The sequence below is a fragment of the Homo sapiens genome, chromosome 9, assembly GCF_000001405.40.
Source record: "Homo sapiens chromosome 9, GRCh38.p14 Primary Assembly".
NCBI lineage: Eukaryota > Metazoa > Chordata > Mammalia > Primates > Hominidae > Homo > Homo sapiens.
This window is the reverse complement of record NC_000009.12, coordinates 103,899,397-104,033,041: the sequence shown is the minus strand read 5'-3', so window position 1 is coordinate 104,033,041 and position 133,645 is coordinate 103,899,397. Positions and strand designations below refer to the sequence as shown.

Here is a 133,645-nt window from a genome sequence, read left to right as displayed (position 1 = left end):
AAATTTCTATTTTGCTCTTAATCCTCATCCAAATGAGCTTATGATGTGTTTCTCCTTAGAATTGCTGAGGGCAGACATTGTTTTAATCCTCCATTTATTCCTACCTTTTGGGTTCAGGTTCTAGCACAGAGTTAGAGCTCAAAAATGCCTGTTTATCTGAACTAAAGATTGCACATGATACCCTGTGTGGTTTCTCAGAAGACACTGCCAGAGGAGTTTGACCAGCTTTGGCTCTAGGCTTAGATCATGATGCTCTCTGGAAGTGCTGACCAAACGCCTCAGCAATGCCCGGTGATTTGTGAACAGCATTGCCTCCAGGATGTTTGAAAGACCATGTATGTGAGATAAATAGTGATCTCGGTGAGTATGGGGTTTTCTTTGACTAATATTCAAGGTCAGGTCTTTCTGAGTGGCAGAGACCAAGAAAAGTGAGGCAGTGACTCTTTCATGCTTTTATAGCATGGTTGTCCGGCAACTGCTAACTATATAGCTCTCATCCCATGGTAGTGAAAGAAAGGTAAGGAGTAGGAGTGAGGGGCAGGGGTTGGTGGGCGGGCTGGGAGGGTAGGGGGTGGGAGGAGGAGAGAGAGACAGAGAAACAGGTTCAATTCCTCAATCTACTACTTAGTAGCTCTATAACCTTTAGTAAGTAACTTCTATGAATTTCACTTTTCTTACTATGCATTTTTCTTCCAAAGTTGATAGGATTTATATTTCTTGTGATAAAAAGCTGGAAGTCTGCATAATGCAGAAAATGTTGAAAAAGTGGTAGCTGTTGATAGTGAGACATTTTTAGATTATGACTTCTTTGAAGCCAGGAATTATATCTTGTCAACCTTTATATTCTTGATGACAAGTCTAGCCCAACTTAGAGTAGTGAGTTAAGAAAGAATTAATAATAGTGATAGCATTGTTCTATTTTTTTGTCTTTTGTCTCCCAAAGACCAGTGACCTTTAGGAATCTGAGGTTATGCATCAGCAGACTTTTCTAATCACTTATTAAAATCATAGAGAAAACTCCACAAGAAGTCTGGTTAAACAATTACGAGGTACACATTTATATTTTTAGTTATTAATCACAAACATTAAGTTAAATTGATTCTTTTTTCACTCAACCACTTGTCTAAGTGACAATAAACATAATCATTCTCATTATAAACTAATTTGAAAAGGTAATTTTCCAATTAATAAATATACACCAATGTAAAATGTGTCCTTATGATAAAATAATTAAAATAGCTCTTGACAACTTTGGAAAGAAAACAAAGAATTTTGTTAATGGCTAGACCTAATAAAAAATCTGATGTGCTAAACTAGAGAAACTGACAAGCACAATTCCCCCCACAAGAATAATTTGTTACCAATGATGAAACTGAGAAATTAACCAGAATGAAAGTTGTGAGATTTATAGTGAAAGCCCTCCGGGTAAAATTAATTTCTTTATAACACCGTTTAAAGGCAAACAAAAGGAAATTGCTTGTGCCAGATGGGGTACGGAAGGCATTGTGAATGAAAATGAGCATCTCTTTTCTGCTTACAAATATTTGAATTAAGATGATACCAGCGTGTCTAGTTAATGGAAAACAGTATTGATGGTTGTACAACTTTTAAAGATTTCCTCATTCCTTTTAAATGGACTTTGTCAACACAACAAAGTACTTTAAGCAATATATTAAGCCTGCCACTTACTATCACAGCACATGTATTCTCCTTGAATTATTGTTTCAGGCAAAACAGGAAGAATACAATGGCTAGAATGCTGGGCTTAGAGTCAGAGAACCACTATGTAGCTTTTCTTCAGGTCCTATTGCTGAGCAGAAGGAGTCTAAGAAAGTCAACCAGTCTCTAAAGGACAATTTCTTCATTAGTAAAATTACAACAGAAACACCTGCCCTTCTATCAGCTGAGTCTCATGAAAATTAAATTATATAATGAAGGTGAACATTTCTTGTAAACCATAAAGTATATGCATACAACCTTTCATTTTGTGGTTTATCTTTCTGGAATTAGTCTAGAAATTGTCTCCAATTTTGCCTCGTATTTTATCTGAACTGTTGGTTCACAGCTGCTGGCTTTCTTTTTCTTGTAACCTCACGTATTTTCATGAATAACATTTCAAATCTAATCATTGATGTTGCAGCTGATGGTGATCTCTCTCTGCTCTAAGCACCTATAATAGTTATTTAGCACTTATGCTATGCCACCATTTATCTTCGTTGCCTATATCCTCTCTACTTGGCTGTAACATCAACTCTTGAATATTAACACTTGTACTAAAAAGACTACTACTAATAGCTAACATTTATGGTTTACTGTATGCCAGGCACTGTACTAAGCATTTTAAATGGACTATTAAATTTAATAAGAAGCAGGAAACACATTGTGTTTTACAGTGGGATCACATAATACATTTATTATATAATATGTATTAACATTTCACACTCGGCCAGGCATGGTGGCTCACGCCTGTAATCCCAGCACTTTGGGAGGCTGAGGTGGGTGGATCACCTGAGGTCAGGAGTTTGAGACCAGCATGGCCAACATGGTAAAACCCTGTCACTACTAAAAATACAAAAATTAGCTGGGCATGTGGCACACACCTGTAGTCCCAGCTACTCAGGAGACTGAGGCAGGAAAATCACTTGAACCCGGGAGGCAGAGGTTGCAGTGAGCCGGTGAGCTGAGATCACACCACTGCACTCCAGCCTGGGCGATAGAGTGAGACTCTGTTGCAAAAAATAAATTAATTAATTAATTAAAAAATAAAAAATAATAATTTCACACTCAGTAGCTCAGACTGTCCACATATCAAAAAACCAAGATACTAAAAAGATATAGAAATATAGATTTATGTAGGGTAAACATTTATCCTACCATTTTATTTAATGAATTTATGCCCTAGAGTAAGAGTGAGATGGGAGAGGTAAATCTACTCTTTCTCCAGGTGAAGTCACTTCCCATATACCACTTGTTGTGTGTGCATCTTGCTATGGAATGTATAATGTTTAAAGACAGACATTTTTGGTACAACATGGACTGTGAATGCAGGCTATATCTGTTACTAAACTAAAGAAACAGTTTCAATGCTAGAAGAAAGCCTAGTTGTATTAAATGCAAGAGATGGTATGTCAGTCTCCAATGTGTTAACTTTCAAGAAATTTTCAAGACTAATTTGACTCTGTAGTTTGCTCTATATATGTTGAGTTGCCAATGAAGGAAAAAGTAATGACATAAACTTAAATTGAGAAGGGCAAGGAGGCTTTAAATGTTTGAGTAGAGAGGGGAATGTGTGAAATGGTTAGTAGTATGGTAGAGTTGGGGGTAAATGAATTAGGGAAGTGTAGATTTATCTGGCAATTGTAAAAATATGCTATGAATTTGCTACTTTGAATTTAAAGTGAAAATGAAACAAAAATGAAAGGTTATATGCATACACTTTATGGTTTACAAGAAATGTTCACCTTCATTATATAATTTAATTTTCATGAGACTCAGCTGATAAAATTAGCAAGATTGTTTTTTTTTCCTCCCAGTAGGTTTAGCTGCTTAAGTGAAAGATGAAGTAGGGAGAGGCTTGTGATTAATAGGTTTTACCATATAAGTTCTTTCAGAGTGGAGGAGTGTAAAAAGAAATGAGCATATTTGCATAGGAGTTATTTTAATGCTGGGCCATAGAATGAAATTTAAGCTGAGTAAAAAGAAAGGGAGACATGGATTGAGGGAGTAGACACTGAAGAAATGGTAGGGTCAGTGTGTTGAATATAATCTGTGAGTGGGAGTATAAGAAGGAAATTGCTAAAAAGTCAAGAAGTATTTTTCCTAGAATGGGATGCTAGACATAAAAAATATTGGAGCTGATGCTGTAATTGGTAATGACAAGCTTTAAGGTGTGACTATGGGAATGGGTTGTTGAGGACGGGCAGATAAGCAATGTTTATTTCTCATGACTATGAAGACCCTTATTAGTCATAGTTACTATTATGACTATGACTTTATTGTCCTAGCCCTTTGATATGGTTTGGATCTGTGTCCCTGCCTGAATGACATGTTGAGTTGTAATCCTCAGTGTTAGAGGTGGGGCCTGGTGGGAGGTAACGAGATCACGGGGGTGGATTCCCCTCTGGTGCTGTTCTTGGGATAGTGAGTGAATTCTCTTGAGATCTGGTCATTTAAAAGTGTGTGGCACCTTCCCCGCTTCCTCCTGCCCCAGCCATGTGAAGCTCCTCATTCACCTTTTGCTTTCTGCCATGGTTGGAAGTTTCCTGATGCACCCCCCACCACAAGCAGAAACTGCAATGCTTCCCATACATCCTGCAGAACTATGAACCAATTAAAAGTCTTTTCTTTATAAATTATCCAGTCTCAGACATTTCTTTATAGCAGTGCGAGAATGGACTAATACATCCTTCCATCCAGAGAAAAACTTTGATGAGTCATAAAACAACTTTTTCACTGTCTATTGGGAATCTGGATAAAAGATTTCAAATTAATCACTGGACTGCAAACTAACATTTATTTTCTAGGCCTACCCTGTCCACCACTGTGTCCAGTATCTCTTTGCTCAGTGGCATAGAAAACAAATTATAACCAAAATCTGCAGGCCTGATTTTCTTTACTATCCTTGGCCAACACTAACAGCTGATATTCTGTCAGTATGTACAGGTATGACCATATCAACTATTAAAGTAATGAAGGAATTCCATGCAATTTGACAAATTGTCATTTGCTATCTTAAGGCTTCCTCGTTCCCATGGCACAGATAACCAAGCCCTTCTCTTGGGGCTACTCTGGTTCTCCCCAAGCTATAAGCAAAGGTTGAAATCTAGCCCAGAGAGAGCTTCCAAGATTTAATACTTGTGTGTCATCCATTCTGATTGACAGGATCAACTCTACCAACATCAAAAATAGAAGATTCTCGTTCTATCTACCCTCTCACTGCTCATACCTCCCCTCCCCACCACTGTGCTGTGCTTCTTTTCTACAGACCCATTTCTCCTATTCTTGCTTAACTTACTGACAAATCCTTTCTGTTGTGCCTTCAGTTTAACTGATGACATTGAGAGCATCAGGCAGGTATTTCCTCTGTTATCACCTACAAATTTATGATATTTATTATATTAGGAGTCATATTTAACAACTTTGCTTCAATTTTATAGTCTTTTATTTGAAATACGTATCTCTACCTGAAATTTGGATCCCATCTCTTCCAAATTCTTTAGGAATCTTGTGAAATCAATAATTTTCTGTCTACCAGTTTGTATCACCCCAAAAAATACATTCTATGTTCTTCCACATTAAAATAAAAGACCCTTCCTTTGCCACACAGTCCTCACTAGCCTAGATCTCACTGTGTCTCTATAGCCAAGCTTTTTGAAAAGGAATCTCTTCTCACTGAAGAACTGGTTTCCTCACCTGCCAGTTCCACTTCAACTTATTGAAATCTGCCTTCTGCCTCTGGCACCAAACTGAAACTGCCCTCACGATGGTTACCAGTAATATCCTAGCTGCCAAAATCAACATTTTTCTTTCAGTCCTTACATTATTTGAACGTTCAGCAGCAGCACCCGATGCTGTTGATTACTTCCTCTTTCACACGACTCTGTTCTCCCTTGGTTTTGGGGTCATTACCCTCACCAGCTTATTGTCATGTATCTGGGCCAATTCTTCGCAGTCTCCTCTAGTTCTGTTCAAGCCCTGTTAGTTTTCTCCATGATTCCCTCCTCATCTTTCTATTCTCATACTATGTATTGATCCTATGTGACTTAATCTAAATTTTTGTCACAAAATACCTCTGATGTGCTGTTGACTTTCAGTGATGTAGCTTTTCTCTTTTTGTCCCATTTGATATCAATCCTTTTTTTGTGTCTTCTATTTATATGTTCTCTATTTTATTTTTAAATTTCAACTGTCTCATGAATATCTACGATTGCATCTTTCACTAACACCTTAATTTATATGTACTTGAGCTGAATGATTTATTCTCTCCCCCAAATTTGTATAATCTACAGTTCTTTTTCTCTTCCTTAGTAAATGGCACCATCTTCTTCCTAACCTCTGAAATAAGAATTCTAGGACTTACATTATATTTCTGTGTCTTATTCATTTTTCTTCACCTCACAGTATTCACTAAATCAACAAGAACTGTAGCTTCTATGTTCTGATATCTTGTATCTGTATTGTTTACAACACTCATAGCTCATCTCCTTGCCTTCTGTAAGCCATTTGCACCCTGCCCTATCCCATTCTAGGGTATTATTTCATCAAATGAAGAGTATGACTTAATTAACTCATTCATAAAATATTACTTCATACAATAAACTAGACATCTACAGATGTCTACTAGACAATCTGCATTATTTCCATATGACTTGCCAACAGGAAAATTATGCCATAGTTTCCAATAGATTTCAGGATGAAGAGGACACAAGGGCCTTTGCGATCTTGCTTTTGCTTGCTTATTCATTATTGTCATCACATTCCCCCTCCTAACTGCATTACCACACACTAATTAGTTGCCCCAATCATGCCTGCGGTTTCCACAGTAAGTGTGTGACTTATCCTGCTTTTGCATATCTTTTTCCATGAAACTATATCTAACCACTTCGGTTTTCAATGAATGCCTAATAGATGAATTCCCTGCACAATGCTTTTGGAACTTAATCATCTGTTGTCATCTTTCATTTCAAAAAATGACATAGAATTCTATGGCCACTTAAAATTGATTATAAAGATCCTGAGTACATGAATTTCATTTTATTCTCTATACCACCTAATGTCATTTTAGGAGGTACTGAAATGTATTTGTTAGAAATGCATAAATAATTGAGTAAATGAATAAATGAAAACACTGTCTTTGAAACACACCACGTTTATGATTTGTTAGTGATTATCTTGCCCCATCTGGTGACTGAATTTAAAAATCTGAATTCTAGTTCAGTAGGAAGGCATTTTAAAAGTCTTGTGAGATTCCGTGACTTTTTGCCACAAACAGCCCTGAAATAAGGTCCTTTCAAACCTTTTGAAGAGCTAGAGATTTGGAGGTTCAGACTCACATCAATGGTTTGGTACTTTTAGGGTATTATTTTATCAATTGGAGAACATGACTTAATTAATAAAATATTACTTAATACCTACATAAACTAGACGTACAAGAGTGAGCAAAAGAAGACTCAGTCCCTGCTCCAATGAAGTGTACAATCTTGTGGAAAAGACAAGTTTAATATTTAAGTCATATAAATAATGTAAATTATAAATATTTTAAGCACTGCAATGGAAAGACATATGGTGTTATAAATACTCATGAAAGAGACATTTAACCTAGTCATGATGGTCTTAAAGGAAATGGTATTTGACCAGGGACCCACTTAGCCTTTTTGAATCTCTGGTTTTTCATCTCTGGAGTGTAAAGAAAACCTTCTTTTAATCCTTAGAGACTGCTGTGGAGTTTGGATAAAATAATACAGTCATGTGCTGCATAAGAATGTTTTGGTCAATGACAGACTACCTATAGGATGGTGGTTCCATACGATTATAATACTATATTTTTATTGTAACTTTTCTATGTTTAGATACACAAATACCATTGTGGCAAAGTTGCCTACAGTATTCAATACAGTAACATGCTGTATAAATTAAAAGCCTGGGAGCAATAGGCTACGCCTTATAGCATAGGTTGGTATTAGGCTGTAGCATTCAGGTTTGCATGAGTACACTCTATGATGTTCATACAATGACAAAGTTGCCTAATGACTCATTTCCCAGAATGTATCCCCATTATTAAGTAACATATGACTGTATACATGAAAGGGTTTTGAAACTATATTATTTCCACTGGATTTCTGCCTCCTCTATATGTCATATTTCCTTCTCTTTCAAATGAGAGTAGGGCTTTGTTGTAAGTACAAGTCACAAAGCGACAAAGTTTTGATCATTGAATGAAATACTTTTCTTTTTTTATTTTTAATGTCTTTTAAATACAGATGGAGTCTCACTCTGTTGACCAGGCTGGTGTCAAACTCCTAGCCTTAAACCATCCTCCCTGAGATCTCAGCCTCCCAAAGTGCTGGGATTACAGGTGTGAGCCACCGCACCCAGCCCATTGAATGAAATACTTTTATTTTTAAAGAAAAATAATTATACTGCCTGTGCCCTTCAGGTCTTTAGTTTTTCACCTCACATTTCAAATTTCCCAGGGATGGATTACACATCATTATTGAACAGATGTTAATCAAGTGAATTAGCAGAAATAGGTAGCGAATCAACGGATTCAATAAACTTTCGCACACACTATCTTACCTTAGACAATGTGGGTTTCTGGAAAAGTAGATGGTTATGTCAAGCCTCCATAGCACTGCTGTATTCCACAACTAGGGCTTCTTGAGTGTCTCACTCTGTTTGTGTCTGTATGTAGTTTTCCCTCATCATCTCTCCAGCATGGTGGCATTGCTAGCTAGACTTCTTACAAGGCAGCTCAGGGCTCTGAAGGTTCATGCCTGGGAAAGAGGGAAAGCCTACTAGACAATATTCCCTGTTATGACCTAGCCTTGGAAGTCATACAACATTCTATTCATTAGAATCTGAAAATGCATTTCAATATTGGTAAACACTACATAAGTTTAATTCTAAGTTACACTATTTTTTTCACTGATACAATTTTTAGAAGTTATTCCCAACATGGAGAAATAGCCTTATTTTCTCAATTCCACATAGGGGCATATAGAATAAAAATGAGGCTTTTCTTTTTTTTTTTAATATGCAGTGTCCTACAAAGGAATAACAACTGAATTACATTAAACAATTTGTCTTTACTGAAAGAATACATGAAATCTGGATGCTTTAGCTATTCACACCAATAAATCACAGCTGTAAATTTGAATTGTGGAAGGAAGACAATACTAAGGATATGAGCAGACATAGTTAATTGGCTGAAATCCTTTTGTAATCTCAAAGTAAATTTTAAAATCTCCAGAAATTATTTTCTGTATCTAAGGAAAACTTCAAACTTCCATGGGAAAATTAAAATTGACTACTAAAATGTTATCTAATGATTAAACATACAAACAGAAAAATTCTGACTGTTTAGAGGAATTGGGAAATATTACTTTGTTATAACTATAACAAATAACTAATTTTTATGTTTCCAGGAAAAAGGAATAAATGATGGGTTTCGGTGACAAGGAGTACAAATTATATATAGAAATGTCCATGTTTCACTTTTTACTTAGCAACAGAAACTCCAAATTTTAACTTGAGATAATGTTAACATTTATTGGCATCCTTTACATCTAGGTTTGGACATGTGATTAAGTGTGCAACTTCAGGGAAATTTGACTATTGGAACAAGGCATGCTTTTCTTTATGCTTTACTCCCTAAGATTGGTTAGAATATGGACTTGATTGATGAGCAAATGTGCAGCCATCTTCGAGAATTCAGCATCATATTACTTTGGGCTGGGCAACATGACAGAATGAGCCAGCTTTGCCAATTGTTGTGGGGCCGTCATGCTGGCAGTGTCCTTGTGGCTTGAAATTTTATATGGAGGATAAATAAAGATTTATTTCGTTTAAGCTACTGTTATTTTGGCTTTTTCTGTTATCTTCAGAAAAACCTACTCCTAACTGATAATGTTTTGTGTGGTTTTTTTTGAGACAGAGTCTCGCACTGTCTCCCAGGCTGGTGTGCAGTGGTGCAATCTCGCTCACTGCAATCTCTGCCTCCTAGGTTCAAGTGATTTTCCTGCCTCAGCCTCCTGAGTAGCTAGGATTACAGGTGCCTGCCACCATGCCCTGCTAATTTTTTTTTTCTGTATTTTTAGTAGAGATAGGGTTTCATTATGTTGGCTAGGCTGGTCTTGAACTCCTGACCTCGTGATCCTCCTGCCTCGGCCTCCCAAAGAGCTGGGATTACAGGCATGAGCCACCACGCCCGACCGTGTTTTGTGTTTTTAAGCACATGGTTCCTTCTTTCTCTCTTCCCTGCTTCCTGGTTGGTCCTCTCCTCTGTATTTACCTTCACCCTCTTATTTTATTTATCTTTCTTTTACTACCACTGTTTCTTTCTCTTTCTTCCCATAAATATCCATAACAGTAATAAAGCATTATTTTGGTTGAATCATCCAATAGCAATGAGAGCTAATAGATTTTATTTTTCTTGTTCTTACTTTATAAAGCCAGAAAATACAATATTTTAGATTTATATTTTTAAAAAACAAATGTAAAATCACCTCATCCTATGAATTTTTTTTTTTTTTTGACTGGTACTCCACTGAAGGATTTTACCCTCCAGTCAGTCAGAATTTCATGATTGACCAAGGTTTCCTCATCCTGGTTAAGGTCATATGAAGACTATATTTATGCCTTCAAAAATGTCAACAAATCAATGTTTTTTTAGGTTTATGATTAAAATTTTCTGCCCTGAGGGTCTGCTCTACAGTAGGGAACTCTTTCATGGGAGTAATGGCTTAGAAGTAGAAAGTCTGTTAAAAACAAACATAAAACTCTCCACAGCTGGGAGTTGCCCTTTCATTTTTAGAAATTCATTCTTATTTCCATAAATGTAATAAAGGCTTAGCCTCTGATCTCTAGTCATATCTCACAGGTTTTCACTAAAAAATAGCTGGCAGAAAATACATTTCTTATAATTTCAGCTACATTAAATTGTCATTTTAAGGTATTCAAAATGCAATAAACAGAATGCAATAAACCAGAGTACTTAACATCCATCCCCACTGAACACTTAGCCATTATCCTAGAACTAGCCTGGATTCCTGTTTTGCATCTTTATTAAAAGACCACTTTAACCACATGGTCAGGTGATGTACTAAACATAATTGTACAGGGACCTCTTTATAGATCAGCATTTTATGATCTCTCTCAATTTTCTAAAAATGGTTCTATTTTTTCCTGAATAATTAATTTCATGTAAATTATTTTTTGAAGATGTGAATGAAACTCTTGATCTCTTGGGAAAAGATTAAAAGCACTTTGTGCTCTATCCTTCTAAGGTTGCTGTAAAATGGTTATGGATTTTAGTTTGTAATGACTCTGGCTATAATTGAGAAATCTGTTTAATTGTATAAAATATTTTATTTTATAAAAAGTCTACAGATTATGCCTCTAATATATATATAAATACACAAAATGTATTGCTAAAACAGATGTAAGTATACACACACATATATGAAAAACCACAACATATGCTGTTCTAAAAGTTAAAGCACAATATACTACACAATACAGAGTACAATACAATTACACTTACAATACAGAGTACACTTACAGTACACTACAAAATACAGAGTACACTTACAATACAGATTACACTACACAATACAGAGTACACTTACAATACAGAGTACACTTACAATACAGAGTACACTTACAACACAGAGTATGCTTATAATACAGAGTACACTACACAATACAGAGTACACTTACAATACAGAGTACACTTACAATACAGAGTACACTACACAATACAGAGAACACTTACAATACAGAGTACACTACACAATACAGAGTACACTACACAATACAGAGTACACTTATAATACCGAGTACACTACACAGAGTACACTTACAATACAGAGTACATTGCACAATAAAGAGTACACCTATAATACAGAGTACACTTACAATACAGATACACTACACAATACAGAGTACACCTACAATACAGAGTACACTTACAATAGAGTACACTACACAATACAGAGTACACTTACAATACAGAGTACACTTACAATACAGAGTACACTACACAATACAGAGTACACTTACAATACAGAGGACACTACACAATACAGAGTACACTTACAATACAGAGGACACTACACAATACAGAGTACACTTATAATACAGAGGACACTACACAATACAGAGTACACTTACAATACAGAGGACACTACACAATACAGAGTACACTTACAACACAGCGGACACTACACAATACAGAGTACACTTACAATACAGAGGACACTACACAATATAGACTACACTACACAGTACAGAGTACACTTACAATACAGAGGACACTATACAATACAGAGTACACTTACAATACAGAGTACACTTACAATACAGACTACACTACACAATACAGAGTACACTTACAATACCAAGTACACTACATGATACAAATTACACTTACGATACAGAGTACAGTGCACAATAAAGAGTACACTTATAATACAGGGTACACTACACAATACAGAGTACACTTTCAATAGAGTACACTTACAATACAGAGTACACTACACTATACAAAGTATGCTACACAATAGAGTACACCTACAATATCAAGTATACTTATAATAACGAGCACACTACACAATAGAGTACACTACACAATACAGAGTACACTACATAACACAAAGTACACTACACAATACAGAGTACACTACACAACACAGAGTACACTACACAATACCGAGTACACTTACAATACAGAGTACACTTACAATACAGAGTTCACTACACAATACAGAGTACACTTACAATACAGAGTATACTACACAATACAGAGTACACTACACAATACAGAGTACACTTACAATACAGAGTACACCTACAATACAGAGTACACTACACAATACAGAGTACACTTACAATACAGAGTACACCTACAATATCAAGTATACTTACAATACCGAGTACACTACACAATACAGGGTATACTACACAATACAGAATACACTACACAATACAGAGTACACTTACAATACAGAGTACACTACACAATACAGAGTACACTACACAACACAGAGTACACTACACAATACAAAGTACACAATACAGAGTACATTACACAATACACTTACAATACAGAGTATATTACACAATACAGAGTACACTTACAATACAGAGTAAGCTCTTTAAAGACTTAACCCTCTTTCCAGGCTATATGATGCCTGGGAGATTGAGGCATGTTAGCTACCTCTGCCCCAATATTTGCTGGAGGAAAAGCTTAGGTGAACACACATAGTAAATATTAAAAATTGTATATACATCTATTTTCTATGGATTTCCATTATATTATTTTGACTACTTTCCCCGACTCCTGACACATGGATTTTGGTGGCCCAAAGACAATGGTGGCAATGATGGGAAAATTTGAATTATGGGTTCTTGGTATTTTCCCTGCTTAAATGAATACAAAATGAAATGCAAAAAAATGTAATATAACAAAAAATAATAACCCCTCCATGATATAAATTTGTTATAAGGTAACAACCTAGGTATCAAACAAATCTTCCATTGAATCAACAAAATTAGTATAACTGATAGCTGAGTGATATGGAATTATCATCCACTCAATCACAGCCCCAGGAACTGATAGAGCACAAATTTCTGTATTTTTTTTTCTTTGGCTTGCTCCTGGGAATGAAGGGATAGAAAGAGAAGACACAGAGAAGTAAGGAAGTCTGTCCTGAATTTTCTTCTTCCTATGACTTAAAAATTATATATATGCCATGACTCTAGACTACATACCTTTCTTTCAGATCCAAGTCTCTGGCTTATTTATTCTACTACTTGACATCTGTTAGATGTCTTACAGGATTGTCAAAATTAATATGCAACAAATAAAACCTATCACCTTTTCTATCCTATTCCCACAGTTGTCTCAATCTATCTATCAAATTAACCCAATCCACCCCTATATTCATACTAAAAATCTAAGAATCATTTTTAGACCTTTTACTTTAACTGATATAAATTCTGTCCTATTGACATGTCAATTCTACCTTCAGAATGCATCCAGAATCTGCTCCACATCATCACCTTTTCAAATGCCACCTTAGACTAAGGCATCATCCTCTCTTTCTTGGACTTACTGTACCAGCCTCCTGTCTCTGCCTTCTCTTGCCCACCTTCACCTTATCAACACACACACTTTATACATGGAAGCCAAAGTATTATTTTAAATATGCAAACTAGATTATACCACTGCCCTATTTAAACCTTCCCTGTGTCCAGGTTTTCAACTTAATATACTTCTTGTAGTCTTGCTCATTATACTTCTACCACCCTCAACTTTTCTGTTATTCAAATACATCAAATTATTCTCTACCTTGAGACCTCTGTTATTATGGTTTTCTCCGTAATGTTCTCCTCATCCCACCTCTTCATCTTACTGGCTTTTTTTATCCTTTGAATCTCAGTTAACATATTGTTTCTACAGAAATTCTTTGGCTAACTATCCTCTTACTTTCTTTCACGGAACACATTACTTTCCTTGAAAGATATATAAAGTTTCAGAGCCAAGATCATGAGAACTAAGTGCATTGATTAGCTAGTTCACTTCTAAGCTTGCTAATTCCAGGATACCATTATATCTTTACCTCTCCTTTTCCTTGCTTGGATACAGATAGGCTGCACCCTCAACTGGCTCATCTTATAATTCCTTTTCCGGAGACAACATAAATGCTAAGATATCTTTGTTAACTTATTATAATTTTATTCTAGAATGTTCTTTCATCGGATATAAAAATCTCTCCTTTTACTTAATATTTCTTCCCTAGTTATCTTTTAAAAACACTTCTAGCAAAGACTGTCAGGTGTTTGCTCTAAGAACACATCTGTTTCTCAGGTTCAAGGAAACTCAAACGCTTAAAAGGGAAACTAAAGTGTCACATATTTGAGATCAAATTGGTTGGATGTGGGCGAAACATGATACAATTTATTCAAATCTATTTGTTTATGCTTCACATCATTCAATGAAGGGTTTGAGGTAGTTTACACAAATAATTAATTTGATAAAATTATAATAAAATAAACAATGGCCCAGATATTTTCTATAGTTGTATTCCAAACTGGGCTCTGAGTTTTCTGGCAGAAAAGATGAAAGCAGAGATTACATATGTTACACACTTCTTGTGATCAGAGAGAAAAAACAAAATTCTGTGATTCCTTAAAATAATTAAAGGCTTTCCTGCACTAATTTCATACTGCTCTTTCTTATAATGACCTTATTGCTGAGAGCAACATAAAACAACAACCAAAAAAAAACTATAACCATAAAACAATAACAACAGCAATAACAGCGATGAAATCAATGTAGTGGCATTGATTCTGTGAAAGGCTAAGGTAATGAATTTAAAATATATGTATTGCTAAAAATTATTCATTTTTTTCAGGTCACATACATTCAATTAATGTGTCTTGTGGTAGTAAACTTTTGACCAACTCTCAGCAATATACAATGTGTGCAATTGAAGTGCTTAATAAATTCTGAGCCAAGTTTTCAAAGTACCCATGCTCCACCTGCATTGTAAGTATTGCACTTTTGAAGGCTGCTATCTAATAATCTGCTACTTCATTGTGCTTAGTCTGATTCAGTACTGATTAAGTTCTCAGCTTTTCTGAGCTCACCACTCTTTTCTGTCAGTGGAAGATGATTGCCTCCAATTCTGTGCCATTTCCCGGGAAATGTATCCCTTTCAAAATGCTGCCTGAACCAATTTCTTAGCATTTGAAGGCAGAGCAAAGGTATGCTATAATGAAAAAGGCATCATCTACAGCACAATTTTTTTTGCTCAAACAAGAACCTGTGGATTTATAGATTTTAGATGGAGAAAACCAATAAATGAAATTTTCTATATAAAATTATATGTGAAGTCCTGAAAAAATTCACTTGATTTTATAATTCATGATCAGAAATTACCTAAATCTCTCTACTTGACTTCTTGCCTTCTATGCTGAAATAAGGAAAGGACAAAAAGAACTACATACATAATTTTTTTTTTTCTAGTTGTAGGATCATTGGGTTTGAAATTGGCAAACTCAGATTTTAGAAGTCAATTTCTCTAAATAGCTATGTGTTCTCAGGCAAATAACTTTTTCACTCTAAGCCTCCATTTCTACAAGAAAATAGCTGAGGAATTGGACTAGATCAGTAGCTCTCAGTTTTATCAAGGACAATATCCCCTTTTATAACAAATATTTCTAGTGCCCAAGAAAGTAAAATACCATATATGTGCATATTTCAATAGGCAAGTATTCAGTGTTGTTTCCACAGAAGAACATATTGAAGTGGTCAGATAATTGTACTTTCTTAAAATGGATGTTTTGATTTATTAGACATGAAGTGATCAGAAATCGTTTTGTAGGAGTACAGGAAAATAGAAGAGAGATAAAAGTATACATTAACATAAGAAAAATAGTGATGAGTCCATTAAGCACAGGTCAGAATTACTTGTATACGGTAGGGAAAAGAGAAATAACCTTAATGGAATTACGTTAATATGCCAAGAAATGGGGAAGTGGATACAACAAGGGACTGCAAAATAATTGGAAATAAAGTGAGCCCTATTTTTAGTTGTAGCATCAAATAATTCTTTTTTATTACATGAGAAACGGTAGTGATAGAAACAATATGCCCTTCTATGGGTCTCTAATACTTATAAGGGTCTTAAAAACCATATTTTCTGACATGCCATGGGGAATAGAGGGTGGATTAAAAGAGTAAACAGTAATAAAGAGAATACAAAGAAGTTGTGTGATCAATCTCTGAAAACACCAGGAAAAGATTGAAAACACACTGGTACACACAAAATAAATAGTTTTTACACCTGTGCTGTAGCAGGATAATAATAGAATATTATGAAATAACTAACGTTAGTAAAATACAGAGAGATCTCTGATTTTCACATCTCTACTAAATAATATTTGGTTCTAAGTTTCTTTTTTTATTGTACTTTAAGTTTTAGGGTACATGTGCACAATGTGCAGGTTTGTTACATATGTATACATGTGCCATGTTGGTGTGCTGCACCCATTAACTTGTCATTTAACATTAGGCATATCTCCTAATGCTATCCCTCCCCTCTCCACCCACCCCACAACAGGCCCCGGTGTGTGATGTTCCCCTTCCTGTGTCCATGTGTTCTCACTGTTCAATTCCCACCTATGAGTGAGAACATGCGGTGTGTGCTTTTTGTCCTTGTGATAGTTTGCTGAGAATGGTGGTTTCCAGTTTCATCCATGTCCCTACAAAGGACATGAACTCATCCCTTTTTATGGCTGCATAGTATTCCATTTTCTTAATCCAGTCTTTCACTGACGGACATTTGGGTTGGTTCCAAGTCTTTGCTATTGTGAATAGTGCTGCAATAAACATACGTGTTCATGTGTCTTTATAGCAGCATGATTTATAATCCTTTGGGTATATACCCAGTAATGGGATGGCTGGGTCAAATGGTATTTCTAGTTCTAGATCACTGAGGAATCGCCACACTGACTTCCACAATGGTTGAACTAGTTTACAGTCCCACCAACAGTGTAAAAGTGTTCCTGTTTCTCCACATCCTCTCCAGCACCTGTTGTTCCCTGACTTTTTAATGATCGCCATTCTAACAGGTGTGAGAGAAGAATCAAATAGATGCAATAAAAAATGATAAAGGGGATATCACCACTGATCCCACAGAAATAAAAACTACCATCAGAGAATACTATAAACACCTCTATGCAAACTAGAAAATCTAGAAGAAATGGATAAATTCCTCAACACATACACCCTCCCAAGACTAAACCAGGAACAAGCTGAATCTCTGAATAGACCAATAACAGGATCTGAAATTGAGGCAATAATTAATAGCTTACCAACCAAAAAAAGTCCAGGACCAGACAGATTTACAGCAAAATTCTACCAGAGGTACGAGGAGGAGCTGGTACCATTCCTTCTGAAACTATTCCAATCAACAGAAAAAGAGGGAATCCTCCCTAACTCATTTTATGAGGCCAGCATCATCCTGATACCAAAGCCTGGCAGAGACACAACAAAAAAAGAGAATTTTAGACCAATATCCCTGATGAACATCGATGCAAAAATCCTCAATAAAATACTGGCAAACCGAATCCAGCAGCACATCAAAAAGCTTATCCACCATGATCAAGTAGGCTTCATCCCTGGGATGCAAGCCTGGTTCAACATATGCAAATCGATAAACGTAATCTAGCATATAAACAGAACCAACGACAAAAACCACATGATTATCTCAATAGATTCAGAAAAGGCCTTTGCAAAATATGTCTTTACACATAAAATGAAACTAGTTTATCAGGTTCAGATAACTATAAACAGATTTTCTACCTACGTAACTATCTATCTAGAGCTACAGTTTTCAAAGTATGGTCCCCTGGATCAGCAGCATCAGCATCATCTGGGAACTAGCTAGACATGCATATTATCTGGCTCTGTCCTGAGCCCACTGACTCTGAAACTGGGGTGAGGACCGGAAATTGGTGCTGAACAATACCTCCAGGTGATTCTGATATAGGTTAAAGTTTGAGAACCACTGATCTTCCAGGAATACTTTCAAGTCCCATAGGATGTGACAGATGTCTTCGTTTGGGGTAGCTGTCCTATACATTACAGGACATCTGGCATCTCTGATTCCCACTCTCTAAATACTAGTCACATTTTTAGTAACTGCAACAACCAAAAAAGAATGCACCCACAGATTCCTAAAGTGCTCTCTAGAAGGTGCTATTCCTCCTACTGAGAAACATTGGATTAGAAAATGGCCAGTCACGTTCATGTAGGCAGCAGGAACCTAAGAGTCAATGGAATTTAGACTTGATAAGTTGAAAACTTAAAACATTTAGTGAGATTCCAACAGGACATTTGTCCAGAGGCTAAACTTGTGTTCAAACACAGACGTTGCTGAGTCTCATTCTTCTGAGGTTATTTGAAAGTGTAACTTAGCAGGCAGAGCGGAAGGGTATAAAGTGAAGCTGAAATAAATTGTAGCTTTAAATGTCTCAGGTTATTGCTTCAGATTTCAAGATTCTTCCTGAAAGCCCTAGAAGATGGCTGCTTTGCACCATTGGTTAGTTAAAATGGAGCAGATCATTAATTTCCATGATAGATTTGTAGGGTGGAGGATGTCAACCCTTATTGCTTTGTCAATGTTCCTCAGTCTCACCTAATACATGAATTTCAGGGAGTTCTTTAGTCAGACCCATGACAGATACAGAAAGACCCAATAAAGATTTCACAAGCATAGTGGAGTTATATTATTAGCAGAAATTTAAACTAGCAACTACCATGAATAGAGTTTAAAACAGCTAAAATTTCTTCATATTGAAAATTAGAACTGACTCCCAGATTAGGTTTGACATATTAGTCAGGGTATAGCTTACAATTATATTTTTGAGGTAAAATATTAATGAAAGTTGGATTGATATTTGCATATTTGTATTCTTGGTCAGTAGCAGGATACACAACATTTTAAATTATAATGATTCATTGGTAATCTGTCTTCTCACATCATTTTTTCTTCCTTTTGGCTAATTTCCTCCCCTCTAGACAATTAACATAGAAAAAAATAATTCACATGAAATGTAGTCTTGTGACTTTTATGCTAATTGAACAACTTGCTGATAAGAACAATCTACTTTTAAGACAAATTGCTGGAGTGGCAGCTCTTTAATTGATCAATTGACCTCTTGACAGGATCCAGGAAGGAAAGATATTCTCCTTCAAATTTGTGTTCAGAGCTTGTGTCATTTTCTGAAGCTTTCATTATATGAATGTTCAGTAAATTTGTGTGTGATTTATGAAATCAATGTTGCTTTTCCTTTTCCTTAGTCTCTTCTTTTTTAGTGTTTATCAGTCTTGACAATTCCCAGTTAAGATGTAAGCTTTTCAGTTAACCAAGGAACTTGTTTTGAGTATGTCATCTAAAGTCAGGGCTCTGTCCCTTTTTTATGTATTCCACAAACATGGACTGAGTACTAATGTGTGATTATCATCTCAATGCTAGTGGTTAGTAACACAAAGATAAGTAAGACATGGCACAATTAGAAATAAGACAATGCCATATGTGCTAATGAAATTTAAGTGCAGAATATAGATGAAGCACGAAGGGGGATGGTTTGATTCATTCTGACTTATAATTTCAGGGAAGCCTGCAGAGAACAGCCAACTTATGTACAGATGAAAAACAAATGTGTTTTTGGCTGCATAAATGTCTTCTTTTGAGAAGTGTCTGTTCATATCCTTTGCCCACTTTTTGATGGGGTTGTTTGTTTTTTTCTTGTAAATTTGTTTGAGTTCATTATAGATTCTGGATATTAGCCCTTTGTCAGATGAGTAGGTTGCGAAAATTTTCTCCCATTTTGTAGGTTGCCTGTTCACTCTGATGGTAGTTTCTTTTGCTGTGCAGAAGCTCTTTAGTTTAATTAGATCCCATTTGTCAATTTTGGCTTTTGTTGCCATTGCTTTTGGTGTTTTAGACATGAAGTCCTTGCCCATGCCTATGTCCTGAATGGTAATGCCTAGGTTTTCTTCTAGGGTTTTTATGGTTTTAGGTCTAACGTTTAAGTCTTTATTCCATCTTGAATTGAGAAGACATTTATGCATCCAAAAAACACATGAAAAAATGCTCATCATCACTGGCCATCAGAGAAATGCAAATCAAAACTGCAGTGAGATACCATCTCACACCAGTTAGAATGGCAATCATTAAAAAGTCAGGAAACAACAGGTGCTGGAGAGGATGTGGTGAAATAGGAACACTTTTACACTGTTGGTGGGACTGTAAACTAGTTCAACCATTGTGGAAGTCAGTGTGGCGACTCCTCAGGGATCTAGAACTAGAAATACCATTTGACCCAGCCATCCCATTACTGGGTATATACCCAAAGGACTATAAATCATGCTGCTATAAAGACACATGCACATGTATGTTTATTGCAGCACTATTCACAATAGCAAAGACTTGGAACCAACCCAAATGTCCAACAATGACAGACTGGATTAAGAAAATGTGGCACATATACACCATGGAATACTATGCAGCCATAAAAATGATGAGTTTATGTCCTTTGTAGGGACATGGATGAAATTGGAAATCATCATTCTCAGTAAACTATCGCAAGAACAAAAAACCAAACACCGCATATTCTCACTCATAGGTGGGAACTGAACAATGAGATCACATGGACACAGGAAGGGGAACATCACACTCTGGGGACTGTTGTGGGGTGGGGGGAGGGGGGACGGATAGCATTGGGAGATATACCTAATGCTAGATGACGAGTTAGTGGGTGCAGCGCACCAGCATGGCACATGTGTATGTATGTAACTAACCTGCACAATGTGCACATGTACCCTAAAACTTAAAGTATAATTAAAAAACAAAAAAACAAAAAAACAAATATACTGGACCCAGATGATCAAGGTATAAATATCTTCAGACTGAACAGTATCTGTTCAGGAGCATATTATATCTTTCACATTCAGTCATATGAATCCTAAAGATTTTACTCACTTTGTAAAATGTTTTTTTAAAATTCTGACTTTGTTAAAATTAATTTTAAGTTCCGGGGTACATGTGGGGATGTGCAGGTTTGTTACATAGGTAAATGTGTGCCATGGTGGTTTGCTGCACCTATCAACCCATCACCTAGGTATTAAGTCCAACATGCATTAGTTATTTTTTCTAATGCTCTCCTTTCCCCTTCTGACTTTTGGTAACTGAAAATAATTCACAATATATTATAATTTAGTGGATTATTCCTCTATATTTAAATGTTTAGGGTATTTCCATTTTGTTTTTCAATTTAAGAAAACTACTGTGTACAGATTTCTTAAAGTTTTGTTTGTATCTCACCTTGGAAAGTGAGGAAAAGAGAACAGGTGTTATTCTGTGCAAGGGAAAGTGCTTATAGAACGTTATGTGTTACCATCACACATGGGAAAAGGGGTAAAATCATACGAATATGTGTTGTTAGAGAATATATAGTGACTCCGAGTTACTTTCTATATATCACACAATTTATAGCTGGGAAAGACTATAACATATACAAATATATGTGTTTTTGTCCAGCTAATTTATTTTTACTCTGTATAAATTTTGTTGTAATAAAATTAGGAAGTCCATAAATTTGTGCATTTTTTTGTTTTGTTTTGTTTTGTTAGGGAAGGGGTCTTGCTTTATTACCCAGGCCAGACTGCAGTGGCACGGTCAAAGCTCACTGCTCTTGCCTCAGTATCCCGATCTAGATGTGAGCCACCACCCTCAGCTAGGAAGCTCATAGACTTTAGATATCAAAAGAAGAGGATTAGGTGTCATGCCTAAAACTAAATTTAAATGTAGTCTGTATTTTAATCTAATATTTCACCTGATGGTAGATAAACTTAATTTGGACAATTCTAGGTAAAATTAGTAAATCTGGGTTTGTTTTTAGAGTCTTTGGTGTTATTTAAGCAAATTGATTTTTCTTCCTCTTTACTTCTTATAATTGCATCTTAATATTGAGGGACTATCAGAGGAAGGGAGAGGTGGATATACATGGCATCAGGATATCAAGAGAAGGTAATAATGAACATATGCTGGCATCCACTGAAAAGCGTCCTGACTGGCCTTTGGCCATTATCATCCCTTCATATAGCATTTGCTGGTGTCCATCTTTACATCTGCCTGCAGCTGGGTTGTCCACTCTGCATCTGGGAAACCACTTTAGAGCCTATGGCTCTCTATCCCCAGTTAACTTCTTCATCTCTCTTAGAGACCTAGGGAAGGTGTGGGCCTTCCCTGGGGTCATGGGAAATTAGTAGTGTTGCTTCAGGCACTTCAGGCATGTGAAGTCTCAGGCAATCATCTCTACTGTGCCTGCAATATGGTGGCATCTGAAACTCCTGTTACGGCTTCTGGGGGTCCCACATGTATTGTCCTTATTGCTATTTTGAAGAGGGATTTAATAGATCTCTTCTATTATTGGGTCTAGCATCTTGTGAGTCTCCTGCCACCTTCCTTCTTAATGCTAAGTTGGAGCAGGTTCAGGACTCTGTCTTAGAGAATTCCCACCCCACCACCGTATTAGTCTGTTTTCACACTGCTATAAAGATACTACTTGAGGCTGGGTAATTTATAAACAAAAGAAGTCTAATTGACTCACAATTCCACATGGCCAGAGAGGCCTCAGGAACCACAATTATGGCAGAAGGCCAAGGGGAAGCAAGGCATATCTTACATGGTGCCAGGAGAGAGAGAGAAACCAGGGGAAATTGCCACTTATAAAACCATCAGATCTCACGAGAACTCACTTGCTATCATGAGAAGAGCGAGGGGAAATCCCCTCATGATCAAATCACCTCCCACCAAGTTCCTCTCTTGACACATGGGGATTACAATTTGCAATGAGATTTGAGTGGGAACACAGCCAAATCCTATCAACCACCTTAAATGCTGACTTGCAGCAGGTTTAAGACTCCATCTTGGAGACTTCCAGCAGTGCCATCTCCTTGTCTTCCACTCACAACCCAGAAAGAATCTCATTGTTAAAAACTTCTTAGGTAAAAAAAAACCAGTAGCTCAACAACCATCCTCTCATATTTTTCTGTGTTTACAATTTGATCCTTAGTTTAGTTTAGTTGTTTTTTAAATTAAACTAGGAATGTCACTCCCTTTGTGGATCTTTTCTCTTGAGGGATCTGGAGGTATTGGTTTCAAAAGCCTAAATGGACAGAGAATTCCTTCCTGCTCTTTCCCTCCAAGTATAGCTACAAACCTGGAAATTATGCAAGGGGTGATTGAAATAGAACTCTGAAAGGCACAGAGAGGAAGGAGAACTTGTCAGGGAACCCAGGATTGGAGGGACAACATAGCCACAGGGCAACTCCCACCCAACAAAATAAGACAACTCAGGTCTGGTGTTTCCAACCCCCAACCTAGCAACAGAGGATGGTCTAGCTGGCTCATTCCTCACCCAGACTGACTGTATGCCGCAGACAACACCAGTAGAACAGGCAGTGCCTTCAAGGGTAAATCCATTGGAAGCTCTGCTGAAAATAATTGTCCAGGGAAAGTTCTCTCCTTCCCTGCTGGGACTAAGACCCTTCTGTCACCCAAAGACACCCAGCAGCCTAGTGGCACTGGCCAGGGGGTTTTTCCACAGTAAGCAGACAGGAAAGCAGACTTATCTTTTAGTTTCTTCATCCCAGGGCCAAGACTCCTTCCCCCACTGAGGGAGATGGGGGAAGCCATAGCGCACTGGCCATAGAGACTCTGCCACAATAGATCCTTACTCCTGTGGCCTTGAGATTCTCTTCCCCAAATCTGGGGCAACACGAGAATCTCCTCCTTACTGGACAGTACCAGAAAGGACCAGTGGAAGCCCCAGAGGTACCAAATTAACTGAGCCAACCACCATCGCACTGCAAAGACACTGAAAATTACATTGCCATTGAAGTCACAGCCCAAAAATGTAGGCCAAGACCTGTGTGCTCAATTTAAATAGGATGACTGCTGATAAAACAAAAGACCTAAAGAGGACCCAGAATCTCCTAACATAATAGAAAAAATATTCAGTGTACAATAGGAAGTCACCTGTTACACCAAAGGCCTAAATGTGGAGTCAGGGAAAGAGGAAGCATATGTGTGAATAAACATTGGTTCACAACTCATAGTATCATTTAACCAAATGAAATTTTTTTCTTGGTATATTTTAGTTAAATCTGGTATACTTAAGTAAGTTAAAAAGTTGAATCTGTCTTAATTAGGTCTACATTTTTCTGAATAAACCATAAGTGGAAAGAAGCCAATGACAGATAGATACCTCCTAAAATCTCACTTCTAATTTGTCCCATTTCCCATACTCCAACTTCTGATGTTACAACCTTGGAACAGAAGGGACGGGGAGAAGTAGGCCATGCTATAATTGATGAGAGTGACAGACCAGGGTGAGGGAATACCCTAAATGCTCTGAGGCCTGAACTCTGGTACATGGGTTTGTCCAGTGGCATCTTGTCTATTCTGATGCACAACACCAACCACATTCATTCCAAGGGAAGATGTCTGAAGGCAGAGGTAAAATTCTGCCCTAGCATCCAGGTTCTGAGTAATCAGACATTTGCTGCCTTCTCTCTTCCCACTTCTCTCCTCCCCACTCTTCTTCTCTCTCCTTTCTCCTCACTAGTGTCTCCTTTGGTTGAACACTATGGCTTATTAGAGACTGCAGAGGCACATGAATTGGAAGGCTCACTGATGATAATTTTCATTAAAGAAAATATTAACAATAACTTTGTTAGGTAAAAAATTAGAAAAATATTTAAGGGCTTTGATGTATATATATGTTTGTGGTTTTAGGTTGCTCTATTTTCTAAATTTAGGTATTTGTATTTTATACTGTTGTATTGCTGTTGTTGATTAGGCAAGCTAGAAGTTATCTTAATTTTTTTCCCAAATGAGGTCTTGATCTATGGTTTCATTTTTATTCAAACATTTTAATGACCACTGTTATCTTTTAAAGAACTATATTCTGCTTTTTTAAACAATTTGATTTGTTTTCCTTTTTTACATTTTTAGTTATATATGTTCATGCTTTCTTTTTTAACACTGAAAACATTTAGAGCTTCAGGAATACTGAATTTTTGCTTTGTACTATTCTAATTTTTATTATTCCTCTGATCCTAATTTTCTTTTTTCCATTAGTTCTCATTATTTATTTTTAAAAATTGGATTTAAAAAACTATTACTATTTTTATTTAATTATGATGACAAAGTGTGGTCTATTTAATTTACATTATTTATTAAAATTTTAGTAGAGACAATATATACCAATTATTCTAAATTTTCTGTGGAAGTTTGGCAATAAGATATAAGGTATCTAATGAAGTATATTCTCTTTTTGAGGGTAGCGTGTTCACTATTCTTCTTCTGAGTCAACTTCATCATATTATTTTTCTCTATGCTCTTAGGTAACTCATAGGCCTTTAACTTCCCGGGTTTTCAGGGACTGTCACTTAAAAAAACAGCCTATGATAGTTTGAATCCCCCTCCACTTGATGAGCAGAGATTTGCCTCTTTTGGGGGGTTCTCATTTTCAGACATTGATGATGGGAAGGAAGGAATGAAGGTATGTCTCCAGGTTTAGATACACTACAGTCCAACCTGCTGTTTGTTGGTCACCTTAGCCAATCCCCTTGTTTCTGACAACTGTTACACTTTCTATAGATCATCATTTCTCACTAGTAGTTGCTATTTTACACAGCCCCTCTTCCAAAGCACAGCTAAAACCAAATTGTAACATATAACAAAACAGACTCGTGGTTGTGTTGATTTTTCTAGGGCTGCTGTAACAAATTACTGCAAACTTGGTGGCTTAAAACCACAGAAATATATTCTCTATAGTTCTGGAGGCGAAAAGTACAAAACCAAGGTGCCAGCAGGGTCACACTCTCTCCAAAGGATCTAGAGGAAGGAGAATTTTTTCTTGCCTCTACCAGCGCCTGGCATTCCTTTGCTTGTAGATGCACTGCTCCAATCTCTGCCTCCAGAGAGTTCCTCTGCCTTTTCCTCTCTGTGTATCCCTTTTTGTCTCGAATAAGAATACTCCAATTAGATATACAGCCCACCTAAATGTAGTATGCTCTTATCCAGATCCACACCTTGATCACACCTGGAAAGACCCTATTTCCAAACAAGGTTGTGTTCTGAGATTCTGGGTAGACATCAAGTTTTGGAAGACACTATTCAACCCACCATAACTGGTATGAGCAGAAGAAAATCATGATAGATAGAAGAAAGGGAAAAAAAACTAAACACAGGCCGGGTGCAGTGGCTCATGCCTGTAATCCCAGCACTTTGGGAGGCCGAGGCAGGTGGATCACGAGGTCAGGAGATCAAGACCATCCTGGCTAACACTGTGAAACCCCATCTCTACTAAAAATACAAAGAAATTAGCCGGGTGTTGGGCATGATGGTGGGCACCTACAGTCCCAGCTACTCAGGAGGCTGAGGCAGGAGAATGACGTGAACCTGGGAGGTGGAGCTTGTAGTGAGCTGAGATCACGCCACTGTACTCCAGCCTGGGTGACAGAGCAAGACTCTGTCTCAAAAAACAAAACAAAACAAAACCAAACCAAAAAACTAAACACAGCAGAGTTCAAATGGATACTGTTATGTATGATGCTAATAAAATATTTTTCTCTCTAAAATATCTACAGGCTCAATTAAGATGTGGATTTGACTTATTAAATATTGTCAACAACAGTAAAATAAACCAAAGAGGAGGAATAGAACACAAATGGAATTACTAGGCATCACATCTATACATATGTTCATAGTAAATATGTATTCCCCTTTAGATAATTTGTATTTAGATATTTATTTTGTTCCCTCTCATGTTTGTATGCCTCTCTAGGGAAAAAACCATGCCTCATTCCTCTTTGCCCATTAAAAATTTTTCTATTCTTCAAGTGCCCAAAAGCTATGTCTTTGAAATTTGTATTAACAAATGTAATACAGTAATAGTGCTAACAAGTGCAATACTAGAACAAGTGCAATACAGCCTCAAATCTACACTAAAATAGAAAAGATGGAAATCTGAATGATTTTAACAGCAAGTAGAGGAATTTTATCTCAAATAAACTTAATCGTAAGTGCTTTTACTATTATTTTAAAATCTCCATTACCAAAAGCAGAGATATAAGAAGCTTTGCAACTGACTGGTAGAAAGACTTCTTTCTTCTCTCCACTCTGTAATCTATAGAGAATCTGCATTTTAAGACTGATTCCCCTTGTGGTTGTCAGAAAATTGCCAGAAGCAGTTGATAATGACCTCTTAGAGCCTCTCTCAGCCTTCCCTTTTAACAGGTAAAGGAAATAGTCCCCAAAGAAATTAACTATTTGGTTCGGAGACACATTAATTCATTAATTTAAAAATATTTATTTAATGCTAATATGTGTAATATATTGTTCTGAGTGCTGGGGATGGAATGGTGAAATTAAATAGACAAAACTTCTTACCCTTGTAGGGATTACATTTTAGTAAATGCAACCAGTGCTGTTGATAAATCAAATTTGTGGTGTGTAAAAATGGTTTAGGATGGCTTTTAATAATCTGGTATAAAATAAGTTCTTTATAAAATGCACAATGATTTTAAGAAAATATTTTAACTGATATCAATATTATTGGGCCTGTTTGAACAAGTTTTAAGTTGCAAAACTTTATATCAACTCACTTAAAATTATAGCTATTACTTTAGCCATAGTTAAATTAATGCCTCAATATTTCACACCAGCTGATACAATAAATTTATGAGCCATTCTAGCCCAGTGGCAACTTTTCTTTAGAGTAATAATGACACAAGCTATTCAAGTAACCATTCTACCCAGGATGATTAATTTGACAGTAAAAATAAGCTCAGTTGCCAGTGTATCATCCCTATCTACCTAAGTCCTCCCCCAAACCAAAACAGAAACAACAAACATGTTTTCAGTTAACAAATATGATAAAGGTGTAATGAGCCTCTTTGTTGATTGTTTCATTTGATTTCATAGCAACATCTAGTCATCTCCACACATGTATAATTATCTGTTGGCACCTCATTTTTCTCTCTGATGAAGAAAGTACTACAAAGAAATATTACTAAACTAAGGCTGAATTAATTTTTTATGTTGCTGAAAAGATAGCGTGATAAAATACAGTAAGAATTGACTTTGGAGTTAGATGGTACTATTTTCAAATTGTGGCTCCAGTATTTTCTATTTGTGTGATTTTTGGGAAAGGTACTGAAGCTTTCAGAACTTCAATTTCTTGATTTAGAAAGTAGAAATTGGTGGGAAGTATGATTAGATGCAATTAATATATAGGAAAATAAAACAGCTGAAAGCTTGGGACATTGGAGGCATTCAATAATTTTTTTTACGGGTTTTAAAAATAATCTTTATTTTTAAAAAGTTAATATGTGCAACATAGGAAACTGAAAAACACAAGAAGCAAAGAACAAAGTCATTCACAATCACAATCAGTTTATAGTTTGACATGTTCTTCTAGGTCCTGTGGGTGTGTAGGCACAACATCCAATTTTATGGGACTGAGATCGTACAGTATGTATCCTGCTTTTTCACACATCATGAATATTTACCAATTCAAAATCCCAAAGCTATATGAGTATTTTGATAACTAAGAATACACTATACCAACTCAATCTGTTAAAAAAAATGTAATCCTGCCTTTCTTGGGACAAAAATTTCATAGAAGACGAAAATGGCAACACGCCTCTAGATAAAAGCATTGGCAGAGTTCCGATTTAAATACTGCATTCCCTTAATGCTCAACTTAAAATGAAACATACAGCAACAGAATACACTAAGTATAATGTTTCTAAGATAATTCATTAGCAGATCTATAGCACTGAAATATTAGCAAGGTATATTTCCATTAAATTACTTAATGTATTCCTATAGTACAGCCAAAAGAGATGCACATACATCAATGGCTATCGTCAACATGTAAATATGGACACATCTGCACACATCTCTCCTATATAATTCCTTCTGCCCCTCTGCTGCCAACCTAACGAACAAGTCCTGACATATACTGCTCAGAGGTGGTTAAACAATTCCATGTCCAAGACGCATCTTTTCTATCAATTATAACAAAGGTATTTACAAATTGGCTAATTCACTAGCTCTAGTTTTTATCATATATTGTCACTCCAGACATCCATAAAGTTTAGATATTGCAAAATAATGAATTTGTCCACAATAAACACAGGGAATTTACTAAAAATGCTCATATAGACCTGTGGTTAACATCTAAAACCATCTTCTAGATATGGAGATACTAGCAAAGAGCCCTTCCCTTCACCCTTCCTCTTCTCCCTTTTCCACCATCCCCAGTGGCTAAGTATAGGACGTCTAGCTCCTAGGGACCTAATAAAGGTCACTCCCAGAAGACGGACCTTCCTAAAAACTAACAAAAGGACATTTATAAAGGGATTGTTTTACTACATCTAGTTTTAACATACTTTGAGCATTAGGAGTTGTTTATCCTTTAATATACAATATTAATTAAAATACACATATAGAACAATGGTCAGACCATCTGAACTAATCTAACTCATGGGCTCAGAACCCTTCTCCCTGCATACTTCCTCCTCCCTAACCCATCGCCACCCAATGAATAGTCAGCATATGCTCCTAAGCATCAAGTTTAAAAATTCCATTCCCAAATGCAACCACTCCTAGGAAGTAATGAAAACAAATACTGAGAGGGGTGTTACTTTAGCCCTTTACTTTTAATCTATGTTGTGCACTTTCAAACACCTAAAAAGACTAGATGTTTCAAATTGGACTAAAGTTTTCCTTTATATACACAATAGCACTGAATAAATGGTGCATATACATAACACAGACTCTAATTTGAGTGTCTTCTAAATAGGAACATTCTGGCCCAGAACCCTTCCCTTTCCGACCTCTACCAACCCCAGAGACAGCTTTAAGCCATCTGTAATGCTTAAGGGGGATTTTAACAATTTCACTTCTGTGTTTTTAAGACGTCTTCCCTATGAATTTTAACACAAAGTGTACTCAATGTATTAGTTTACTAACTCTACTTTTGTCATACACTGGCAACCCTTTAACATCGACTAGATGTAAATTAGGACTCTTTTGTCCACTTATATACACTATATACACAGCACAGTAAATGAAAATGCAGACATAAGGGACAATGGTCAATGGGCATCATCATAAACACACTGGTAGAAAGCCCTTTGCACTTTGTGCTCCTCCTTTCCTATGAACCAGCACAAATATAATAATGTGTACTGCTTAGAGAACTGATCAATTTCCATAAGACAATATTTCATATCAAAAGGATAGCTACAAAATGTGTTATTTACTACCTCTACTTTTAACAGACTTTGTGCACTTCTAAACATCTAGAAAGACTATGTTTCTACCTCTACTATATTTACTGCCTCTGCTTTTAACATATTTTGGGCATCTCTAAACATCTAGAAAGACTTATGTTTCAAATAAGGACTTAAGTTTGTCCACTATGGACACAGTAGTGTTGAATAAACTACACACATGTAACAGTGGTTACATCTGAAAGTGTCTTCTAAATAGGAGCATTCTGGTCTAGAATCCTTCATTCCTTCCAACTCCTCTCCACCACCAACCTGGTGGATATAGGTATATGTGTCACTTAGAGCTGATGTTATCATTTCACTTTCAAAAGTCCTTTTCAGAAGACAGCCTTTCTATGAATTTTAACAAAGTGTACAAAATGTGTTAGTTTACTAACTCTACTTCTGTCACACATTGGCAACCTCTTTAATATCTAGAGACTAGATATTATAAAATCGGGACTCATTTGTCCAGTATATACACAATATATACAGTATAGCAAAGTTAAATGAAATGCATGTAACATATAGGCAATGGATTAAGCTGAAATTTTCTAATAAACAACGGCAAAACACCTTTTGCTATTTCTTCACTCTCATCTCCCAGGTAGCTCAACAATTCCACTTCCAAACAGCATTTCCTATCAGTTTTTAAAAGCTGTTTACAAAAAGTGTTATTCTACTACTGCTTTTAAATACATCAAGCACTTCCAAATATCTAGAAAAACTAGATATTTCATATAACTTGTCCACCACGTACACAGCACTGTTAAATAAAATTGCACACATGGAACAATGGTTATCAACTGAGGTATCTTCTAAATGTGAATATTTTGGCCTTCAATCATTCCCTCCTCACTTCCTTCTCTCTCTGACTTTAATACAGTGGACAAATACGGGCACATGTAATGCTTAGGGATGGTTGAACAAATTCCTATGCAAAAGTCATTCACAGAAGACAAGTTTTCCTATGAATTTCAACACAAAAGCATACAAAATATACTAATTTTACTAAATACTTTGTCATACACTGGCAACCTCTTTAACATCTAGAGACTAGACTAGATGCTGCAAAATTAGGACTCACCTGTCCATTATATACACTATATACAGAGCAAAACAAAATGCACAAAAGATACAGAAAAATGGTGTCTGAAAAAGTCCAACTATGAACATACTAGCGTATTACCTTTTGCAATTTCTTCCCTCCTACCTCTTCTAAACCATTGAACAAGTATAGACAGCACTATACTTCTCACAAAGGTGGCTTCACAATTCAATTTCCAAAAGACAGTATTTCCTATGAATTTCAGCAAAAAGATATTTACAAAATGGTATTTTACTACCTCTACATTTAACATTCATCAGGCACTTCTAAACATCTAGATAGACTAGATGTTTCAAGTAAGGAGTTAATTTGTCCACTTTGTACAAAGCAGTCTTGAATAAACCGCAAACATGTAACAACAGTTATAATTTGAAAGAATCTTCCAAATATGAACGTTCTGGCCTAGAACCCTTCCTATCTCCAACAACCCAGTGGGCAAGAATGCTCAAATTTTCAGAGGACAATCTTTCCTAGGACTTGTAAAACAAAATGTACAAAATATATTAGTTTACTAACTTTACTTTTGTCAGACACTGGCAACCTCCTTAGCATCTAGAAAGACTAGATGTTGTAAATTAGGGCTCATTTGTCCTTTATGTACACTACATACACAGATAAGTAAAACAAAATGCACAGAAATAGATGATTCATCTTGCCCCGCTGTAGGCAGGGTGGCATAGAGCTCTCTGCACTTTCCCCTCTTCCCTCCTCCCCTGAACCAGCGCACAAACACAATGAGTATTACTCAACAGGTGATTTGGCCATTCCCCACCAAAGCAACATTTTCTATGAATTGTAACAAAAAGATACTTACAAAATGTGTTTTTATTACCTTTAATTTTAACATATATCAGGCACTTCAGAACATCTAAAAAAACAGACATTTCAAAAAAGCTTAGCATTGTCAACTATATATAAGGTAGTGAGGAATAAAATGCATACAAAACTATGGATAGAATATGAAAGTGTCTTCTAAATATGACCAGTCTGTCATAGAACCTTCTTCTCTTCCTTCTCAGGTCTTCCAGCTCCATGTCATCTAACCCACTGAACAAACGTGGATGTATCGCTTCCAGGGGCTGTCTAATAACTCCATTTCCAAAAATCATCTCCAGAAGACATTTATTTTGTACGACTTCCTTTAAACAAATGAGAATTTACAAGATGTGACTTTCTAACTCTACTTTATCATACGTCAGGAACCTCTTTCCATCTAGAAGGGCTAGATGTGACAAATGTTTTCTATCAACAGGCTAGGGTGGAGTTGAGGGCAGGTTTTTCATATTGTATACACAGGCCTTCCATAAATGGCCAGTAAATCTTCCCAAAGGGTGGTGGGCATTTCCAACGGGCCAAAAGTGGCCTGTCATTCTACCATTTCTCCCAACAGCAAGATCTGGTAGAAGGAAGACCAGCCGCCCCATGGCCCCTAACCTTCCACCCGTTTTTCGGGACTTCGCTCACCTCCCAGGCCCCTTAAGGCCTTTGTCGGTATGTTAAGGCCTTTGTCTAGGTAGGTCTCGCCCAATGGGGACAGATCAGTCGCCCAGGGTTCCGGATCTACGCAGCTCCGTGGCCTAAAGAGACAGCCGAGCCTGCGTGCGTCCCTAGGCCGCCTTCCGGTTCCGCCACGCCCTAACGGCTTCCATCGCCTGGCGTTTGGGTGGCCGCCATGCTTCCGGGCCCGCCACTCCCGCCGCCACCCAAAGACACTGCGTTCCGGCAGGCTTGGGCTGGGAGACCCGGTGTTGGGTGGGGTCCCGGCAGGGACAAGCCGCTGCCGCCATCAGTCACCGAGGTGGGGTGGGGATGAGAGGTTCGCCGCGGCTTCAAGACCTGGGTCCGGCCAGTGGGCAGCCACATCGGAGGCCTCAGGTGTCTGCAGGACAGAGGGCGCGGCCTGTCCTGGGGACCCCCAGCTCACCCGCCGGCCCGCGGCCGAAGGGCCTGGAGGGCCCTGGGGGAGCGGGCCACACTCTGTGTCTCTCTAATAAATCTTAGTATAGCTAAAATTCTAATTAATGTAATGAATATAAACAACCCACTATTAAGATATTAATTTAGCCAACAATCAATTTTGATAAATCACTACCGTATTGTTGCTTTTTAAAGGCCGTCATCTGAAAATATGAATTCAAAATAGGAGAATATCTTTGTTCACTCATTTGTAAAAAGACAGTGTAGTAGCAAAGTGGAAAAACCAGCAGAATAGAAATTAAGAAACTTAGTCTCAGCAAGGCCATTTTCTATTTGTGTGACATTGGACAAGTCAGGTAGTACTTTAACATGACCCCGTATATGTTCCCTGTTTTCCTGCTTAGGTTTGCCGCATGTCACTTTCCCCTCTTTATCCATTGTTGGAATGGGTTAGCCTCTCTCCCACCTAAAACCTTTCTAAAGTGATGCCTAGCCTTCTTTTACTTTTTGCCGGGGTAACTCCCAATCATCCGTGTGATTTCAGCTTCAAAATCCCTTAATCAGAGAAGGCTTTCCTCACCTTACAATCTAAATTATACCATACTGTTATAATTTACGATTGCACCCTTTTCTTCATAGCGTTTGTTATAGTTAGTAGTATAACATATTTAAATCCTGTTTCCTTTACTGGATTTAAGACCCATGAGCACAGAATCCATGTTGATTTTATCATGGCTATATCTTTCATGCCTTTCTTGTCTAACGCCCAGAAAATTCTCAATAAGATTTTAAAAATAAACTCTCCAGATCTTGATTTCCTCCTCTGTAAATAGTGAATAACAATCACAGTGTTGTTGCAATCAATATGAGTTAATATATATTTTAGTAATAGTAATCCAGTATATTATTTGAATAAACCAGTTTTCATTACTAATAAACTAGTGTATCTCAGTATAAAAGTTGAAGGAAGACATTTTATAAACATACTTTTATATAATTATGAAAACACTTTTAAAATACACTGGACAATGCACAATTCAAAAGCTTTGGATTCAAAGTGGGCCTGCCAAACGATGGATATTTCCTGTGGGACTGTTACCAGTCTTTCAATTGCAGTCCTGATTGAGAATGCTGCAGTTGGAAGAAGTGTTTTGCAATGACAAAGGAATACTGGTTGAACTCTGATGAGTAGACTTATCATGTGTGGCAGGAAGTAAGGTTATCTGTGTCCAGGAAACAGATGGAAACCCATAGACTGCTTATGAAAGAAATGAATTCAGGGGATTAGAAAGTCATACCATTTAGTTTTGAGGGGAAATTATTGACGGAGTTTGCAGTAATTTGGCTTGTCATCCCCAACATCTGTTGCCTTTGCCGTTACACCACTTAGCTCCTGATGACAAATTGAACAAGATCAGAGTGAGTGCATGATAACTAATAAGCATCTTCATGGGTAAAATCAGTTAACATCAAAAACAGGCCAGTGGCATTAGTGTATGCAGTTTCCTGGTAGTAGTCTCTTCATTTTCACTATTCTTAGATAATTCTTTCACTCCTCAAGGATTCCTAATCGTCTCTATGCCGTCTAGAAAAGACTTTAATTATACTATCTTGCTTATAGAAGTGGCCCTAAAAGAAACACATGTGTAATACAATTATAAGAATATCTGATATATGTTTTCTGATGTAGGATTATCAATCACAGTCATATCTATAATGAAACTGGAAGAAAAACTACACAGAAAAGAATTCAAAGTGATTTGGCACTGCCTTCTGCTTGGCCCATCTGCTGTTATTTTTTTTCTCCTACTGGCAGAACGTTAGACAATATTTCAACTTAGCATCTCATAGGCAGTTAAACAACGGACAAGGTAAACTATATTAAAGTTCCATTTTTTTTAACTCTGTATACTGTTTTGTTTTTTTCCCCTCAGTTAAGAGCAAGGTTAAATAGATCATTATGCTTTATTTGATTCAGCATGTTTCATTCCTTAGAAAAAATATTTTACATATCTGGCTTTCCTTTATACTGTGTAGTGGATAAATTGGAGTTCTGTTCCATGGACAAAGAAACTGATGTACAGTATTCCCCCCTTATCACAGGGGACTTTTTCCAAGACCCATAGTGGATGCCTACAATCACAGATAGTACCAAACCTTATATAGGCATACCTCATTTTATAACACTTCACAGATTTTGCAATTTATTTTTAACAATGAAAGATTTGTGACAACCCTGCATCAACCAAGTCTATTAGGGTTATTCTTCCAACAGCATGTGTTTACTTCATGTCTCTGTGTCACATTTTGGTAATTCTCACAGCATTTCAAACTTTTTCATTATTATTATATCTGTTATGGTGATATTTGCTGATTTGTTGATGTTACTATTGTAATTATTTGGGGTACCACAAACTACACGCATATAACATGGCGAACTTAATCCATAAATGTTGTGTGTGTTCTGACTACTCCACCAACCACCTGTTGTCCTGTCTCCCTCCCTCTCCTTGGGCATCTCTGTTTCATGAGATATGACAATAATGAATTTAGGACTATTAATAACCCTACAATGACCTCTAAGTGTTCAAATGGAAGGAAGAGCTGTATCTCTCTCACTTTAAATCAAAAGCTAGAAATGATTAAGCTTATTGAGGATGGCGTGTTGAAAGCTGAGATAGGCCAAAAGCTAAGCCTCTTGAAACAAACAGCCAAGTTGTGAATGCAATAGAAAACTTCTTGAAGGAACTTAAAAGTGCTACTCCAGTTTTAATGGTCTGGATAGAAGATCAAACCAGCCACAACATTCCCTTAAATCAAAGCCTAATCTAGAGAAAGGCCCTAACTCTCTTCAATTCTATGAAGACTGAAAGAAGTGAGAAAGCTGCATAGAAAAGTCTGAAGCTAACAAAGGTTGGTTTATGAGGTTTGAAGAAAGAAGCTGTCTCATAACATAAAAGTGCAAGGTGAAGCAACAAGTGCTAACGCAGAAGCTGCAGCAAGCTATCCAGAAGCTCTAGCTAATATAATTGATAAAGGTGGCTGTGCTAAACAATAGATTTTCAATGTATATGAAACAGCCTTATATTGGAAGACGATGCCATCTAGACTAGAAAGAAGCCAATGCCTGCCTTCAAAGGACAAAGGGCAGGCTGATTTTCTTGTTAGGGCTAATGAAGATGGTGATTTTAAATGGAAGCTAATGTTCATTGACCATTCTGAAAATCAAAGGGCTCAAGAATAATGCTAAATCTACTCTGCCTGTGCTCTATAAATGGAACAACAAAGAATGAATGACAGCACATCTGTTTACAGCATGGATATTTTAAGCCCACTGTTGAGACTTACTGCTCAAAAAAATTCCTTTCCAAATATTACTGTTCATTGGCAATGTATCCGGTCACCCAAGAGCTCTGATGGAGATGTACATGGAGATTAATGTTGTTTTTATGCCTGCTAACAACATCCATTCTGTGGCCTATGGATCAAGGATTAATTCTCACTTTCAAATCTTATATAAGAAATACATTTGGTAAGGCAATACCTGCCACAGGTTACGATTCTTCTGATGGATCTGGGCAAAGTAAGCTGAAAACCTTCTGGAAAGAATTATAGCATTCTAGATGTCATTAAGAACATCTGTGATTCATGGAAAGAGGTCAAAATATCAACACTAACAGGAGTTTGGAAGAAGTTACTTCCAACCCTCATGGATCGCTTTGAGCAGTTCAAGACTTCAGTGGAGGAAGTAACTACAGATATGGTAGAAATAAATAACAAAAGAACTAGAGCTAGAAGTGGAGTCTGAAGATGTGATTGAATTGCTGCAATCTAATAATACAACTTGAATGGATGGGGAATTGTTCCTTATGGATGAGCAAAGAAAGTGGTTCCTTGAGAAGGGATCTACTCTGGGTGAAGATGCTGTGAATATTGTTGCAATGACAACAAAGAATTTAGAATATTTTATAAACTTAGTTGATAAAGCAGCAGCAGACATTGAGAGGATCGTCTCCAATTTTGAAAGAAGTTCTACTGTTGGGTAAAATATTATCAAACTGCATCGTATATGACAGAGAACTCTTTTGTGAAAGGAAAAGTCAATCCATGTGGCAAACTTCATTGGGGTCTTATTTTAAGAAATTGCTACAGCCCCAAAACAAAACAAAACAAAAAAGAAATACGATTTGTAATGACTTCTGGATTCTGCCAAAAAAAAGAAAAAGAAATTGCCACAGCCACCCCAATCTTCTGCAATTTCTGTCCTGATCAGTCAGAAATCATTAATGTTGGGGCAAGACTCTCCACCAACAGAAGATTAGGATTCACTGAAGGCTCAGATGATCATTAGCATTTTCTAGCAATGTAGTATTTTAATATTAAGATATGTGCATTGTATTTAGACATAATGCTATTGCACACTTTAAAAAATTTATTTTTATTTCAGTAATTTTGGGGGTACAGGTGATGTTTGGTTACATGGATAAGTTCTTTAGTGGTGATTTCTGAGATTTTGGTGCACCTATCACCCAAGCAGTGTACACTATGCCCAATGTGTAGTTTTTTATCCCACACCCACCCCACACCCTTTCCCCTGAGTCGCCAAAGTCCATTGTATCATTCTTATGCCTCTGCATCTTCATAGCTTAGCTTCCACTTATAAGTGAGAACATGTGATGTTTGGTTTTCCATTCCTGAATTACCTCTTAGAATAATGGTCTCCAATTCCGTCCAGGTTGCTGTGAATGTCATTATTTCATTTCTTTTTGTGGCTGTTATTCCATGGTGTATGTATATATATACCACATTTCCTTTATCCACTCGTTGTTTGATGGGCATCTGGGCTGGTTTCATATTTTTGCAATTGTGAATTGTGCCACTATGAGCAACCATGTGTAAGTGTCTTTTTCATGTAATGACTTATTTTCCTCTGGGTAGATGCCCAGTAGTGGGATTGCTGGATCAAATGCTAGATCTACTTTTAGTTCTTTAAGGAATCTCCATACTGTTCTCCATAGTGGTTGTACTAGTTTACATTCCCATCTGTGGTGTAAAAGTGTTCCCTTTTCACCACATCCATGCCAACATCTATTATTTTTTTATTATGACCATTCTTGCAGGAGTAAGGTGGTATCACGTTGTGGTTTTGATTTGCATTTCGCTTGATTGACAATAAACATTTATAGTTTATAGTCATATATATATATACTGTTTATAAGTGTAAACATTACTTTTATATAGACTAGGACAAAGTGTATACTTTTATATACACTAGGACACCAAAAAAATTGTGTGACTTGCCTTACTGTAATATTTACTTTATTGGGGTAGTCTGGAACAAAATGCAGAATATCTCCAAGGTATGTCTGTATGGACTATGTTTTTTCTTCTACATACATACCTATGATAAAGCTTAATTTATAAATTATACATCATAAGAGAGTAACAACTAATAATAAAATAGAACTCCATTATAATACTGTAATAAAGGCTATATGAATGTGTACTCTCTTTTTCTCTCAAAATATTGTACTGCATGCACCTATTTTTGGATCTTGGCCCACCACAGGAAACTGAAGCAGAGGAGCAAAACTACAGATCTGAGGAGGGACAACTGTATAGTGTTAAAAAGCTTGCAGTTCATTATAGGTTTAGGATGATAGACTTAGCAGTGAAACTAGGACATGTGCCAGCCACTGAATTAAGCTTTTAAAATAATTAACTCCTATCTGAAACACACCTTCAATAAAATGAATTTACAGTTTCCTACTAAGCACAGACCTGAACACTGAAAATAAAACCTGGATTTTGGTAAAAATTCCCACCTCCATTCCATCATGCATATCATTCATTCATTTATTCAATCTTTTATTTAACCTGAATGATCTCAGGCCTCACCAGCTTTGAATAAATATGAGGTTATATGAACTTTATCACTCAGCTTCCCATGACTCTTATTTCTAATTTGCATGATTGCAGAACCTCAGCTTGCTTAACGCTTCTGGAGTATCCACAAGTATTTCTGGGAATCCCCAAGAGAAGGTTTATGAGTTTGCATAAATTCCTTTATGTTTCTCTGCTCCAATATTTTGCTAAAGTGCTAGGAACACTTTGCTAAAGTGTATTTGATGCCCAAAATACGCTTCGGGGAGAAACTCTGCACCTGCTATGATTACCAGACTTTCTGTAAGAAGGAAACTGCTGGGTGCCTTTATCTCCCCTGTACTTGATGAGAACAGAGATTCTCCATGGGTCACCACTCTCAACCCTCTGAGACTATGGTAGCATAGGATGGTTACTTTGTACTTACCTCTGTAAAATTCTGCCATGAGGACCTCTGAATTAGTACTTCTTTTCCCAAGTCTTACAAGATTCTTATCATGATCTCTTTAGCTTCCCCCTGTTGTTGCTCTTTCTATGTTACTTCTACTTTTTAGACTGGGTCAGGACAGGCAAATCTTATCTTCCATTTCTCTGTCTTTCCAGATATCAGTGCAAAAAAAAAAAAAAAGAAAGAAAAAAATGGTAAACGAAAGTGTTCTTTCTTTCTTTTTTCTATCCGAAGTAAAATTAAAAATGTTTATTAATAAATTGATTCCCCAGGCTGTCACTGATCTACTATTCTGTAAAGAACCAATCTGAGTCTCAGTTTTGCTCAGAACAAAAAACGTTATTGAATAGCTACCATGAGCTAGGCTTATATTCAATGCTGGGTCAGAAATTTAAAAAAAAAGTCTCAGCCCCTGCCTTCAATAAACTCTTGGTTTGAGAAAAGGCATTCGATGATAAAAATAACTAGTAATTAAAAGTATAGATATTATAATAAAAAGAATGAGGAATTGTAAACATACATGGGGATGACTAATTTGGCTGGGTACAGCATTTTGAGAAAATATTTTGGAGGAAGAGGCAGGTAAAATTTGGTTGGTATTTTGGAGGTGTATGAAAAGGCTGACTTGAATCTCAGGAGGCAGAGAAAGAGATTAAGGGCATCCAGCAATACAATGAGTATTGCTTTACAATGAGTAAAGTCAAGGCATTCTCAAGTGCTCACAGACCTCTGAAAATAGAAGTCCTATGTGGCTGGGATGTTACATACATGAAAGAGGATTTTAAAAGTAGTTTGGGGGTAGGATTGTTAAGGGATTTTGATTGTCAAACTGAGCTATGTGGACTTTATCCTGTTAGATGATGAGCAGCCATTAGAGGCTTTAAACAAGAATCTGACACATAATTGTGTCAAAGCAAATGAGGAGGCCAGGCCATTGGCCCAAGATTATCTCTGTACTGGGAGCTCTTAAGTAAGCAAGCTGAAACTTAACTTGAAGGCATTACTTGTAATTGACTTAAAAACAAAAGCAAACCAAACAAAAACAACTGAACTTCTGACAGTCATAAACAGCCAACTAGCTGACTGATTCTGTAACTAGGGACCTTCCATAGAATCATACCAAAATAAAGGAAATGCCTAGCTGCAGCCAATCAGGCAATTTCTTTGTTTGGTGATCAGCCTATAAAGCTTGCTGCTCATGTTACTACTGGAGCAGAGCCCATAACATCCTTTCATGTTGGTGCTTTCTGATTCACAGATTGTTCAAGTAAACTTTGTTAAATTTCTTTTGTCAGAAGTTCTTCTTTTAACAATTGTGTGTTAAGACATAACTCTGGGAGCGTTTTGCAAAATGCTTTTGAACAGGGAGAAAATGTTGGCATGAGGATGAGTTTGGATGCCTTTGAAATAATCCAGGCAATAGGTAAGAAGGGCCTGAATTAGGGATGTAAATGGGATAGAGGGGAAAATTTGGAGATGTTTTAGAGTTTGAGTGTGGAAAGGATTGAGAGAGGAATCACTGTGGTTTTTAACATTTCCAACATAGGATATTAGTGAAAGAGACTGTGATAGGTCAATACAGAGGGATAGGTTTTACTCAGTTTTTAAAACTTCAAATAAACAATGTACCTGTTTTGTAGGAAGAATAATGTCCCCTCAAATATGCCCATGTCCTACTCCCTAGAACCTGTGAATCTATGTTTCTTTACATGGTAGAAAAGTTTTTGCAATTGTCATTAAATTAAGGAATTTGAGATGGAGAGATTACTCTGAATTACCCAGCTGGGTTCATTGTAATCACAAAGGTCCTTGTAAGAGAGAGGCAAGAGAGTCAAAGGCAGAGAGAGGTGATGTGATGACAGAAGCAGGGTTAGAGTGACGTGCCTTGAAGATGGAGGCAAGGAATGCAGGCAGCCCCTAGAAACTAGAAAAGGTTAAGGAAATAGGTTTTTTTCCCCAGAGCCAGGAATACAGCTCGGCAGCTATGTTGATTTTAGCCCATAAGACCCATTTTGAACTTCTGAATTTCCAGAGTTGTAAGGTAATAAATTTGGGTTATTTTAAGGCACTGAGTTTCTGGTAACACAACCTGTTATCCCCAGATGATCTCTGTGCATGTTAACTGGGAGAATATCAGTATTTTTTCCTGAGTGGAACAAAGATAAAACTCTCCATATGGTAACTATTTTTATTTATATTTCAGATAACTTTAAGAGATGGGAGTGTTCCAGGTGGAGTAAATAGCTTCTGCAGAAGCCCACAATCTAAATGCCCAACAGGGAACATCTGCTTGGAACTCCCTTTGCTTGCTCTTCGCCAGTGCCTTTGACTTTCATCACACCTGTTCACCAGCTCTATCAGCTTGGTAGAAGTGAAAGCCCTACTCCTGGCAATGGGTCATTTGAGCTTAGAGGGTAAATGTTTCTGGATCATTTGACCCTCTGGACTGTGCCTCTGGTTCCTGTGCCTTTCTCTGTAACTCTTGCCGTGATGATTCATCCTGGACTCTCTTCTCTTGCAATGCTCTATCAATACTGATTCTGTCACTTACGAAGCTGTGTTAACTTTGTCAGTACATACATCTCTTTATCAGAGGGTCTGTTACTCATCTGTAAAATGGGAACAACAAAGCCAACCTCCCTGGGTCAGGATTTTTGGCCATTTGGCTTCTTCATGCACAGCAGTGACAAGTTTAAGGCACCCCAACCTGGGGTTACCCATATTAAGGGCCAATTTCACCTACCCTTCCTGCCAGGGGGACTCAGTCTATTTGGCTTTTTTTAATTCCTCTTTTCCTTGCCCACAGGGCTTCATGTTTGTCTTGAGGATGAGACTCCTGTTTCTTCTGGATGTATGGGTGGGAGGGGAGTGAGGGAGTGAAGTGAGAGTTTCTGCTAGAAGACTCCTGATATAGTTGATGTCTGGAAGACTTCGTAGGGGCACGTCATGTCATAAATGACAGCTAACATGGGTTGAAACAGACGTCATTAGAATTCAAAGCCTACATATTAATATTTTCTGGTGTTTCAATTCACTTGTGGGTGGGTTCAACTTTTTTTTGATATACTCTTTTTACTTTCCTTTTTACTACTTCTTCCTATTCCAGCCCCAACCACTGACTTGAAGATGTAAGTAGATGACTAATGTGGTTTACACAGAGTAGAAGAATCTTTTCTCCCCATTTCAAATTAATGACATGCCAACAACATATATCCTAAAGAATCTGAGTATTTTGATATTGACATAGAGGAAAATCAGCCCAACTAACATCTGTTGAGTGCTTGGAATGTGCCAGGCACTGTACTATGTATTTTGTATCTATTCTAATTTAAAACTCATATCAAATTTAAGATGTTGGTGTTAATGTCTCAGTTGTACAGATGATTAATGTATCTTCTGTTGCTTAATGAGACTTGTGTGTTGCCAACGTCCACACAGCTAGCAATGGACAGTATTGATATTAGAATTTAAGGTCTATTTAATTCCAGAGTCAATGCTTATTTCTCTGCCCCCTAATCTCTACTATAGGAACTAATACATTCTGGGAATTCTTTTATAAGATGTCATTTGGAGGATAGTGCAGAAATTATAGAATTTCAACTGAGAAGATCTGAATGTATGCAGAATTTTGTTATGAACTAGATGTGTGACTTTGGACAAGTTATTTTCTCATCTTTTTGAGTCTCATTATTACTGGTGGCATCACACATGTACTGGTAAGGTGTTTCAAGTTTGGGTTCGAGCTCTGTAATGAGTTAGCTGTGTGGCTTGGGGAAAACCGCTTTACCTGTGTAGGCCTTAGTTTTGTTTCTTTGTTTATTTTATCTATAAAATGAGAGGACTATGGAAGACTTGTTCCTTTTAGGTTTGAAATTTTGTTATACTAAGGGCTTCAATTTCAATAATAATAGTTACGCCCAGGCAGCTAGTGGGAGCAATTCTAACAGTTCATTAATACAGAAACGATCTTCTCTGAACAATGAAATACTATACTGGCCAGCCTGGGCTCCAGCCAGATATATTTACAGAACATCCTTTAGCCTGAAATAGAAATTTATTGCTCAACCATCTGTTACAATTAAGAAAAGATGTGAAAATGTTTTCTATGTGTTTGACTAATCATGTTTTAGGGCCCTGTGGGTACTTTACAAATTATATGCCTTCCTTTTTTCTTGGCATCATTAAAAATCTGGGATCTATTTCCAAAATTTATCAGTTCTCACTCTATTATTTTCTCTTTTTCTAAAGAAACTTGTTCAGAGCCCCAGATGGAATAGAGCAAGCAAATATGTCTCAAGACAAAGTTAGCCTGTAAAGCAAATGAATTGTCTTTGGTGAGCGAGTGGTTTGGAAACAACTGAACGAATATTGCAACATAAATATCTAATTTGTATTCGTTGGACTATGACCTACCTGGTATTAGTGATGAGAAGACATTAAGACCCAATTACTGATCAGGGTCTCTTGTTTCCTTCTTAAAAAAATAGGGATATAATTAAAATAGCCCACCTGTGTGGCCAGTACTCAGTAAGAGAATATTGCAAGGGAAAGCTCTGGAACCCTCCCACCTCATTCTACCTTTGCACATCTTCTCAGCTCTCTCTTGTACTTTGCCTCTGTGTTTCATCTCACACTTGACTCATGAAGGTAAAAAGTAGGCTTTTGGAAAATGATATTTTCCCAAAAACTTTTGTTTCCTTTTAACTCTAAGAATCTTTCAGTTGTGTTCAACTAGTTCATGTGAAGAAAAATAATTGTGAAGTAGTCTAGTTTCTGTAGTATTCTTTTTCAAAGTGCTCAGCAGAATCCAGCTATTTCTTTCAAAGTAGTTTTATTTGTTTTGAAAGTACCTTTTTCTAAAAAAAAATTTTTTTATTTTAATAGATTTAGCAGTACAAATGGTTTTGGTTATATGGATGAATTCTATAGTGGCGAAGTCTTAGCTTTTAGTGTAACTGTCACCCAAATAGTGTACATTATATAGAATATATAATTTTTCATCCCTATCCCCTGCCATCCTACCTACTTCTGAGTCTCCAATGCCCATTATACCATTTTGTATGCCCCTGCATACCCATAGCTTAGCTTCTACTTATAACTGAGAACATGCAGTATTTGGTTTTCTATTCCTGAATTACTTCACTTAGGATAATGGCCTCTAGTTCCATTCAAGTTGCTGCAAAATACATTATTTTGTTCTTTTTTATGGCTGAATAGTGTTCCATGGTATACTACTTCCATGGTATTCTATGTGTATATATACACACACCATTTTTTTTATCCATTCATTATCTGATGGGCATTTAGATTGATTTTACATCTTTGTAATTGTGAATTGTGCTGTGATAGATACACAAGTGCGGGTGTCTTTTTGATGTAAGTGCAGGTGTCTTTTTCTTTGGGTAGATATCCAGTAGTGGGATTGCTAGAGTGAACGGTAGATCTACTTTTAGAACTTTGAGAAATCTCCATACTGTTTGCCATAGAGGTCTTACTTATTCACATTCCTACTAACAGTGTCTAGGCATTCCCTTCTTACCATAGCCAAGCCATTTATTGTTTTTGACTTGCATTTTTAATTTTAATTTGCATTTCCCCGATGATTAGTGATGTTGGGCATTTTTAAATATATATATTTTTTTGCCATTTGTATATCTTCTTTTGAAAAGTTTCACTTGTCCACTTTCTAATAGGTTTTTTTTTTCCTTGCTAGTTCGTTTGAATTCCTTTTTGGATTCTGGATATTGTCCTTTGTCAAATGTACAGTTTGTGAATATTTTCTCCCATTCTGTATGCTGTCTGTTTACTCTGTTGATTATTTCTTTGCTGTGTAGAAGTTTTTAGTTTAATTAAGCCCCATTTATTGACTTTTGGTTTTCCTGCATTTGCTTTGGGGTCTTAGTTATAAATTCTTTGCTTACACCAATGTCCAGAAGAGTTTTTCCTAGGTTTTCTTTGATAATTTTTATGGAGTTTGGTCTTACATTTGAGTCTTTATTCTAGGGATCCAGTTTCATTCTTCTGCCTGTGGCTATCCAATTTTCCCAGCATCATTTACTGAATCGGGTATCCTTTTCCCAGTTAATGTTTTTGTCTGCCTTTATTGAAGATCAGTTTTTTGTAGGTATGTGGTTTTATTTCTGGGTTCTCTATTCTGTTTCATTGGTCTATGTGTCTGCTTGTATATCAGCACCAATGCTTCTTTGGTTACTATAGCTCTATAGCATAATTTGAAGTCTTCTAAAGTAACACCTTCATATTTGTTCTTTTTGGTTATAATTGCTTTGGCTATTCATACTCTTTTTGGTTCCATATACATTTTAGGATTATTTTTTCTTAAATCTGTGAAAATGACATTGGTATTTTTTGATAGAAACTCCACTGAATCTGTAGATTGCTTTGGGCAGTATGGTCATTTTAAAGACATTGATTCTTCCAATTCATGAGCAGGGGATGTTTTTCCATTTGTCTGTGTCATCTATGATTTATTTCATTAGTGTTTTCTAGACCTCCTTGCAGAGATCTTTCCCCTCCTTAATTAAGTACTGATACGGTTTGAATATATGTCCCCACCAAATCTCATGTTGAATTGATATTCCCAGTGCTGGATGTGGGGCATGGTGGGAGGTGTTTCGGTCATGGCGTGGATCCCTCTTGGCTTGGTGCTGATCTGGAGATAATGAATGAGTTTTTGAGAGATCTGGTTGTTTAAGTGTGTGGCATATCCCCTCCCACTCTCTCTCTTGGTACTGCTCCCACCATGTGATACATTTGCTTCCTTTTCACCTTCTGCCATGATTGGAAGTTTCCTGAGGCTCTCATCAGAAGGTGAGTAGATGTTGGTGTCATGCTTGTACAGCCTGCAGAACTGTGAGCTAATCAAACCTCCTTTCTTTATAAATTACCCAGTCTCAAGTATTTCTTTATAGCGACACAAGATGGACTACTGCAAATATATTCCTATGTATTTTTTTCTTTTGCTAAATGAGATTGGCTTCTTGATTTGATTTGCAGCTTGGTTGTTATTAGTGAATTGGTGCTACTGATTTGAGTATGTTGATTTTGTAACTTGAGACTTTACTGAATTCAAATCCTTGTCAAAGCGGAGTCTTTCGGAGGAGTCTTTAAGGTTTTCTAGGTATAAGGTCATATCAGTGGCAACCAGAGATAGTTTGACTCCCTCTTTTCTAATTTGGATGCCCTTTATTTTTTTCTCTTATTTGATTGCTCTGGCTAGGACTTCTAGTACAACGTAGAATAGAAGTGGTGAATGCGGGTATCCTTGTCTTATTCCAGTTCTGAAGGGGCATGCTTTTAACTTTTACCCGTTTAGTATGATGTTGGCTGTGGGTTTGTCATATATGGCTTTTATTATTGTGAGGTATGTTCTTTCTATGCCCAGTTTGTTGAGGGCTTTTTTCATGAAGGGATGCAGAATTTTACAAAATCCTTTTTTTTTTTTGCATTTATTGAAATGATCAGATAATTTTTGTTTTTTATTCTGTTTATGTGGTGAATCATTTACTGACTTGTGTATGTTGAACTATTCTTGCATCCCTAGGATAAAACCCACTTGATCATGGTGAATTATCTCTATGATATTCTGTTGTATTTGGTTTGCTAGTATTATGTTGAAGATTTTTGCCTGTATATTCATAAGGGATATTGGTCTATTGTTTTCTTTTTTGTTGTTGTGTTCTGTCCTGGCTTTCATATCAGCGTAATACTCACATCATAGAATGAGACAGGGAGGATTCCCTCCTTCTCAGTCATTTGGAATAGTTTCAGTATTATTGGTATCAGTTCCTCTTTCAATATCTGGTAAAATTTTGATGTAAATCCATCTGGCCCTGGGATTTTTTTGTTTATGTTGGGAGATTTTTTATTACTGATTCTATCTCATGCCTCTTATTGGTCTGTTCAGGATTTCTATTTCATCCTGATTGAAGGTAGGGGGGTTGCATGTTTCCAGGGATTGATCCATTTCCTCTAGATTTTCTAGTTTACGTGCATTTAGGTGTTCATAGTGGTTTCAGATAGAAAGTACTTTTTTGAAAGTACTATTGTGAAAGTTTTTGGCTGACAATTTTTTTTTGTTTGGAAAGTGGTCTTTTAGCTCAGACATCACATTAAGAATTCTCTTTTGGTCAACCACCAGATTTCTGCATCGAGGGAAAAAGTGTACATTCTTTTTCCAGGTTTTTACTGTCTTTTCAATATTTTTAAGTGGCCTTGTGTTTGTTTAAGAAAGCTAATCACTTTTGTAGCATCAACTAGAATGTAATTCATTTTGTCTTCACCTTCCTGCAAAGAAAGCAGTGTATTGAGAAAAATGTGAGGATTTTTTTTTTTTTTTTTTTAACAATTAGAGAGCTAGACCTTCTGATAGAGCCAACCATTGATGGGATACCATTAGGACAGATGCCAATGCAATTTCTTCAAGATACACCTTTATTTTTTTCAAAGTATGAAGACAAAACATTAAATATGTCTTGACTTATGTTGCTTTCAGCAACTTATTGCAGTAGCAAAATTATTCTTGAATTTCTCCGTCCTTTACAAATCTTAGAAATATGATAGCATGACATTTATTGGTAAAATATGTTCACTAATCAATCTACATAGACAAGCTCTTCCTTTTCAGTTCATTACATAAAGCCTTTTCAATATTATGTGATATGTCATCACTACATTAACTTACTCAATTTTTTAAGACTGAAATATTTTCAATTTGTCCTATTGCATCTTGTTTTAGTCACTAAAAGCTGGTATTTTAGTTTCTCACCAACTTTGTAACTTTTTTCTTCTAAGCAATATGTTTTCTTATTCAGAAACTTGATTTTTGAGATTTTTGACTGTATGTGACTTTTCTTGACAAAGTCTTCACTCTGTTTTGAAATTCCAATAGCTGTTTAAAATAGTCACTACTCTTCCTTGTCAAATGGATGTAATTTGCAGTTAAGTGTCTTTTCAAGATTTCTCATGGCATTGCAACATTCTAACTTGTCTGCCACAGACAACATGGAATGGGTGTGGCAACTTGGATTACCCGACCATGTGAAACCCAAGGATAAGTAGCTTTCCTTGTAAACACGTAATTTTTTGCTCTCTTGATATGCTAGTGCAGATAAATAATCCAGAAGATTCTAATTCCTCATCATTAACATTATGAGAATTGTTCATAATTGTTCATAAACATAAGTCTAAAATCTTTCTTTTTCTCAGCACATTTTGTCTTCAAAAATTGCTACATCAGACCATCAGAGTTACTTGCAAAATATAAAGATGAATAAAGTATAAAACAAAAGGTTATAATAAATAACTAATTGAGAATATTGCAAAAGGAGAACTTGATAATCATAAGGCAATTTACTTCTAACTCATATAATCCATGCAAGGCAACAATCCATGTTTTGCAACATTTATAACAACAGCAAAGCAACAATAGGACAGCTGAGTTACAGTACGTAGAGATGCCCTTTTTTATAATGAAAAATTCTGTCTTACTGCCTATTATATCAGAGGAGTTCTTCTCCCCAGTAAGTAAGTAGGAGGCATGCAAAGCCAAGAATGCTGGAAGGAATTAAAAGACTCAAGGAAATGGACATGCTGAAACAGATATATTATATGAAGCCAGAAAATTCATTAGGAATTAATGGGAACTTTCAGGAAAAACACCATTCAACAATGCCTTCAAGAATGCACTAGAGAGATGGGCATGATCATCCCTAAGGAGTATAGTGGTAGCTCTCCTCTGCATGTGGAAGTGCTAATTGTAGGAGAGGTGATCAAAACCTTTGCTTATTAATAATAATGAAGATGACATATGTGACACAGCAAGGATATTTCTATTAATATAATGATTCACAAGTTCAGAGGGGCAGTAAGGAGGCTTGGAGATGGTTAATAGAATATAATAGCCCTAATGGTAATATACATTAGGAGACAACAATAGTGTTGCTTAATATATACAATCAAAAGGAGGTAAGTGTGCGTATGCAAGAGACTGTGGATGGGCACCTTAATTTTAAGTCTTGTTCTTTTGCCAGTATTCTCCACTTGAGTCAGTTTCAGACCCAGAACCTTTTGACTAAAGACATAGTCAAATCCCTTGGAGGAAGGACCATGTAACACCATGGAAGGTATAGTTTGTAATGGTTTCCTCAGTCTTTCCTTAACTATGCCTGTAGCCATTTATTCACTTGACTGAGTTTCAGGGACAGAGTAATGTCCAGACACTTTGAAGGTTATTGGATGCAGGGCCTGAGTTGACATTGATACTTGGAGTCTCAAAATATTACCATGGCCCCTGTTAGAGTAGAAGCCTATAGGGATAAGGTTATAAATGGAGTCTTGGTCAAAGTTGGGCTTATAGAAGGACTACTGGTTCTGTCAGTCCACCCAGTGATCACTTCCCAGGTTCTTCGATTCATAATTAGAATTGACACACTTGGCAGTTAAAATAACCCTCACCATAGATTCTTGGCCTGTAAAAACAGAGTGCTCCTGTTCCTCACCAAAAATATAGTGAATGAAGAACAATATGGGATTCCAGGGGTGGAATTAGCTCTACTCTTAAAGACCTTAAGGATGTAGGAGTGGTGGGCCCTATTATATTACTGTATTAGTCAGAGTTCTCTAGAGGGACAGAACTAATAAGATATATATATATGAGTTTATTAGTGAGTATTAACTCACATGATCACAAAGTCCCATAATAGTCCATCTGCAAACTGAGGAGCAAGGAAGCCAGTCCCAGTCCCAAAGCTGAAGTACTTGGAGTCCGATGTTCATGGGCAGGAAACATTCAGCATGGGAGAAAGATATAGTCTGAGAGGCTAAGCCAGTCTAGCCTTTTCAGGTTTTTTTCTGCCTGCTTTATAGCCTGGCCCCACAGCTGGCAACTGATTATGGTAGGTGGGGCCCACCCAGATTAAGGGTGGGTCTGCCTTTCCCAGCCCACTGACTCAGACGTTAATCTCCTTTGGCAACACCCTCACAGACATACCCAGGATCAGTCCTTTGCATCCTTCAGTCCAATCAAGTTGACACTCAGTATTAACCATCACAATTACCATTAAATTAAAAGGTCTTGTCCCTGTAGATAATGTATATATTCTAGAGAATGACTTCACACTACTGCAAGCTTATTCAAGTCTTAGTCCTGATGTGGCTACTGTGACATATGCAATATTTTTGCTGGAGTAGATTATCATGGCCTCAGGAACATGGTATGCAGCCACTCATTTGGCAAATAAATTATTTTCTATCATAAGAAGTTTGTATTCATGTGCAATGAACAAGAAAATGTATTCACAGATTTGCTACACAACTATATTTACTCTTCTGCTGTCTGTCATAATATACTTAGAAGAGATTTGGACTGTGAACATACTGCAAAATATCACATTAATTCATTCTATTGATGACATTATGTTGACCATGATACAATATAGCCACATTCAAGCTTAGCAAGAAGTGGCTAGTATACTGGAGGCCTTGGTAAGACTTATGTACTTTAGATAGAGGGAGATAATATTACCCTACAATGATTCAGAGACCTGTAGCTTTGGAAATGTTTAAGGGTCCAGTGGCCTGGCTTTTTATAGAACATCCTCTCCAGAGTTAAAAGACACTTTTACCTCTTTCATTCCTTACTGCTAAAAAGAAGCACAGTTCCTAGTATGCCTCTTTGAATTCTGGTGGAAACACAATTCACACTGAGGAGTAATGCTTCAGTTCATGTCTTAGCTCGTTTGGGCTGCTCTAACAAAATGTTATAACTTGGTTGGCTTTAAACTACAGAAATTTATTTTTTCACAGCTCTGGAGTCAAGGTAGTCCAGGATCAAGGAACTTGCAGGTTTGGTGTCTGGTGAGGGTTCATGTCCTACTTCACAGATGGCACCTTCTCACTGTGTCGTCACATAGTAGAGGTTGGCTAGCTAGCTCTCTGGGGTCTGTTTTATAAAGGCACTGATACCATTTATAAGGCCTCCAACCTCGTGACTCAGTTACCTCCCCAAAGTCCTCACTTCATAACACTGTCACCTTAAGGTTAGGATTTCAACAAATGAATTTTTTGGGAAAGCATTCAGACCATAGCAATCCATATGAGAATTATCGTGAAAGGCTTCTCATGCTGAATGGAGCTGGAGCAGCAAAGAGCTCTGCAGCATGGCTAGGCTGTGGTAGAAGCAACTCTGCCATTTGGGCCATATGATCCAGAAGAACCTATGGTAATGAAGGTATCAGCAGTGTGAGTTGGATTTTTGACAAATTTCAGTGGGCGAATCACAACTCAGGGCCCTAGAGTTCGGAATAAGGACATGCTGTATTTCACAGAGAATTATATACCTTTTAAGAAATAATTTCCAGCAGGGCCCTGTAGACATGGAACCTTTGACCGTGAGGCACCAAGTGACTGTGCATCCAGAACTGTCCATTATTAGTTGGATACTGTAAGACCTACAAGTCCAATAAAGTTAAGGAGGCCCAGCAGCAGGCCAGTGTAGGATGAAAATGGCACATTTGTGGTCAAGACCAAGCAGGAACAGAGGCTACCAGTAAGCTGCATGAGCAGTTAGTCCAGACCCTCATGCCATCAGCACAACTACATCCATGCTCTTCCCTCTGCTTCTACCTATGACCATACAGAACCTCAAGTTTGCCTTATAGATAGGTCAGCTTGATTTGTTGGTATCGTCTTAAAATGGGCAGTAGCTGCAATACAGCCACATTCAGGAGCAGCCTGGAAATACAGTCATGAGGAAAAATATTCCCAGTGGGCAAAGACTCAAGCTATTCTCCTTTGTGGAAGAAGTGCCCTTAGATGAGAATATAAACGGACATGTGAGCAGTAGCCAATGGACTGGCTCACTGTTCAGGATCCTGAAAGGAGAGGGATGGGAAGATCAGAGTCAAGGAAGTCTGGCGAAGAGATGTGTGGATGGACATATGGAAATGAGCACCAAGTTTGCAAATTATTTAAACAGTGGAGCAGGGAAGAATACCTGTAGAAGCCAGATGATCTTCATGGGTGCTTTTTTAGTATTCCCTTCCCTAATTGTGACTGTGGGCAGACAAATACAGTAACTCTGGCCCTAGAAAGATGCAGTTACTCCAGGAAGATGGGTTTGGGTCACACCATCAGTTAAGCCCCTGAGACAAGCAGATTATGGATATTTAGAATAGATAGTGGAGGAAGGAGCCCAACTGCTGAACTTTGTCCCATAATCTTCTTCTTCTAAGCTTCAGGAGGAGAAGACAGCTAGAACCTGAAGGATCTAGTTGGCCTTTCCATAAACAAATGTTTATGGGAAAGTGGATTCATCGCGTAGCAAAAGGTGTGGGATGTGGCAGCCACGGTGGTAGACTGCCCAAATATCTCAAGAAAAAACTTGATCTGCTGTGAGGACACCACACTGCAATGTTTGAATCAAGGCCATTTTCTTCCCAGGTAGCCTCCTGTGAATGACGGTATGGCAGGGTAATAGGGTCTCATTTACATCCAATGAGAGAGTTCTTTATGAGCTATTTCTGTGACAGTGCTCCTGGTTTGACTGCCTGAAACTTTCACCAAAATGCACTATTATCTTAAAGTCTTTCTATTCGATTCCCCCTCTTCCCCTCTCTGATTATAGATGTCAAATCAGCATTCCAGTATAAAAGGTTTTCTTGCCTGTATCTGTTGTTTTTTCCCTTTATCTTTCATAGGCATTTCCCTCAATAAATCTCCTTCACTACTAACTCTGTCTTGGCACCTGAACCAACACCGGACCTAACCAACACAGTTTTGAGGAAGGCTGAAGAAGGTATTTTGGGAGGGAGAGGCTGATGTTGTCAAGCCTGTTCTTCTCTCCCTGATGCAATCACACGCTCATCAACTATCATCGGCTTCCCCTATCCTAAGTCAAAAACGAGAATGTACTCAACCAAGTAAACATAGTGCTAGACAGTGCTACCTAGAGCTAAAAGACAAACCAGGCTGCTTGGTGACTGTCCACCTCCACAAATGCTAGTGTTCCACAGAGCACAAAGTTCCCCCAAACCAACTTCAATTCCTTTTCAGTCACAATCTCTCAAGGAACCCTAAGTGGCATCTTGTGGAATCCTAGGTTTTGAGAAAACCCTGTTTGAGAAACTCTGTTGTAAAAGTTTCTTCTTTATCCTCCATCTCATGGACTAACTCATTATTTCTGTGAATCCCTCTTCTCTTGTATAAGTTGCCACTCTTCCTTCCCCTCTTTTCTCTTTCAGGCCTAACCTTAAGTAGTTTCTGAAAAGGGATAAAAAAATAACTATAAGACTTTATATATATAAGTTTTAAACTATAAAACTTTATTAAAAATGGCCATTCAGATTTGAATATTTGTTTCTGTTTCAGAGTGGGCTGGAGAAGAGGAAATGATACCATGTTCTTTTAAGAAAAAAGAGGAAAAAGCCCACAAGATGAACACTATGGTGTATAACCCTGTCATGTCTTTTTAGCAATGAACTTTGGAGCCCTGGAAACAAGTAGCCCTAAGTTACAACACTCAATTTTAAAGTAAGCTTTTCTTCATGACCCTGGCAAACTCATCAACTCACTCTCCACCCCCTACCTTCATGGACTATCCCACTTTTTATACATTCTTTCACTGGCTTGTTTATTTCCTGACAGGTAGGTGCTATTTGATCCTAAAGAAAAAAGAACCATGGCAATTTATTTGGTTGATTCTTCTGTAATCCCTAATTCCTAGTTTAATTTGCTAATTTAATATAACTTATGGCCCTAGTTTGTAGAGTTTTCCACTTGTTTTATACCAATTTGTGATTTTAAACATTTTTTTTTTTTTTTTTTTTTGCTGTAACATAACAAATTTTCTATCAGTGGGTTGAGACAAAGCAAACAGCACATCCTGGCAAGCAAATGGCTGGATATTTGATGACAGCCCTAGATTCCAGGGGCAAAGTCTTATAGTTAGGTTAGCGGATTGTCAGTTCACAATTGTTTTTAACAAGTCTACACATTTTTGAAGTACTTCAACATATATTTATGTCAGAATGAAGACCTTATATATCTAAGTATCAAAGATCTGAGGTGGAGATGATTAAGTTAGTTTTCTGCTATTTTTCTATTAATCTAGTACATCACAGAATTAAGTGTTTTACAAAACATATGTTACATTAAATGTAATGATTCCTTTCAAGTGACAGTTAAAAAATTGGAACTCGTTTTTGGTGAAAATATACCAAAACATTTCATTTCACTGATTTTCTAAACTGTTCACTCTTGAATTTTTAAAAATTATACTTTAAGTTCTAGCATACGTGTGCACAACGTGCAGGTTTGATACACAGGTATACATGTGTCATGTTGGTTTGCTGCACCCATCAACTCGTCATTTACATTAGGTATTTCTCCTAATGCTATCCCTCCCTCATCATCCCACCCCCGCGACAGACCCCAGTGTCTGATGTTCCCCACCCTGTGTCCATCGCACTTGAATTTTTAAACTTTTTTGTGAGACGACTTTGGGGTTGTTGTCAACTGTGGAAAAGACTTATTATCATATATTATCTTTACTGTACTCAAATCTCTACAGCCAAAGAGGGGGAGTCTCACCTCGAATATATATTTTATTTACCAGCAAAACCTCTGCTTTGAATTTCTGGCATCTGTCATGCTCTGGTGTGCTAGGATAAACAACATGAAAGAAGTCTCACATCCTACTTCTCGTTTTCTTCTAAGGTTGAATCCTGAGGTTGGCAAACCTTCTTCTGCTTGAACTGCAGCCTTGTTTGAACTTCCTTTTTTTCTCTGGATGAGATTCCCTATGGAAATCTCAGTACCAAGGAAAGTGAGATTTTCCACTTCTGAGATTTTTCTGGAAATCACAGTCCCTCACATAAACACCATTTTAGACCCAATCTTTTAGTCCTGCAGGCAGGCAGGATTTTGTCTGAATCATAGGTTGAAATAACTAGGCTATACCTAGGGTTCCTGACATAAATGCATACATAAATAAAGAGCCTAGAGGGACTATTTGTTTGCACTTACATTCCTCTCCTTCCATGCTATCTATTTGTTATACGCACATGGGGTTTTCGAAATAGAGGCATAACAGAGTTCCTTAGGTAGCCAGAACAGGATATCTGAGTGGGTTCAAGAATGGTTACAAGGACAGTCATATAAATTTTGAGAACACTGCAGAGGTGTTTATAACATCTTTAGTCTTTCTGTCACTCCAGTGGAGAATCACTCATGCATGGGCATTTACAGCATTCTCTGTTGCAAAGTACTGCATTGAAAATACCATAGTTTCGCATTTAGAAGACCTGGGGTCTTGTCCTGATTTTGCTGCTCATTAGCTTTACGGCCATGCTAATTATTTCCCATTTATCATTCTCAAGTTTCTTACCTATAAATACAGACATTAATGTTTAACAACTGAGTTTTGTGGAAGATGATATGATATGATGTATGCGAAACTTTCACTGTATAAATTGATATAGGAATTTATAGGAGAGGAAGCAGCAGGGAACAGACATGGTCACTTTGTGTAACCATCTTTCTAGGGCCTTCCTAAAGGATACGAAATTGCTAAACTGTCCAAAGCCTGAGATAGTCACTGGGACTCATTTTACTGGGGTGTCGGGTTACTATATGTAAAACATAGTCTCAAATTCCACTTCTTTTCTCATACTCCTTAAATCTATTTGGTAAGTGTACCTGGCAGGGCTTACCTCAGCAGGCCCAGCAGTTATCTGGCTCTCTGTGTTCTGACAGCAATTAAAGTAGGTAAAGTGAGTCCCTTCTACATCCACAGTGGTGGCCATTTTGGATTCAGAGAAACAGATCAAGGGAAGTTCCATATATTCTTCAAGGCCTAACCCTTTCCCATCAGCGGAGCTAACTGAAGAATCCCTGAATTTGTAAGAATCAGTAATTACCTAGTGGTCAATAAGCTTATTTTTCATTACCTATTTTGCTATAGTTGCTTTTATATTTAGCCCTTTTGGCAGAATACCCCTGAAGGAAGGCAGAATGATAATAATGTTCTAGCACCAAAGCCACATCCCAAACTTCTAACACTAGGCAGGAAAGAAAAAATCTATTGCTCATGTGCTCTTGGAGATCAACTTGTGGTAGGGGAGATAAATGCCTAAACAAATAGTTATCACATCACTAAAGTAGAGTGATATGGCTATGCAAACTGTATTTAGCTACAATCAGGCCTGGAAAGCTCAGGAAAAATTTGGGAATAGTGTGATGCTCAAGTTGAGTCTTAAAGGATAAGCAGGGGTTAGCTTGTCGGGGGAGATAATTAGAAGTTGTTCTAGGTAGAAGGGACAGCATGAGAAAATGCACAGGGTTGTAGGAATACAAACTGTAAGTTATTTGAAATTGTTGGAGCATGCAGTGCAAGGTAGGGAGTAATGAGAGATGCAGTTGGAACACAAGGAGGGGGATTTATAATGAAGGGTTTATGCCACATTAGGAGCTTGAATTTTATCCTGTAGCCAAAAGGAACTGTTGAAGGGTTATCAGCAGAAACTGTGCATAGTCATATTTGAGTTTTTGAAAACAAATTTTGGCAGCAGTGCCCTTGGTACATTTTGAGAATAATGTGATTAGAAACTAGTTAGGAGCCTCTTACAGTATAGTTTAGGTCAGAAATAGAATTTGAGAACGAATTACACATATAAAATTTTTTAAAGCAGAGGCTCCCTTTTTTGCCATGCTATATGTGTACTGTGTGTATATGGAGTTGTTTTCAAATCAGAGGCATATCTGATTTCTTGGGAAGCTAGATCAGGATATCTTGGTGGGCTGAAGAATGGCTACAGGGACAGCTGTATAGAGTTTGGGAACACTGCAGAAGTATTTCTAATACATGTAATCATTCTGTTGGCCACTTGAAAATCATCTTTTCCATGAGCACTTCAAGTATACTTGGTTGTAAACTGCTAGGTTGAAGATTTCATAGCATTTTATAGCAAAATTCTATCTCACTGTTATTGACATCTTGGAATATGATGAGTTTTTATTATGAAGATAAATAATGGCTTACTTTTTTCTATTAGAGAAAATGAATTGAGACCTTCAGAACAATATTAGCATGATCTTTGTTCACAAGTCTCTCTGCAGTGAATTCTTCGATTAAATGATTAATAATTTCCATTGCTAGTCATCCAAGAGACATCATGCTTGACTACACTTTTAGCATGATATAATCATTACTTATGACCAGGGCTTTCTCCTGCACCAAATAAAATTTATAATGTTTACTTAGCTGTACTCTAGCATGTAGGTAAATTCACAGAGTATGCAAAGGTAAGTGAGAAAGTTGAGTGGCTACTGTCTTCAAAGTGTTCCTCTGAGACAGCCTGATATTTCTTGAGATGTGACATTTCACATTCTGCTTATAAGTGATAACTTAAGCTGCCTTGGTACTTTTCTATGTGTGCTTGCATCATATTACCTGAAAAAAAAAGGAATGTGATTGTACAAAGAAAAACACAACTGCCATATCTTCAGGACTGATGTACATTAAACACTATTTTCAGAAACAGAAAATACAATACTAGTCTGATTTGGAATCAACTTCTATCTAGCTCTGTTATTTCTTGGTGATGTGACCAAGGGCAAATACATAGCTGCTAAGGACCTTGGTTTCCTACTGCAAACTAAGTAATAAAATCTATCTCACATATATCTATCTCTCCGTATATTTATATTTTAGAAATGGGGAGTTATACAATAATCAAAATAAATAAATTATATATTATGGTAGTAATAAGTCCTATACAAATAAAGAAAAATAAAAGAGGCAAAATAGATATTTATTATTGCTTAAAAACTATCCTGAAACTTAGTAGCTTAGAATAAAACATATTTGTTATCTCCCAGTTTCTGTGAGTTAGGAATACAATCACGACTTAGCTGGTTGGTTCTGGCTCAGCGTCTTTCAAGAGATGTCAGTAAAGATATTGATTAGTCCTACAGTCATCTGAAGGCTTGTTTGGAGCTGGAGCATCCCCTTCTAAGTTGGTTCACTCATGTGGCTATTGTCAGGATGCCCAAGTTTCTCATCACATGGACTGCTCTATGGAACTTTTTTGAGTGTTCTTACAACAGAGCAGTTGGCTTTTCCCAAAATAAGTGATCCAAGAGACCACAAAGCCAATCCTTTGTCTGGCCAAATATAAATCCTTGGATTTATACTTCACTTGACTTTTTAACCCAAGCTTTACCCTTGAAGACTATCTTTCAGGTATTTTTTGCCTCCAGACACATATAATACATAGTCTATACTTATACCAGTCAATCTCATTCCTAGCTCTGTATTCCAGAACTCCAGATTAGATTTGGGATGCTAGGTCACAGCTTTTCTGAGAGGGATTTATCAGTACTGTACTGCAGACAATTATCAATAGATTAAATGCTGATGGTATGATATGTTTAATATCAATGACAAAGATGATTCATTGTTAAAATTACACAATTCAAATTAAAATAATTTTCCATTTGTAATACATTAAATTTTGGGATGGATGGAGTGAGAAAGATACTTTCATATTAAGAGAAAACATTAAGGGCCATGAAACTTGGAGAAAAGTTTTCAGGTTGCTACTTGAGCCATTGGAGATGTGAAAGAATGACCAGAGCTGTTGATATTTCCCGGATAATGTTCTAGTTTCTTGCGTTCTGTGTGTTCACTTATGCAGAGTGTTTCTTGGTCTTTCTTTCTTTCTTTCCAGTGGGAAAGAGCATCTCCTAAAAGAAAACTATCCAGAGAAGCTGTGAAGAGAAATTCAAAGGAAGGGTAAACTCTGAGTTTACAGTGTGGCTTCTTGCCATTTTGTATATTGACAGAACACTATAAGCCTTATGTCAATATCCTGTAAAGGATGAGTGTCACAGGAGGCATGAAAAATAAAGCTGAAAGAAATTTGTATAATATCTATAAAAGCACTTCTAACCCTGAGAGAAAGCATTAAAATAAAAGAGAGGGGCTGTATGTTATCTCTGTTTCTGCATAAGAATGCAGAAGAATTCATGAACTCTGCGAATGCAGAAGTTAATGAACATCATGAAAAGAATAAAAGAGGAATGAAAATGCAAACATACAAGTTTGGGATGTTATCACACATTAATCGGAAATGCAAAAATAAATTGACAATACTATGTGTTGGCAAGAACACAATGGGAACTCTCATTCACTACTAGTGGGTGTGTAAATTAATACAAACTGTTTGAAAACAGTTTTAACTTGTCCTTTCAAACTATACTACAAGGCTACAGTAACCAAAACAGCATGGTACTGGTACCAAAACAGACATATAGACCAATGGGGCAGAGCAGAAACCTCAGACATAACACCACACATCTACAACCATCTGATCTTCAACAAACCTGATAAAAACAAGTAATGGGGAAAGGATCTCCTAATCAGTAAATGGTGCTGGGAAAACTGGCTAGTTATATGCGGAAAACTGAAACTGGACCCCTTCCTTACACCTTATACAAAAATTAACTCACAATGCATTACAAACTTAAATATAAAATCCAAAAGCATAAAAACTCTAGAAGAAAACCTAGGCAATACCATTTAGGACAGGCATGGGCAAAGACTTCATGACAAAAACTTCAAAAGCAATTGCAACAAAAGCCCAAATTGACAAATGGGGTCTAATTAAACTAAAGACCTTCTGCACAGCAAAAGAAACTATCATCAGAGTGAACAGGCAACCTACAGATTGGGAGAAAATTTTTGCAATCTACCCATCTGATGAAAGTGTAATATCCAGAATTTACAAGGAACTTAAACATATTTACAAGAAAAAAACAACCCCATCGAAAAGTGGGCACAGGATATGAACAGACACTTCTCAAAAGAAGACATTTATGCAGCCAACAAACATGAAAAAAGCTCAACATCACTGATCATCAGAGAAATGCAAATCAAAACCACAATGAGATACCATCTCACACCAGTCAGAATGGTGATTATTAAAAAGTTAGGAGACAATAGATGCTGGCAAGGCTGTAGAGAAATAGGAATGCTTTTGCACTGTTGGTGGGAATGTAAATTAGTTCAACCATTGTGGAAGACAGCATAGTGATTCCTCAAGGATCTAGAACCAGAAATACCATTTGTTTCAGCAATCCTATTACTGGGAATATACCCAAAGGAATATAAGTCATTCTACACATGCACACGTATGTTTATTGCAGCAATATTTACAATAGCAAAGACATGGAACCAACCCAAATGCCCATCAATGATAGACTGGATAAAGAAAATGTGGTACATATACACCATGGAGCCATAAAAAGGAAGGAGATCATGTCCTTTGCAGGGACATGGATGAAGCTGAAAGCCATCATCCTCAGTAAACAAGCACAGGAACAGAAAACCAAACACTGCATGTTCTCACTCATAAGTGGGAGTTGAATATTGAGAATACATGGACACAGAGAGGGGAACAACGCACAGCAGGGCCTGGTGGGGGATGGGGGGGTGAGGGGAGGGAACTTAGAGGATGGGTCAATAGGTGCAGCAAACCACCATGGCACATGTATACCTATGTAACAAACCTGCCCATTCTGCACATGCATCCTGTTTTTCTTTTTTTTTAGAATAAAGACAAAAAAATCGGTTTTAGCTTGTCTAATCAAATTGAACATATTCATACTCTTATAGAGAAACAAACTCCCAGAGATTCTACTCCAGGAAACTGGAGAACCTTTGAGCTATAGTGCATGTACAAGGATGTCCACAGCATTATTCTTCGTAATATCCAAATGTCCTTTATAACAGAATAGACAAGTATATTGTGACATATTTATATATTGAATACTTTAAAGCAGTGGAAAGTGAGTCAACTACAGCTATGTAAAGCAACACAGATGAGTCTCACAAACATTTGGGTTGCAAAAAGCAAAACATGGCCGTGCACAGTAGCTTACACCTGTAATCCCAACACTTTGGGAGGCCAATATGGGAGTACTGCTTGAGTCCAGGAGTTTGAGATTAACCTAGACAACATAGTGAGAGCTCATATGTACTTAAAAAGAAAAAAAAATTAGCCAGCCATGGTGGTGTGTGCCTGTAGTCTCAGCTACTCAGGAAGCTGAGATGGGAGGATTGCTTGAGCCTGGAAGATGGAGGCTGCAATGAACTATGATCACGTTACTATATTTCAGCCTGGGTGACAGAGCGAGATTGTTAAAAAAAAAAAAAAAAGGCATGAATCCATTTGTAGTTCAAAAACAGACAAAAGATTTACACTTTTAGAGCTGCAATCAGAGTTGGTAAAACTTTAAGGAAAAATCAAGGCTATAGCTATCAACAAAATCACAATGAAAATTACCTCTAACATTTGAGTCAGGGCTTGAGGATTATAATCAGGAATGAGCACATGAAGGTGTTCTAGGAAGGTAGTAATTTTATAATTCTTAATTTGAATGGTGATTAGACAGGTGTTTGCTGAATAATTTTTATTCTACATGTGTTTACTCATCTGTATGTACTTTATATATTATAATTAAAAGAGCAAAAAGATTATGTGGTCATAGTAGGCCATTTGGATGTCAGTCACATACAAGAGGGAGATGGAATAGAAGGAGTATAGAAGATAATTGTCTTCAAACAAAGAAGAAATTATGTGTGTATATTAGTTCGTTTTCACACTGCTATGAAGATATTGCCTGAGACTGGGTAATTTATAAAGAAAGAAAGTTTAATTGACTCACAGTTCCACATGGCTGGGGAGGCCTCAGGAAACTTACAGTCATGGCAGAAGGCGAAGGGAAAGCAAGGCACATCTTACATGGCAGGAGGTGAGAGAGGGGAAGGTGGGGGGAACTGACAAACACTTTTAAAGCATCAGGTCTCCTGAGAACTCACTCACTATCATGAGAACAGCATGGGGGAGACCGTCCCCATGATCCAGTCACCCTCCCACCAGCTCCTTCCCTCAACACATAAGGATTACAATTCAGATTAGAATTTAAGATGAGATTTGGGTGTGATACAGCAACCATATCAGTGTGTGTGTGAGAAATGATACTGCTTTGATTTGAGAGTCAAATTTGAGAATGGGACTGTTTTGGTATTTTTAAAGGGGAATGTTTATTTCATTCTTCTGATGTTTCCTTCCATGTGGAGGGACATCCATTAGTGTGCCAACCCTATTAAGTATGTACTCTCCATTATTCTCCCCCTGGGCAATTAGAAGGGTAGAGAGGAAAATGACATACTTTTCTGATGAGTTTTGAAGAAAAATGAAGGCATTGATAGGTCAGACACCCTCTCTTTTTTTTCTGTAGTTAGTGAGCTAATTTCAGGGAATACACATTAATTTCTGCTCTTTTAGATAGAAGTACCTATGTGTGAGGTTTGCTCCAGTCTACTGTTAATTGTAAATGGGTGGGCAAGTCTTTCATTCAGGAGTTATAAATAAGGAGGCTTACTTGCTTATAAAGAAAGCTACATTCTCAAATTTCTGCTTTGCTAGTAATAACATCAGTGATTTGATATTTATCTGCTGATTTCTAAACTTATTTTTTGGTTAATTCAAAACCTAAGTGGAGAAAAACCCTTGTTTCTACCATACACATCTCTCCCAATGATGGTCTTGGGTTAGATAGCCATGTCAATTCATTTTGATGAGGTCTATATTCAGCTCCTAACTTGTCCTGCTCTAGTATTTGAATGGCACTATGGTTCTCCCTGTGGCTTAGATGTTTAAATGTAATTTCATCTTCCTTCTTGTTCTTCAGATCAGGACTAAAGTAGAACTGTATGCTACAGCCAACCATACAGTTATGGATACATTTTGGAAGTAGGCCCTCAAGATTTCATAACAGCAATGACAAATGTGGAAAACAAAAGCAAAGCTAATTCCAGGATGTGTCCATGGGAAAAACAATGTAGAAGTAAGGAACAGTAATGCAAAAAACATGAAACAATGTCACAAATCCAGAAACTGTTATATCAACTTCTAACGAACACCATCATTATGATAGGCCTTTACTATAATACAACAGAATAAGATTAGAGCTCACATATCTTTAATTGCATGAACCAAAGGGCATATGGTAACTATTATATAAGTACAGGCCAGGATAAAGAGAGCATGTATTATACAATGAACACTCTAATGGCCCCAATAAAATAATTATTGTTTATAATAAAATGTTATTAGTAGTAACATTTGTAAGTGCTCTATGAATAGGTAGCTGTTACTGCTAGCTATTAAGGGTACTGATGGTGTCAGGAATCAAAGTGAGAAACAGAAGAGGATTATGAAAACCCAAAGAAAGAGCTAAGATCTATTTGTTTCCATATAGCTATACCTTCCTTACTATTTCATTTTCCCTCTAGGCTGCTTAATTCTTTCATGTCTGCTTAGAAGAAATTTGTGGTCTGCAGGGCCAATAAAGATAGTTCCCTCACATGGTTGGACCTATGACATTACTCTTTAAGAAACAGACAATGGTAGTAAAAATAGATAAAATAGAGAAAAAGAGGAGTTTTTCTGTAGTTGTGAAATAAAGATGCACCTGAGGCTTTGTGATGACTCTCAGCTCTCCTTCAAGATCAAGATCACATTCTAAATTCAGAATGAAGGGAAGCACATCCAGCGTGGAATTTGGGATGTCACCAGAAAAAAGATGACTGTCTTTCACAAGGCTTCACAAGGCATCATTTATCTTGGTGCATTTGTCAAGGTCCGGGGTATGATCTTCGGCCTTGCAATCTCAGAAACCTGAATTTTCTTTTCAATGCAAGTAGAATCACAGTAACTAAATTCACCAAACTGATGTATGAAACCAGAATGCTAATATATTAACTTAAATAGGAAAAAAAACCTTTTGCATAAATTGGCATTTTTATATTGGTATTTCTAGAATGTGCTCTCAAGCAGACAAGTCAAAGTCTGTGGAATGCTTGGTAAGCATAGAAGCAGAACAAACCCACCATCGTCTCTCGCTTCCACATTTTCAGTAAACTTTAAATCTAGGCTCACATATACTCTCTCCTCCTTCTTAATCCATTCCCAGAATGAAGCCAGAGTTATCTTTTTTTCAAAAATGCAAAACTGCACAGTTTTGTCGCCACGTAAAACTCTTCAGTTATTTGCCATTGCAGGCAGAAAACCTAAACTCTTTATGCTGCCTGAAAATCTCCACATATTATGACTGCATTTACCCTGGGAGGATTTAATATGAGGTGCCTGAGTTTTACAGCAATACTTTCAGATATAAAAACACGATTTTTAAAATTTCTGTCAGAAAGATATTTTTGTTGTGACTCTGAAACTATCCAGCTCATATTTCCCCTTTCCTTGTAGAAAACATTGTTTTCATAATTTCTTTTTAATAATACAGGTTTATTTTTGGCAGAACAACTTATAACAATCAATTGGGAACTAAAGACAAAAACCATGATTATCTCAATAAATGCAGAAAAGGCCTTCAATAAAATTCAACGCCCTTTCATGTTAAAAACTCTCAATAAAGTAAGTATTGAAGGAACATACCTCATAATAATAAGAGCCATCTATGACAAACTGACAGCCAACATTATACTGAATGGGCAAAAGATGGGAGCATTCTCCTTAAAAACCTGCACAAGACAATGATGTCCTCTCTCACCACTCCTATTCAACATGGTATTGGAAGTTCTAGCCAGAGCAATCAAGCAAGTGAAAGAAATAAGGGGCGGGGACATAGGAAGAAAGAAAGTCAAACTCTCTGTTTGCAGATGAGATAATTCTATAGCTAGAAAACCCCACAGTCTCAGCCCAAAAGCTCCTTCAGCTAATAAACAACTTCAGCAAAGTTTCAGGATAAAAGTTAATGTACAAGGGTCACTAACACTCCTATACACCACCAACAGCCAAGCCAAGAGCCAAATCAGAAAGGCAATTCCATTCACAGTTGCCTAGGAATACAAGTAACCTGGGAGGCAAAAGATCTCTACAATGAGAATTACAAAACACTGCTCAAAGAAATCAGAGAACACACATACAAGTTGAAAAACATCCCATGCTCATGGATATGAAGCATCAATATCATTAAAATGGCCATACTGCTGAAAGCAATTTACAGATTCAATGCTATTCCTATCAAACTACCAATGATATTCTTTACAGAACTAGAATAATCTACTTAAAAATTCATATACAACCAAAAAAGAGCCCAAGGCAATCCTAAGCAAAAAGAACTAAGCTGGAGGCATCATGTTACCCAACTTCAAACTATACTACAGGGCCACAGTAACCAAAACAGCATGATCCTGGTACAAAAACAGGCACATAGACCATTGGAACAGAATAGAGAGCCCAGAAATAAGGCTGTGCACCTGCAACCACCTGATATTTGACAAAAACAAGCAATGAGGAAAAGATTCCCTATTCAATAAATGATGCTGGGATAACTGGCTAGCCATATGCAGAAGGTTGAAGCTGGACCCCTTCCAAGCACCATATACAAAAACCAACTAAAGATAGATTAAAGACTTAACTGTAAAACTCCAAACTGTAAAAGCCCTAGAAAACAACCTAGGCAATACCATCCTGGAAATAGAAACAGGCAAAGATTTCATGACAAAGACATGAAAAGCAATCACAACAAAAGCAAAATTTAATGAATGGGATCTAACTAAACTTAAGAGCTTCTGCAAAGCAAAAGAAACTATCAACAGAATAAACAGACAACCTACAGAATGGGGAAAAATATTTGCCAACTATGCATTTAACAAATATCTAATACCCAGCACTATAAGGAATTTAAATTTACAAGAAAAAACCAACCCCATTAAAAAGTGGGCAAAGGACATGAACAGACACTTTTCGAAAGAAGACATATATGTGGCCAAGAAGCATATGTAAAAAAGCTCAATATCACTAATCATTAGAGAAATGCAAATCAAAGCCACAATGAGATACCATGTCACATCAGTCAGCATGACTATTATTGAAAAATCAAAAAACAACAGATGCTGGTCAGGCTGCAGAGAAAAGGGAACACTTATGAACTCTTAGTGGGAGTGTAAACTAATTCAACCAACTTGGAAAGCAGTATGATGATTCCTCAAAGAACTAAAAGCAGAACTATCATTTGACCCAGCAATCCTATTACTGGGTATATACCCAAAGGAATATAAATTGTTCTATTATATAAGAAACATTCACACGAATGTTTATTGCAGCACTTTTCACAATAGCAAAGACATGGAATCAACCTAAATGCCCATCAATGACAGATTGGATAAACAAAATGTGGTACATGTGCATGACGGAATACTATGTGTCTGTGAAAAAGAATGAGATCATGTCTTTTGTGGGAACATGGATGGAGCTGGAGGCTATTATCCTCAGCAAACTAACACAGGAACAGAAAACCAAATACTGCATATTCTCACTTATATGTGGGAGCTAAATGATGAGAACTTATCAACACAAAGGGAACAGCAGATACTGGGGTCTACTTAAGGGTGGAGGATGGGAGAAGGGAGAGGAGCAGAAAAGATAACTACTGTACTGGGCTTAATACCTGGATGAGGAAATAATATGTACAACAAACCTCCATGACACAAGTTTACCTATGTAACAAACCTTCACATGTACCCCCAAACCTAAAATAAAAGTTAAAATAAAATGAATTGGTGTTAAAATGGTCATGATCACTGACTATTAAGGTCTTATTGAAACAACCTGACCTTCATTCACAGGGATTTAGAGTTAGAGGACCTATGTTTACTTGTTCATTTAATGTTTATTAAGTATCATATAAATATGAGTTAGTGTCTTAGATATGGATTAAAAAGCAGCAACAAGACAGATTTCCTGCTCTTTCACGGAGCTTAATTTTTGGTTAAGGGGGAAGCAGAAAACAAGAAAAATATTAAATAGATCCGAGATGCGTGACAAAAGTTAAAAGAGAGTGAAGGAATCCAGAATGATTATATGGTAAAGAATGAGAGAGAAACCTTAGACACTATGATTGGCAAAATAAGATCCAAGAGAAAACATATAATTAACATTTGAAAATTTCCCTCTGGCTTAGAGAAAGGCTTAATAATTTATGCATAAAATATTACAAAGAGCCTGGGCTTCATTTATTTAAATACTGATATGTTAGGTTTCATTTGGGACCTCTGATTCTGTATTACCTGATAGGATTCCAAATATGTTCTTTTGTGTATACACAGTGTAAGGGGCATCAAACTGGTTCAGAAAAGTATGCACATTTTAATATATTATTGAGGACTGCAAAGGATGCTTGAATGTGGTTTATAGGAACCATTTGCTTGCTATTAAATACTTTAGTGGGTCTGATTATTTTCTTAGAAAACAGTTTTGTCCTCTCAGCCAGCTGCTTTACCAGATAAACTATGAGGATTGCTAAAAGGCCTAGGGAGTATTTCTGAAGGTACAGTTAACTGGAAGATAGCACTTTTATGGAGATACATTAAAACTTGTACCTAATCTATTAAGAAATGCCAAGCTACCTTAGGTGCTGAAATAAAATGCTCAGAAGAGATCATTTCAGTTTAATCTTTTTTGAAACTTGATCTGAGAAGGATAAGGTAAGGCAGAAGCCAATGTGGTGAATGCTTCATGGAAAAATCAACTAAGACAGCGTATATTGAGCATGAGAAACATGGTTGAACAGCTCTATTCTCCAATCTTGATTTCCAGAAAATCTATTCACAATGATGTTATCTCCTAAAGCAATTAGAAAGAGAAACAACTGAGACGAAATACTCAACATTTGGATGAAAAATAAAAAGAAAGAGTCATGTCTTTGGAAATTTGGACTGCAACAACATTTACCTCAGTGGTTGTATTTGAAAAAAATTATATAATAATAGGACCTTAAAAGAAAATCAGAGAATTAGAAATATCAAATAATGGCAAGTGTTTAGATGTCTTAAGATGGCAACTGTTAAGATTGAGTCATTTCTAGTGGCTAGAGACCTAGCTGTAGGGCCAGAACACACCTATTCTTAAATTCTTTTCTCAACATTTATTACCTCTGTTTGTTTGGTAAGTTACATTCTGTATCATACTTATAAATATTTATTTATGTAGATATAGATAACCTTAGCTAATAAATGAAATTTGCTGTGTGCTATCTATGAAACAATACTCATATTTTGCAGGTGAGGAAACTGAAGATTATAGCTGTTATGAATGTTGTGAATGCTCAGGGTGTGTGTTAACAAATGGAAGAGCTAGTATTTGAAATTACGTCTGTCTGAAACCGAAATCTGAGCTTCTAACCCCTAGGTACTACAGACTCAAAAGGTCATTATAAGATTAATTGGAATTATGCTGGGACCGATGCCAAACATATCTAAACACGCAACATAAATGTAGCAATTATAAGTTTTCATAGAATCTTCAATTGTGCAAGGAAAATATTTGTTTCATTTCCATTTAAGTAATTACAATTTAAATCCTCATCTTGTCTTGCCAGCCAGAAATTCAGTCTGATTCATGATTTAGGCTGAACCCTTCCGGCATTATATTAAGATTTTATTCTAGGTCCTATGCTGTGCCAAAGAATTAGAGCAAGCCCCTCTGCTTTTTAGGACTTGGCCCATATTGGTTTTGGCTGAAAAGCCCCTTGTTTCTCCTAGTGTTATTACTTGAGGTTCAGTAGTTCTAATATGTTTGAGGCATGCACATGTTTTGTTGAGTCTAAGGAGATTCTACTGTCCTTATTCATTCATTTTATATTTATTAAGTACCCTTTCAATATCAAGCACCCTCCTAGATATTGAGGAACAAGCAGCAACAAAACAAATGTATTTTCTGCTCTCTGCTTAGGGTCCAGCCTCTCTTGGTATGTCATGAAGTCTGATAACCTGTGGAATCCTGTTGCCTCTTAACAGGATGCTAAGAGTGGCACATTCCAGTCAGAGGTAAATTTATCATGAAGCTAAAGAAATGGGATTCAGGGCCCCTTCCAAGACTTTGAGATGGGCTTTAAGAGTCTGTTTTTGTTTGCTTTGTTTTGTTTGATTTTGCAAAGATAAGGTATTTGAGCTATAGTCAGTTAGACTTTTCCTTTTTAGCTCTAACCTCTTTGTGGTTTTATGATCCTGCCAAAGGGAAGTTGAATTTACTATTAATATTAAGTTGTTAGGTGTGCTAGCTTTATGGTGGTTATATGAAAAATACCTTTTTATTTGTTAAAGTTGTGTCTTCAGCATTCATAAGGGACATAATAATTCCTCCCCCTCTCTGAAAAAAAAAAAAGCTATAATGAAACAAGTGCTAACGTGATGTTTATAATTGCTGAAGCTGGGTGATGTATACTTAGAGGTTCATTATATTCTTTTCTTTTTTCTTTTATATGTTTGAACATTTCCAAAATAAAAAGTTAAAAATACCCAAACCCAGGATAAATCTAACTGTGGTATTTTTTTCATGTATTTTTTACATAAGTTGGTAAGTTATTTAATGTATAGTCTCCAGTTTCTTATCCATTTTTTCCCAGAAATATTTGTATTAGATCCTGGATTTGCTTTTTTTTTAAATTAAATTTATTGTGTTTTTAAGAATAGCACATTTAATTTATAAATTAAATCAAAATATTTATCAAATTGTATCATTTTTCTCTATCTTTTTACTTTATGTTCTTGGGGTTTCTCAAGTCTGTTCATCATGTTACTGATTTTGTTTTCTGCAATTCAATTTTCCTACTGATTACACTCCATCACAAATTGATATTTCGTTCTTGAATTTGGGGTTCCTTGTATTTTAAACTTTTATTATTATAATGAGCTCATTTTGTTTTTTAGCCTATACTTCTCTTGATTGACTTCCAACTTGTAACTCTGTTCCTTTTTCATAAGGCTATATTTTCTTGCAGTTTTTAAAATTAACAAATCAGGCAACTTATTGTCTCTTTATTTTAGAAACTGGAAGAGGCATGTATGAAACAGTATCTTTTATTATGTTTAATATTTCTTCATAGGTGTATTATGCCTCTCCAAAAGGAAGCAATGTTCTCCAAGTAGGTGGGTTTTTTCCCCTGACTGTGTGAAGATCTATAAAAATCTCCATCAATATTATTCTACAGAATCCCAATTGTGAAAATGCAGGCTAAACATTTTTGATTTTTTTTCTGCCCTTAATCAGAGGGAAGGTGGTAAATTTATGCTGTGGATCTTGTGTGTGTTTTCACCATTACTTAGTTCCATAAAATATTATTTAGCATCTATAATGGACCAAGCACTGTGCTGGCTCTGGGGATACAAAGATGAATACTTCTAAGCTTTAAGGGACTCCATGGGATAATAAACACATAAACACAGGTGTTTCTGGTAATGGAGAAATAAAGGTGTATACAACTGTCACTAATAGCACTGACCTAAAGCCTACAAAAAATCCACTAACAGAAGTCTTTCAAGAGTAGTAGCACAATTACTAAGTGATTTGTTTTAAAATATAAAAGCCAAGTGTTCTCTTTATAAGTTAAATTTTTTGTTCATTTGTTTGTTTATGTTTTTGGAGTTTTTTTGGTAACCCTGAGGAAAAAAAGAATAAATCCTATTTTGCCAAAATGTTTCAAAACCCCTTAACATGTATTAAAATGAATGGTTGTTTTAACTTAGAAAAAAAATTCTGGTTCAATACTAAACTTCTTTAAGATTTACTGAGGGTGTTTAATATTAGAACAACTGTTTTGGTTCATTACATTTTTTAAGAGGTTCTAAACTCGAATCAGTGAAAACTCACTCAAGCTTCTAACTGCAAAAGCGGGCTATTTTAAAGTAATGTGAAAACTTTACAATTTTACAATTTTAAAGCTCTTCTTCATATAAATTTTTGTGGATGCCTCTGAAGTTTTGCATTTCCCTAATGAGATAATACTTACAAATAGGCTAAAAACTCTATAAGATTTAAAGACTAATACACATGAGTTTTATAAGTCTAAACTTGGTTTGTACTTAGCATTTTAGAGATAATATTTAAAAGTAATAAAAAGGCTAATTTTTTTAAGAGCTTTATGCTTTAGTGTTTTCTTTTGTTCTTTATTGTAATAATTCTTATGTTAGTATTTCCAACAAAGAAGTGATTTAAAAAACTAGTATTATGTGAATATTCTTAACTGACAGTTGAACAACAGTTTGAACTGCAAAGGTCCACCTGATTTTTTTCTGCCTCTGCTACCTCTGAAACAGCAAGATCAGCCCTTGCTCTTCCTTCTGCTCCTACTCAACATGAAGGCACAAAGACGAAGACTTTATAATGATCCATTTTTACTTAATAAGCAGTAAGTATATTTTCTCTTTCTTATGATTTTCTTAACAACATTTTCTTTTGTCTAGCTTATTTTACTGTAAGAATATAGTACATAATACACATAACATACAAAACATGTGTGAATTGGCTGTTTATCGGTAATGCTTCCTGTCAAACAGTAGGCTGTTAGTAATTAAGTTATAAAGGAGTCAAATGCTATACACAAATTTTTGACTGATCAGGGGTTCATACCTCTATTGCTTGTGTTGTCCAAGAGTTAACTGTATAATGAGATATTACACAATTGGCAAGGAAATATTGAATAGTCCCATAAAAAATGATCAAAGAAAGTGAAGAGGAAGTTCATAAAACATAAACTAAAGTTGACAATATAAATGTAAAACGCTGAAAAGCTGAACCTCCACAGTAACACCCTCACCAAACCATGGATCAAAAATATTCCAAAAGAAAACCCAATAAGAAATAACAACACAACAATAAAATATAATACACATAAAAAATACAACATAACAAATATTTACTTAGCATTTACATTGTATTAGGTACTATAAGTAATCTAGACATGATTTAAAGTATACAGGAGGATGTGTGTGGATTATATGAAAATACTACACCATTTTGTATAAAGGATTTGAGTATCATGGATTTTTGTATTCACAGGGGTCCTAGAGCCAATATCTTATAGGAACCAAAGGATAACTGTAATTTATTTTCAAGTTATATAATGATATGAATATTAATTTCAAATATACAGTTAGGAACCCCTTGGGAGTTACCACATAGTCCTGCAAATATTTTATATAGGTGCTGAGGGGCACAAAGCAGATGTCACCATGTATACTTCATTGATTCTCCAAATTCAAACTTAATGTTTCAATCTCATGCCTTGGGTAAACGTGGGTGGTCTCCTGGTCTCTTCTGGAAGGACTTAAAGCTTAAGATTGTAGTGGCAGCACTGGCCACAGAAACAGTGCAGTATCCATGAAGCTAAGTGTTGATTGTCAAACCAAATGCAGAAATAAATACAATTGCGTTTGAAACATGTAATTGTTATATAAACACAAAATATATTATCATAGTTTGAAGGTATGTAAAGGAGTCTTGTTAGTAGAAAAGTCATCAAAGAATTAATGCTATTCAGAGTGTTCCTAGCTTTGATCCTAGCCACAGTATCACAACTCTTAGCCTATTGTTAGTAGATGCTCTCTTGAAGGCAAATTTTGGGAACAGTAATTTTCAGGCTCTAATACAAAGAGCAAACATCAATTGAACTCTTCCTCTAAGTGCTTAAGGGCATTAATTCTGTTGAGCCTTACAACAGATTTTTGTTTTCATCACTACACATGTGGGAACGGAGAATTAGAAAGGATAAATAACTTGCTGAGAGTTACACTCTTGTGAGTTTTAAATCCAAGAATTGAACTCCAGCAACAATTAGGCTATCATTCATTTGTGGAATGGTTGATTTCACTGAAGAAATGAAATATTAAATATTTAGAATTTGATAACCACTTCTCCCGTGTCTTATGCTCCTAGTATTGTTCACCGAGTCTATAACCACTCCAATACCCTACTTAACATATTCTAAATCTGCTAATTCATATATGTTTTATTCTTATCATTTCTATGTTATGAAATAATTTGGCAGAATTAAACATATTCAGCAGTCCTGGAACATGAGAATTAAGATACTCTGAAGTGGATAAAATAGATAAACCAGCAGATAATGGTACATTCATTTATCCCTCTGGTTTATAGTATTTTGAATGGCTTCATGATTTTGCAGCTTTTTCAAATATGTTTCCAAATACAACAGTTCACAAGTTCTGCACTTCCACTTTCAACTCAGAAAACTTGATAACTCACTGTTTTTGGTCCCTTGAATCCAAATGTGGCTACTATATTTTAAAGAAAATAATACTGCACTATTTTCTCTATAGAGTGTTCCTCTACTCTAGGATAGGGTGGGTTGAAGAGCACAAAGTATATTTTATAATTCTGAACTATTCCACTAATCATTAATACGAGCATGCAATTAATGCATAAATTCAAGAGGAGAGTCTCTCTCCCATCTTTGCTAGTAGAAGACATGTGGAAGAGCATAAAGGCGGGGAGTCTCTTGGTGGTGTGAAACACCAATTTTAAGAATACCTGGCAGTATTTCCGATAGAAAATCATACGACAGTATGGAATAGTGGAAACCCTGGAGAATCTGTAGTTCAAAGATGAGGTTAAAATTCCATCTCTGACATGTATAGGTTATGTTATCCTGGGAAGTGGAATAGATGTCAGTTTTCTCACCTACAATAATAGGGCCAGTAAAATCTAATTCTACAGAGATATTTTGAGGTTTAAATGAATTCATGTATTAGAATGCTTGCACATGCCTAGAACACAGTACACCATCAGTATATGATAGCTTTCATATGCACTCTTACATTACTCATTTGGAGATAATGATACTTACCTTACAGGTTATAATTAGAATTAGATGAGTATCTATGCAGATGTAATTTATCACTCTGTACCAATTAAGCTTCTAGATGGATCACTTTGTTCTTGGTTAGCCTAGTTTAACCCTTTGTAGAAACATTAATTCACTTATAAAATTCAGTTGCAGAATTTACATATTCCCACATAGTAGTCTACCTATCTGCTCTAACTGCATTTCCCATATTTTTTGTAACAGACAAGTTTTATTTATACAGTCTCTCACAAATAATAATAAAGGTCATTTCGAGGTGGAAAAAAAAAAAAAGTCCTCATCCTAGGAAATTTGGCCACAAAAGGGAAGTAAAAGAACTTGCTCAAGAAATCCAACAGCATCTTTCTTTGTTCAATTTCTCCTTTGTATTTTCCCCCTCACCTTCTTAGTTCTGCTTGGCATCTTGTCTTGCAGGCTTCCTAATTCTAAAAATATCCGCATAGGCTCTATACTTGGAAAGCTTAATGAAGTCAACCATTTTTTGATATCAGAGTGGCATCTGCAGGGTGAGGCAAGTGATGCCTTGGCTCTGTGTTCGATTCCAGGTCTGTCCTTATGGATTGTAAAGCAATAATTGTTCACTGCGGCTCTACACTAATGTACTTACTTAATCACTCAGAAGGAATTATCTGTGGTCACAGTAAGACAGCTGGGAATAAAAGCTGGCACAACACCTAATGGCCAAAGAGACCCTGCTCAGGTCCTGCTGTCTCGGGGAATTCCTCATTTAGACTGCCTGCTTTAAGCTTACAGAATTCCTCTGTAGTCTACCTGTTTTGTTACTCCTCCATTCCAAAATAACTAGAGATTCTTCTAGAAAATGTACTCTCTTTGTACTTGCTTGAAGTTTAAGCTGTAGGCTTCACAGATTTAATCAATTATTTTCAAGGTTAACTTATTATTTTATTTAACTAATATGTATCTTGGGCCATGTATATCATGCATTCTTTTAAGCACTGATTATGGCTTCTAATAAGGACTCTCTTCCTAAGCACCTTGCAGTGTACTAGGTTGTTTTGTGCTGCTAATATTTCGAGGTGTATGAATGTCTCGATATTTGAAAAGCTACTGATTCTTCTTTCCTACAGAATTGAGTCCAAACCTCACAACATCCAAAGCTGTATGGATTAGGGTCCTCATAGGAAGATGGCATACCCAAAACAATTGACAAAGATGTGTGTGGGAAGGGTAAAAGGAAATTCACAAGTGATGGCAAAGGCTTAGGCTCACCCAATCTTTGGATTGGGTGAGAACTTTAGCTGTAGGAGAGTCAGCGCCCTTGAAGATGAGTACTTTGCTAGTTAAATGGCTGAGATTGAGCCTGGAAAGCAAAAAGCCAATGAAACAAAAGTGTCAGCTTCTTGTTTTTGCCTTCTAATCTTCATCTGGCCCACCCATTGGCAGAACCCAATAGGAAACAGAGGAAAAGGGGACACTCAACCTCCTGGAAGATATATCAGGGTATATTAGGGTAGAGAGTAGATCAGGAAGGGTGCAAGCAGAATGTTCTGTGCAAATGACACTCCAAATCTGTCCCCCATTGCCATTTATTAGAGTTCTAGCCCTCTATTTCTGTTTCTGTTTGCTACTATTTCAATTCCTGTAAATGTAGCTAATTATGGAACTAAAATTCCCTTTCACAGAAAGCATTCAACATTAAATTAGTAAATTTTTTTTGAGTTTATACTATGTGCCAGATCTATTTCGAGCAGCTGGAAATGCTCTCTGTCATTTAGGAACGTACGTTTTTGTGAGTGATATCTTTACAAAGACAGCATAGTGCAGTTCATAATCAGATATTACATATGAACCAAGAAGACTTCTTTCTGTTTTAGGTAAAGCAGGATATAATAAAAAAGGGTTTGTCTGCAGGCAAACTAATTACAGCTTTTTCTTTTCTCAGGTGAGGCACTGAAGGCAGGCTCCCACTAGTCTTTAATGGAAATATTACAAAGTAGAAGGTATTCAAAACTTTTGTGATCCAGAACTGTACGGTATTTCACTGTTTTGTTCCCTCTTCCCTATCCTTGTTTTTAATTATATAAATCATTTATTGGAATGGAACTGTCCAAATCCCTGGGTACCATATTCTTCTAGCTGTAATTCTGTAGTGTTGGTTTACGGTTGAGAAAGGAGTGACATGTGGCAAATGACCAAAAATCACCCGGGCCTACAAGATTCAATTGCTCAAGAGTCCTTTGACACACCAGCTTAAAAGAAGAAAATAGGCCTATACTGAGAATAAAAGAAACTAATAGAAATGCCGTGTCCCAACTGTTTCAAAATATGTGTCTATTCAACTCTGTAGGGAGGTTCTCAGAGCCATGCCAACACTGAGCTTTTTAGTGCTTTCTTCCTTAAGCCTCCTAAATACAAAAAAAATTACATAGGTAAAAAAATACCCAAAATATCCTCTATGTATCCAAATCATTTAATACTTTTTGTCATACACATTGGTAATTCTGTCACTTTTATCATGTCTCTTATTCTCTCCTTTCAGAATTAAGTTTTCTTATACTGAAATATTCCCCATCCAGCCAGGCGTGGTGGTTCACATGCCAGCACTTTGAGAGGCTGAGGTGGGAGAATCACTTGAGTCCAGGAGTTTGAGATCGGCCTGGGCAACAAAGTGAGACCTCGTCTCTACAAAAAATAAAAAATTAGCCAATCATGTTGGTGCAGGCCTGTAGTCCCAGCTACTTAGGAGGCTGAGGTGGAAGGGTTGCTTGAGCCTGGTTTGCTGAGGCTTCAGTGATCCATGATTGTGACATTTCACTCCAGCTCCAGCCTGAGCAACAGAGTAAGATACTTTCTCAAAAAAAAAAAAAAAAAAAAAAAAGGAAAAAGGAAAGAAAAAGAAAAAAGAAAAAAAAAAAAGTCCCTACCCTGGGTCCCTGGGTGTAGCTTACCTTTATCATAGTCCCAGCTCCCTGTTTTAGTTACTTCTATCATAACACTAATTTTCGGAGTGCTTTTTAAGGGAAGCAAATGAGTAAAAAAGAAACAAATACTTAGCTTTATGTTTAGAATTGTTAAATGATTTGGTTGTCAAGGTTTGTGTGTATCTGTTTTGTATATTTAATGTTCAGATGTCTTTATAATTCTAAAGGTAAGAAAGTGAAGGAGCAACAAGAGCTAATTTTGAGACCCATGTTGATGACACTCCGTGTCCTGGGATAACTTTCAGCTAAAGAAACATCAAAAATCTAAACTAATTTCCCTCTATTAATCCAGAAATCTTCTACATATAATTTAAAACTCTTATTATAAAACTCACTCAAATAGACAGAAATGTCTTTTTCTCTATCTTTCAAATAGAGAGAAATGTCTTTACACTACTAATTACTGAATAGTACTTATCAGATTACTCAGTGCAATGGTTAATTTTATCTGTCAATTTGACTGGGCCATGGGGTGCCCAGATATTTGACCATGCTTTATTCTAGGTGTTTCTATGGGGATGCTTTTGGATGAGATTAACATTTAAATCAATAGACTGAATGAGGCAGATTGGCCTCCATGATATGGGTGGGCTCCTCTAATCAGATGAAGGCTTTGATATAACAAAAGTCTGACTGTCCCCAGAGTAGAAATAATTTTTCCTTCCTGATTGCCTTCAAATTGGAACACCAGCTTTCTTCTTGCCTTTGGACTCAAACTGAAACCTTGGCTCTTGCTGGGTCTTGAGCCTGCCAGCCTTTCAACTGAGACTACACCCTTAACTCTCTTGGTTCTTAAGCTTTTGTACTCGGGCTGGCTCTCTTGGGTTTCTGTCTTGTCCACTCACTCTGTAATCTTGGGACTTGCCAGCTTCGTGTGAGTCAATTCTTTATTATAAATTATATATGTATTTGCATACACACACCCATACCAACCCTCCTCCTTCTCCTCCAGATCCCTTATTGGTTTTGTTTTTTTCTGCAGACTTTTAATATATTTGGCCTTCCAGGCCAATAATATAGCCAAATCATGATGATATATGCTTGCAACCAGTTGTTAAAATAAGTAGTTTTACCTCAGTCTCTTAAATTGTCTTTAAGTTTAAAATATTTTAAAATGTGTTGGCTGGTGAGATGTCTAAGGGAACTGTTTGACTGCCCTCTCTTGACTCAAACAGATTTGGCCACATCTATAGCACAGCACTTTTCTAAATGTACTTCTAAATATGAGATTTTCTTCCAAAAGGGTTTTGAAACGGATCTGGAAGGCAGAATCCAAGAACTTTTCATTTGCTTGTTTGATTGTTCTTTTCATTGTTTTGCTCTTAGTCATTTCTTTTTTAGCTCTAAAACTTCTGATGATTTTCGCTTAAAATTTGCATGATTGGCTTTTAAATGTTGTTGAAAGAAGAGTTTCATGCAGTAATTGTTCAGTTTCTTTTTTCACACAAAAGATACTGAAATTTAGACTAATTTGCATCTCTCCAATAAAAAAGCCCATACTTTAAATAAACATCTAAGTATATCATATTTTTTTTTACATTGATGACTGCTGCTTAGTACTGAGTTGCTAATTGTGGCTGAGAAGGGCTATCATCTTTGCTTTTAAGTTTTTGTGTGTGAAGCCTCAGGGACTAGACACAAGTGCCATATTTTCTAATCTGTTGCTACAAATAAATTATTTTTACTTTTTTGGCTTTCATGATAAAACCATGACCTTGGTTGCCTGAGAAAAGCAAGGTTCTGCTAGCTTTGTTTGCACATGTATGGGGTGAAACCTTTGAAGCATACAGAACATAAAACTTATTTTATCCCAAATTGTAAGTAAAATGTTCACCTCTTGAAACTGCACCATGTGTATCCCTAGCTTTCACTTATGTCCCAGCACACCAACCCCATGCGGTATATGAACCCTGCTGAGAAGACTGGTTTAGCTCCTCCCTTCCCTAATCTGGTCCTCCCCACATTGAATTTCTCAAATGGCAATTTAAGTGATTTTTTTTTTCTTGAATGTAACTCTTATAACACTTCATTGCTTAAAATACCTTAAATGAGTTCTGATATCTCTCTGTTTACTGCCACAATATAAGCCAAAACTGTGAAACCCAATTTACCTAGCTTCTGAGGGTCTATCACTCATTGGTCTCTGTCCACCTCTTCAATCTCAGCACTTACTTTTTCTTCATGTTCATCATAAAGGTTTCTCAGATCCCTGAACCTGTCATCTGCTTTTCCTCTGAGAATTTCTATTTGAGAAATTCCATGATTATAGTTTTTCCTCTGGATCTTTTCCTGTGCTGTGTCCTCTGGCCAAATCACCGTCCCAGGACTTCTCACTCCTCTCTTGTGTTAGTTATTCCCTCTTGACCCTTCAGGCCTGGAAAGATTTCCCCACCTTACCAACTCAAGGTCAGTTTTCAACTTCTGTCTCCCCTGAGACATAAATATCTAAACATAATCTCTACTTTCTCATTGCAACGCTTGTCACATCTTTTTAATTTCCTGATTGTTTGTTCTTTCTGTGACTTTCCAAAGGCAGAGATATACCCTGTCTTTTTTTTTTTGGCCTTATTTTTAGTCTTGAATATAGTGCCTTTTATACTGTTGGGAATCAGTAAATAGTTGTATCAATGAATGATCACTGGAATAGGCAACCACCAGTCAAAAGTCAACCGAGAGTCAACATTATAAGAGCAAAATCATACCTTACCCAAGGCTTAACTCTTTCAATGTGTTTTTCATTTTATAATTTGCCCCTGCCATCCAGGTGGGACCAGTAAGTATGTATCTCAGTGGAGCTTTGTAACAGACTCCAATGTGAGGTTGATTGTATAGGAGGTAGTAATCTTTCCCGATACGCATGCATTTTCCTCAGGGGACTTCTATAGTCCTTCTCACACTATACTGTAATCATCCTTTCTCTCAATAGTCTGTAAGCATTTTAAGGGCAGCAAGCTGTCTGATTTCCAGTGTTGAACCCCTAGTCTACCATAAAGTACATTTAATGAATTAAAACTTTATTCCATCTTGTGGGAACCTGGTTCTCAAAATCATGGAATAACATATTTGAATTCTACAACTGCTAAATTGCTATGGAGGCATAAAAGAGTAGACATCAGAATTTTGGACTCAAAATTTGATCTGAACCAGATTTTTTTATTCTCTCCAATCTTTTAATAGTAATCTGACTCTCCTTATTTTAAAAGACACAGCAGACTGTCAAGAACTATTTGAGAAATTCCATGATTACATTTGATGAAAAGGTCAACCTGTAGGCTTACATGACAGGGAATCTTAGATCTCATCTTCTCTAAAAGAGATGACTCAGGGCAAAATGATATTGTAGAAGAGAGACAAGTAGTTGAGTAGTCTCTTTTCTGAGTTTGGACTATGAGTGTATTTTTATTATGGTAGATAATTTTATTTCTTCTTTTTGCTTTTTATTGAGATAACACATATGTCAACAAAATATACCAATTATAAATGTACAATTTAATGAATTACAACATACTAATAGCCAACTACCATGTAGGTTAAGAAATAGAATATTACCAGCATGCCAAATACCCCCCACTTCTGTCCCTCTCAATAATTACCCCTTTCTTCCTTTCTACCTCCCACCCCTTTTTAAATGCTTTGGGATTATATAAGGTATATAAGGGGAAAAAGCCAGCATCTCTGGAAAGCAGGCTATCATAATCTAACAGAAGAGGCAAACTCATTCAAATAGGCACAAGATGATGCAATAAGAGGCTAGCAATATAAGCCGGGGGTTATGGAAACTCAAAGGCTGTGGGCTGAGGGGGAAACAGAAGTATTCATAGAGGAGGTGACATTTAAAGAGGGTTTTGAAAAATGTTTTCCTGGTTTAGAAAAGAAACAAAAGTAGGATATACCATGGAGAAAAAAAATAATTAACAATTTGATGGTGAGAGGAAAGGGGTTGGCTCTTGGAGAAAAGTATTGGTCTAATGTAATGTGGTTAGGGCAACAGATTTAAACTTCAATTGCACCTCAGAATCACCTACTAGATTCTTTAAAGTACATATCCTAGATCTATAGATTCGTGATCTCTAAGGATCCAGGGTTGAGGCCAACAGAAGTGGATTGTTTACAAAGCCTGACAGTTAATTATGGTTTGCAAGCAAGATTTGCAAATGACCGAACCAGAAGACAAAATACAAAATACAGGGCAGATTATGGAGGATTTTGAAAGCCAGTTTATATATTTTGGGCTGTACTCTTTAGCCTAGTATTTCCCAGACTTGCCTGATCATAGGAATCACCCAGAGAGTCTGGTAAAAAGCCAGCTTCCTTTGCCCTGCACCGAACCTACAAATCACAAATTGATAGGGAGGTGGGGCTGGAGTTAATCTTCCTTTTTTCCTCTTCCCTTCCTCCCCTGCTTCCTCCCTTCCTTGTTTCCTTCCTTCCTTTTCTCTTTACCCATTTCTCTTTCTTTTCCTTCCTTGCTTCCTCCATCCCTTCCTTTCTTCCCTTCTTCCTTCTTTCCCTCCTTCCTTCCTCCCTTCTTTCTTCTTCCCTCTTTCATTCCTTCCTTTCTTCTTTATGCTACTGTTTCTCCATTTTTTTCTCTTTCTCTTTTTCCCCAAATAATTCAGATGATTTTCATTAGTACTCATATTGGAAAACTTTTTTTTTTTAGCTCATTGGAAGTCATTTAAACTTCATTAGATCAGATCTGCTATAAAGATTATCTTGGTACACATTCATTGGTTGAGGAAGGGGAAGCGATTTAAATGAGAGAGAGGAGAGGAAGATTTGTTCTATAATTTGGGGGACAGCTGATTAGCAGAGACATTGGTTGATTCACTTTCTAATTCCTTCACGAGATAGTGTCCGATACAAAAGTGATACTCAGAAATATGTTAAATGAAAGGCTGAATTATGAACTCATTAGGTTGGAGGATGTGTTATTTAAAGGATGATGTGCTATTTAAATGGCTGTGTTATAAAATAGATGAATTATGAACTAATTAGATTGCAGTGGAGGTGCTATATAAAGGAAACTTTCATAGGTGTAATAAAGAGGACTTGATAAACAATTGGTTATGGGGACTGGGAAATAAGAAGCATTGAGTGCGACTTGGAGATTTCTAGCATGAATGGCTGGTGTGTGGGGAAGCTACTCATTGAGACAGGTTTAGTGTTATTTCTTAAGTTGCAGCTTGGAGGAAAAGACTGTTTCTTTAAAAATAGTTATTAGCAAATGACTTTCAGCAACTAAGAGTCTAGTATATTTCCTCTCTGTTCTGTATGCTTCCATTCAGGCCAAGCAACACCACCAACACAACTCTCATACTCACACAAGTGACACAAACTCTCATACTCACACAAGTGACATATACTGTCATCAAGAAAGGGGTATATACATTTTAGGCCCAATACTTCAACTGGAAAAGCCAGTTTTCACATCTGTCAGATTCTCCCTCCCTTTGCTTCCCTCTTTCTCCTTATTCAGAAACACTGTTTTCTACTTCATAACAGGCTTAATACTACATGAAAAAGAGAGAGAGCATGGTTAAATGAAATGATGGCTGTCGATTTTGTTACAGTATCTGCTGAAAATTCCTGTGAGTGGCGTATCTTGGTGCTAGAGTTTGAGGCAGAAGGGCAAAACTTTAATTGAATCTTATCTTCAAACAACCAGAGTAATAAAAGAGAAATAAGGGTGAAATTTCATAGCAGTTCAATTTGAGAACTCTTGTAGCTGCTCAGTTGGAGAACTCCACATAACAATTACATATATATTAACAGATCATAGGTGAGTCTGGGTTTTTTTTTTACCTCAGTGAACATTGTTTCTCACAATAAAACAAGCAATACTTCCTTTCCTTTTTATGGTAAAACTGCCACTGGGCTTCATTTAACAAGAATTACTGTGAATAAATTACAGCATTAAATTATGCACCATGACATGACTTGGTGTGAAAAATCTGGGTAGCTACAAGACTCCTTGAAGTTAATTCAAGCTGAGCTCACTAGAGAAACCCTTAATTACTTCCTGGAACCCATGGATTTATTTTCAGTTCTTGGTGCCATTGGGATCACAGTTTAGATGAATTGCCAGCAAATGCTCATGAAAGGCAGCAGTGGGAATGGACCACAGAAATGGGGGTCAAAGTTTGTATTCTTGATTTGCCTCTGGCTTTTATTGCTACATGTGTCTCCACAAATTGGCTTGAGAAATCACAGCTGGATATAGGAGAATCTACATTTTTATATTTGGGAGGCAATATAAAATCATCTAGTTCGTTCTACCTCCCACAGAGAACAAACTTTCCTGCTTTGTCACTTTTGACAGATGGTCAGTCTCTACTTATAATAGGTCTATGACCAGGACTCATTACCTCCCAAAGCTCCTTCTTCCAACAGGACAAAATTTTAGAAATGCCTGTCAAAATCTAGCTCATTTTAATAGTGTGTATAAATTTAGTTATTTGAATTGGAGTAGAGTTCCCTAAACTTGCATGATATTAGCGTCCCTTGCTGTACTTGCTAAACTTACAGATTAGCTGATCTTTTCCCTTGGAAATTCTAAACCAGAAAGTGTGAGTTCCGGTCTTCAGATCTTCATTTTATCACATACAGCAGGTGATTATTGCATCTACAAAAGTTTGAGAAACACATCTCTAACTACTTCTCAGACATAAATGTGCACGGAGTCACCTGGAGATCTCATTAAAGTACAAATTCTACCTTAATGGGTTGGGGATGGGACCCGTAATTCTGTGTTTCTAGTAAGCTCCTGGGTGATTCCATAGCTGCACGTCTGTGGGCGATACTTTGAGTAGCAAGACCCTAGAATGATGTCAAATCATTCTTTTAAGATGATGCTCCTTAAAATATTGTCAAAGACAATTTCTACTTAGCTTCTATATCTCTAGATCTCCAAGCTGAATGACCTCACTTACTTGAGTAATTTCTCATCAGTATAGATGTGCTATGATCTTCATACCCTTCAACATCTTGGTTATTTTCTCCTGACTTAATCTTGATTTGCTAATGTCTCTCATAAAATATAATGTACATAATGTCCTACAATTAACCTAATGTGCTTTAAAATTGAAACTCTAATGTTCTTCCAATAATTTGGTCCAATTTTCCCCAATTATTACGTTATATGAAATTGTGAACTGCTAAAATTTCTAAACGTTCCATGCTTAAACTACTGTCAAGGGTGGTCTTTTGGAGGCCAACTTAAATTTTTTTGGCGGGGGGTAAGTGTACACTAAGTTCTATACATTAGCTGTAAAATATCCCATTTATTTTATTCGTTTATTTTTTGAGAAAACTTTGAATTTTGATTGTGTATCCTATATGTTGGCTATCCCTTTCAGCTTTATGTCTTCCCAGTTCTTCATTCATATTTTTTTTTATTATACTTTAGGTTTTAGGGTACATGTGCACATTGTGCAGGTTAGTTACATATGTATACATGTGCCATGCTGGTGCGCTGCACCCACTAACTCGTCATCTAGCATTAGGTATATCTCCCAATGCTATCCCTCCCCCCTCCCCCCACCCCACCACAGTCCCCAGAGTGTGATATTCCCCTTCCTGTGTCCATGTGATCTCATTGTTCAATTCCCACCTATGAGTGAGAATATGCGGTGTTTGGTTTTTTGTTCTTGCGATAGTTTACTGAGAATGATGATTTCCAATTTCATCCATGTCCCTACAAAGGACATGAACTCATCATTTTGTATGGCTGCATAGTATTCCATGGTGTATATGTGCCACATTTTCTTAATCCAGTCTATCATTGTTGGACATTTGGGTTGGTTCCAAGTCTTTGCTACTGTGAATAATGCCGCAATAAACATACATGTGCATGTGTCTTTATAGCAGCATGATTTATAGTCCTTTGGGTATATACCCAGTAATGGGATGGCTGGGTCAAATGGTATTTCTAGTTCTAGATCCCTGAGGAATCGCCACATTGACTTCCACAATGGTTGAACTAGTTTACAGTCCCACCAACAGTGTAAAAGTGTTCCTATTTCTCCACATCCTCTCCAGCACCTGTTGTTTCCTGACTTTTTAATGATTGCATTCATATTTTTTATGGAATGTTGAAAATGAACATACAGAACTTCCTGGCATGTTAATGGAACAGAACTTCCTGGCATGTTAATGAAAATTAAAAATAGCAAGCTGCTAATCTGTATATTGTATTCAGAATGTGGTCTTTAAACCGAAACTCTACCTTAAATTATGATCATTCAGCCCTTGTTTTTAACAGGGTCTGTTGGCATTTTAGGTAGAAAAATTCTTTGTCATGTGGTCTGCCTTGCATGTTGCAATTCATTTAGCATGTGATATGGTGAGCATGTTAGTACCCTCCAAATCTCATGTTGAAATGTGATTCCCAGTGTTGGAGGTGGGACTTTTGGGAGGTGATTGCTCACAGGGGCAGGTTCCTCCTGAATGGTTTGGCACCATCCCCTTAGTGAAAAGTGAGTTCTCACTTAGTTCATTTGAAATCTGGTGGTTTAAAAGTCTGGGGCCTTCCCTGCCTCACTTTCTGGCGGTAGCTCTTGTCATGTAATGTGCTTGCTCCTGCTTCACCTTCCACCATTATTGTGAGCTTCCTGGGGCCCTCACCAGAAGCAGATGCCAGCACCAGATTTCTTGTACACCCTGAAGAACCATGAGCCAATTAATCTCTTTTCTTTATAAATTACCCAGTCTCAGGTATTTCCTATATAGTAAAACAAATGGATTAAAACAGCATCTCTGGAAACTATTCTCTAAATGCAAACAGTGTGCCTGATATATTTCCAAATACCTCCTGGGATATAGTACCTTCCCTGGTTGAGAACTGATAAAGCCTATATTTCACTGTTTTTCTAGAATATATTGTGGGGCAGTTTACCCAATATTTTGATAAAAAAGCAGTTTCTTTGTGTTAAACTAAGTCCTCCACTGCTCATATAAGAACTAAGGCTTCTTTCACATAACTGTTGAGACTAGAAGTGAGACTAACTGTGTCAATATAATTTAACTGTTTGATCAGGAAGTTTTTAACCAGAAAGATAAACCCGTAAGCCAATACATTTTATTTTTTGCTTCAAGAAATTTTTTCAAACTAATTTGTCTAGGTGAATGATTTGGACAACAGTTCATATACCTGAGCAGACAGCTTGCTTATTAGAGCAATAGTTTGATTATTAAGGCTTACTTTAAGATCCTTTACTTGCTGGAGAAACAATTCTAAATGATACGTCACAAACTTTCCCAAATCCTAATTAGATCCTCATCTTGAAAGACCTATTTTCAAATCACTTTATCCCAAACCCCAAAGCCCAAAATCTTCCTTAATTTCTCCCTTTTGAGACACTATTGAGACTATTGAGGTGGTGATCTTCTTTGCTTCAGTGTTTAATGAACTCAATTTTGTTGGATTACTAGGTTACTCTGGTGGTCTTTACATGGAACTGACATTGTTTATCATGTCAATGATAAAAACTTTAAAATATTCCTGATGGTGATCTTTTTATATCCTGACCGATGAGTCCTCTGAAGATCTTAAATACTTGTTCCAAGCTTGTTTGTTAATGATTGATATGTACTTTTGCAGTTAGGAAGAGATGAAAAAAGAGGAGAAAAAGGAAAAAGAGGTGATAATGAAGATGACAGAAGAAAGATAAAGAAAAGGAGAAGGTCGTAGGTGAAGGAGGAAGCAGAGAAGACAAAAGGAGACAATAAAAAAAGACAGAAACAGTTTGGGAAATATGTAATAAAAAGGAATAAGAAAAAGAGAGAAATATACTTGACCTTTTTCTTTCTCATTTTTTCAATCATGGGAATCTATTGCAACTCTTTGTTGATCCCAGTCAGTATGATCTTAGCTACAAACATGGGCAAGGAGAAGGAAGACAATGAGAATAATTAGATATAGAGGATGCATTCAAAGATATGACTAGCCACTTCGCTCCTTATTCAGCAAAGTGCTGTCTCTTTAGAGAGATGGCTCCTCCCACCCAAAATCTGTTGAGCAATACTTGAGGTTTTACCAGGTTGGGACTCCTAGAATCTGACACATAATGGGCTGCAATTAATATTTATCAGTTAACTTAACAATTGAGTCATTTTTATGACCTTTCTTAGCCAATTTGAGGTTCTTTTTGTTTTATTATGAAATATTTATCTGTTAGGTTCATACTACTGAGATATGTACATTGCCTTTTTAGAAATTTCTTTTTAGGAAGTTCAGAAAAATCTCTTTAGTTCTTCCTGTATCTTTCTCTATAATGGAGCGATCTTAAAACTTACTGATCTTACATAACATTTTCAAATGTATTAAATGCTAAAAGTGTAAGCTACCTAAACATTCATAATTCAGATGTTTCTGTCAAGTAAATTTATGCAGGTGAGAGGTGTGTGGCCAATAATGTTTTGTTAAGAAGTCTAAATAACATGTTTATATATAGACGTCTTTGAAAATAAAATTTGCCTGAAGAAGAGTTTAGCCTTTGCTGTAAGTATTCGTAATGCAGTCCAATATCTCACTTCTGTACAGGACAGTCAGATATTCATTCTTCATTGACTCAGAATGTGTTTTCTTATTCTTCCCAAGCCATTGTATTGTAGAGTATACTATTCCCTCCTGCAGAATCTGGGGTGAGTTCTTTTACTAGCTATGGAGAAATCTATGGTGATTTTCATTTAAAATGTTTTATTTGTCTTATGTGGAGCATATGATAGAAATGAAGAGATTAATCTCAGTAGAACACCAGTTTGTTAATGTAAGCAAACTTTCTCTAACAACTTCATAATAAGCTGATACCACAATTAACTTCCCCCAATGCATGAAATTTATTCTAAATGAGCCTGTATAAAGCAACCAAGAGTGTCTTAAACTGTAGGCCTAGGCTGTATTATTGACCCTAGGAGCACTTCCAAGAATGGAAAGCCAATAACCAGATGGATGTGAACTGTGCAACCAGTTTATGTGGGTTTAATAGTGCAATGAGAACAGAGGGTGCAACCCAAGTTGGGGAAGAGTGAATATATATGCATATATTTAAATACTTCTCACTCATTAACAAGATATATGAGAAAAAAAATTCTTGAATGCAAAGTATAGATTTTGTCCACAAATCTACAGTAAGCCCTAGGGACACTCTTCAAACTCAAATCCAATATAGAAAGGACATCTATTTCCAAAAATTTCTGTTTTAAATGGGGTAGACATTTTGTGTGGCATTATAAATTTGAGAGCAACAGAGGGGACATTAGTAAGGAGTAGGAGTAATGACCAGAAGCTGAGGCCAGAAACTCAGTGTTCCCAGACTATCAGAGGGAGTTTAGTCTATAGCCTAGCAGAGACACTGCACAGCATTAGTGTAGGTCAGGAAGTTTCCGCAGGATGCTGTCCCAGGCATCTGGGGCTTTGAATAGCTTTAGATTCACATTCATCAGTCATGACAGCTGTGAACTACTTCCAAATTCCACTTGCTAGGAAAATAACTATTAATATGTATTTGGCTAGTTCCTATACTGATTGAGGTTTAGCCTGCAGGTGTGCATAGATCATTTCTGGAATTGGGTTAAATAAACCATAACTAATATTGAGAGGTTTGGAGGATCTAAGGTAGAGGGTAGAGAGTGAAAAAAAGTGGCCACTGACCCTCCCAGAGTATGCTGGCGGAAAGACCATCAGTCCCTCCTTACAGTCTATAATTCCAGGTCTTAAGGAACCTGATAGCAACAATCAAATATTCTTTATAATAGTTCTTATCTTATTATAAATCAGACTATGATCAGAGCATTCATTTGCAGTGTTTCATTAAATTATCCTAACAACTATGTGAACTATTAGCAGTTTTCATAGATGAAAAACATAATGAGATACGGAGAGGCAAACAAACACCTTTCCTTTGATTCCCAGCTCTGTCTTCCTCTTCTACATATTTTGTTTTGGAAACATTCTTTTTATATCTCCCATATCACACAAGCCATCATCATATATTGACTTGAGAAATAACAATTGTTAACATAGAGTAATCCATGGTAATTAGGCAAATTAAGCTCAAACAAGGGTCATATATTATTACATATTGATACTCTGGGGAAAGATAATTTCTGAGACTACTTCCATAAACTTAGCCAATGACAGAATATATTATTGAAAAACATGATAGCATGATGCTGTTATATGATTCCATGTACATCATAAATAAGTTATATGAAGTAAGTTGTATATTTACCAGTTAGCTCTATCCTCTTAGATGAGAGAAAAGCAGCAGTCATATTCTCTTAAATCATTATAGCTGCTTGTGCTGCTGTGGTTTTTCATAACTCTAACGATAGGTCTTCATCCTGCACTAACACTTAGCAGACCATAGCAATATCACTTCTGTGCTTTGTTTAATGTCTAAACATTAAAGTTTTATGAATGACTGCAAATAGATAACAAGTGCCAAGGCAGGCCCCAGTTGCTATTGTTAAGCAGTGTTTGCTCTGCAGCAGTTTTCTCAGCTCTGCAAACACATCTTCCATCTGGCAGCTGGCTATGTTTTTAATTTTCCTCTGCATAAAGCAAGCCCATAGGCAATGCCATTTTATACATTTTACTATTCAGGCTATGTGAGTAGCCTATCAAAATATTCTGAAGAAGTCCTAGTGATCAGTATTATTGAAGAACTACCAAAAAATTATATTTAAATATTTAAGTATTCCTCACTCATTAACAGAATCTATGAAAAAAAATCCTTGAATGCAAAGTACATTTTTGGTCAACAAATTATTTTTTTTCTTCTTTTTCTTCTTAATGGTGCGTAGTTATAATCTGCCTTTCCCAGTCTTGCAGTCTAGGCATCCCTGCATCTCTAAACTCTACTAGAATCTGAGGTCAAGTTAGCCAAGGCACCGCCTCTTTTTCACCATTTACTCAGGCCTGGAATTTATGCTTCTTGCAGATTCTGAATACAGTGAGCTGTGAATGAAATTCCAGTACATTTGAGCTATTGAAGCTGCAATATCTCCCATCCCTGGTCACAAACCACACTGACTCACCTCATAGATGGACTACTGCATTAGATTTCTCATTAAGCCAGTCTATTTGCTTATATATTTACACCTGGCTGTCTCAGAAAAAAATAAAAAAAACCTTGTATGCATATTTATTATAATTGATTAAAATAGCTAATTTGATAATGTTTTAAAAAGAGTTGGTTTAATTTACTGAGAATATCATAGACTTGGATGTCAAAAACATGGTCTTTGACCTAACTTTATCTCTAATTAATGATTTTTGTCTGAAGCAACCACCTAGCTACCCAGGATTTCAGTTTTCACATCTGTAAGATGAGAAAGGTAAGTATTCATGCTGTTTGGAAGAGGCAGAGATCTGTAGCTATTCAGTTCCTACCCACCAAAGAATGCAAGAATGGTCATGTTATATCCGAGAAGACTGTCCTTCTTAATTCTTTCAGGCAGATTCATGAAGGAAATGCATTATACAATGAAAGAGAAAAAAAATGCTACCTAGTCAGATAAACTACACTTAATTGCGTGATGGCTGGATTGCCCTAATCAGTATTATTTTGGATTAGATCATTCCTAAGGTTTCCTTCAGTTCCAAGTAAATAAATAATTCACTTACTTTTGTCAAGAAAACATAAAGGAAGTCAAATAACCAGTTCACATAGTCTCTGAATTTAACAGACCAGCTTTATAATCAAGCTTCTTTTCATAATATTAATACAATAGTTAATATGGAGTCTCTGGTTTTTTACACAAGTCTAGCTTCAAAGATCTATCTATTACAGCAGCAGTCCCCAGCTTTTTTCGCACCAGGGGCTGGTTTCATGGAAGACAGTTTTTCCATGGATGGAGGAAATGGTTTCAGGATGAAACTGTTCCACCTCACGTCATCAGGCATTAGATTCTCATAAGGAGCCCGCAACCTAGATCTCTTGCATGCACAGTTCACAATAGGGTTCGCACTCCTATGAGAATCGAAAGTCGCTGCTGATCTGATAGGAGGCGGAGCTCAGGAAGTAATGCGTCCTTGCCAGCTGCTCACCTCCTGCTGTGCGGCCCTGTTCCTAACAGCCTAACAGGCAACGGACCAGTACCGGTTCAAGGCCCAGGGGTTGGGAACCCCTGTATTATAGCACTCAAAATTGTGAAGGAGGATAAAGAGAATCTACATCGAAACATCTTCTATTGAATGAATGAAGACACTTTCTGTAATGTGTAGGAGACATTAATATGGGTCTCATATATTGAAAGCATTATAAATGGGATAAACAAGGCATTGGTTTGGGGGTACAAAAACAATTAAAAAGTGGAAGCACTATAATAATACAATGCAAATATTTTTCATCTTAAATAGGTGCTTTGTGTAATTTGAAAGAACTAGTAAAAAAGCATTTTGAAGGGAAGTTGAATCCACCTGGGTTTATCAGCTTCGCATACTATTACAAATGGAATTTAAATAGTTATTTAAAAAACTCATTCAACAGTGTTAGGTTTTTCTATAAAAGTATTACAGAGTCTAATCCTTTAAAAATTTATTATGGAAATTATGAGAAAATATGTAAAGAAGAAGAATCTACTCCTAACCAAAGTTAGCATTAATATTTGGAGATTTCCTTTAGTATATTTAATGAGTGTTGATGTATATACATGTGTGCATATTTGCAAAACAGGTATAATATGGGAATACAGTTTTGAGTCCAACTAGTTTTATTTAACCATATATTATGAGCATTGTCTTATTGCATTAAATATTTTTCAAAAGCAAAAAAGATTGTATTATATATTATCGTGTGAATATATCAAAAATTGTAAACATTTTCCTAGAAGGACTTTATTATTCTACAATTATAGTGTTAACAATAGGTTTTAGAATATGCAAGGCACTATTCTAAATGCTTTACATACTCAGGTATTGACTCACTTATTCTATGTAATAAATGTGAGGTATCTGCTTTTATTTTTCTTATTTTGTGGGTAAGAAAACGGAGGTGCCAAGAAGTTAAATAAATTGAGAATAATAAAAACACCTACCTCACCAACCTTCTAGTAAATATATTAATACCATAACTGATTGCAAACCCAACGATGGTGTTTACCAGCAGGGAAGTCTTTATTATGAAATGCTTTTAGCAGGGTATACTCAGTCTGTCTAGAACTGTAGAAAACAAACTTACATTTATGGGGGATAGATGCCTGCAATATATCACTTATGCTATATAAATAACTGAGTATGACATTGAGATGTTTTATGATGGAAACAACTCTCTTCTTTGCAAGTAATGTGACTATACACTAGTCTTAGAAGCTGATGTGACAAGAAAGGACTTGTCACATAGTGGTGTTCTCAAACCTCTTCCCATTCCTCATAATTACTTGTATACTTGAAATTGTTATTTCCATATTAAGATCTTTGATTCATTTGATTCTGATTGAACAATTCCATTCTTCATGCAATGTCAGATATTTTTTAAGACTTTTTATATTTAGGATCTGTTGGGAGACAATTTTTCAGGAGTTTCTCACATACCCCTATGTCTTATAAGGAATCACTCACTACTTTTGCTCCAGTTTTTTATAAATGATTGTGTGGTGAGCAATCTTGGAAGAGAGAGATAATGTCTTCCTCCAGAGCAATGGGCACTTTCTGTCCAGCATAAAATAATTAGGTTCAGGTTCCTCTCTTGTGTTACAATTTATGGTATATCATGTGTCATGTGATCTTTGCTTCACTCTGTGCCAGTTCGGGTTTGGAGAACTGGCACAACAAAGAAATAATATTGTGGCTACAGGAGTCTCAAAACTTTGGCCAGCCTCCATGGGAATGTTGTAGGCTAAATTTTCACTTGCAAGGAAGGTAAAATCTCAGATACTTTACTGTTTTTGACAGGGTCAAATTCAACTTTAGAAAGATGGCAATAATTTATAGTGCCACAAAAAGTGAATAAAATTGTCTATATGCTCACTTTTGATAACACTGGCTAGTATCTTAAAAGTAAAGTCTACACTGTCAACTTTGCTAATTCACAGTTTAAATAAGGTCGTTCCTTTGTTTAACTGTGTGCATTTTTTTGTAATTACTAAAGATGTATCACCGAGTGTTATAATTGCCTTTATTTGTTTACTCTCCAAATAGTCTCTCGACCTCTATAGTACAGGGACAAAGTCTAATGTAGTCCTTATTTAGGACCAAATTTAGTGCCCATCTATTAGGTAGTAAAAATATTTAGTAAATTTAATGAAGAAAAGGGTGTGTTACCTTTGCTGGCTTTGACTCTTTTTTCTTTAGATTATAACTATTCCATTGATATTTAATTTTCTTTAAGTCTTAAAATTTCCTCAAAAATATGCTATTTTTTTGACAGTCATTTCCCACTACCAATTTGTGTGCCTTCTTTTCAGCAACCTTTCTTTTCTTTGCCTGTCAGTTGAAGTAATCCTTCATTTCAAACTTCACAGACGAGAAAATTGATCATTTATAAGTCCTTTCACCCTGATAGCCCTGAAAAAGGAATCATTCATGTTTTTTAGTCATCTGTTTCTTGAAACCTAACAAACCTTAGTCTTCAATTCTACACACTCATTTTCTTGTCTAGCACCTGTCTCTTCCATTAGCAGTGGTGTTTTTTGTTTATCCTTTTGGACAAATTTGTTTCTCTAATCTCTGCATGGTGAAATTTTATTTGCTTTCATGATTTTCGTTCTAGCAGAGAGTTGAAAATATTTCTTTCTGTTGGGTGATGTTAGCAGTAATTTCTGAAATTCTCATTCACCTATACCAGATTAGCTTGTTTTCAAATTGTAATTCAAAAAATAAATATTACAAACATACTGAATGAAATGATTAAAATCACATATATGCACATCTATATGTATATGTGTTTTCAAATCTGAATGTATATATGATGATACTGTATCTTAGTACAAACTTTCAGGACAACAAATTGCCCATTTCCATCAAGAGTTTTAAAAAATGAGAATCTGTATGTTTGTCGTGAAGTATCTTAAGTACATGATCTAAAACATAGTACAAAATAAAGCTTTTTGTTCAAGATAGCCATTGCAACATTATCACTAGAGACCACAATTTTTAGAATCTTAAACATCCAACATTAAGAAAACTAAGCAACTTAAAAACACTGTATAGAGAAACTTAATTAACATTAAATAGATATGTGATGTTTAGTGAAAAAGAATGAAGAAATCACTTTGAAATGCTATCAGTGATTATATTGAGGAAATGAAACTATTTGGATTTTTGAAAACGTAATAATGTATTTCCAAACCCTTAATTTGCTTCTCTGTAAAATGGGACTAACAAAGTTAGCTGTCTGAGAGAGTTTTTCCAAGAATTAATGAAGTAATGAATTTCAGTTTCTTGTGACAGTGGCTGATACATGGCAAAGTGTGCCATTAGAAATAGCTGTTCTTATTACACAGATTAATTATTATTTTATCTATTATAAAAATATCTGGCATTGAATAAAAACTCTTATTTTGCTTGTGTGTTACATGAATTATAACTTTTAGAATTATATCCGTCATGCACATGAGGAGATGCTTCTGAAGTGATTTTAAAGTTATTACACTTCTTCAAAACAATTTTGTTACTTTATGTTGTTTCCATAACATTTTTACATTATTATTTTATACTTGAGAATATGAAGTTGAAACAGACAAACCTCTTTAGGCATATATTATGTCTTTAAAATATAGTCTCATTTAATCTTCACTATAACTCTGTTAGGTAGGTATTATTATGTTTATTTTTAGTTAAGTAATCTGGTGTTAAGTCAAGGAAATGAGTGAATTTTCTATGACTTGCTTTTAAATATTACTCAACATTACATTTGTAAATTTATCCATGTGAGATATAGTTAGGCACACTCATTTTTTAAGGCTGTATCCTATTCCATCATATGAATACAGCAATTTTTGTTTCCTGTCTGTGGAATTTTTTCTAGTGTTTTCTTATAGCAAACAATGTTTCCATAGACATTCTTGTACCTGTCTTCTTGGCAAATGTGTAAGAATTTTTCTGGAAGATATACCTAAAATTAAGATTGTACTGAATATGCACATTTTTAACTTTGCAAGGTAATGCCAAAGAGCTATCCAAAGTGGCTTACAGTGTATAGTCCTACTAGCTGTGGATGAGTATCCCCACAGCAACAAATCTTCACTTCTTTGCATAGTCAGACTTTTTGCTTTCTACCGGTGAAATGACAGTAATGATATTTCCCATGTTTTAAATATGTTTCTATATTTAGGAATAATAAAACTTTTTTCATTTATTGGCCATTTATGTTTTATTTGTAAAATACATGTTTTTATATCATTGACTCCTCCTCGTTTTCAAGTAGATTACTTAACTTTTTCCTCTTGATTTCCTTCCTTATATAGGTAAACAAATCTAACAAAAATATTACTTTATGAAACAAAAATGATAACTAATTTACTTGGCTTCCATTTAAAAAATTAAATTAAATTCTTAGTCATAAAAAGGAAAGTGCTGAACAAAACTACAGCTTCCATTATTGGCCATTATTCCATCAGTAATAATGGTTGGAATTACTATCTGCTATTTTGAGACTTATCTTTTTCAAACTTCCTTATGCAGTTTCTTTAAAAAGTTTTGTTTTATGAATGGTAAGTTCTAAATTTATTACCTTAGTTAAATTTTATTTTATGTATTACTTGTTTATACTTAATAAATTATTTCCTATGCCAAAGTCATAAAAATTTCTCCTATACTTTTGTCATGAAGTTTAAAAAAATTTGTTTTTGTAGTTGGCATGAAGTGGTAACTCTACTTCATTTTTTTTGGTGTTAATTATATATTCATAGCAACATACTAAATATTGCATATTTTAATCTAAGATTTGCAATGCTAGCTATCTTAGACATTGTGTTTTCATACATGCAGGGATTCATTCTCTTCTCTAAGCCTATTTATCTATTCGTGAGCCTATGCAAGATTGTCTTCCTTACTGCAGTCTAAGAATTCTAAGTCTTGATATCAGATAGCATGAATTAGTCACATTGTTTTCCTTCTTGAGTAGAGACTTGGGCTTTTGCTTGTCCATATAATTTTTAGGTTTCTTTGGCCAGAGATGTGTATCTAATATTCTAAGTCATATTTATTGAAAAGACAATTCTTTCCTCATTGATCTGAGGGCGTCTTTTTTAAAAAGATCATGTACACATATGGGTTAGTCTATCTTTGGATTCTATTATTTTCCCATTGGTCTATGGTTTATACTTATCTTTATAACTGTTGGTGAGAGCAACTTCTTTCATTGGTTCTTCTTAAAGAATGTTGCCCTTGTTAGGGTCTGGCAGAAGCAGATTAGGAAACTGATAATGGACTGAGGAAAACAGGACAGAGAAAGATACGGAAGGAAAGGAGCAGTAGCAGACAAATCGCATAGAAGATAGTTTCAGTTTGAACCCACGGGGTATTACTCTGCATTATAATTTATATATGTGTATATATATATATACATATATATATATATATATATATTTTGATTGTTGGAGTCATGCTTTTTTACTTTTTTTTAATTTTAGATTCAGGGGTACATGTGAAGGTTTATTACAAGGGTATATTCCATGATGCTGGGGTTTGGGCTTCTATTGATGTCATCATTCAGATAGTGAACATAGTATCCAATAAGAAGTTTTTCTTTCAGCCCTTTCCCGCTTTCCTCCTTCCTGACTTTTGGATTCTCATCTGTGTGTACTCAAGGTTTAGCTCCCACTTATAAGTGAGAACATGCAGCATTTGGTTTTTTGTTTCTGTGTTAATTCCCTTAAAATAATGGTCTCTATCTGCATCCTTTGTTGCTGCAAAGGATATAATTTTATGCTATTTATGGCTATGTGGTATTCCATTGTATGTATGCACCTGCACTTGCATGTTTATCGCAGCATATTCAAAATAGCAAAGACATGGAATCAATCTAGGTGTTCAACAATTGTGGGCTGGATAGAGAAAATGTGGTACATATATACAATGGAATTAAATTTATATTTTATGACTAGATTTGTAGAAAGATGAATAGAATTCAGACTGGATGTACTATTTTATGGATTCATTATTACTATATTCATATTTTTCTTCTTATTCTAAAATAAAGTAAAAGCATTTGTGGGGCCCCACAAAGTATTGTGGGCCCAAAGCACAGTGCCTACTTGTCTAATAGATAAGTCTGCACTGACAAGGAAGCTTGGCTTTATGTTCTGCTATCTTAATATTGCTTAATTGGTGTCCCGACTCTCCCCTCTGAGTGCTGGGACAAGGACAGTCTTAGAAAAACAGAATGGCAGCTACTGGCTGTTAGAAATAAAAGTAAACTTAAGATCACAAAGGAGTCATGGAAAGAGGAAAATGAAAGTATCCTAGGGGATTCTAACACTATGCAATAAATAGTCTTGGCTGTTCTTGACTCTTCACATTTCCATATGGAATGAGAATCAGCTTGTCAAGTTTTACAAATTCCTGTAGGTTTATTAATTAGAAATGCTTTCATTCTATAGATGAATTTGGAGAGAAGGAACATCTTTCAAGTATTGAATTTTCCAAGTCATGAAAAAATTATATATCTCTATTTAAGCCTCAAAATACAATTTTATAATATTCCCCAAAGACATCTCGAATTTTTTATTAAATATATTCCCAAGTATTCAGTATTTTTATTCTATTGTAAATAAACCATATTAAATTTTTTTATCTTCTATTTATTTCTAGTATACAGAAATACAATTGATTGTTGAAGAATTATTTTGATCCAACAAAGTTGCTACATAATCTCATAAATTTGAATAATTTTTTGATAGATTCTTCTAGATTTTCTTTCTACATAATTCTATCATTTGAGAATGACAGTTTTGTCTACTTCTTTCCAGGTTGTATACCTCTTATTTCCTTTTCTTGGCTCAGTACATTGGCTAGAACCTCCAGAACAATGTTGTATAGAATTCGTAATGGAAGATATTTTTATTCTCTGATTTTAAAAGAAAATTCCCATGGTATTACTGTTAAGAATAATGTCTACTCTGGGTTTTGCTAAGCTTCTTTTCTAAGATTTATATAATTCATCCTCTCCAGATTTAGTTTTTGTTTTTCAAGTTTATTTCCCCCATGAATGACACAGAATTTTATGATTGTCATATACATTTTCAACTTGTTAATGCTAATAATCTATTTTCAATTTTATATTACTCAATTAAATATGCTAATATTTTGTTTAATTTTTCATCAGTGCTCATGAGTGAAAAGGGCTTATAATCTTCCTCTTATTTTCTTTGTCAGATTTTTGTATTGAAGATCATGTTAAGCACATTAAATATTGATTAATTATCTTTAATTCCATAGAACTATTCAGGTTTTTAATTTCTTCTGGAGTCCGCTGTGGTAACATAGTTCTCAGAGAAGTTGTTTATTAATCAATTCTCAAACTAATTGGAATAAGGTTGTTACTAGTATTGTCTTACTAGTTTTAGTCATTTAATGATTTATTTTCAGAAATATTTTTATTGAAAAATGTTATGAGAGATTTACCAATTTTATTAGTCTTTATAAGTAACCAACTTTTGATATTTTATCCTATTTTACATTATTGTACTTTATTTCTGATCTTATTTTGATTGTGTCCTTTCTTTTACTGTATTTGGCTTTATTTCACTCTCTTTGGAGGCATACTCCATTAATTTTAGTTTCTTCTCTTCTAAAATATACATTTAAAACTAAAGTGCTTGCCTTAATTACTAATCTAATTTCATTCTAACTGTATAATATACAATTAAAATTATTTTCCAATTTTAATTTATTTTCTTCTTGGACCTATGCTTATTTTGAAGTACATTTTAACATTTCCAAACATATGTGGATCTCCTAGCTATATTTTTGTTATTGATTTGTAGCTTAATTACTCTGCATTCAGAAAATGTCCTCTGTATTATTTAATTCTTTAAAATTCATTGAAGCTTGTTTTAAGACCTAATAATGATCAACTTTTAAGTGTTTTCTCAACTTAAGAAAAATCTTTAAGTTAAATTCTTTAAATTGTTTCCTGTGTAACTGAAAAAAGAGAACATGTTCAATAAGATAAATTTTGTTAATTGTATTGGTCAAATCTTGACTATTTTTACTAATTTTTGTCCTGTTGATATATTATTGATTCTTGAAATGCATGTATTATAATCTCTCATCATTGTTGGAATTTATTTATTTCTCTTTATAGTTCTGTCAAGTTTTTCCTTCATCTATTTTGAGGAAATTTAGAATTGTTACATATTCCTGGTAAATGAAAATTTTCTCATTAATTATGACTTAAAAAAAATCTTTAGTAATGCCTTCTGCCTTAAAGTGTATTCTGATGGATACTTATATGGATTCATCTGCTTCCTTTCAGTTATTACTTGAATGCTCTTTCTATTCTTTGTTTTCAATTTTTCTGTTTCCTCGTCTGGTAAATATGTTCCTTGTAAATGTAATATATAAGTTTGTTCTTTGATTTAGTATGCAAGTATCATCTTTTAAATGGAATGCTTATCTCATTTAATTCTAACCTAGTTATTGATATATTTGATTGTAAATCTACTATCTATAGACTTTGTTTCTCCTTCTATCTCTGTTTCTGTTTCTTTCCTTTCTTGCCTTCCAAAAAGAATATTATAAGGCCATGTCCATTTAACAAAAAAGTGCAGGAAGAAATGAGAAGAAGGCAAAGAAAGGAAAGGCCTTCCAAAAAGGCAAGAAAGAAAAGAAATAGAAACAGAGATAGAAGGAGAAAGAGAAAGATATATTTATTGAAACAATGAAGTTTTATTGAAACAATATATTTATTGAAACAATAAAGTTATCTTTATTGTTCTATTTTTTATATTTTAAGAATAACACAGTATTTCTATTTGTTTAGGGATTATATACTAACCAATATCCCTCACTCAGCAAAAGTGTAATATTATTTGGTACTTTTACTATCTGCTTATACAAAGAACTGAGAACACTTTAACTCCATTGATTACTGCTCCTGATTTATATTCTATCATTATAGGACATTTCACTTGATTTTAGCCAAAAGGCCGAGAGGTGATAATTGTAGGACATTAAAAACATCTCTCTATATTTTTCAACACAAAATGTTATTATTTCTTTATATAATTAATGCTTATTTAAATTTGCCAATATATTTTCATTTTTATGGCTTCTCATTTCTTCCTGCACTTTTTTTGTTAAATGAACATCGCCTTATAATATTTTTTCTTTCTATTAGGGAATGCTCACCTTTTAGTACTGAAATACCTAGCACAGAAGAGGTGTTCACTAAATGTTTTCTGAAGAGAAATAATAAAGTCTTCATGACCTTTAACCTTTTTAAAAAGACCAGTACCCAAATTTTCACTCATTCTTGGAAAATTGTATATATATATAAATATATTTTCAAGGCATAGTGTGATGATTTTATACACACATACACATATTACATTAATCAACCCTCCATCATCATATGTAGTTACCCTTATTGTGTGTGTCTGTGTATGATGAAGATACTTAAGATCTACTCTTTTAGTACATTTTAAACAGTTAGTCCCCATGGAATCATTTTGCTTTTCCCTGAAGACCTTCTTTCAGTAAGTTTAGGTGTTTATTTGATAGAGTCAGCTTGTGGCAAATGATCATGACATTGTTTTTCTGAAACTATTTTACCCTCTTTCTTGGATATTTTTATTTAATATAGAATTCAGTGTTGGAAAATTTTTTTCAGTTCACTATATATATTTTCCACTGTTTACTTCTGACATATGTTCTGAATCTATGACCCTTTTATTTTCTTTTACTTTTTTATGGTAGTTAATACAGTGCACAGTGTAGTGTTGTTTCATCTGTTATCTATAGTACCTAGCATAGTAGTTAGCACAGTAAACAGGCCTCAGTGAATTCCCTTAAATGAATTTAAAATAAGGTTTTGATTTAATAGTAATGCTAAGAGATATGGTTTCCTCCAAACTCCTTATTTATAAATGATAAAGTTGATAGGTGATATATTAGATTCTCCCCAGCCTGCTATTATCAATCTTTCTTGGTCTTGTGAAATAAGAAATTTGTGATCAACTTGCCCTTGAGTTGGTCCTCACTATGTGGTTGCAAAACAGCTGTGCATATTTAATGATTATTCATAATTTTTCATTCATTATTTAGTATTGTGTAAGCTGTGAAGAGTAGTACTATGGTGTTAGTGGTTTCTTAAGAAATCTCATTTAAAACTTGATAGTAGAAAACTGGTGTAAAATACTACATTTATTTTTCAACTATATAATATAATTGTGCTGAGAATTCAGGGATATGTGCTAGAAGCATAAGAAAGAGGCTTTAGCCTCTGTGCTGGGTTTCCATCCTTCACAGATGTGTAACCACAGCCACCATCCCAGCATGTTGTGTACAAAACTGAGAAAGACTTGGAAAGCAGTGTTCACATCCCATTTGCTAACAATTGAATCCCATATCTTCTTAGTAGACTGTAGCTTGTATGAAATTTGTGGGATTGAGTGCTTATTATCATCAATTATGGAACTCATATACCTAAGGGATTAATTAAGATACTAAGTAGCATATCAACAAAAACTGGACAACTATAGTTAGATTAGAGCGGGTAATATAACCATATCTTCTAACCTCCCTCTTTCTACATGCAACCTCATTGCCAGACAATCATAGCAAATACCTTCTTTAAGAGGTTCATCTACAGAGTGTTGTTTTAGCAAAGGCACATGTGCCCATCTGTCTTAAAATCTTTAAAAGTAAAGAACTATTATCCAAAATACACAAAGAACTCTTAACACTCATTAAAAACCAGTAGGAGAAAACAGTAAAAATATCACAGTTTTAAAAAATTGTCCTATGCATCCCTTTCCTTTGGCTGTTCCCCAAGTTATATCATTCGTAATAAACTAGTAAAGTTTAAAAACAAAAACAAAACAAAACAAAAAACAAGTCAGTGATTTCCAGGGCTTACACGGGGAAGGGAGGGAGGCAGGAATAAATAAGCAGAGCACAGAGGATTTGGGTGGTCATAAAACCATTCCGTATAATACTATTACGGTGGACACTTGTCATTATACATTTGTCAGAACTCATAGAATGTACACCAAGAGTGATCCCTAATGTAAACGATCGACTTTGGGTGGTGATGAATTGTCTATGTAGGTGCAACAACTGTAACAAATGTACCACTTTGGCGGAGATACTGCTTGTAAGGGAGGCTAGGCATGTGTGGGCGCAGATGCTGTGGGAACTTCCTATACTTTCTGCTCAGTTTTGGTGTGAATCTAAAATTTCTCTAAACAATAGTTTATTTCAAAAAAACTATAATTGTTTCAGCTTTTCTGACTGTACTGTGGTCTTTCACCTGGGATATATTATTGGTGTCTTTATTTTTATTGTTATATTCACTATTTTCTTCATTTTGAGTTGACACATAATAATTGTACATATTTCTGGGACACAGAGTGATACTTTGATACATGAATGCAATGTGTAATGATCAAATCAAGGTACTTAGCATATTCATCACCTTGAATATTTATCATTTCTTTGTGTAGCAAACATAGACTTTTCTAGCTTTTTGAAAATCTACACTAAATTGTTGTTAACCATATTCACCCTACAGTGCTACAGTACAAAATATAAAGAAATAAAATGAAAAGCAATTACCTATGACTTTTCATACAAATGGAGCAGGTGTTTTTCATTTTTGCTTATTACTTTCCTATTGCTATTTGCAAATAGCTTATTTTACACAGTTTATGTCAAGTATAAATCACAGTCCATGCTTTCTTTTGTGCCACTTGAAATTATATTACAAACAGTTGTCTCCTCTTAGTCTTAATAATGATCATTTTTCATAGCTATGTAATATCCCAAATGTATTAATGTACTATGATTTAGCAAGTCTTTCCCTATTGTTGAACATTTATTCTATTACGGGTAAAGCTGCATTGAATATTTTTTAGGAATATATTTTATCACCTTTGTTGAATTATTTCCTTAGGAGAAATTTCCCAAAATGGAATAACTATAGCAAGGGCATGAAAAGCTTTGTTTTTTGCTACTTATTACCATAGTCCTTTCAGAAGTGTTCTATTAATCTATACTGACATAGTAGAGTAAAAATGCATTGATTTAACTACATTTTGGGGGCCATTGAATACTATCACCTCTAATAATCATTTAGTAGTCATCATAGGCATTCTGTAAACTGATTTAATTATTTTATAAAGAATTTTGCTTTGATAATAATGTCTATAATAGAACATTAATATCAAATGACCATAACAGGTCAGTATTACCATATTTCCTGATGGTAATTCTATACTTAACAATGTGTGAACATCAGTCTTACAAAAAAAGACAAAATTAATATTTGAGACCAGCTGATTAATGAATGACAATTTAGCATCGTGCATGCAATAGTATATAGTTTTGAAAGTTTGAAAATAGCTTCATTTCTGAAGTAATTTAAACACTTACTCTGGTAACTGTTAAAATAATCAATCTGCTTAGCAGTCCTTTTCATAAATATTGCGCACTGTAGGGCAATTTCCATTTAATAGGTAAATTACCAGTTCAGAAGTGTGAGTTTAACATTACTAAGTGCGACGAAGGAGGGCAGTAGCAGACCTTCAAATTTTCTTAATCATGGACTGTCAAACACTTTTTTACTGTTCCAATGTAGACATGGCTTTGAGAATACAGATACAGAGAATACAGGCTCAGCAATGCCAAGACAGATTTAGTATTTAAAGTTCAGTCAAATACCAAAAGACCCAGAGGTTTTCTTCTGTACTAAAATAGCAAATCCCATTACTTTGAAAATCAGAAGAGAATAGAGTACCTCACCATCTTCCCCATATAGTTCCCTAATGCTTTCATTACCATTGCAATAGATAACGTTGCCTTTCACAGTGGTTTTGCAGATTAGATGATTATACAGTCAACTTTTGACTATGCTTGATAATATGGAGTTAATAAAACTCGCTTGGTCAAAATTAATATATTTCTACCAATTTGGTCAGTTTCTAAACGCATTCTCCAAATAATCAGTCATAAAAATCAGTCTGGTCTGTACCTTTCTAACAAGTATATGGATTTCATAATAAATTAAATCTGGATTTCTTTTCACTCTCCAAGATTAAGTTGTTGGTCACCTTAAGGGAACACTAATTTGCAAGTTGTTTTATAAGTTTTTTTTTCTGGACTAAATAATATTAAATTTCTGTCTAGATATACTCTAATATTGGTAGGTAAAACTGACCTTCTTGTGGCATACAAAAATGGGAGCATGCAACTATTTTATTCTTCTTAGGTTTACCAATGTCCACAGTGAATATTTATATAGAGAAAAATAAATATCTGAAATTGATGAACATAATTTTAAAGAGAAATCAGCTCTTTGCATGGATCAGTAATACTTCTGGATACAAAAATTTATTAAGAAAAATTATCAGATTGGTAGACTGCTTGCTCTGTCCCAAGTAATAAGTACATGTTATTAACATATATTTGGCTAGCAAAAATCTAAAACTGAAGGTAAAAATATTCACTTAAAATGAAAGTGAGTTTTGTTTCAATTGCACATGCAGAATTACATAAATACATGCAATACCATATTGCGACTTGGAAACAGTGCTTTGGAGACAAATATATTATGCCAAAAAATAAATCATATCCCTTTAGAAGAGATTTCCTTTACTCTTTTAAGTCTTTGATTATATAATTGGAAAATAATAGGTTAATTTGATTAAAATACTAGAGAAAAACTGCTTAAAATGTTCACCACGTTTCTAGTCATTAACTTATGGATAAAAAACCTTGAAGTTGTTTTTATATTTTTTCTTCCCAAATCACTGTAGAACTACTATAGTTTTTTTTCAATAGAAGTACTGAATAGAATGTTTTGGTCAAAACCTTTCCTTCCTTCTTTTCCTTCCCTTCCCCTTCTCCTTTCTTCTCTCTCTCTCTCTCTCTCTCTGTCTCTCTCCCTCCTTCCTTTCCTTCCCTTCCCCCTCCCCTCCTCTTCCCTCCCTCCCTTTCTTCCTTCTTTCTTTCCTTCTTTCCTTCCTTGTCTCTCTCTCTCTCTCTCTCTCTCTCTCTCTCACACACACACACACACACACACACACTCTTTAAAAATGTTTGAGTGGTAATTATTTTCTAATGTAAGATTTAGATGTTTAGTAAGAAAGTTATACTTGTTATACTTCCTAGATATCAGTATAGATAAGAAACATTCACATTCAAGAATATGCTTGTTAAGCTAGGATTCGTAGCAAGTACAGTGAGTTATTGATGTTAAATAATTTAAGGGCTTCAATCCCTAGTTTATGGATTTCTCTGCCACGTGAACCACATATCCATGTTCATGTTCTTGCTGAACTTTTTATAGTCAATTTTCCATGCACTTGATATATAAATAATTTTTGAAGCTTGGGGAGGCACTTGGGCACAACAAAATACAAAGCATAAAAATGGGTGCTCCGGTTTTGTCTCAACTTTAATAATTTCCTTCCTCCCCTTCCCCTTCCCTTCCTCCTCCCTCCTTCCTCTCTCCCTCTGCTCCTTTTCCTTTCCCTTCTCTTCCTCTTTCTCTTCTAGTTTGGCAATCAGATAACCACAGAGTGTTGGTTTAAATTTCCTCATTTCAAATCCTTGTGTCTCCACTTATAAATTATTTAAGTTATTTAACATCTTTAAGCCTTTGTTTCACCAACAGTAAAACAGACTATTTTAACATTAGACATGACGAAAAGTTTTCATCTAAAGTTTCAAGTCTGAGAGACTCATAGTGACTTCCTGTATTGGGAGATTTTAAAGATGCATTCGAACTGAATAGGACAGTAGGCCATAATCAATTATTTAATGTCTACTAGCAGATTGGGAGATTAGAATTATTATCCAGGCCCAAAGTATTTGCCATTTTTAATCTTAGAACCCAGGCCAAAGGGCTAAAAAATAATCAGACAGGTTTACTTTTCTCAGTGTGGCTAAATAGTCTATTTTTACTAAATATATTTCAGGATAATTTGGTGGAATCGAATTCTTGATACTCGCATTTCTTTTTTTCTTACAGAAAATGTAACATTACATATCAAACCACTATCAACATTAAAGTGAAACATGTAAGTTTTAATGTGGATATTTTTAATATAAAGCATGATAAGAATTCATACAATAATATATGGCTTTGAATGATTAATTCATTTGACTTAGCAACTTTGAAAAGAAAATCAGTAATTTGGAGAGTATTGAAAAGCCTATTGCCTTGGGTGCTTTGCCCAGGATATTGAAATATATATATATATAATTCAATAAAATATAATAATATACCAAGATGAACTGAAATATAGATAACTTAGAGCTCATTATTTCCAGAAAATAAGAATATGTCATGTTTAAAATATCATAACTTGAAGGAAGTGATTAGAATTTCAGAATGGTAGAACAGAAAGAACCCTTAAGAACAGTGGTTCACAAAATTTGCTATACAGGAAGCTGTCCTAGCAGTATTTAAAAGAAAAGCAAACAAAGCCAGGTAATACACACAGACATCCAGTTTCAGTTGGTCTGAGGTTGTTCCCAAGTATCAAATGTATTAAAAGCACCCCAGATAATTATGTACCAACATCGTGATTTGTGGATGGGGTAAAGAGGCCTACAAAGGGAAATGTATTTATGCATATGCACATACTTAGTGGCAGAATTGTGCCTAAATCCCATTTTCTCATTGATGCAGCTTCATTGCTCTTGTTTTTCAAGTGTGGAATATAAAAATACCAAATATTTTCATAATTATGTATCTATAGTAAACCTTGGTATAGCTATTAATTTGTGCTGTAATAGTAATACAACCGCTTGATAAAGAACATTTTAGTTAAAAAATGATACTAATTGACAACTTATTTAAGCAAAAATGAAAAGTCATATCATACTATATATGCATATATATATGCATATATATTTATGCATATATAATTGCATAAATATAAATGCAATTAATGAAAATCAATCTTGATGTGACACATGTTATAACTATGTTCAAACATGTAAAATAATATGTAGTTGTTAATCATGAAAATGTAGAGAATCTCAACAGGGAAATAGAGACTATAAAATATAACCAAATAGAAATTCTATGCCTAAAAAGATAATATGAGAAAAATAAGGTAAGTTGGAGGTCACGTTGGAGATGACTAAATAGTCAGTGAACTTGCACATAGATTATTAGAAATTATACAACCTGAAAAAGAGAAAGTAATAAAAACTTTTAAAAAAGAATGAGTTATCAGTGATCTCTAGGACAGTATCAAATATCTAGTATTTGTGAGATTGAAACCCTAGAATCAGAGAAGAGAGTGGATGGAAAAAATATTTAGAAAAATGGTGACTACATTTTTCTCACTTGGTGAAAACCATTTATTTATAGATTTCATATAAGCATTAAACTACAAGCAGTGGAAAAACAAAATCACACCTAGGTACATCAAAGACAAATTGCTGAAAAAACAAAGATAAATGGAGAATTTAGAGGGCAGACCTTAAATACAGGGAAAGAGCAATACAAGTAACTTCTGATTTCCCACTGGAAATTTTATATCTTGTGAAATATCTTTCAAGAATAAAAATAAAATTAAGACATTTTCAGATAAATTAAAATGATGAAATTTGTTACCAGCAGACCTACAATATAAGAAGTGGTAATGTTTTTCAGGCTGTAGAGAAATGATACCAATGTAAAGATAGGAAGTTCCTGTTTAGGAAGAATTGGTACCAGAAAGGGTAAATATAGGTGTTAATATAAATGATTATTTTTTCCTATTTATTTGAAATGCGTGTTATTTAAAACAAATATTATAACATATGGTGAGGTTAATAACACATGTAGATGTAATACATATGGCAGCCATAGCATAAAGTGGGGGGAGTTCAAGATTCTCACATTTATGTGAAGATGTATAATGTTAAAACTAAGTACCTCAGGAAAACTTAGGAAACAAACCATTAAAAATTAACTCCATGAGGTATAACAAAGAGGTAAAAGATAAATTAAAAAGGAATTATAAAAAATATTCAATGAACTTGAAAATAGGTCAGAAATCAGTAATACAGGAACAAAAGACAGATAAACAGAAAACAATTCGTAAAATGGGAGATGTAAATCCAACCATATCTACAAGTATTTAAATCCATACATATCTATAGTTACATTAAATTTAAATAAACTAATTATGATAATTAATAGTAATAATAGCCCATATGAGTGAAGAAAAGGAGAGAGCAAGACTTCAATATATGTTGTTTAGAAGTGATGAAGTTTAATTTTAATTTTTGTTTTTTGTTTTACTTAGTTTTCCTTTTTATTTTTATTTTTATTTTTTTGGTACATGAAGAAGTTCTTTGGTGGTGATTTCTGAGACTTTGGTGCACCCATCATCCAATCAGTGTACACTGTAACCAATGTGTAGTCTTCTATCCCTCACCCCGCTCCTACCCTTTCCCCCAAATTCCCAAAGTCCATTGCATCATTCTTATGCCTTTGCATCATCATAGTCCTCATAGCTTAGCTCCATTTACGAGTGAGAGCATATGATGTTTGGTTTTCCATTCCTGAGTTACTTCACTTAGAATAATGGTCTCTAATTCCACCCAGGTTGCTACGAATGCCATTATTTCGTTCCTTTTTGTGACTGAGTAGTATTTCATGGTATGTATACAGCACATTTTCTTTATTCGCTTGTTCATTGACGGGCATTTTGGCTGGTTCCATATTTTTGCAATTGCAAATTGTGCTGCTATAAACGTGCTTGTGCAAGTATCTTTTTTGTATAATGCCTTCTCTTCCTTTGGTTAGATACCCAGCAGTGGGACTGCTTGATCAAATGTAGATCTACCTTTAGTTCTTTAAAGAATCTTGACACTGCTTTTCACAGTGGTTGTACTGGTTTACATTCCCACCAACAGTGTAAAAGTGTTCTCTTTTCACCACATCCACGCCAACATCTTTTTTTTTTTTTTTTATTATGGTCATTCTGGCAGGAGTAAGATGGTATAACATTGTGGTTTTGATTTTCATTTCTCTGGTAATTAGTGTGCATTTTTTCATATATTTGGTGGCCATTTGTGTATGTTCTTTTGAGAATTGTCTACTCATGCCCTTAGGACACTTTTTGATGGCATTATTTGTTTTTTTTCTTGCTGATTTGTTAGAATTCTTTCCTCGTAGATTCTAGGTGCTAGTCCTTTGTAGGAAGCATAGTTTGCCAAGATTTTTCTCCCAGTCTGTGGCTTGTCTTTTTACTCTGCTGATTATTTCTTTTGCTGCGCAGAAGCTTTTTAATGTAATTAGGTCCCATTTATTTATTTGTGTTTTTGTTGCATTTGCTTTTGGGTTCTTGGTCATAAATTTTTCGCCTAAGCCAACATCTAGAAGAGTTTTTCTGATGTTATCCTCTAGAATTTTTATGGTATCAGGTCTTGTGTTTAAGCCTTTGATCCATCTTCAGTTGCTTTATGTATAAGGTGAGAGATGAGGATCCAGTTTCATTCTTCAACATGTGGCTTGCCAATTATGCCAGCACCATTTGTTGAATAGGGTGTCCTTTTCCCACTTTATGTTTTTGTATGTTTTGTCAAAGATCAGTTGGTTGTTAGTATTTAGGTTTATTTCTGGGTTCTCAATTCTGTTCCATTGGTCTATGTGCCTATCTTTATATCAGTACCATATCATTTTGGTAACTGTAGCCTTATAGTGTAGCTTAAAGTTGGGTAATGTGATGACTCCAGATTTGTTCTTTTTCTTAGTATTGCTTTGATTATGAGAGCTCTTTTTTGGTTCCATATGAATTTTAGAATTTTTTTTTCTAGTTCTGTCAAGAATGATGATGGTATTTTGATGGGAATTGCATTGAGTCTATAGGTTGCTTTTGACAGTACGATCATTTTCACAATATTGATTCTACTTATTCATGAGCATTGGATATTTTTCTATTTATGTCATCCATCAAACTTCGAGGAGTGTCCCTTCTATGCTAATTTTGCAGAGTATTTTATTATAAAGGGATGCTAGATTTTGTCAAATGGTTTTTCTGCATCTATTGAGATGATCACACGATTTTAGTTTTAAATTCTGTATATGTGATGTATTACATTTATTGACTTGTGTATGTTAAACCATCCCTATGTCCCTGGTATAAAACCTACTTCACTGTGATTTATTATTTTTTGATACACTGTTAGATTGAGTTAGCTAGTATTATGTTGAGGATTTTTTGCATCTATGTTCATCAGGGATATTGATCTATAGTTTTCTCTTTTTTTGCTATGTCCTTTCCTGATTTTGATATTAGAATTATTCTAATTTCATAGAATGATTTAGAGAGGATGCTCTCTTTCACTATCTTTTGGAATAGTTTCAGTAGGATTGGTACCACCAAATCTTCTTTGAATGTCTGATAGAATTCAGCTGTGAATGGTCCTGGACTTTTTTGTTGGCATTTTAAAAAATTACTGTTTCAATCTCACTACTTGTTATTGGTCTGTTCAGAGTTTTTCTTTTTAATGAAATTATGAGTTCACTGTCCCCGATGGAGTTGGAATGGCAGAGATCTCTTCAAGCTTAACTCTTTCTCTCATGGTGTAGACTTTAATTTTTTCCTGGTGTTTTATTCACTGAGTTGATGATTCAGGCTTCAGGCCAATAAGGGAGGTATCCCTGGGTAGGCACTGTTTGTGGCTAAGGCAGGTGGGTAGATGTAACACTCAATGGTGGGCTGAGGTCCCAGCCTTGATGAGGGTGGCTGGGGAGCTTTCAATTAGATGTGCTGAGGTTGTATCAGAGTGAACAGTGGGAACTACATTAGCTCCCCTGCCAGATCAGCAGGAAAGCGATTTACTTCATAGACTCACTCTTGGCCTAGTGTTTCAGCTATTCAGATCAGACAGGCACCTCTTTTCATCTATCAGAAAGTTGATGTTCCAAGTAGGGGGAAATTGTGACTCTGCCCCTTGTGCAGGCCTGAATCTGGGGGGCACTTCTCCTGTGGAGCTGTACTCACCCTGGATTGTTCCAGAGAGACTGTCTATAGGTGAATCCATGCTGCATTCCTGTGGGAGAAGCCCCAGCTATGTCTACGGTGGACTGCCAGGGGTATACAAGGACCCCTTTTCCAAGGCCCTTTATGGTTACAGGGGCTGTCTGCCTGTTGGGCTATAGGTGTAGACTTTCCCTACTGCACCCAACACTGCAATTGTGTCTCTGCTGTGAGAAACTACCCACCAGCAGAAAGATCTGGAACTTAAATCCTGTTGTTGAGATTCTTTCTTCCCACAGGGTCATCTCTTGGTGTCGTGCTCCCCCCTTTCTCTAGGGATGAGGCTTCCTGAGAGCTGAACTGCAGTGAATGTTACTGCTCTTCTGGGTCTAGCCACCCAGAGGGGCTACCAGGCTTCAGGCTGGCGCTAGGGAATGTCTGCAAAGAGTCCAGTGACACGACCAGTCTTCAGGTCTCCCAGTTGTGGATACCAGCACCTGCTCTGGTGGAGGTGGCAGGGGAGTGACATAGACTCTGTGAGAATCCTTGGGTTGTGGATAGGTTTAGTGTGCTGGCTTCCTCAAATGTTGGTTATGCTAGCAGTGAAGTTGTCATGTGGTCCAACTCAGGACCTCTAGTTAGCCAAAGTGTTGCAGGTGGTGGTATTAACTGTTGTTTACTCCTTCCTAGGAGCAGTGCTATTCTGTCCTGAGTTGCTGTGATGGACTGAGTTGGTTGGCCTCCAGCTAGGAAGTGGTACTTTCAAGAGAGCCCCACCTGTGGTATTAACAGTGGGATTTGAGCTTGCCCTACTTGGTGAGGGCAAGTATACTGGTTTCTTAAGCAATGGGCAGGGCCATAAAGCCCTCAAGAGTTTATATCTTGTGTTCTGCTACCAGAGTGGATAGAAAAATACCATTAGGTGGAGGCAGAGTTTGGTGGGCCTGAGCTCAGATTCTTCTAGGGGAGGGCTTGCTGGGGCCACTGTGGGTGATGGGAGGGTGGTTCTTAGGCCAATGAGGTTATGTTCCAGAGGCTTGTATGGTTGGCTCTGCTTAGCAGTATTGTTCACCAGGAAAGTGGGGGATAGCCAGTAGCAAAAGGCCTCCTCCAGTTCCCACACAGTTGGCAAGGCCAGTCTCACTCCCACAGTGTCCCGATAACAGCACAGAGTTTAGGTTCAGGCAGTCTGCACGCAGAATTCAGAATTACCTCAGGCCATAAGCTTCCCCACTGAGAAAGCAAGCCACACCCCTCCCCATCTACTCACAATGGCAAGGGCTCCTGCACTCATATCTTCAGCAGTTCCCATTTGCTCCCAAGATTCTGCTCAAGAAAGTTTGTGCTAAGTAGAAATTATCACAATATCCAGTTAGAAGCTTCTTTTGCCCTTGACCCCTCCCTAATTCCGCTGGCTGCCTTCCCTGAGGGCTTCTGTGAGAAACAGTCAGGGATGGCTTCCCAGGGCTCCAGCTGGAGACTGGGAGCGCCTACAAGACTCTTACCATGGCTGTTTCCACTTTTATGTTTCACACAGCTCCCTAAATTCATTCCGGCTCCAGGTGAGGTGAAGTCCTTCTCTTGTGATCTGGATTTTTAGATTCCCCAGTGGGGATGTATGTTGGGAGGCAGGCTTTTCCCCTCTTACACTTTGGGAACTCACAGATTTTGCCTATCTCAAGAAACAGGCATTTTGCAGTGGTGTGCCATTTCTTTCAAAAGATCCGTGACTTCTTTCAGTTTTCTTAGTATATTCCTTTGCTGATTCTTGGAACAAAAGTTCACAGTGTGAATCTTCACACATTGTTTTGTCTGTTCAAGTGGGACATGAACGTTAACTCTGCCTCCTATCTGCCTCTTCGTCTCCTACTCAAGAATTTGTTTAACATTTTTAAAAGGCCACATTTTAAATAGTTATATATTATGTATGGAATACCCTTGATATACATATCTATAGAATATCCTCATTTGGCACAGCTTAAAATGTCTACTATTTGGCCCTTTAACAAAAAGTTTACTCACACATGATATAAAGTTCTATTTTAAGAGAAAGAAATGAAGTACTAAGTAAACTCAAAGGGGAAGGAAGTAATTAATAAAGATGAGAGCAGAAATCTGTGAAATACAAAATAAAGAAACAAAGTCAAAAGTTGGCTCTTTGAAAAGATCAACAGAAGTCATAAACCCCTACTTAATCAAAAATATGATACTGCAAAAATTGCGCATATGAGAAATTTACAAATGGATTGTATTAGAGATCCAACAGACATTAAAATATTAAAAAGAGACTATCATGAACAACTTTATGGGAATAACTTCACAATTAAGATAGAATAAAATTCTTTGTAAAGTGCAGCTTACTATAATTGAGAGAAGATGGGATAGAAAAACTGAATGGTTCTATATTTGTTAAAACCTTGGAATTGGATACTAGAGGAAGCACACACACATACACACACACTCACACAAAGAAAACTCTAGGGTCAGATGGTTTCATTGGTGAATTCTTTGAAAGATATCTCTAGTTTATATCTGTAGCTACATCCCTCTGTCATTCTTCTGCTACAACCTCATTTCATGTATAGGGCTTCTCTTAGAGACTTGTTGTCTACACACTTGACATTTCTGTTTTGTACCCTGAAAAGAACCCCAATTATGACTCTCTCTCTCTTCTTGTTCCACTCTCTTAGGTTCTCTCTTCCAGCAACAACACAGTGAAGCCTTTCTACTTTTCTATGTTATATGTCCTACTCTCCTTGGTCCCAGGATGGCATGCATCCTGCTGTCTTCATGGAGACCCACATGGTGCTGATGAAACCTGAAGGGAAACAGGTTTGCACATAGGGTAGATTAAAAAAAAGTGACCTCCATCAAAGTGATTGTCTTTATACTTAGCTTTATTCTGTGGTTAGTAGTTAGATTGTTGAGGTGAAAGGCCAACAGGGGTTAGTAGGCCACATAAATGTGTGAATCAAGTTTGATATAAGTATATCAGACAATGATGGAGCTTCTCATAGCTTGAGAATATATTCTCATGTAAGGCCATTTAATGTTTTCTTTCTTTCCTTTTTTTTTTTTTTAAGCACTGCATACTTTTACTAAGGCTGTTTGGCTGTCAGTTTTGCTACTGGATTAGTCACGTTATCTAAATTTTTGTCATTCAGAATTGTTCTATTTTATTTATTTAGTTTGGTGACATCAGCAAGATGGTGGAATGTGACTTCCCAGTAATCAGCTCCTCACAGAACATCAATACAGACGACTATCCACACTCAAAAATGCCTTCATAAGAGCTAAGAAACCCAGATGAGAGATATAGCACCTGGGTATAGTACAGAAATAAGAAAGATGTAAAGAAGAGGGTAAAAAGGACAGTTTTATGTGTTCTGTATCACTCCTCCTCAAAACCCAAGTAGGACAGCATGGACAAAGATACTCCTATGTTGGAGAAAAAGAGGAAAGTGGGCATCAGACTTTGCCATGGACCCCAGAACCAGTCTGGCCCCAGTGCAACTTGGTGCCAGGCCTCCAGGCCCACATCAGAGGCCCTAGGCCCTAAGGCTCAACCCCTCAGATGTGGGTTCTAGGCCCAACCAAGTTTACAGACAAGTTCCAGGCATCCGGTCAGCACCCTTGAACCCAGCTTTCTGGCCCACTCTAGTGGCAGGCCAGCCCCAGTGACCCCAGGCTCCAGACTAGCCAGAGCCAGGACAAGAGCCCAGAAATAAATGCACACATTTATAGTCGATTGATCTTTGACAAAGGTGGCAAGAACACACAATGGAGAAGAAGAGTTTCTTCAATAAACCATGTTGGGAAAATTGAATATCCACATACAAAGAGTGAAATTGAACCCTCATCTCAAAGTATATAAAAAATCAACTCAAAATGCATTAAATACTTAAATATAAGGTCTGAAACTATAAAACAACTGGAAGACAACATAGGGCAGAGCCTCTTGGCATTGGCTTGGGCAATGAAGTTTTTGATATGACCGCAAAAGTAGAGGCAACAAAAAGCAAAATACACAAATGGGATGGCACACAAACTCAAAAGCTTCTGCACAGAAAGGGAAACAATCAATAGGGTAAAGAGACAACCTACAGAAGAAAATATTTGTATACCTAATACCTGAAAAGGGATTGGTTAATAGTCAATATCTATAAGGAACTCAAGCAACTTAATAAAAAACAAATAACCTGATTTTAAAATGAGCAAAAGACTTAAATAGACATTTCTCAAAAGAAGACATACAGAGAGCCAACCGGATATATACAAAAATTGTCAACATCATTAATCTTCATAGAAATGCAAACTAAAGCTGCAATGAGATATTACATGACACTTGTTAGAAAAGATTTTTTCAAAAAGATAAAAGATAAGTGTTGGAGAGGGTGTGAAAAAAACAGAACTTTTGTACACTGTTGGTTGGGTTGTAAACAAGTACAGTCATTACAGAAAACAGTTTGAAGATTTCTCAAAAAATTAAAAATAGAACTACTGTATGATCCAGCAATTCTAATTCTGGTTATATATTCAAAGGAAATCATATAAGTATGTTGAAGAGATACCCACATTCCTATGTTTATTACAAGCATTGTTCATAAGAGCCAAGATATGGAAGCAACCTGAGTGCTCATGGATGGATGAATAGATGAAGAAAATGTGGTATATGTAAACAATGCAATACTATTTAGCCTTAAAAATAAGAAGAAAATCCTATAATTTGCAACAGCATGGATAAACCTGGAAAACATTATGTCAAGTGAAATAAACCAGATTATAAAGAAATGCCTAATTTCATATGTGGAATCCAAAGAAGTTGAATTCACAAAAGGAGAGAATAAAATGGTGGTTCCCAGGTGCTGGGGGTGAGTGGGAAATGGGGAGATGTTGGTCATAGGGTACAAAGTTTCTGTTAGGATTAATAAGTTCTGGAGGTCTGTTGTACAACATGATGACATATAGTTAATAATAACTAATACTTGAAAATTTCTGGAAAAGCAGATCTTAAATGTTCTCACCTCAAAAATAACAAGTGTGTGAGGTGATGGATATGTTAATTAGATTTATTTAATAATTTCACAATGTATCAAAACTTCAGATTGTACATGATAAATATATACAACTTTTATTTGGCAATTATACCTTAATAAAGCTGAGTAAAAAAATACAAATTTCTAAATGTGTTAATTTCCAAGAAGGGATAAAGACTCCCTGAGTCTAAGTCAGATAAAACTTCCCAAAGCAAATAAAAACAACAAATGTGCAAAGTTAAAGAATGAGTCAAGAGATACATATAATAACAGAAAGATTATTAAAGTATATATTAACAACATTTCTTTAAGTTGTGACAGGTAACAAAACCTGGGACCACAAGATGTACTATTTCTTATTCCTAATGGCAACTTTCCTTGAATTAGGCAAGGCCATGTTTATTAATTTATTGTCTCTATTTCGCTTTCGTATGAAAAGGATTTAGATTGGCTAAAATTAAACAACTAAGGTAAGATAAAATAATTTTAGGAATAGACGAGACTTAAGGCTTGGAAAAAATATTGAAAAGGAAGTTAATACTTTCTAGAAGGTAGCTGAGAGGATGTATATATTTCAATTTGGTAGAGGTAGAAATAGAAAGAACAGAGTAAGTCCTCACAAAAAAAGAAACTGAGCTGAGGCTTTAATCATCACATTTAATTGCTATATTATATATCATCTGCATAAATTCTCCTCAAGTTATAAATTAGAATCTTTTTTATTTGATAAAAATTGTATTAGAGAGATGACATTATTTGATCATAACCATACATCTAATTGGTGAAAGATCTAATTTAAAGGGGTCTAGTTGAATCAAAGGCACAAATTCTTTCCATTACACCTTTTCCATTAGGTAGATAAAGAGGCAGATGCAATTAATCAGATACAGAATTTTACAGCTATTTTATTACTAAAAAAGGACTACGATTTAAATTCCTGAGGATGAGATATTAACGAATCATGGGCTCTTTCACTGTGCAAAGCTCTCAAATATAATGTGTTAATATTATAAATAAGAGCTCTAAAGTTGTTTGTTTTCATTTCTAGCAGTAACTTTCAGAGAGTTTATATTTCTAGAAATTGTATATGCCTATAAATCTTATATTCCATGACCACATCTAGTCAGGAGAGAGATACTGTATCAAAGCTAATTGTTATATCCCTTACAGACATTAATAGCATTGCAGCCTAATGGCACTAAAGATGAGAATTTTGAGATCTTATAGCTGCAGGATATCAGAAATGATGTATGATACATCAGTCTTATAATACATTTTATTTTTAATTTAGAGTTTAAAAAATAAAAAAATAAGCAAGAGTTCTGGCGTTTGAAGGCAACTAGCTTCTTATCCATTATTAATTCACATAAGAAAAATAGCTATGATGGCAAAGGCCAGATAGTTATACACAGGCTATAAATATAGATGAATAATTCATTTCTCTATTAATTTTGAATTTATAGCCAAACTGGTTGAACTCTATTTTTTCTTTTCCTAGAAGGGCATACACCAGACAAAATACTGCACTGTCAACAGTCAAGAAAGACATAAACTACTCAGTACGCAAAATGAGATTTACTATATGCATATTTATCTTATTTGAATGACCCTCTGTGTTCTCCTTATGGCTTACTAGAAGGTTTTGGAAAATTATGTCTTTTCAAAATATAACATTAAATATGTCAAAGTATTTGCCTCTGCATTAGGCAGCATGAGATTTGAGAGCTACCTGAAGGCTCATGAACCCCCAAATATTGTCCTCCTTAACAAGTTATTGAGTCCTTAATTTAGCGTAATGTCTAATGAAATTCCTTATTACCATTCAAATGATTTTCCTGTAATTCTTAATCTCTCAGTCTAAGTCAGACAATAAAACTATTCATCGAAAGTTGGAGTGTATTCCACGAGGTCCTTGACTGTCTTTTCTGAGGTTATTTAATTTTGAGACTTTGGAAGAAGCTCATTCCAATGATAGGGTTATTCATACAATAAATATTTACTGAATAGTTTCTGTAATCTAAAATGAAGAGGCCAATCTATTTGGTGTTCTCCCTCTTGCTCACTGAGGGTATGTGTGTACCAAACATAGACATGAGTAAGTACAGTATCCACACTCAGCTTGCCTGAGGCAAATGATACATCACCTATGAAGAACTGCATAATGTTAAACAAACAAACAAACAAACAAAATCAGGTTACTTCTTAGCTGCACAGGTGAATGGAAGTCTGCAGTGCCATCCTCTGGGGTTGGCCCAGCCCAGAATTGGCACATTGAAGTCATTGGGTTATTAACATCCAATATGGCTTAGCATATATACTGACCACTATTGTAAATGCTTGCTTCAGCTTTGAAGTATGATTGTCTATTACAGAAATCCAACTCACAATTCAAACATTTAAGGAATTATTATTATTATTATTAATTATTTACTATTGGGATACCCAAATTTCATCCAATCAAATAACAGAGCCCTCTTTACACCAAGGCAACACAGTCCTTGGCCACTCAACATTGGATCTGAGGAGTACTCTATGCCCCTTATTAATAGAAAATGCATATGTTACTAGTGAGCTGTGTGGTGGACTCCGTGTCTAATGCTATTCATGCTCTGTACAGAGCCATCTTCTACACAAATATATCAGTGTCCTTCCAACAGTAGGAAAGGGAAGGTAACTGGAGTAATACAACTCCAGTTCCTTCCCACACTGTTCCTTTTTTTTTTTTTTTTACTCTCTGCTGTTACTCTTTGGAATGGTTGGGGAGATTGGATTTCACATGCCAAGTGGTGGTCATTGCTAGGTCATTGGTTGGCATTGGTGGCCATAACCGTTACTTCCTCTCTGTTCCATGAACTACTGGGCCTAGTCTAATGGCACTGTGTTGGTTGTCCTCACCCTAGTTAGGAAGCAAATAAGTATTTTTTGACTGCTATATGAGGTGTGGTGATGATGGACATCTGATCGTTCTTCACCTGGTGAAAGAACTCCTGAAACCACAAGATGCTGGGTTTGTACAGAAGATAGTATGGAATTATCATTAAGGCTGCCACAATTTCTTTGAGGTATCTCACTAACTTACCCTCCCTCTGTAACCGGTTATTCTTCTAGATGCAGCAATAGGAGGGCTGGTAGCCATTCCAACATATAACAATTTGCTTGACAATTCCCAGTCTTTTGGCACCACCCAGTACCGGCTGATGAAGTGGTCTACTGACTTGAGGTCAAGCTGGTTTAGCAGGACATTTCTTCTTCTTGCCAATTAAAAAGTTTATTTGATTACTGGAGGAAACTTAGAAACAATGCTGTAGTCTAGTTAAATTTTTGTCTACTACATCACTGCAGCTGCAAATGTGTGTCTTGTTCAGTTTCATGACTCCTGTGCCCACCAATGGGTAAGATAGCCACCATCTGGTATACCTTGGAACAATCCCGGTTATTTTCCTTTTCCAGGCTGGTCAGTATGTCCCATTTTCCTGTTCTTCCTATGTGGACAACTGGTCTTTTCCTTTCTGCTTTATCTCAATATGTTCTATATCTAGGACATATTCACCTTGTATTTGAGGTTTTTCAAGATTCTCCTCTAGATCCTTACAGGCACTCCTTGGCATGGATGCAAGGAAGCACACTTGCCTCGTTGAGGGGGAAGCATAGTAGTAGACATGGTATTATACAACTTGGCTTGTATCTCATTAACATTTAGGATGAGGAAGAGGTGTTAACTAAACTGACAGCAAAGATATAGAATGTGTCACCCACATTAGGTCAAATAGCCAGTGAACCTACCCAGGATGAAGAGTTTCAGCTAATTAATCCAGATTATTCTTAGCCTAGTAGGGTCACGTAAGTTTGAGACTACAGAATTATTCTCAACTGTCTGTTGGCTGGCCAAGAAGGCATGGGTGCCATGGCGGTATGATATAGGCCCACATATGGTAGAATAATCAATTTCTCATATAAGAGAGCAGGGAGAATGGTTTTCAGTATTTCAGCACTCTGGGACCTATTCTCTTGGCTGGGTCATGGCTTTCTCAATCTCTATCTTAGGAGAAGACTTCTAGTACAACTTATGGACTCTTCTGTTTTTTAGTATCTCCACATGATTGTCACAAGTAGCCCTAGTGCCTTTATGGTTTGAAATTGCAGAGGTTGTTAACAATGGTTGTATAAAGCAATAGGGTATCTTTTAGAACGAATATTGACTGAGAGGTGAGGAACACATTTTGAGACTTACCTTTTGCAGACTGCTACCTGAAAAAGAAGGGTAAATTTGGGAATTAAACTCATCAGACATACCTTTTGTATAGCTTAGTGTTCAATTAATTGTTTTGATAGAACACTGAGGTGGCAGAATAGAACTAGAGGTGGACAGAGTTTAACCATATCATTTAGTTAAAAACAGAAATTTTGGACTCATGCTTCTGGCCATGTAGAAGTATGTTTTTCCAACCTTGCAGTGTGTAAGTGCAACAGCCCAGGAGAGTCATGTCTGGATGCACTAGATTTTTGTCCTCTCTGCTCTAGAGTGCAACAGACTATCTTCAAAACAAATACTTAATACTCCTGAATCCATCAGTTTACCCCAATGAAGACTTTAGACACCTGCTGAACAGGTGACACTTCTGGAAAACACAGTCTTAATTATGGGCAACTATATTTATTTTGAGATAAACAATAATTTATGAAGAGCAATTAGAACACTTTTTGAAAGAAGTAGGAACATAGTTTTATAATTGAAATCTAGTTGATTCATTTACCATAACTCTTTAAGAAGAATTGTTTCTTTATAATTTTTTAAATAATTCTTATTCCTGTCTAATGAACATATGAATAATCCCCCAAAAGAATTCCAGGAAACTGATGCAGTTGAGGTACAGAACAATGAGCAATTAAGGTGGAAGTCTGTTTACCTTTGTATTGTTAAAAAGGATAAGAATTGCCTTTTTGAGAAAACATTTAATTGATGTTAATTTAGTCTGTTTTTTTAAAAAAAATTCTTGCAAATGGCTCACAATAGAAAAACCTAACTTTCATAAACTCCATCCAAAAATTTCCCTTGCTACCTGTGATTCTGCAAAAAAAATGAAGTGAGGAAATAGCAAAAGGAACCCATTCTATGAAAAAAAAGCCCAGTTTCATTCAGATGGGTGCTAACAGAAGAACACAGAGAAGCAAATAATTCACCAGTAAAAGTAGGATTCCAAGTGAAAAAGGCATCAAGTGTCCACCCCGAACCTATTATTTAAATTTCTCACTAATTCACACAAACATTGATGAAACATGATAGAGTTGATATTTGTAATCATTTTAAAACTGTTTTCAATCAATTTTTTAAATCCCACTGAATGCATAATAGAAAAAAATAGGAATGGAACATAAACTATCAATTCAAGAAGAAATATAAATGACAAAAATTATTAGGAAAATGCTCAATATCATACATATACAATGTAATAAACAATAAAACAAGAATGAAGTATAATGCTTTCATGAAATTGGCAAATAGGCAAAAAACATATCAGTTGTGGGAGAGAGAATAATGACAGGTATATTCATCCACAGCAAGTGCCATATAAACTAGAAAAACCTTTTATATGCTAATAATATAAAATTCTTAATGTTTAAGATTATCTTAGAAATTTGACTAAGTAATTTCACTTTTCTAAATTTATTCCACTAAGAAATGTGGTCAAGTATTCAATTAAAAGATATATAACAGTATGATTATAATATTGGAAATCATAAACCAATATTAAAAAAGGAAGTTGATAGATATCAACATGGAATTAATCCTTCTTGTAAAATTGTGGTTTTCAAAAGAAAGGTTGTGACTTATAAAAATGCTTATGCCACATTAAATATGTGACATAGATTATAACATCGTATACATCACATTATTGCAATTTTCTGAAAAATGTAGATGTGTCAGAAAGGAAATTGAAAATATGAAACGTAGGTTTAAGGGTTGGGATTATGTCTATATTCTGTATCTGTTATTTTCATATTTTAAAGATTATAATGAGCATATGTTAGTTTCATAATAAGAAATAAAATGAGAAAAAAATAAGTAAAAACAGGTATTTGATATTAGCTGAAACTACTTCCCGATCTCATGGTTTCTTTGGGTCTTGTGGGTGGGTTTCAGGCAGGGAGATGAGCTTTTATGAAGGAAAGGGGGCATGAACCTAGAAAGAGGAAGAAATGGATGTTTCCACATCTGGTTTGGGATTAAGAGAGGAGCAGATAAAATTGAGTTTCAGTTTATATCTAGTAAGGGTGTCTGGTTACTCAGATCAGTACTAAATGACTTTAAGAATTATGTAAAATTTCTTAGACTCCTTACAGTTCCAATTATTTCCCTCTATAAATTTTCCATGGTTTTCATCTTTAAAGTGAGCAAAGTTTATACTTATCTTTTTGGTGTTTTTGAAGACAGGAGTATTCAAAGGACACGAAGCTGAATCTTTGAGATAGAAAAAATTAATCCTGAATTTTACTTCCTTCTCTCATTCAAGGCTATGAAGTTTTGTGCAGCAGAGAGTAATGTGTATACATAGCTGCTTCTGTGTAAAAGTCTTGGTGCTCTTTCAGGAGTTTTTCTCCTGTACCTATGCTTTAGAAGTATCTTAAATTTAACAAGATATGTGTAATCTTATCAGCATGAGCACCTGTCTGAGGGGTTCTTTGGCCACAATACATTGGCACAACAAGTAGGGGTTGAATATTTATGATCCACTTGCTTGTATATTTCTGGGAATAGGATTCCAAAAGCACAGGGACAGAATTGGTGGCAGCTGTTTTAAATTTCAAACGAAGAGAGAACCAAGTGTGTGGGGACCTAGTCTGAGTGTGGGGAAAAGACTGGGATTTAGCAAAGAGGAGACATTTGTAGTTCCTTATACTGTGCTCTCAGCAGATCAAGATTTTGTGGGTCTTGCACCTTATAAAATTTGGAGACCCTCTTTAAATAAAATAATATAAATTATGAATACAAAATTAGATAAGAAAGTTGCTATTTATTTTGAAAAAGCAAAGAAATCACAATAATTGACAAATTTTCAAAGACTGACGATAAATCCATCACAAAATAAAAAACATTTTTATTAACTACTTTTACACCTTAAAAATGCCTTTTTTTGGTAATACTTTTGTCTGTTTTCTCTTTGAACTCAAAGTTTTATAACACTATTTAGTCTGGGGAAAACAGACTCATCTATCATAATTGTTCAAAAACTTCTTTCTTATTAATAAAATTTAGAAAAATTTTAGTTTCAAAACTCATCATTGGCAATGCTGTAAATGTTTTAAGACTGTTGTCAAAGTTTGGAAAACTTTTATTGAATTTCTTTCCTATATAAACTGTTATGATTTACTAATTGGTTCCTGTATTACTACAGATTTTTGTGTTACAAATATGGGGATTTTAATAAATTGTACTTTGCATTTTTCCATCAATAAAGGAAAACTGGAAAGTGGGTTCATAATTATGTAAGCTGAATTACCAAGTTTGTTCACAATAAGAGAGAACTTCTGTTAGAACTAGGCTTTGCTGAGAACCAGTCTTCTATTTAAAATCTTACATAAATGATGGCTAGTAGAGTTTTCTTCAGACTAAATTTGGGCTGCACACATTTCAATCCATTTTTCTCCTCTATTCTAATGTACTTCTGGTGCTGGGTATCACAGGCTGTATTCACATCGTAATATCATTCTAGACCTGGATCTTTATGACACAACCTGGGTGAATTAGCACAGCAAGCAGAAAGAATATTCCTGGATTCCATTTCTATACCAGATAGCAATACTAACCCAAATTAAATATGTGTCTACCAAACATATTCTGGCTATTTCAGGGGAAGAAAAGGTGTAATAGAAATGATGCTAGGAATAGAATTTTTACCTGTAGCTAGACTATTCTAACTCTTTCAAACTTTATGAAAAACATATGACCATGTTAACCCAATGTTATGAAAAACATATGACCATGTTAACCTTCTAACGGTCTTGGAAGGGGGTACTTCAATTGAGGGGATATGATCGCTAGGCTTCATTAGCTTTCCACTAAATAGACTCCTGTATCCTGTAATCACATTTTAGGTAAAGGAAACTTAAGGAAGCTCAATGCCCTATACCTTGGATAAAGAGTACAGCCAGAACAAAGGCATGCCTGTAGTTTTCAAATAAGAATCCAAAATAACTGTGAAGGGCGTCAGATATTAAAAAGCCAGTTAGTATGATGGCAGTGATAATGAAAACTCTTAATGAAGTACACAAAATGGAAATCTACATGTCTTTTCTCAGAAATATAGTTACACCAGAAATAGTTAAATATTAAAAAAATCAATTTAGTTCATTTATGACTTCATTCATTTTCAGCACAGTCCCTTTTCAAAAACATAAAGCCATTCAAGAAATGATTTACACTATTATTAAATAATGTAAGTATCAGCCTAAGCTTTATATGACCAGCTTTCAGACTCTTTTTTTAATAAGGAAGTTTAATGTATGCTTCTTAATTCCTTCCTAAGTAACTTTTAAAATAGTTTCAGCTAATTGTTTAATAAGATATCTTAAACGCTTCTCAAGGATACTGTATTTTCTGTAGTTTCATTATATTCATGTATAACTTACTACTAAAAATATTTCTAGTTCCAAAGCTACTGTATACTTATGAGGTTAAATTTTTGTCTGGAATTGGTGAAAAAAAGAATCAATGCATTAGAGGTTAGAAAGGAACTTGTAAAGTTCATTACCTATACGATTCTGCTTTTGATCACATTCACATGATGCCAGATAAAATCCACATTAATTTTAACCACCTGAGAAGAGGACTCCACTTTTTTTTCTTACTCCCTATACTGTCTTTTATTATGTTCCTCCTACGTGCCATTTACTGTGGTTATCAAAAATGAACAGAACTCTGTTAGTTTATTAAGTCATTGTGAGCTGGACAATCCTACAATCCTTTATTCACTTTGGCATTCCTGGAGCCTAGCACAGGGTCTTATAATCAGATACCCATTACATGTGTTGTTGGAGTAATGAAGCTCATTCCTATTAGAAGGTGGTTTCAAATTTCCTCTTGAAAGAGAGACTGTCTTTGTTTAATAAAATAAGTTAAAGCACAACTGTGACAGTGTGTGGTAGTTCTAAGGAGAGAGCCAGAAGGAAGCCAGGAAGCTGCACAGAACGCAGTGCTCTGTGTAAAAAGAGAACAAACATTTTGGGGGTGGAGGGGGCTTAAATTGGGGAGAAGAAATAATTAAATCAAGGAAGAGAGGACACAACAATAAGACAGAAGGTTGGACTTGACTGAAGAGATCACTAGTCGGATTTCCATGGAGGTAGTGGGAAAGGTCTAGGGTCTCCGAAGAATTAGTTATATAAAACATTCATGTGTCAAAATTTGAAGTAAAGCCATTTAACATTCCCCTATATCAATTGTTTTGCAAAGTGGCTGCATATAGACTTGAAACAGTGCGGTTTGAGGAGTAATGGTGTAAGATCATTGTTCAGTGTTACAAATGGGCAGCACGAATGGGAGGGAAAGGAAGAAAAGAGATGGAGAATTCAGTGAAAAGGGAAAATCAGAAGAGAAGTTACTAAGACAAACAAATTCTTCCCCCACTTGAAAAATCCTTAGCAGGAGATGTTGACTTTCCTTTTTCATGTAGGGTAGAACCAGTTTTATTTAAGTTGACAAGGACAAGTTGATTCCAACAAACTGGAGGACTTGAAGATACTGCATGTTTTGAAATAGGGGTTAGAAATGATTTGAATTAATTGACCTGGGGATATTGTCTCTCCCTTGAAAGCACTTGAAGACTGATGATTGAAGATGCTCATGGGCAGTTTGATAAATTCTGCAATAGAAGTATGATCAACATGCAATGCAAACACAGACAGAAAGAGTGCTGTTATACTTTACCAACTGAGGAGGAATATCAGGAGGATGACACAGAAGTAATACATGAGTGAGGGTGTAGAAGGATAATGCAGAATTTCTCAGGAAGAAAAATGGGGAAGGGCATTTTGGGAATAGGAAATAGACAGTGCAAATTCATGGAAATATAAACGAGCAAGTTGTATTAGGGAATTGAAAGCAGAGAAAAGACTGGAGGACAACAAGTAAGAAGACAAAGTCTTTGGGGAAATGACTAACTATAATTGTCTGCACTCAACTGGAAAGGTGAAATTCCTATTCTTTTCATATCTTGTTTGTTTTCTTTTACTGAAAAGGCATTAGATAAATCTTTTGCAATATATTTTGTGATCTGACCCAATTTGGATGTTTCTTTTCAAGGCTTTGCCTGTTTTATATCAATATTTCATTCACAAAAAGACAAAATGACAGATTATTTTCACCTGTCCATCCATTCCTGGAGCTACAGGCAGATCTATATTCCACTTTCTGCTCTAACAAATGAAATAAAGATACAGTGAAACAGCATATGTGAAGAATGTTACAGAAAATCTATAATTCTGATAAAACCTCTAGGTTTAGCAAAAATCAGCCAAATGAGAGTTTTCATTTTGTTGTTATTTTTTTCTGGAAAATCTAAATTATTTATTGTAACACTAGGACAAACTTCAAACAAAGTGAATAAAACAGTGTAGGAAATTTTATTGAATTTTGTCTAGCTAGCCACGTTTAAAATATGTTTTATGTTCCTCTACCAAGTGATTCTGAGACACACTGGAATGTACACACTCAACACATTTTTGGAAATAGTGAATCACAGATTTTATCTGTGGGTTCAAAATCAAATTGATTCTTAAAGACTCATCTCCACTACAACCTCTTCTGTAAAGGGCTTTCTGGTTCTATTCTACTTCATGTGGTTCTGTGTGACTGACCAGAAACAGCTTTAATTGACAGGACAGAGATTCTAGGAATTTTTGTTAGAAGCTGAAAAGCCTTCTAGGGGATGACCCATTCTAAGGTAAGAGAGCATGAAGGTACAGAAATTTGGTCTGAGTCATTGGACCAGTATTGGATGAGAGAAAACAGAATGCATAATTATCCATTTACATGGATTTGTAAGTGAAACATAGGGTGAGAAAGATTAAAACACCTGAGGGAGCTAGAGCAGAGGAGGAGGAATATGAGAGTGCATTTTTTAACAGTGTCTATACTAAGCCTTCAATAATAATAATAATAATAAACCCACAATTCAAATATTATTGTGTCCTATATCCAGTAACAAGGGGCTCAGAGCTAATGCTAATAGACAGTAATGCCTCTTCCTGCCATCATTAGAAACGTGGAACCCTTTTCACACTTTTCTTTCTTTGTCTCCCTCCTTCCATCCTTTTCTCCTTCCATTGTTTTCTCTCTCTTCCTTCCTTCCTTTCCTTCCTTCCTTCCTCCCTTCCTTCCTTCCCTCCTTCCCTCCCTCCCTCCCTCCTTCTCCCCTCCCTTCCTCTATTCTTTCTTCTTGTGTTAATTTCTTTAGTGTTGCTATAAAGGAATACCTGAGGCTGGGTAATTTACAAAGAAAAGAGGTTTATTTGTCTTACGGTTTTGCAAGCTATACAAGAAGCATGGCACCAGCATCCACTTCTGGTGAAAGCCTCAGGCTTCTTCCACTCATGGTAGAAGGCAAAGGGGAGTAGGTGCATGCAGAGATCACATGGCAAGAGAGAGAGCAAGGGAAGCAGTGCCAGGCTCTTTTTAATTACCAGCACTCAGAGGAACTCTCCTGGTAATGAAAGTTCCTCCTCTCAGGGAGGGCATTAATCTATTCATGAGGGATTCATTCCTATGACCCAAAAGCCTCCCATTGGGCCCCACCTCCAACATTGAGGATCAAGTTTCAACTTGAGGTTTCCTGGGACAAACGTCCAACTATAGCATCTTCCTCTCTCTCTCTTTCTCTTTCATGATGAAAATAACAGAAACTGTATTTGAATTAGCTTGGAAAATCAGAGGAATTTATGGGAAAAATACTAATTTATCTCAGTGAAAGGTTAAGTGATTGTAGGGAAGGGCAATTGAAGCTAGACATTAGATATACTTCTTATTAAGGAAGTGAATGATGCCAGGGATCTTTCTAGATCTCTTCTGTCTTCTCTTTCTCTGTTCTGACTTAATTCTCTCATGATGCAAATTGGAAGTCTTCCACATGGCAAACAATATGGTTTTAAAAAATCTCCAGGGCCTCATCAGCTGTTTTTCAGGAAAAACTGACCCTTGCTTAATCTAGGGTCAAGTTATAGTAGCTTGCATAGCTTGCATGGATTTGTAAGTGAAACCTAGGGTGAGAAAGATTAAAGCCCAAACTAACCCTAGTAGTGGGTTAGTTTGAGTTAGGTATCCAGCATCAAGCAAATGATGTAGATGGAGGATGGAGAGGTAGGGATGCTTTTAAGAATATCTAACCTTTCAGAACTCATATTTAGTGCTTGGGTCAGACAGAGCATGTCTTTGCAGAAGATAGGCAGTATTCCCAAAAGAAAAAGAAAAGATCAAGGGGAGACATAAGAACTGACATCTACTAAAGCAAGTACATAGCAGGCTGTGCCATCTTTAGCATCAACACAGATATTCTTAACCTCTGTCATTGGCTTAACACAAACACTTAGGACTTTTGTTGGCATTGGCATCAGTGGGAGCCAGCAGACATCAATAGCGGCATTCAGGCTTTTAAAATCATTACTGACAGGAAACATCATCATAGTGAGCTAGAGCAGAAGAGGAGGAAAACAGTACATGCTATTTAGTAAACAAGATGACTGGTGACTCTGAACCACAGGGTAGGTATTTGAGTGTGAATTAAGTTCCTATAGAGCAAATGATGCTGAAGCCAAATAGCTTTGGTAAGATGCCCTTATTTATACTTTAGGTTGCCATGGTCTGGGAAATATGGACTTTGTATGTTTATAAGCTATATAACTGTCCATTTTATCAGATATTGATCCTAGCATTGTGCATGGATGCTCAATAAAAGTATTCCTTTCCTGGTGGTGAATTATGTTATGAATTGCATCTGCCTCAAAATTGTGTATTTCTTATATATTCATCTTCTGTGTATGCCTTTTCAAAGTAATTTATTTAGTTGTAGAGTGAAGTCATGGATTGTGACCATTTAAAACACGAATACATAGCAATAAAGAAATACTGAGTGAAGGAATTAGTCAAGTGATTATGGGTGTCTAACCTGTCATAAAATTATCAAGTGCAAATACATGACCTATGATGCTGGAAGGAGAAATCACTATAGCAGGGAATACAGATGAAATAAGCATTTGGGATTTAAGACGTTTATATCCATGAGTCCATACTCATCATGACCCACTTTGGAAGCCTGGCCACTAGATTGGGCTACCTTGGAAAGGGATATGTCTGGGCAAGGCCAAGCATATGGTCCTCAAGAGGGAACTAGAGTACTAGGCAGTACTTAGCTGAGGGTTAGGAGGAAGGACCAGAGCAGAAGTTTAGTCTTATGAATAAAAACAACAGAAGGAAAAGAAGCAGACAGCTTTGACCTAAAGGGCCAATAGATTCTCAGGGGATATCCACGGGGACATTAAACCTGAATTTCATTGTTAGAGAAGTTATCTCAAAAAGCAATGTGGTAAGTCAGCAACCTTGGCTAGCAAAAGAAATTTTAACTCTCAGTAGGTGTAAGATTTAAGTCACACTGGGCCCGACCAGGAGGGAGGTGGTGAGAATGTGAGAATACTGATCTATTTCTTATATATGTCAGGATTAGCACAGAAACTGCAACAGGTAACAGTTTGCATGCAAGTGGGGTCACCAATAGGTTGAGCTGTAAGGAACTAACCCAGCTGCAGACGAAAACAAGGCAAGATTGACAGACAACCTTTTGAACTGAAAGTAAGTTGTCATTTAATGCTGTACTCTCCTTCTTAAATTTTAAGTGCTTAACTGGAATGAATGAAAATATTGCTCAACAACCACTTAATGTGATTAGATTTCAGAAGATGCACATTATCTAATTCTATTGGGATATGTGCATGCCATTTTAAGAAATGAATTTTGATCTATGACTCTTTTACAGAATGTGGTTCCAGGAGATCAGAGTTTACCGTCCCCTGGAGTAAACAGTTGCTGGTTTGAGCACTTCAGTGTTGTCTTGGAATCATGCAACCAGAAGGACTCGGAAATATGTAGTGCCCTTTGTGGGCAGCTCTCATTGGTATGGTACAAGAGTTGTATTCAATCACTTTGTCAGAACAATGACAGCTGTGAGAAGGAGCCCATAAAGCTATTCATTAAACTCTGAAACAGCTAGCACTTTACTTGTCTGGAGTTATTTACTAGTGGTTGATGATGACACTGTTGAGTGAGGGAGAAACTTATGAGGCTTCTTGACTCTCTTTTTGGTGAGAAGGTCATTTTGAAAAGGAGAATTGTAAGGTATTTAGTGCATCCGAATCTCCAAATATAGCCTTACATTAATACGGTAAAACACCACCAAAAATAGGGAAAAGTGTTTTTTAGAAGGAACGTAGGCTGTGATGATATAAAAATTTGAATTTTCTATCACTCACCATGCAATCAGAAAAGCAGAACTACTAGAATATAAAAATAATTGCAATACTTTGAGAAGAACAGAAGCACATCTTAAACTCTGCTTCTAATTAGATGGAAATCTTTAACTAAAGAATTTAGCATCTTTATAGTCAGTCATCATCTGTAAATACTGAGATTTGGCAAGGTATTTTGGTTTCTTTTTAATGTTTGTGTTCTGTTAAATATGTGATTCTCCATGTATATTAATTTTATCTTTACATGAGGATTTTGAAATCCCTGTAGGTAAGGAAACCTGACCAATTCTTCCTTTAAATCTTCTCCAGAATTTAAAAAATTCAGCAAGACTATCTTAAAAAAGCCTTGAATAGAGTTTTCTAGAAGAAAAATTGGTGGATAACCCAACTCTCAGATAGATTATTATGCCTTAATGTTGTAGTCAATAATATTTGATTAAATATAATGACCTTTAAATATATTCTATACAGCTATATTACAGATGGCTTGGAGAAGCTTGCATCTGTTGCCAGTCTTGAAATCCACGAAAACATTACACATGGAAACTTGAGTTCAAGTCCAATGCAGGTTGAATTCCCATTTTTAAATATATGAAATGTATGACCCTAGCTTCTAAGAGTTTTAATTTAAAAAAATCTATCATATCTTCCAAATTTAGTTTCAGCTAGTAAGAGTAAAATATTGTATACTTCTTTTAGCTGATAGCCATCTGCTACAGAAACATTCAAATGTCAGCTCATCAGAATTTAAAAGGACTTCCTGAACAGAAGTTCACTGAAATTTAAGAAACTTTAATGGAACTTCTGTTGTGAAATGATACTGTCTTGACTTTAGGCTAATCCCCAAAACACATCTACAAATCCATCTCCCAAAATGTCTCCTACAGAGAAAGAGCTGGGCTGGTTTTACAATTTTTATGGCAAAGGTTAAAATAAGTAATTTCCACAACAGCTGTCGACATATAGTCTATCTTTGGAGGCTGCTTTCCCTAGAGAATTTTATTTCTTCAAATGTCATAATTAGAATTTAATCTCCAGTGACTACTCAAGGAAATCTGGCAGCAGGATGCAGTATGGGTCACATTTTAATTATAAATGCATCTTTCACATCTGAAGGGCCAGGAGATTTTGCTAGTCATGTCACGGAAACTCCTATGCACTGTGAATAATTAAGTATGTTTTTCAGTGGATAGCAGTTGTTTCCTTAAAATTCAGCAAGATTTATCAGAGCATGAACAGATTTCTTGTCCCACCAAAATCTGATGGGGTGCAAAGAAGTCGATTTCCAGGCAATTAGAGCAGTGGGTTGTGTTCATTCACACGCTGGCATTGTCTATGACAGATGTGTATCAATAGCAGTGTGTTTTCATGCATTCATTTATTAATTTCCTTTCTTTTATTAAACAAACCTTTATTGAGTATATACTTCCCTGAACTTACAGTTGGGGAAACAAAGTAGAACAACACTGTCTTTTCCATAAGAGAGACATACCTGAATCTGGTCAGAAATGATCATTAAATGAGTGATAAGGAGAGTCACATACATGGTGCTTTGGAAACACCAAGAAAGAAGCAACTAATTCTGCTTGAAAAGATCAGGAATGACATGACAGGGGAGGTGACCACTCAACTGAGCTGTAAAGAATAATGAGCAGGAAGGAATTTGTTATGACAAGGAAGGGGAGGGAATTCCTGACAAAGGGAACTACATTTGTAAAAACAAGGATATTTGAAGGCTCTTGTAGTTGGTGCAGTGAGGATAAAAAGTAGAGTGTTTTTGGAGAAGTAGTACAATATGGGCATACAATACAGGGTCGGGGTTATTTTAATGCCAGCAGAAATGTAAATATTATGGGCAAGAAATTTGTCTTCACAAAACAACATGACACTGATCCTCTCAGTCCTCAGAACAGCCAGACAGGATTTTTGAGTAGCTTTGTCTCTTTATCCCACTTATCTGAGAATATCTATCATATTCCAATTTTTTTTTGTGAAGAAAAAGTGGTATGACCATACAATGAACTACTACTTAGTAACAATGACAAACAAAATGTACTACTGAAAAATTCAAGAAAATGAATGAATTTCAAAAGAATTTTCCTAAGTGAAAGCCAGAAAGAAAAGACTATATAATGTATGATTATATTTATATGAAATTTCAGAAAATTCAAGACTACGGTGATGGAAAGCAGGCTGGTATTGCTAGGGTTCAGGGTTTTGGCAGAGAATATTGACAAAAATGGGGCATGAAGGATTTTTTTTGGATAATGGAAATGTTCTGTATCATGATTGTGG

The 133,645-nt window shown here is 35.9% G+C and overlaps 3 long non-coding RNA genes across 5 annotated transcripts; 2 read left to right on the top strand and 1 right to left on the bottom strand.

Annotated features, from left to right (window-relative positions):
* Positions 1-31,385: 31,385 nt before the first annotated feature.
* Positions 31,386-76,727, top strand: LOC105376193 (uncharacterized). Of its 3 annotated transcripts, XR_930195.2 has the most exons (8): positions 31,386-32,242; positions 32,771-33,626; positions 35,359-35,539; positions 53,715-53,812; positions 54,385-54,546; positions 69,834-69,928; positions 72,131-72,288; positions 76,667-76,727. It is a non-coding gene; the product is annotated as an uncharacterized LOC105376193 (long non-coding RNA). The 3 variants fall into 3 exon arrangements; XR_930196.2 differs by lacking the exons at positions 31,386-32,242; positions 53,715-53,812 and adding an exon at positions 50,049-50,141 and having other exon boundaries at positions 33,415-33,626; XR_930194.2 differs by lacking the exons at positions 31,386-32,242; positions 53,715-53,812 and having other exon boundaries at positions 33,415-33,626.
* LINC03094 (long intergenic non-protein coding RNA 3094) lies at positions 32,560-33,333 on the bottom strand. Its single transcript, NR_109803.1, has 2 exons — positions 33,216-33,333; positions 32,560-32,890 (listed from the first exon to the last, which is right to left on the bottom strand). It is a non-coding gene; the product is annotated as a long intergenic non-protein coding RNA 3094 (long non-coding RNA).
* Positions 76,728-106,845: 30,118 nt separating the features above from the next.
* LOC105376192 (uncharacterized) lies at positions 106,846-116,446 on the top strand. The gene is made up of 3 exons (XR_930193.3): positions 106,846-106,895; positions 114,494-114,635; positions 114,992-116,446. It is a non-coding gene; the product is annotated as an uncharacterized LOC105376192 (long non-coding RNA).
* The last annotated feature ends 17,199 nt before the right edge of the window (positions 116,447-133,645 follow it).